Source organism: Camellia sinensis, chromosome 2 (assembly GCF_055761805.1).
Source record: "Camellia sinensis isolate YWXY chromosome 2, ASM5576180v1, whole genome shotgun sequence".
Lineage (NCBI taxonomy): Eukaryota > Viridiplantae > Streptophyta > Magnoliopsida > Ericales > Theaceae > Camellia > Camellia sinensis.
Window position 1 is genome coordinate 174841487 of NC_138962.1, and position 115869 is coordinate 174957355.

The following is a 115869-nucleotide window of genomic DNA, read 5'->3' on the forward strand; positions in this document are numbered from 1 at the left end:
ATGAAAGAGAGATGAAATCTTTGAAAAATCTTTCAAAACACCTTACTTAGGGGTTTGAAGTTGAAGAAAATAGGAGAAGAGGGGAGAAAACAAGTTGGAGAAGAAGTTCGGCAAGGATCCGGGTAGAAGAGAGAGTCAAGCGGCCCTCGCTGAATTAGGCTTATTCATCTACATACTTAGATTTTAGCTATGAGGCCACCACCATTGGAAAGCTTACTTCCGGGGCTTCATTTTGCACTCAAGAATCTCTCAAAGCCAAGTCTGGGTGGGGGAGGTATGATTGGTTGAAGTTGGGCATTATCCCGGTTGGATCGAATCTGCGCGGCTTCACCAAAAAGGGCATAACTTTTTGCACAGGATGAATTTTAATGCAAGGTTTGCGCCATTGGAAATCTAACTTCCAGGGCTTCAATTGGACATCCACCGGCCACTTTTTGACCTTGGAAGCATCTATCAGCAATCTATTTAGCCGACCGGAAATTTATTGTGCCGACCGACCATTTATTTTGGCCGACGACCTCCTTTTCTGGCCAGTTTGACCTTTTTGCACCTTCCAGGCATGGTGCATGCCAGTTGTGCCAGCTGGGATGCACAGACCCTGCTCCCCGTGCATATATGTGGCTATTTTGCACCTTTGACCACCTTTGACCCCTCTTTTTGCACCCTTTGCTCAAGGCTTCTTGAGGAAGCTCTGATCCCTTGTCTTGGCTTCCTCAAGAAGCTTGCACCCCCAGCTTGGCTTCCTTAATAAGCCTTGCCCCCTTTGCCCCCCTTGACCCTTTCTTTTTAGCTTGTCTTATAAGCTTCAAGCCCTTCCCTTTGCCTATATAAGAAAGCCTCCTTCTCCATTGTTTTGGTTCAGCAAAAACCAAACCTAGGGCATATATATCTAATATATATACACCCTCTCTCTATATATCTCCCTCTCTCTCATCCTTTGTGTGTGTTTAAGAGCCTTAAAGTGTGTTTTGACCATAGTATTGCACCAACACACACACCATTACACCACACTTCGACTTGAGAGGCCTTGAGGGTTTGTTCTTGGAGTTTTAAGCTAGTTTTGATCATAAGAAGAGGTCTGACCTTGCTGTTCATCAAGGTTCTTCAAGGGTAACTTCTTTGCTTTAGTTTCCCCAATCTTGCATTAGCTTTTGACCTATCTTGCATGCTGATTTAAGCTTTGTGTATAACAGAAAAAAGTCTTTTTTTTAGCTCCTTTTTAAGTTTGTTCAAGAACACTTTTGTGTTTGGGGTTGTCTACCCGCTCTTAGGCCTTGTTTGGCCTCATTTTTGTGCATTTTTAGTAAGCTCCGGGACCACCTTGTTTGGGCCTCCTCACCACTAAAATCTTGAGGGATTTCAGTGGTGAGGATGGTGGTTTAAGGTCCTAAGAAGGAGAGGGCCATCCCCTCTCCTTGTTGTCTTGTTTGATGCCCTTTTTGGCCTTACAAAGGGGCCTATATTTGCACACTTCTTGAGCTCAGTTCAGGAATTTTTCAGTGGGTTTTAGGACCCCCATAAGCCATTTCCAGAGTTATTTTGGTCATATTGAGTGTCCCTCTTGCATGTGTATAACAACCCCTTGCATGGCCTTCCAAAGGAGCACCTCATTCTAACATGTGTTGGCTCTATTTCAGTGGGTATTTGGTGTTTATTTAGCATGTTTTATCTTTGTCCCATGTTGGTTTGTTGACCCTTGGCATGCATCATACACTTGCTTTGTATTCCTCTATTTTGCCTAGAAATGCATCTTGCCTTTGGACCACCATGCTTGCATATTTTGGCTTAGCTTTGTGGAGTTTTCAGTCATGTTTTAACATGCTTAAGGTCTGTCTTGGGTCTTTGGAGTCATGCTTTCCATGCTTTGTATAGCTTCTTTGCATTCTAGCTTACTAGCCTTGGGTGTGTGGGTCACTAGCATGCTTTACTTGGCTTGTTCTCATGATTTGGCATCATTGGAGACCACATTTCAGTCCATGTTCCATACTTGCATACTCACATTTTCCATCCCTTTCATCGTTTGAAGAGTTGATGGCTTATGCTCCATGTTTAAGGCCTTGTGCATGCATGCTTGTGTTTGTTTTCATGCCTTTGTTGCATCATTTCGGCCACTGTTTTGGACCTAGTAGAGAGCTGTCCAAGTTAGTGTAAGACCATCCTTTGCATGTTGATGCATGCTCACCTTGTGTGTTGTGGCATACTTGTGTGTTGTTGCATGTTTAGGTTGCTTAATATGATGCATGCCTTGCACACTTGCATGCTTAGATCACATCTTGTATGCTTGTCACTCCCATTATTATTCCATATCTTGCACGCTTGCTCACTTAGGTTGTGTGCCTAACATGCATTGTGCATTGCTTGCTTGCATGCCCATGTTGCATACTTAGTTAACATGCCTAGGTCGCATTGCATGAGCATACATGCATTGCCTCTTGAATTGAGTATGATGGAGGTTGGGTTTCTCTTGTTTGTTTGATGTGCATCTCATTTGAAATCAAAGTGTTTACTTGGTTTCTTGGGCCATCATGCATTGAAATGCGCGATTGGTGGTCCAAGAATCGAGAACCATGTCCCTTTGAGTCACAAACATGATAAGGGATGTGGTGGTGCACACATTTGCTTGAAATGCATTGCCATGCCTTGTTTTGCCCTCTGCTACTGTCAAAACCAGTTTCTGCAGGAAGATTTGGCCGGCCGGCCATCTTCAGTGCCGACCGGCAAATAGTGTTGGCCGATGGATCAATTTTGTGGCCGGTGATCATTTCCCTTGGCCGGTGGCCATTCTCCTCAGCCGGTGGTGCTCCATAGTGTGCAGAGAGCATATCCTGGGACTTGTACAACTTTCAGAGGAGCAGAGCAGGGAAAACAAAGGCAACTTGTGCATGGTGGTGGATTTTCGAGCAGAACTGAGCACGCATTGCATTGGACCCTCTTCCCGAGGCTGATTTTATTGCTTAATTAGCTTAGTTAATTTGTTTAGCTAGTGAATTGTCTGTAATAATTAATTAGCTTGATAGTTAGTTAATTGTATTATTGGTCCCTCCGAGCGAGGGCTAATTTGTAATAAGTGTGGGTGCGTGTATGAATGTCTTCCCCCACTTCTTTCTCTCTTTTACTTACCCGCTTTGATGGTTAGTATTAGGACACGTTTAATTTAGCATACCTTATGCAATGCATGCGTGCATTCATACATTTGTCTTGCATGCACCGGGCTCGGCGCATCATTCTAACTGCATTTGTATTTCAATTCCAAATTGAATACGTGATTAGTTGTAGCATTTCACATGTCATTATAGATTAGCCGAGCCTATCTTAATCGCATTCTGTATGTGTTGCATTACCCACTTTAACATGAACTAGGATCACGCATGTTTGCTAACTAGTTTATTGTTTTGGCACGGAGTACATTGTAAGTATTTATGCTTTAGCAGACCGCATGCGTGTGAGTGTTGCCATAACAGCATGATTACCATGAGGCTAGCTGCTTATGTGATATAACTGCTTGGATGCCTGTGGGTGGAGGTTGAATTACCTAAATTGGAGTAATGCATTAAAACTGTGAGTTTTAAGCCCACTAGATAGTGGCAAAACCGTCTTTTCTAAAGCCCACTTGAGGGTGGCAAAACTTGCATTTTAGCCTACTTGCAAGTAGTAAACCATTTTCAAAACAAACATGCAATGTTTTGTTCCAATTTAGGCGATTTGGTCTATACTTGTTTGCTGTGCGCATAACATAGTAAATCTAGGCTAATAACCGGAATAAGAACACATAACGTTTTCAAAAACGGACATCACTGTTAGTAGAGGCCGATCTTCGGATCGGGCGAGAGGGGGTGCTCATAGTTGACCTTCCCTAATCGTACCCAAGCTCCCGAGCCAAGGCAACTTTGGTGATGACGGACACATGGCCTTTGGTACCGAGTCAGGGTTTCCTAAATTCTCCCATAAAAAATATTTAGGTGGCGACTCTGTATATGGCAAAGCAGTCCATGTTTGGCACTTCTTTTCTAAAAATTTGTTTTTTCAAAACGATTTGCCGGATTTGGACTCTTTGGTTCAGATTTAGAACCGTGACAATTTGAGTCCGAACTGTAGTGAGCCCAAATGAACGGAACGGGACCTCACCCTCCCGGGTCGTTCGGGGACGTCTACAATGCCTAAGAGTGCTTAGAAGTGAAAGAGAACTGAAAAACAAAACACAAAACGCACTTACAGAATTTCAGAAACAGGGGTCCCCGCTCGAGCGTGGACTTCCCCGCTCGAGCGAACCCATGAGGTCTGCAAAAGTACTGGTTACAGCATTTTTATGCTCGAGCGTGAACTCGGACGCTCGAGCTGAAGGTCATGCTACACAGCTCCCCGCTCGAGCGTGAACTTCCCGCTCGAGCGAACATCATGACTGCAAAATATACTGGGAGCTCGTATTTCACGCTCGAGAGGCGGTTCCCCCGCTCAAGCGGACGTCAATAATTCTGGGTTTTCCAGAATTTGTTCTTGAGCTCAAATATGCATTTAAGTTGGTATTTCTTGCACTTTACAGCCTATATTCTTCATATACATATGTTAACATGAGACAAACACCAAATTACATCATTATGAGGTTCAATTTCCACAAATCAATTACAGGCATGCCTCAAATTGTCCCAAACTCATCACCCACACACTAAATTCAAACATTCAAAACTCACACTTCCATGATTTGCACTTGCATGTGGGAGATACTCATTATTCTCAACTTAATTGGTGAAGAGATGATCAAATACATGGACTTCAATCAAAATTCAACATGGATTACACACTTTATGCTTAAACATGGAAATTCATAGCAATTGCTTACATGCATGCATCTATTAACTTCAAATTCAGCAATTACAACTCAATTCTTTGTCATGAGCTACCATACTACTTGAATTCACAACATTACAACTTAAACTCATGAATTCATAATCAATTACTCACCTAGAAGCTCAATCTCCCCAATTTATGGTCAAATCTTGAGTTGGTCTTCAAATTATTCAAGCTTCAAGATCAAACTTCAATTGTTTCCCTCTCTCTCTCTCTCTAGCTGACCCTCTCTCTTTTCTTGGAGTTAATCATCAGCCAAATTGAATAAAAGAGAAGGATTGAACATATAATGGCCCTTATATAGCCCCTCTTAATCCCATTAATTTAATATTAAATAATTGGGCACTTAATTAATCGTTCTCAATCTAATTATTTTGATCCGAATAAATTTCAATTAAATTTCACCGTAGGCTCTAAAAATTACGCCCATCACAATGGCGCAGTCAAGTTCGGGCTTAGTGGCCGATAAGGCCTTCAATTTAAATTTCAAAGCAAAAAGTCAAATAGATTTTCCTACGGCGAACAGATAGAAATTCAAAACCACATATATTTACATAAATGGCACACAAAATCATATCAGACACATAATCACATTCATAATAAAGATCAATTAGCATAATACAGAACAGGGTTATCACAGAAGGTCTCGGCCGAGCGCCTTGTCTTTGAGCCTCTAAACTTTCTGTGTTTTGGCCTTATTTTGGGCCAAACCTTGGTGCCCCTTGCCTGGAGGGAGGAGAGGCCTTGTCGACCACTTTTTCCTCTTGTCGGCCACCTAGGGTGGTCGGTCGGCTAGAGATGGTGGTCGGTCGACTAGGGAAGGTGACCGGTCAGCCACCTAAAGTGGCTGACGGCCTTTTTTCTCCTTTTTCAGATATTTTATGTGCCAGCTATGCCAGCTGTTGGTCACTGAAGCCATCCTCCATATGGAGGGATGGAAACAAGCTTTATGCTTGTATTTCTACATAAGGGGAGGGTCCCTTTCCCATTTTGAGGGTTCAGAATTTTTGTGAGCAAAAAATATGTCTCTCTCTCTCTAGAACTCTCTCTCTCCTCTTTTTAGGCTTGAAAGTGAGCTTTCTCTTCATATTTGCACACAACCCCTTGACCAAATTAGACTACCTTGTTGCTGAAGTGCTTGAAGGTCTTATTTGGGCTGTTGAAGGCTGGTTTTGGCTCAGAAGTTGCTTCTTTGCTGTTGTGCTTCAAGGGTAAGGCTCTACCCTCTTTAAAACTTTACTTAGTTGCTTGGTTTGGCCACCTTTGCACGCTGTTTTTGGCCAAGTTGTCAACTACAAAAACCTCTATTTTTAAGTGTTAAAAATGGTAGTTTGAAGCCCTTTTGGAGTTAGGGGTAGTCCACCCTCTTTTGTTGCTCATTTGCTAAGCTTTGTGCCATCTTTTAAAGACTTTAAAACAATTCTTTTTTAGCCTTTTCAGTGGTAGAAAGTTGTTTTTGAGGTCCCCAATAGGAGGAGGTGGCCTCCCCTCCTTGTGTTTTGTTTGCATGTGTTGATGGCCTAGCAAGTGAGCTTCTATTTTTACTTTTTTGAAGCTTATTTCAAGCATGTTTTAGGCTTTATTTTGACCTGCTTTAACTCTATTTTTGGCTGATTGGGTCAATTTTGCTTGCTTTGTACTTGTAGTGCAATCTTGCTCACTGGCCTTGCATGCTTAATGAGTTAGCCTATCATTCTAGCTTGCGTTAGCTCCATCTCAGCAGGTTTTTGCTCATATTTTGTCATGCTTTAACTCTATTTTGAGTGGTCTTGGTCATATATGCTTTGCCTTGCATGGCTATAGTGTAGTTGGCTTCACTAGCTTTGTGATTTAAGGCTTCTAACATGCTTTGCTTAGGATGTTTGCATGGTATAGCATTATTTAGCATGTAATTTCAGTGTATATACCACTATCACACTCTCACATATTCCACTCTTTTGTTGCTTTTGAGATATGTGCTTTATGTCTTGTTTGTGAGCCAACATGCGAGCATGTTTTCTTGCTTTTTGTGCCTAAGTTTCAACATGATTAGGCCACTGTTTTGGCATGATGTAGCTCTGTTGTGAGCTGGTTTGGTCATTCGAGCATTGTATTGCATGCCTCTAGTGTTGTGTCCTTCACTAGTTTCAATGCTTTTGGTTATTGGAACATGTTGTGCATATGTTGATTGCATGATTTTGTGTCTTTAGCATGCCATTTTAGCATTGAAAGTCTGGAACCTCCCTTTGTTCTTCACTTTTGAATTTGCTTTTGAAAGTGGTCTTGAGCCCCTTGTTGGCTTGAGCATGAAATTGAGGTATTCATGCCTAATGGTTTTAACTCTCCCTTGAGGGTTTCTACTAACCAACAACATGGGACCTTTTTCATGCTCAAAACACGTGTGGCTTAAACTATCTTTCCAATTAGAGGACTTTTCACATTGGACTTAACCGGTTAAAGGACTAATTGGCAAGCTAAAATGTGTAAACAAGAATTGAACCAAGTAAAACTTATGCAATATAAGCATTGGTGTTGCATTCCATGCGTTTGGATTGGACGTTAATCCAAACATAAGAAATGTGAGACGTTTCATACTCAAAGTGATGAAGCGTGTCACATTTCTTGGTCGCCGTCACCGTTGATCATGCATGATAGGGTGGAGGCACTTTGTGTATTGTTTGTGCATTCACTAAGCTTGTACAAGCTTGGCTTTTGGGCCATCACGCATTAAGATGCTTGGTTGGTGGCTTAAGAGCCGAGTGCCACTCTCCTTTGAGCTTGAGACATGATGAGGAAAGTGACAGTACATACATTTCTTGCAAAATGCATTGTCTTGGCTCTGTTGTTCTCTGTTGCAGCAAAAACAAGAGTTTGGGAAAGGAGGTAGCCGACCGGCTAGTGGCACTAGCCGACCAGCCACATCCATTAGCCGACCGGCCAGTTTAAGTGGCCGGCAGCCACTTTTGGTGGCCGACCGGCCACCAGTCCATTTTGGTGCAAAAATGTTTCTGTTTTGAGGCAAAAGCAGTCTGGAGTTGGTACAATGTTCAAAAAATAGAGGCGAGTGCAAACAGAGACAACCGATGGCAAGGCGATGGATTTCTGGGATGACGCTAACCAAGCATGAATGTCTCCCTCGCCCGCGAGGCCATTTAATTGCTTTAATTAGTTAAGAGTAGCTAATTATTCAATTCATTTTGTAATATTTTAATTAGCTTAGCATTAGCTAGTTATTCAAGTGTGTTGTAATAATTAATTAGCTAGAATAGTTAATTAGTTGTTTTTTGTAATAAGTAGCTTAGCTTATTTATTCGGACCCTCCTTCGCGAGGGCGTAATATTGTAATAAGCGTGCATGTGTGTGTGCATGTCTTCCAATCCCACGTCTTTCTCCCTTTTATTTATCCGCTTTCACTGGTTAGATTAGGGCACGTTTCGATTAGCATACTTTATGCTCGCATGCGTGCATCATTCATTTGTCTTGTATGCACCGAGGCTCGGCACATCATTCAAACCGCATTGTATTTCAATATATATTTGAATACGTGTTCCAAGAGCATGCTATCAAAGTGTTGCATTCATATACCATCTTAGATCACCGAGCCTGTTTAATTACATTATTGCATGTGTTGCATTAGGCATCTTGAACATAGTTAGGATCATGAGTATTTTTAACTACCTTTTGTTTTGGCTCGGAGTACACTGTAAGTTTTACGCTTTAGCATACTTGCATAAGTGTGAATGTTGCCATGACAGCATGCTTTCCATGAGGCTATATATTTAATTGCTAAACTGCATGAATGCCTGTGGGTGGAGGTTTTGTTTGCTTGAATTGGAACAATTCGATGATTGTGTGTTTTAAGCCCACTTTGCGAAGTGGCAAATCATGTTTTAAAGCCCATCGTGTTTGATGGCAAATCCGCACTTTAGCCCACTTAAGGGTGGCACTTTCGAACCATTTTCGAAAAACAAACGTGAGTTGTTTTGTTCCAATTCATGCGATTTTAGTCTATACTTGTATGTTGTGCGCATCACATAGTAAGTTAGATTAATAACCGGAATAAGAACACATGTGTTTATAAAACAATATATCATGCTTAGTAGAGGTCGATCCTTTGATCGAGCGAGCAGGGGTGCTTATTTCAGGACCTTCCCCTCTCGTACCCAAGTTCCCGAGCCGAGGCAACTTTGGTGATGACGGACACGTGCCTTTGGCACGAGTCAAGGTTTCCTAAATTTCCCAAAACAAAATATTTAGGTGGCGACTCTGTAATCTGGCAAAGTAGTCCATGCTTGGCGCTTTTTGATTCAAAATCGATTTTCCAAAACCAATTGCCAGATTTGGACTCTTTGGTGTTTATTAGTCTCACATTGCACTTTGTGAGATTAGATTCAGAACCGTGACAATAGTCCGAACTGTAGGAGACAAATTCACACCTTCTCCGAAAGGAAGGCGCGCGAAGAAAGGCGAGCGCTACACCAACTAGCAGACACATACCTAGAAATTCCCAGTGTTTTGTATCCACTACCTTGTTTTTTGCTATAAAAGGATTATTTTCATGAATTGATTTGTAATTTGGCATTGCATTGTTTTGATATGGAAAACAAGGAATCTTTGACTAATGGCATGCATGTGCATTCACCTTATAATTTTGTTAAGATTCATATATTGTGTTAGAGTATCTCTACTGGACTTTGGCTCACCCTATGTGGAAAACAACCTTCAAGTGCTGATGATATGCCTCCATAAAGGATGTAGCTTGGGAGGACTTGGAGCTAGGGGCTTTATTTTTGTTTATTGATGTAATTATTTTTGTTTAAGCCTCGGGCTTTACTTATATTGAGTTAAACTCATTTTGTTATACCCAAGCATCGACTTGAAAAGTTGTAGCCATTAGGGCATATAATTATTTGGTTTTACTTTTACTTTAATTCATGTATCCATGCCATATGCTATAAATTCAGAATCTAGGATTTTTGAATGTATATTGCATATGTCTTCTTTTGTATTGATCAAAGTTATGAATGGAATAGAAGATATGATATTGTTGATCATTTGTAAGTAATGTTATGAGTTGGGCTATTGTTATTTATTTTGGGGCGTTACATGACTTAATTAACCAAATTTTCCACAAGTAGTTAGATAGATTTGTGGTCATGTCTGTTGATGATATTCTTATTTACTCACCTTCCGAAGAGAAACATGAGGAATATTTGATGGTTGTACTTAACCACTTCGGGAACCCTATCTTTATGCAAAATATGAGAAGTACAAGTTGTGGTTACCAGAAGTGAAGTTTCTGGGCTATGTAATATCGGGGGACGAGATAACTGTTGATTTATCTAAGATACATGTGGCATAGAATTAGAAACAACCAAAGAAAGCATTTAGAATTAGGAGCTTCTTAGGCCTTGTCGGTTACTACTGATGTTTTGTGAAAGATTTTTCCATATTAGCTATGTCTATGAATTCACTAATGAGGAAGGGAATAAAATTGTTGTGGAGTGAAGCTTGCGGGAAATCTTTTCAAGAGCTTATAAAGATGTTACCCACCATGCCTATGTTGATTATTTGGAGAGGTCTTGGGTTACACCATTTACTGTGATGCGTCATAGGACGAGTTGGAGTTTGTATTGATGCAAGAAAGGAACGTTATAGCCTATGGCTCACGCCAATTGAAAACTCAAAAGAAGAACTACCTAACTCATAACTTAAAACTTGCCGCGGCGATCTTTGCATTGAAGATTTGGAGGCTTTACTTATACGGCAAAAAGTTTGAAATGTTTTCCAATCATAAAAACTAAAAGTACCAGTTCTTACAAAAAGATTTAAATCTATGCCAAAGGAGTGGATGGATTTATAGAGGACTATAACTTTGAATCACATTACCATCTGAGAAAAGGTAATGCTTTGGCCGATGCTTTAAGCAAAATATCTATGAGTAATGTGGTGAGTATTGCTATTAGGGTGTGGAAAATACTCGGGGATGCGAGTGAGTTTGACTTACGTCTTTGTGATTCAAATGACGGTGCTACCTTGTTCACTATGATTGCTCAACCCACCCTTATTAGTAAAGTTTTAGAATCTCAACAACAAGATGTGGAAATTGAGAATATTCGGGAGAGGATTTCAAATGAGAAAGAAGAAAGGGCCTTGACTATCCATTCCAACCTTAGTGTGAGATACCTAGTGTAGACACCCCATTTTTGACCGCCCTTAAGACTTGGGCGTTACTGATGGTTTACTTGGTGATGAAAGGTGTGCAGGCAAATGTTCGATTTCTTCGGCAAGAGGAGAGTCAAATCCCAACCTTACACCCCATTTTGGACCAAAGCCATTTTAAATGGTTTTTAGACCTTAAAACCCTCTCTTTCAAAATATTTTTGAAATAAAGTTTCTACGATGCTCTGAGGCTCGCATTTTGTTAAATGTTGCGCTTTTCGGTAAACTGAGCAAAGGACAAAGTGGAAACAAATGAAAGAGAGATGAAATCTCTGAAAAATCTTTCAAAACACCTTATTTAGGGGTTTGGAGTTGAAGAAAAGAGGAGAGGGGAGAAGAAAACAAGTTTGGGAGAAGTTTGGCATGAATCCGGGTAGGATCGAACTGGGTGGCTTAACCAAAACAAGCATAACTTTTTGCACTGTTGGAATTTTGATGGAAGGATACCACCATTGGAAAGCTTACTTCTGGGGCTTCAATTTTGACACAAGAATGACCTAAAAAGGAGCCTAGATGAATAAGATATGCACGTTTGAAGTTGGACCTACAGAGTAGATTTTCTCTGCCGGCCACTGGTGAAGGGTGCCGGCCATGGATGATGCAGTGCCGGCCACCAGTGATGGCCAACCAGCCGGCCAAAAATGTCAAAAATCAGATTTTTTTTACAGATCTTTTACCTCCAGCTGTTATGCACAAGCCCCCAGCTCAGATATTTCGACCAAAAGCTTTGAATTGCTATATATGAAGCAAAATATCTCATATTCAAAGGAGAGAACTTCTTGGACAAGTTTGGGAGCTTCTCACTCTAAAAATTCCCTCTCTCTCTAGAAATTTCAGAGCCAAATCTCTGCCTCTCTCTCCTTCTCTTGCCTTTGTGTGCATAACAAGAGCTATACTTGGAGATATACCTCTCATTTGCCTAGGCACCCTTGATCAAACTCAACTACCATTGGGCTGAGGTTCTTTGAGGATCATTTTGAGCTCCAAAAGCTGGTTTTAGTTCAGAGTTTGGACCTGTTTTGCAGCTGTGCTTCAAGGGTAAGCATCTCTCTCTTTTAAGCTCATTTTGTACACTATCTTAGCCAACTTTGCATGCTTGTTTTACCACCTTTGCAAACTATTTTTGGCTTGGTTTTGAACTGAGAAAATCTCTATTTTTCAGCCCTAAAAATGATGGTTTAGGCCTACTTTGTGTTAGGGGGTTGTCTCTCCCTTGTGTTCCTTAGCTTGTATAGCTTTTGAGCCATCTTCTAAGGCCTTTCAAAACAAATTTTCATGGCCTTTTAACCACTGAAATCCAAAGGATTTTCAATGGTAAAAACCCTATTTTGAGGTCCCAAATGGGTGGGGGTTGTCCCCCCTCCTCTTCTCTTGTTTGCATGTCTTATTGGCCTATCAAATGAGCATGTGTTTCTACCATTTTGAGGCTTAGTTCAGGCACTTTTTTGTGACTTTTAGGACCTTCCTTAACTCTGTCCACAGCTGGCTTGGTCACCTTATGCATGCTTTATACACTTGTAGTGAAATTCTTGCAAACTAGAATATGACTCATGAAGTAGCATCTTTTTGTGGCTTGTGTTAGCTCTTTTCAAGCATGTTTTTGTGACTTTTAGGACATGATATAACTATGTTTTGGGCTGGTTTGGTCACCTCTTGCATGCTTCATGTACTTGTAGTGCAAATCTTGCTTACTAGCCTTGTATGCATGATGTTTTGGCTCATTATTCTAGCATATTTTGGCTATGCTCCAGCATAATTTTAGTCATATTTTGGGCTGTTTTAGGACTTTTTTGGGCTGCCATAGTCATATGACTCATGTTTTGTATAGCTATAGTGCAAATGCCTTGACTAGTCTTGAGTTTTGAGGTCCCTACCATACTATACTTGTGATGTTTGCATGCCTTGGCATCATTTGAAATGATATTTCAGAGCATATAGTGTTGTTGCACTTCCATATTTTCCACTCTTTAAGTGCTCTTGAGAGTTATGCCTTTATGCCTTATTTGTGAGCCATTGCATGAGCCTCATTTTATTGCCTTTGAAGCCATCATCTCAGCCTACTTTTGCTACTGTTTTGGCCTGCATAGGGTCTGTTTGGGGTTGGTTTGGCCATTTGAGCATTGTCTTGCATGCCCCTAATATAGTGCACTTCACTAGCTTTGATGCTTGAGCTTTTCAACATGCATTACATGGGTTGTTTGCATGATTCCAAGTCATTTCGCATGCCATTTCAGTGCTGGAACACATGCCACTATACTCTATGTTTCACTTTTTCAATGCCTTTGGAGAATTGTGTTTTTTGCCTTAAGCTTGGGCTAATATGCATGCATGTTTGTCTAGTCCTTCGAGCCTCCATTTCAGCATGTTTGGCCACTGATTTGGGTATGGCTGAGATCTGCCCATCTTAGTTTAAGTCCATTTTGCATGTTGTTGCATGCATGTTGCATTGCATGTTGTTGCATGCTTGCTTTTGCATGTTGTTGCATGCTTGGTACATTGCATGTTGTTGCATGCTAGTTGCATTATATAACATTAGCATGTTGTTCGCATGTCATGTTGTTTGCATGTTTTACATTGTGTTCAATCGGATGTCGTATTGAACACGAGGAAGATTGGTTCATTTCATACTTGAAGTGATGAAATGAGCCAATCTCCCTTAGTCTCCATTCCCTTTGATTCCTCGTGATAAGGAGATGGTCTTGGTGTCCTATTTGTCATGCATTTATTGAAATTCACACATGTTGGATCTTTGGCCATCATGCATCGAGATGCGTGATTGATGGTCTTGGACCCGATTATGCCTCTCCCTTGATGTTTTGAGGTGATATGGAGTGGCATAGTGCATACATACCCTTAGGAGACCCTCCATTTCCTCTGTTTTGTGCTCTGCTGCAACTTGGTGTCACAGCACACCAGAGGCCGGCACCCTCTTGTTGTTGGCCGGTAGTTCTTCATTTGTGGCCGGCAGTGTGCATTCTTGGCCGGCAGGGTGGTCGGCAACAGCCTCTCATGGCTGGCAGGCCACTGGTGCACTCCTCAGCACTGTTTTGGTAAGATCCAGCAGCTAGTTCTCAAGGACACCCTACAGACAGAACCTCTAAAGAGCATTTGGAGAGCTTTCGGGATGGGAATCGGGCATGCATCCTTCTTTGTTCAAGGGAAAGCTAGAGCAGCTTAGTTTAATGCTTACTTGTTAGTTAGCTTCAATTTGTAATTTAATTAGTTAATTTGCTAATTAATTAAGTGTTGTAATAATTATTAAGTAGATTGCTTATTATTCAATTTGGTTTGTAATAGTCTAATTAGTTTAATTAGATTAGTTAAGTAGCTTAGCTTAGCATAGCTTAGCTTTCATTCGGACCCTCCGTCGAGAGGGCGAATTTTGTAATAAGTGTTCGTGAGTGTGTGAATGTCTTCCAACCCCACGTCTTTCTCCCTTTTACTTACCTGCTTTTGATGGTTAGTTCTAGGTCATGTTTTGATTAGCATTCCTATGCTCGCATATTTGCATTCATTCATCTGTCTTGCATGCACTGGGCTCAGCGCATCATACTAACTGCATTGTATTTCAATTCCAATGTATTTCAATTCCAATTTGAATACATGTTATCAAATGTTGCATCTCATATGCCATTTTAAATTAGTCGAGCCTATTTCTAGTTGCATTTTGCATGTGTTGCATTAGGCATTGTTAACATAGCTAGGATCATGCATTGCTTACTAACTAGCTTCTATTTTGGCTTGGAGTACTAGGTAAGTGTTTATGCTTTAGCATCCTTGCATGTGTGTGAGTGTTGCCATGATAGCATGCTTGCCATGAGGCTAACTGCTTATGTGATTAACTGTCTGAATGCTTGTGGGTGAAGGTTGGATTGCTTGAATTGGAACAATTCATTGAAATCCTCGATTCAGCCTACTTGCCAGTAGCAAACTTCAAACTATTTTCAAACAAACGAATATGCAATGTTTTGTTCCAATTTAGGTGATCTAGTCTATACTTGTATGCTGTGTGCATCACATAGTAATTCTAGATTAATAATCGGAATAAGAACACATGTGTTTTCAAAAACAACATATCATGTTAGTAAAGGTCGATCTTTGATCGGGCGAGCGGGGTGCTCATTGTATGACCTTCCCCTTTCGTACCCAAGTTCCCGAGCTGAGGAAACTTTGGTGATGACGGACACATGGCCTTAGGCACGAGTCAGGGTTTCCTAAATTCCCCCAAAAATAAAATATTTAGGTGGCGACTCTGTATCTAGCAAAACAGTCCATGTTTGGCACTTCTTTATAAAAATCAATTTTCCAAAACGATTTGCCGGATTTGGACTCTTTGGTGATTTATCGGTCTCACATTGCACTTTGTGAGACTAGATTCAGAACCGTGACATTGAGTCCAAACTGTAGCAGCCTGATGAGCGAAACGGATTTCGCGTCATTTCGTGCGCGGAGCCCAGGACGTTCGGGCACGTCTACAATTTCTATCGGTTATTTGTGTCAAAGTCTTGTAGAGAAGATGTACTTTAAGAGTTTCATCACTCTTACCACAAAAATATACCATGATTTGAACCAACAATTTTGGTGGAGAGGTATGAAGAGAGATGTGACATTATTTCTTTCTAGATACCTAACTTGTCAACAAGGACGAACACCAAAAACCCACGGGACTATTACAATTGTTGTCAATAGCCGCATGTGAACATATCACGATGGATTTTAATGTATGAATTCCTTGGACTCAACAGGGTAGGGATGTCGTTTGGGTAATTGTAGACCATTTGACTAAATCGACACATTTTATTACTAAGTGTACTAGTGATTCAGTAGATGACCTCATCGAGTTGTATATTATGGATATTGTTCAACTCCACAAAGTTCCTGTGACCATTGTTTCAAAAATCTCGCTTCACGACTCGACTATGGCTGAGCCTACAAACTTCTTTAGGAATACAATTGAATTTTAGCACCACCTATAACCCTTAAATCAACGGGCAATCTGAGGGTACTATCCAAATTTCGAAGGACGTGTTACGCACATGTGTAGAGCTTGTCTACATTAATAGCTTTCAAGGTAACATTAGGATCGCATCATTTGAAGCATTCTATGGTAGACCTTGTAGATCACCTATATGTTGGTTTGAGGTTGGGGATGCTCCAATGTTGAGACTAAAATTAGTGAGGGAAACCACATAAGAGATTGCTCTTATTCGACAATGAATGGTTACCTCACATAGTTGGAAGAAAAACTATACCCATAGAAGGAGATGAGAATTGTCTTTTATGGTAAGGGACCTTGTTTTCTTGAAAATTTCACCAGGGCGGGGTTTGATGTGATTTGGGCATAGTGGTATGCTTTCACCACAGTTTATTGGTCCTTTTGATATCATAAAACAAGTTGGGGAAGTAGCATACCGTCTTGCATTACCACAACAACTTTCTAGGGTTCATGACGTGTTTCACAATTCTATGTTGTGCAAATATGAACCAGACCCTTTGCATGTACTTGACTGAACTAACCTAGAGGTAAATGTGGAAGTCACATATGAGGAAAAACCTATGCAAATCTTAGACACTTGGGAACAAGTTTTGAGAGGGAAGACAATTTCACTTATTAAAGTGTTGTGGAGACACCATGGGTAGAAAAAGCGACAAGAAATATGAAGCGGAAGTCCAATTTGATCGCCAATCAATCATTTTGTTGGGAAGCAATTTGAATTTTTGGGCAATGTATAACGCTTCCTTTTGTAGTGCAATCGATCGTGTGGGTGAGAATCACTTAAGGCCACTTTTTTTTTTTTTTCCTTACTTTCTTTTCTCTTTCGCTCTCCGCTTTCTCTACTTTCTTTCTATAAAATAGTTTGTAACACCATAAAAACTTGGATTTGAGCTATTTAGGGTTTTGAGTTTACCAAAAACTTAAGAACATACATTGTAGAGCATGTCGAGGGCTTCAACTACATCTGAACCGATATTCGATTCACACTATTTCAAAATTTGGGGTTTCCTCCTCTTCTAGTTTGATGTAGGGATTTTTTTTTTTCTTCTTGTAAATATGGATTGGAGTGTATATGTGGTATTTTCTTTAGTTTTAAGTTTTGGAGAAAAAGTACAGATTTTATAAGTATATGTTATATGAAACTAGTGCTTGTATAAATATTAGTTTTCTATCAATATTTTCTTACTAAAGACAATTCTTGAATGATGTTTAAAGCGCTGCGTGAAAACATAAAAAGCCCTAACTTGCTTCTGTTGCATAGAACTAATTTTGTCAATATGAAAATCTTTGGATTTCATTGATGAGGGCCTTGTACCTTGGAATAAAATTGAGGAAATTAGTTTATTTAAAAATATGGCTTGAAATTCCTAGAAATTTATGTTGGTGGTAATTGGTGGAGAATTGCAATTCTTGTAGAGATGAATTGACAACTTAGGAAAAATTGAAACTATTTTGGCATTGTACATTGAGCATTCACATTTCATTACGGCAAACAAACATTTAAAATGAATTGTATGTTTTGGAAATCATGGGATAACTATTGGTGAATCCAATGAGCATATATTTTTAAAATGTGATTAAGTTAGTTGGTCCTTGGTGAAAAATCAAAAACCCACACAGAATAGGTACCAATTTTCTTCCAGCTAGCAACTGGTAAAATGAGGTTGGTAGTTCTTTTTTAGACTACTAATAAACACTTACCTAGGGATTCACAACGTTTTGGATTGGATATAATCGTTATGGAATTGATCATTTAAAACTTTACATTTGCAATGCCCCCAAATAAATAACATACAAGGATCCTGGTTTTATCCTTTTTCGTTAGATAATCATGAAACTTCTAACATCATAATACTAAATAATTCTCCATACTTGTATTTCTTGATATGCGAAAGATGTATAAAAGGTGTCCACATGCAATACATATTCATTCTTTTCTGAGGTATGAATCTATAGCATGTGAGACAAATAAACATAAAGAACAAAATACAAAATACAGCCCCTCGAGCCACAAGTTCCAAGGCTTAAGCCCGTTTACAAGTAAGTGGTTTACAAACCCATATACATAAGCCTTTGGCTTTCCAAAAATATAACAAATAAACTAAAGAGCCTTGTGCTCTCAAAACATCCATTCGCCTTTACTGAGGTGGAATCACCACATCGTTTATTGTAGAAATCCACGAGGAGTGAGCATAACGCCCAATAGGAAGATCTTAACAAAGTATATATGTTTTAAGAAATCTTAGATATGGATGCATTACCATGTCATGCTCAAAAAAACAAAAAAACGGGATTTTTATCCTATTGAAAATCACATGCAATACTCTTTTCAGAAACACTTTATCTTAATGAATTTGAAATACAAATGCGGGGTGATAAATACAACTCGAGTAATCCCTAATCTGATATCTGCAAGTAAACATATCAAGCACTACCAATCGCCACTTTACTAGCTCCTAATCGAAAGGTAAGTGGTACCTGCTTCGCGCATATTTTTGATCTTTCACCATGAACACTCATGCCAACTTAATCAATACCAAATTACACCCCCAATGTAGACTTACCAAATGTATTTACCCCAAAACATTGCAAGATCTCAATTTTTTTCTCAAAACTATCACTCAATTTCCAAAACAAAGCTATAATAATCAATATTCAAAAGTTATGCAAATGAATAAAATGTAAATGCAATTATATAACCTCATTGTATATTTTTCCACAATTCTCAACATTTTTCAATGTGAAATACCACATTCAATATTCCTCAATTCCTCAAATAATAACCAACCTCCATATACATGTGACATACGACGCAATTCCATATTCACAATTTATGTAATTATCAAAAACCCATGATCCAAGTATTCTAAACAAACTAACCATGGCAAATTTCTTAACAAAATCCATCCATTTCATAGATGGTTTAACAGTATATCAAACATATGCTTTTCCTCATATTTCTTAACAAACATCTCATGACCTTATGAGTTTTCCTCAAAAAACAACTTTTCCATTTCCAAAAAAATCTAGGGTTTTCCTTCCAAAATAAATTTTCCCATTTACAAAAGATATTAACATCAATAGACTTCCAAGAGTCACACATTTCATAAATCAAATCAATTTCATAAGAGGGATGAGAAAATATCCCTATTGAAGCACAAGCTAAACCCACAACTCAAACCCTAACTCATAACACAATGATTTCATCAAAGAAATAGGCTAAGACATGCCAAAATCATATATATAACTCAAAGAAACTCCCTACCTCAAGCTTGGAGAGAAAAGATGAGGAAAAATCCTAGAATCAATGGTGTCGAAATCCGATCTCCACCATACACGTCATAACCCTTGATGAACTCTCCAAAATTGATGAAGCAACTAGTGTCAAACCACCAATAGATTTGAAGATATCAAGAATTTAAGAGGGTTGGTGGGTGTGTTCTAGAGAGAGGTAAGAGAAAAAAGACTAGAGGGAAGTGTAGAGAGAGAGCATAATGAAAAGTGAAAATTGAGGGTTATTTACTTTAGATTTTAAGTGATTGGACACACTTTTTGAACCTGACTCCAGACAAACTGCTCAAGCGATGGATCCTGTGCTCGAGTGGTGAATTCAAACTCTTGGAATCTCTCTCTTCTACAAGCAGACCGCTCAAGCGGTAAAACCTTCGCTCGAGCGGTGAAATCACACTCCCTAGTATTTCAAACTTCAAAACAAAATCGTTCCCCGACTCGTTCCAACACCCAAAGACCCAAGTTGATGTCTCAGAATACATTTTTGGACGAGGAACAAATAATCATAAAGAGAAGAGTAGGTGACAACATGTGATTCATGAGGTTCAAAAGTAGTAACGATTCCAATATGGAATAGGAATTTTGAATCAATATTTTTTTTTTAACAAAAAAAAAAAATCCCTAGGACATCACAACATTGTACTTTTTATCTCGAAACAAAAGTTATTTTTTTTAAAAGTGTTTTAATAGCATGTATATTGCATTTATGATCATATCTATTGTTAGTGCATATTTCTATAGCTAAGAATTTCTCCACTGGACCTAATGTTCTCTTCTTTGTTGCACAAAATTTTCAGGTGTTAATAGCATGCTACCACCTCAGTGATGGCCAGGCAAATTAAAAAGCATGAAGGTTCTCCTTTTTTTGTGTTGTTACGATTACAGTCTTGAGCCTTGTTTTTGTAAGACCGACTGCCTTTATTTTGTAAGAGCTACGCCCTTTTTTGAATTGTAAGCCTGCAGGGCATTTATTTGTGAGGACAGGATATGTATTAATATATCATTTCACATGCTTTACATCATGGTATGTAGTAACTAAATTTACGATACATGTGATCCTTGTAACCCCATGAAATGAGTAAAATACATTTGCTGAAAGGTGTCTCTTTATATCCCATTGTCTTACTTCAAAAGATTCTTATGTATTATTATTTTTCAAGGACTCGTCAAAACTAATCATATTTTCATATTAGACCTCGTGGAAGAGAAATTAACAGAAGTGGAGTCTACATAGAGATCTTACTTTCTATCATTTGGATTTCGATTCTACGAAGGATTCTTTATAAAATCTCATTTTCTTGCTCTTTTCTTGACGTAGGGTACCTTTAACCTAGTTTCCCTTTATTTTGAGGATGATTATGTGGTATTGTTGTGACCATGATACTTTAATTTAATGATTAAGTTATAAATTAAGTTCTATGTTTAACACAAAAAAGGGATTTTACCCAACTTTTATCAAGATTTCAAATAAACTCTTATGGATTATGAGTATTGATGTTGGGAACTATCACATATATAAAGAGGCAGTAAAAGCCCTAATTTTATTGAAAACCCTAGTTTTGATTTTGATGAAAAATGACGTTTTGATGGAATTGACTTTCAAATCATTAAATTTAGTTGACATTACACATAAATAAGTGGGTAACTAGATATTTGAGTACATGATTAATGTATGTTGAATTAAGATTTGTGGATTTGGAAATTGTTAATCCATGTATTGTATATTTGACTATTCATCTCATGTATTTATGAATGCTTGGTTACTTGGAAGGTGGTGAAAAAGGGGGAGGTAAATAGTGTAGGAGTCCAGGTAGAAAGTCGATTTTTTTAGAATAATGTGTTATGCCGGTACCAGTGTAGGGAGTTTAGATGCCCAAATGCCCTCTCTTGAGCTTATCACCGGACGAATATGGGAAAATATTTTTAGGTGTCCACTGGTCCTACCGTATAATAGTCGGCAAAAGTGGAAAAATAAATATTTTGGGTGCCCACCTCCCGCCGTATTAATAGTCGGCAAATGTAGGGATAATTTTGGGTATAAATCTATGTATATGTAGTATGAGGCTCCTACGAGAGATTCATGGCATATTTACCACCTTGGTGTTGAGAAAGGTTTTCAATGGAATAATGATGTATTTGTTTTCTTGCCCTTTTATTTTTTAACATAAACTTTAAATTGTGTTTGGGTTATGATCATGCCATGTGGATGTTTAAATAATTAGATACTGTGTTAAATGTATCTCTACTGGGCATATAGCTCACCCATATCTAACATTTTAAGGAATTGGTGACATGCCACCACCTCAGTGAGGAGAAGTAGACCCTTTTGTTTTGATTAGAGCACCGAGGCTTATGGATGTTAATGTGGAAGCTCCGAGCTTATTTGTTTAGGACCATGTGTCCATTTTTCTTGTAACAAGGCAATGCCTTGAATTTTTGTAAGCCATTAAGGCATTTTATTTGTATCCTCTGACTTGTTGAACTTTGTCATATGGAAGTGTATTTAATATGTTGAACTCGGAACTGTAAATAGAAACTTTGTTCAATAAGGAAGAGGACCTTTTGGAATTATTATTATTATTATGGTGATGATAAGATTTTGGGTTCAATCATGTTTTAATTGATGTTTACATTAAATAAGTTAGGGGCATGACACTTCGCATGTGCTTGATTGTGCTTGATTGGACTGACCTAGAGGTAGATGAGGATATCACATACAAGGAATGACCTGTGCAAATCTCAAACACCGGGAAACAAGTTTTGACGGAAAAAAATAATTTCACTTCTTAAGGTGTTGTAAAGACCATCATGGGGTAGAGGGGGCGACATGGGAATGTGAAACGAAAGTCTGCTCTAAATACCTGGATTTGATTCAAGGTTAGCAAATCATATGTTTCCATATAATTCATTACTATTGTTGTTACAATTGTGTGCCTTCTCTCTCTTTTACTATATGAATTTCGAGGGCAAAATTCCCTAAAGGGGAGAAGATTGTGATGGTTTGGGTCTAAACCCAAACCATTTACTTTTATCACTCATAGTTCGACCCGTGAGACTATGATTAAGTGTTGTCCTTGTTGGCATTCTAATTTATCTTTCCCATTAGATTTTTGAGAATTGGAGTGGTTTAGATGAAATTTCTAAGAATTTGAAAAATTTTAGGTTTGTGATTGATCGCTTCACTTGAGTGCTTACCTAAGTTTTTAGTAATAGCTAGCGATCGATTGCAAAGTATTCGCTTCATTCTGCATTTGTTGAACATTTAAGTAGTGGCAAGTGATCAACAGGCGATCGATCACCAATCGATCTTTTTGTTGGCAACCAATTTGAAATTTTGGGCAATGTATAGTACTCACTTTTGTATTACAATTGATTGCATCAATAGTGCGATCGATCACGTGGACGAGAATCACTAAAGTCCACTTTTTATTTCTTTATTTTTCCTCACTTTCTTTTCCTTTTTTATCAGACTTTCTATCTCCCCTCTCTCTACTTTCTCTCTATAAAATAGGTTTATACCACAAAAGCTTGGATTTGAGTTACTTAGGGTTTTAGTTTGCCAAAAACTTAAGAACAAACATCGTAGAGCATCTCAAGGGCTTCGATTGCATCTGAGCCAATGTGCAATTCACAATCTTTCGGAATTTGGGGCATCCTCCTCTTCTAGTTTGATGTAGAGTTTTTCTTCTTGTTGTAAATATAGATTGAAGTGTATATATGGTATTTTCTTTAGTTTTAAGCTTTGGAGAAAAAGTAGAGACTTTATAAGTATGTTATAAAAACTAGGGCTTGTATAAATATTAGTTTTCTATCAATATTTTCTTACTAAAAACACATTTCTGGAATGATGTTTGAAGTGCTTTATGAAAAGCATAGAAAGCCCTAACTTTCTTTTGTTGACTTAGGAAAAATTGAAACTATTTTGGCATTGTGCATTATGTTGGAAAATAATAATTTTTCGACAACTTTAATGTGAATTAAAGTGGGACCCAACTATCGATTACGGTGGGTCTACGTGGTTTTATATTCTCTTAATTTGGAAGGTTACAACACAAGAATAATGAGCCAAAACCATTACGTTGTAAATGAGAATTATCTCACAAAGTAAGCATCAATAAAAGTTGGGCTTAGATTTAGTCTTAGTCTTAGTTTGGACTGAGCCTAGGCTTGTGCTTATACATGTCATGCCCTCACATTTTATTACTCGGATAACTTTACCAAAACCAGTATTATAATACAATTTCAGAGATAACGAGCGAAAGTCCCAATTACATTAGTAAAGATAAATAAACAAAGATTCTCTCATTCATATACGTAATGAATGCAACATATAACATAATTAAATAAATGGCCCGTAGGCTTACATCACTACATAAAAGAAAAAGGATCCAACCCTTTTACAACAACGGCATTCCGCCAGCAGATATAAGGCCCCGTGGCCAACAGATAAAGAAGATCCTCGATCTTGAAAACACTTCTCGACGTTTGCCTAAAAAAGGATTGGCAACGTGAAATGAATATAAAGTCCAGTAGGAATCCCAACATGGTCCTAGACAATATCAACTTACAGATAGATATAGTCATGAATGCTTCGACTCATACTATATAAATAATGTGACGGTTTGTACTAAAGTATATTTCCATAAGTACTTTCCTAAAAATCATCCAATTCGTTCAATAACACAGATAATTCACATTTCCTTCTTATTTTCCTTTTCAACAATATCGCATATCAACTATTTTGTTTTTGAAATACATTAACAACATCCTGATTCCGTACTTTTATTTACAAACTAGATACATAACCTACTTCCATTTCCAACATGCTCATTACATTTTTCGGACCTTACGTCCAATGTTAAAAAGATACTTTCAACAATTTATTTGATACGCTCACATGTATACATAAGATCCCATACAAAAAATGAAAACAACAAAACACTCAACAACTGCTTACTCAACATATACGACAACTCAGTCTTCCTGAACCATAATCATCATAACACATGATATACCCAGATACACTGAGACAATAACGATAAACAAAACTCTGCTATTCCTGCCTTAAGCACGGTAAGCCAAGGATACACCTTTCCATAACACAAGCCAATTTACCAGTCACCGGCTGGAAGGTAATGGGACCTCTACCAATTTACCAGACATCTGTTGTAAGGTATTGGTACCTCTGCCAATTTACCAGTCACTTGCTGGAAGGTAATGGTACCTCTGCCAAGTTCTCCAAACGCTAGCTGGAAAGTACTGGTACATCTTATTCTAAGCACAACCAATTTCTCCAGGTGCTAGCTAGAAGGTAGTGATACATCTCATTCTCAGGGCATACACAATCCCAACCATCACAATATACCACAAGCATAAATAACCCAAGCGTACTACATACACATTATCTTTTCAACATCACAATGTCATCATCCACCGATGACCAAGGACAAAATTTCTAAACATGTGTATTAAATACACGTCATATGATAATCCGATTCTCACGAGACCTTAAGTCCAATAACAAACATAATAATAATATTTAAATATTTCAAAATCCAACCTCAAGTTCATTCTTAATTTACGAAAAGTTACAATTTCATTTTCTTTCCAAAACCAATTTCTACATTTCTTTAAAATCCACATCCATGATATCAAAGCCACAACCCGATTTCCACTCAACATAATCAATCCCATTTTGTCCTATCATCATGGTTAACTCTTCAATTTAACAATTTACACACTTACATAAGCCATAACAAATAAAAGACAAACCTTGTTCAACTTTACCTCCTTTCAATTCGTTAAGCTAATAATATTAAATTAGAGCTTTTCCTCGTCTTCAACATAAACACGCAAAACTACTCTCCAATTAACCAAAACTATTACCAATTAATAATTAGAAACCCTACATTATCGAACCCTAGATCTCTATTACATGCTTTTCAAAAATTCATAATAAACATACTATTTGTGCAATAAAATCTATCACATATCTATCTATAGATGAAGTATTGAAAAGAAGCAAAAAAATTCCTACCACTTGAAGCAAGGAGAAGATGACCCAAAAATCACTGGCGACAAAATAACAATCTACTCAGAAGCCGAGCTCTACCTTTTTCTCCAAAGGACTAGGGTGAGAAAACTAAGGAATTGAGAGTATTTAGAGGTAGAAATTAAGAACTTAGAAACAGAGTGTGGATTTAGGGTTTTGAAATGTTTAAAGAGAGAATGAGATTATAAAAATAAAATTAAATTAAATTAAAAAAAAAAAAGTGACTCAAAAAGGCCCTCTCTTGGACTGATATACGCACAGACTGCTCGAGCGACCAAAACCACCGCTCAAGCGCACAATGACCCCTTCCCAAAAGTTCAGACCTGCAAAAGACCGCTCGAGTGCAAGAAGTATCTCTCAAGCGTAGCTATCACACTTCTAGTAGTTTTGCTGATTGTCAAAGATCACTCGAGCACAAAAAAGACCACTCTAGTGAACAGGCAAAAATCTGAGCAACAACTCATTGAAAAACTAATTTCCCAACCTGTTTTAAACACAACTAAAACTCTCAATAGCCAAACTCAACAAGCAATAAGATGGAAATGAGATGAATAACAGTTAAGTACATGGATTCTCGGATCCAAAATCACGGAAATGGGTCGGGTCTAAACCAAAATCGTTATAGTACATATGCTGGGTTTGGTCTTTGACCTAGTCTTGAGCTTGGGCTAAGTTGTGCTATGTTGGGCTTAGCTTGTGCATGTGTTTGAGATTGGGCTTGGATTGGGTTATGAACCAACATCTGTATTTGTTTTGCAACCCATCTGTTTGAATTATTCAAATATCATTATACACATATTTATTTGTATGTATTAAACACATGGGAGTTCTAAAATTTTGCAACTCTCATCTTTTGATAATGGAGTTGATAACCATATTAGTGGTCATGAGTTTTTAACTTTTGTAACTCTAACTCGAATGGTTAGAGTTGATGCCATTTGATGCAACTTAATGACCCTATTAATGTTGACCTTCATAGCTAATCCCCTTCCCTACAAGTATAAATAAAGGCATTTCCCCTCTATCTTAGAAAAAGGATGAAGAGAGGATTTTTTGAGATGAAAAATTTGTGGTTTCTTTTTGTGAAAAAGTTGGAGATGTATTTAAACTAAAGGAAAAATTCAAACTTTTTTTTTTTCCTGTCTTCTTTTTACTTGTCCTTTCTTTGGTTCTTTTTTAGAGAGGGAGTGCTACGCTTAGTCAGTTTGCCGAAACTATCCAAGAGGTGCTCTTGCAATAGCTAGTTTCAATCGTGGTATTCTACGAGACAAACATTAATGTTCCTCTAGCACCCATTGGCGAGGCGACAAATCTGTTTTAAGGAAACTGTTTATACCACAGGTTTCGGTTTGTTTCATTTCTTACCATTTGTTCTTTAATTTTTCAGAATTGATTTTACCTCGACAAGTTCTAATCTTTAGTTATTCATGTTAATAATTTGTTCTATTGGTGATTTTGTTTATGCGAGTTTCATAATGTAATCTAGTTCATTCCTGTATTTTTAATTTTGTAGTTTATTCTGTATTTCATTCTTTAATAAATAATAAATAAATAAAGCAAGATTATTTTGCTATTTATGTTTAATTTTATTTTATATATTTTTCTAATATTATTATGTAAAAATACCAACACATTGAGCATTCATATTTCATTATGGCTAACATGCATTTGAAATGAATTGTTTGTTTTGGAAATCAAGGATAACTATTGGTAAATCCGAGAAGTATATATTTTTAAAATATGGTTAAGTTGGCTGGTCCTTGATGAAAAACCCAAAACCCACACAGAATAAGTATCAATTTCTTTCCAACTAGCAACCGGTAACCTAGAGTTGGTTTTGGTAGTTCTTTGCTTATTTTTGTACCTATGCTTATTTTCGAATCTTTGTATTTGGATTGTGTGAGGGAAGGTTGTAGTGGTCTGGGGGGAAGAGTTAGTCTGGTAGAGGATGGATTGGGTGTTGTCAAGTGCATAGATAAAATAAAATGAGTGGTTCAGATTTGTTAAGAGATATGGATGGGTTTTGGATAAATTAAAATGAGTGGTTCAGATTTGTTAAGAGATAGATGGGTTTAATATCTAAAAGGAAAAAAGTTGGTTAGGACTCCCTTTTTGGGGAACCGCCACCACCCCTAATGCATTGTGATTGGCCAACTTTCTTTTCTTTCTTTTTTTTTTCCCTCCTATCATGAGTCTGTGGAGGTTGTGGGAGTCAAAGAAAAAAGGGGTCTATATCATTTCTGTATCTAAAATGTCCCTAGTTATTGGCCATGTGCAATGCACATGTATATTTTGTTGGAAATAGTTATAAAATTTTGGATAAAACCAGAATTTTTTCCTAAGTTTGGTCTATTTTTTAAGTGGGCCCCATGCGTCGATTTTCACAGGTCAAAGTGGTAACGCGTTATATGCCGCGTTGTGATTCACGTTGTATATTTGGTTGCTTAAAACCATTACCGAGTGAATGGAAAATTGAAGCCAAAGTATGCTCCATGGAAATGAAGTTTTGGTGAAAAATCCGTAAAGGTATTGAATAAGGCTTGTCCCACATTGATTTGGTGGGAAGTTTTGAATGGGTTTATAAGACATGGGTTTGGTACTTGGGGTGTGCCCCAAGGGGCACCCAAGTGTTTTAGAGGGAGAGGTTATGAGTAAAATGGGCTAGACCCAAAAATCACCACATGCACACGTCGCCGTCCGTTCGGTCAGGCTGGCCTGGGCCTGGGCGCTAGTGCGTGGTGTGTGGTTGGGCTTGTTTGGCCCAATACTAATCTGTTTGAATTCAAAACCTGCAGCCACCTTTACATCTATAAATAGGACAACCCTCATTTGATGTTTAATTTTCAGAAAATTCATTATTTTCGTCCTTGAGAGCTCTGCAAATTTATTCTTCATTTTGTTGCATTATTTTCTTGTGAGAAAGAGTGTAAACACTTAGTGTGTTCGTAAGGCAAACGATTTGTAGTGCTGCTATTGTTTGTAGTAGATCATTTCATCCTGGGAGATAGATGTCCAAAATTCTGAAAGCACTGTGGAGAGGACGAATCTGTCTTAAGGACACAGTGTTTCTGAAAGCACCGTGGAGAGGACGAATCTATCTTAAGGACACAGTGTCAAACACTGGACTTGATCAGATTATAATTCGAAAAAATTAAATCAAGTAAGTTATTTAATTTATTTTCAATGTTATTATTATTTACTTAAATCATATTTTAATTTTGTTTTTGTAACAAAATAAAATCTGTTTTTATTTATTTATTTTTATTTCGAGTTTGATTTTTGTAATCAAACAAATTCTCTCATTTCCTTTATTTCTTTATATTCTTATTGTTGTTTAGTACACAACAGAATTTAATTTATTTAAATATAGTGAAGATTGTCCTACATATTTTTCATCCAAAACCTTAACCTCAGTTTATTATTGTTCTTGATTGACACTAAATGAATAATTTGAGGATAAAAGTGTTCAAATTAAAATGGTAGAGACCAAAATGAAACTCAAATAAAATTACAGGACCATTGGTGAAATTTGTGCAATAGAATATATTTGTTGGAGGCGTTTCTTTATATCCCATTGTCTTAAAGATTCTTATGTATTAATATTTTTCAAGGACTCCTCAAGACCAATCATATTTTCATATTAGACCTCTTGAAATCAGGGTGTGACATTAATAACGTATGACAGAGGAACAACATTGTAATAAAAAATTGGAAGTGTAAGCGTCAAATTATTTAAAGTGAAATTATGAAAATTAAAGTGAAATTTCGTTCAAACTACAAGGACAAGAGGTGTAATTTACCCAAATTTTTTATATTAAGACAATTCTTTTTGTTAAGCCTCAATTATTTTAATTTTAACGTATCAAAACCCACTAAAGTCCAACTCTCAATACCAAACTCAAAAATAAAATTACTTTTAATCGTTGAGGACCCTAATTAACTAATAATGCTAAACCTAAAAATAGAATTATTTTTATTCTTATTAGTGGAGAGCCCAAAGTAATATATTCTTACTTTTTCAAATTTTTACTAACGCAATTCGCCATTTGAGATTGACTTTCTTAGATTTTGATATTTTGTATTTGCATTTTAGAATTTGTATCATTCCAAGATTTATTTCAAATGTTTGTTAAAATTGCTTGAAAATGGAAATCTTTAAAAATTGAACTGATTGTTGTGTTGTGTGTTGGACTGTGGATTGGATTGTTTATTTAATTATATTTCTCATAAAGTATTTATATGGATATGACAAGATGAAAAAAGAAGAAACAAAAGATGAATTAATTCAATTTCAGGTGGGAGATCTTGGTTCAATTTTGTAATTAAAAATGTGGAAATATTTAAATAAATAACATTGTGGTTGTTCAATTTTTATTTTTGTTTTTTCTAGATCTTTGTTCGGCATTTTTCCTTCTTGTAAACGGGTAAGTTATAATGCAACAAGCTTATATTTTATCTTGTTCAATTTTGTAATAATTTATCCTTCTTGTTTTTGAAGGGAGAAAAAACTAATTTTATCTTTTTAAATAACATGTAAAAATCCCATATTGTAGGAAATAAGTGAAGGAAATAAAAAAAATAAAAAGTGAAGGAAAGTGAAGGAAACAAAAAAATAAATAAATTTTTCTAAATTTGTTTAGCATGAAAATGAAGGAAGTTGCAAGGAAGTTAATTTTCCTATACAATTCATTATAGCAACTCAGCTTCTAATTTTTTGCAAAAAATACAGGGAAAAAATATATATATAAATCATCCCAAACTACTAAACTTCAAACTCCAAAACTCCAAGTATAAAATTATTTTCAAAATATACAATCAAACAAATATTTTTAATTTAAAAACTCATTTCAAAACCAAACCAAATGGGGTCTAAAGTTTTCTAAATATTTTTTTAACAAACTTAATTTTTAATTTTAATTAGATATTATGATATACATGTATATATATATATACACACACTATAATTGATTTATGATTTAATTTGTTAAATATATATGTACATGTTTAATTTAAAATGTTATTAAATAATAATTGGGTTAATTAAAAATTAAAAATTAAATTAAGATTTTATGGTAATAAATTAAATTATTTAGGTTAATTTATGATTTAATTTGTTTTATATATGTACATGTTTAATTTAAAATGTTATTAAATAAGAAATTTAGATTTTTTTTTTTTAAAAAAAACGTAAAAGAAGGCTACTTTCGTCTTCTTATACTAAAATTTAATTTTGACTAATTTTTTTTTTCCCCTCTCAAAAAGGTATGCGAGATACACCCTCGATTAGTTTGAATGAAAAATATAACTGTAACATTTTATTCCAAAATCATATGGGAGGTATGTGCCTATTTTTAAAAGACATGGGGTAAAGTGGTCATACCAGAAAGGGTAAAATATATTTTGTACTTTGTTATAAAAATAGTTACTTATAATTAGTATTCCTATTTTCTTACATAATTTCCATCCTAATCAAATTCATACTAAAAACTATATATTCTTTTCTTTTATTTCACTTTGTACTATTATCACTTTTCATCATTTATTTTTATCTCCAATTGGTCAAATTATTGATTGGTCTAAGGGCACCACGTGGGCATGCCCCAAGCCAATCACAAATCCTCATGTCTCTTCATATTCTCCAATCACCAAACACAAAATTGTAGACCTCATCCTCTCCACCAATCACAATTTATGCAGAGCGCCACGTGATGCTACCCCTAAACCAACCAATAACTTCTCTAGTTGTTGTTATCTACTGATTAATTTCTGTTTTTCTCCAGTTATTAGAAAGGGTTGTTCGGCATTGGTGGACCCTATTCTAGGCCCATGTTGATAATTCAAACAGTTCAATATGTATAACACGTATTCATCATTCTTACAAAAAATCACGTTGATTGAACATCGATAACCACTTAATCAAATCACATTTTCAAAATAAATTTTAAATAAATTTTCAAAGTAAATTGTGATAGAAATGTAATCTGTTCAAATGGCTATTGATATCAAATCAACGTGATTTTTTGCAAGAATAATATACTCAACAAATTCTACACATTGAACAGTTTCAATTATCAATATGAGCTTAGAATAGAACCCACCAATACCAAACCACTCTCTCCAATAACTAGAGAGGCGCCAAGTCCTTTGTTTCCTCACAAGGTGACTTGTTCAAGTCTTCCTTCATAAAACTGTAGAAGTTTTCAAGGAAGACGACTCACAAGGTGACTTGTTCAAGTCTTCATAAAACTGTGGAAGTTTCCGAGGAATACGAAATGAATTTGGCCCCTAGAAAGCATTTCTACGCGTTATGGGGGTCCCTCTAGAAACCACTGACTATGCAAAGTAGGTGTAGCGTTCAACACGTTCCGTGTAGGTGTTGTGCTCGACACAGTACGCATAATGCGTGTTAGTACTTACAAGTTACGAATATGTATTTCTATGTGTTAGACATGTCATATTGCATGTAAATTGTTTTAATTAGGTTAAGTTTGGGAAGATTAAAAAAGTGTACTTTTTGTCTTTTTAGATTAAAAAATTGAGGTTGAAAATATGGATGTTTGGGTTAACTTTTTGATTTTTTATTGAAAAATGTGTAATAAAAAATTATAAAAATTGATTTGTAGGGAAAAATTTGAATTGGGAGTTGTGCAGCCGTAATTGTTGACTTTTGGTGAATAGTGTTAATTTTTTAACTTTTTGAGTAACTTTTTGACTTTTTGACTTTTTTAGATCTACCCAAACTTGGCCTTAATATTATTTTTGCAAAATATATTTGAGCACTTTACGGATCTCCGTGTTGATTTATTTATTTACTTTTATAATTGATCTAGGTCCGCCTAAAATATATAAAAATATAGAGAAGGAAAAAGTGAAAAAATAAAAGTACACGCATATATACAGATGTCACTTATATCTCATATCTCTGCGTCCCAAATTTATGTTTGGGCAAATTATGCATATAGTTCTTATATTTTATCTTTTGTATCATTTTAATCTCTATACTTTTAATTAGATCAATTTTAAGATAATGTTTGATCTGACCTAATTTAATACTTAAAACTGAATATATTAAGGCCTAGTTTGGGAAGACTAAATAAGTGCACTTTTTGACTTTTTATGAAATATGGGTTGGGTTTGGATTGGGTTTGAAGTGATGTGTTAGAGAGGTGATGTGACTTAAATAAGATGATGTGACTTAAATAAGATGATGTGACTTAAATAGGATAGTGACTTTTTGACTTTTTGTCTTTTTTCAATCATGCCAAACTTGGCCAAGTGAAAACTTATTTAGATTGTTTGATAACCACAATTAGTATCAGTTAAAATTGACTCTTAAAATGTAGACTAGAAATTAAGAAAATTTTTAAGTGATAGAAAACTCGCTTAATTCTAATTGAATTTATAAGTACTTATTCATACATGTTGACATGCATGTTTATAAGCTCACCACTGTTGCCATCCCCACCACCACTCTTACCATCGTCACCATTATCACCACTAGCTATTGCCACCACCACTACTACTACGCCACCATCACCACTATGACCACAACCATCACGCCACAGCTACAACTATTGCCACCACCACAACTATCACTACCACAACCTCCATCACCATTATCATCGTTGCATAGGCACTACCATTATTTCACTATTACCACCACTCCACCATCACAGTTGTCATTGTCATTACAACCATCTCTCTACCTGTAATAGCCCGACCCTCGTACATGATCCCGGTATCTTTTCAGCCCTCTATTCTGTGTTTTTGAATGCATATTATGAAATTCTATGTGAAAGTACATTGAATTACATGAAACTTAGCCATATGGATTCCTATCTGCTGAATAAGGGAATTATCTGTCACTATAGACTATTTGAATCTGAAATTGGGCGCCTTAAAGGCTTAATTTTCAGAAATTGATTTGATATTTGGAATCTGCATAATTTTTAAACTCTAATGGGATTTTCTGTGAAATTTCAATTTAGGATGCTTAAACGATTAAATTTTGTCTTATTATAAACATAAATATCTATATCAAGCTTTAAGATGTCTTTGACTTGAAAACACCTCCTGTGTGCAACCTAGAAGAGGGAATTTCGTTAGAGTTGGAGAGAAGGCCTTCAAGTGAAGGATTTGGGGAATTTTGTGAAGATTGCTTAGATTAAACTCAAGGTATGAAAATTTATTTTATCTAGCTACTCTCTCTCTCTCTCTCTCTCTCTCTCTTGATTATGGTTGGGAATTCTCTTTGTGTTTGGCAAGTTACGGTAGATGTTGAGGGTTTATGTGGTAATCCCTATTAAAGAATCAAATTGAGTTATGGGGGGAAATCTACATCTTATTTCCTTGTTATTTCATGAGAATATTCAATTATCAGTTTGAATGAGAAATAATTTTGTAAACCCAAAATAATGAGAAGGTTGGGAAAGTTATAATTGATGTTTATGTTTGATTCATGTATGATGCATGTTTGATTTATGAGAGTTTCTCATCAATTGGTTACTTTGACACTTTATTTGGGTGTTGTGTGAAATTATACTTCAATCTTTGGTTTTATATCATCATCCTATGGAATTATGTTAGTATCATGTGTTATGTTTTCTTTGAACATGAAGAACTTGAATATAAGAATGGAATTTGAGAAAGGAATGGCTTGTTGAAGCTTCTAATCTAGTTTAATTTGTTATGTTCAAGGTGGAGTCTATGTTATGGTGATGTTAGGTTGAAATATTGCATTAATCTAACCTTGGATTGCATGTAAAATAAGGTGTCGTTGCTAAATTTCGAGTTGAAGTCGAGCTGTCCCAAATCTGGGCCACGACCGCTCGAGCGGAAGACATGCCCGCTCGAGCGGGAAAATCGACCTCCCAGCAGTTTTGTGACTGGAACAGTCCGCTCGAGCGGCCAAAGTGGCGCTCGAGCAGAGGACTTATTTTCAAAAACAAATGTGTTTGTTCAGTTTTGCGTGCTTGACTCTCTGGCATTTTTAGAATATTTTTCTGATGATTTTAAGATGGTTATAAATTCATGTGAAGTGTAATGACACAGGGAATAGTTCCTCAATGATTTAAGAAGAAAGAGAACTAATTTACAAGTTATGATTGTGTGTAGGGCACACTCCGGAAGGAACTAGCACGCCATCACAACGCTGTCAGTAATAGTACAATGAATGTGCATTTATTTATCGCTAATGTCTGTTAAGAACTTTCTGTTTTCCGTCAGCTACGACATTTTCTTTTGTATTGATTAGAACTTAATGGAAATATACGTACATATTTGTATGTTCTGGGTCGAAAGGCTGTTCTGGGCCGAAAGGCTGTTCTGATAATTCTGGGCCAACAGGCCGTTCTGATAATTCTGGGCCAACAGGCCGTTCTGGAAGTAAAACCATATCAGACTCACTTTTATATTGCATTGTGGTAAAATTGGTTATTAACTATTCGAGTATTATTATTCACTGAGCTTGTCTCACTCTCTAATTATATTTGATTCTGTAGGAAATCAACTTGGAGCTCAGTCCTTACATCATCATCATCATCCATCTTTTGTCAGCTTAAGGATAACCAGGCACTTGGAGAAGCCCTTTGCATGCTAGGGCAGTTTTGCTAGTCTTGGAGGACCAAACTTAATTAAGGGGGGGAGAGTGTAATAGCCCGACCCTCGTACATGACCCCGGTATCTTTTCAGCCCTCTATTCTGTGTTTTTGAATGCATATTATGAAATTCTATGTGAAAGTATATTGAATTACATGAAACTTAGCCATATGGATTCCTATCTGTTGAATAAGGGAATTATCTGTCACTATAGACTATTTGAATCTGAAATTGGGTGCCTTAGAGGCGTAATTTTCAGAAATTGATTTGATATTTGGAATCTGCATAATTTTTAAACTCTAATGGGATTTTCTGTGAAATTTCAATTTAGGATGCTTAAACGATTAAATTTTGTCTTATTATAAACATAAATATCTATATCAAGCTTTAAGATGTCTTTGACTTGAAAACACCTCTTGTGTGCAACCTAGAAGAGGGAATTTCGTGAGAGTTGGAGAGAAGGCCTTCAAGTGAAGGATTTGGGGAATTTTGTGAAGATTGCTTAGATTAAACTCAAGGTATGAAAATTTATTTTATCTAGCTACTCTCTCTCTCTCTCTCTCTCTCTTGATTATGGTTGGGAATTCTCTTTGTGTTTGGCAAGTTACGGTAGATGTTGAGGGTTTATGTGGTAATCCCTATTAAAGAATCAAATTGAGTTATGGGGGGAAATCTACATCTTATTTCCTTGTTATTTCATGAGAATATTCAATTATCAGTTTGAATGAGAAATAATTTTGTAAACCCAAAATAATGAGAAGGTTGGGAAAGTTATAATTGATGTTTATGTTTGATTCATGTATGATGCATGTTTGATTTATGAGAGTTTCTCATCAATTGGTTACTTTGACACTTTATTTGGGTGTTGTGTGAAATTATACTTCAATCTTTGGTTTTATATCATCATCCTATGGAATTATGTTAGTATCATGTGTTATGTTTTCTTTGAACATGAAGAACTTGAATATAAGAATGGAATTTGAGAAAGGAATGGCTTGTTGAAGCTTCTAATCTAGTTTAATTTGTTATGTTCAAGGTGGAGTCTATGTTATGGTGATGTTAGGTTGAAATATTGCATTAATCTAACCTTGGATTGCATGTAAAATAAGGTGTCGTTGCTAAATTTCGAGTTGAAGTCGAGCTGTCCCAAATCTGGGCCACGACCGCTCGAGCGGAAGACATGCCCGCTCGAGCGGGAAAATCGACCTCCCAGCAGTTTTGTGACTGGAACAGTCCGCTCGAGCGGCCAAAGTGGCGCTCGAGCAGAGGACTTATTTTCAAAAACAAATGTGTTTGTTCAGTTTTGCGTGCTTGACTCTCTGGCATTTTTAGAATATTTTTCTGATGATTTTAAGATGGTTATAAATTCATGTGAAGTGTAATGACACAGGGAATAGTTCCTCAATGATTTAAGAAGAAAGAGAACTAATTTACAAGTTATGATTGTGTGTAGGGCACACTCCGGAAGGAACTAGCACGCCATCACAACGCTGTCAGTAATAGTACAATGAATGTGCATTTATTTATCGCTAATGTCTGTTAAGAACTTTCTGTTTTCCGTCAGCTACGACATTTTCTTTTGTATTGATTAGAACTTAATGGAAATATACGTACATATTTGTATGTTCTGGGCCGAAAGGCTGTTCTGGGCCGAAAGGCTGTTCTGATAATTCTGGGCCAACAGGCCGTTCTGATAATTCTGGGCCAACAGGCCGTTCTGGAAGTAAAACCATATCAGACTCACTTTTATATTGCATTGTGGTAAAATTGGTTATTAACTATTCGAGTATTATTATTCACTGAGCTTGTCTCACTCTGTAATTATATTTGATTCTGTAGGAAATCAACTTGGAGCTCAGTCCTTACATCATCATCATCATCATCATCATCATCATCATCCATCTTTTGTCAGCTTAAGGCTAACCAGGCACTTGGAGAAGCCCTTTGCATGCTAGGGCAGTTTTGCTAGTCTTAGTCATTTTGTACCCATATTTTGTTGGCCACAGTTGTTTGTATCTAATATTTTGTATGCCCAAACTCTGGATTGGACTTGTAAATGTGTATGTAACGTAATTCCGGGCGCATATTCGCGTTATGTTTAATTTCGAGACGCGGTCCTGGCATTTTGGTAGTCGCTCAATGGATGTGTCTGCATGTCATTTTATTATAAACGCTTCCATTCAGACTCCGAATATCATTTATAGCAGGTTAAGTGTCTGTTTCTGATTAGGTCACGCCCAAAACCTTTAGGGGCGGGTTAGGGGTGTGACAAGTGGTATCAGAGCACGAGTTGCTATCTCACACACGGATCCATTGAGCTTTAGGATGTCTAGAAATTTATAGGCATCATGTAGTAAAGGAAGATTGATAGCAACGTTAAATGTTTTCTGCTAATGTTAATGATGATGACCAATGTCTATTGCATTCTTTTGTGTATGTTGTACTTGATTGTTGTGTAGATCATGGTGAGAACACGGACAGAGGAGCAGGAAGGTCCTACGGCTGCCCGGTTGGACAGGATGGAGAGAATGATTATGGAAATGGCAGAGACCTTACGTCGACAACAACAACAACCACAACAACAACAACAACAACAACCACAAGAACAACCGCCACCACCACCAATACCTCCCGCAGCAGTACAAGAGTTCCATGCTGAAGATAGAATCATTACACTTACAAAGGAATTTAAAAAGATGAAACCGCCAGTGTTTAAAGGCGGAATCGAACCGATGAAAGCTGAGGCATGGGTATTGGGAATAGAAAAGTTGTTCGAAGTTTTCCCTTGTACTGAAATCCAAAAGGTGCAGCTTGCTGCTTTTACTCTTGAAGATGAGGCGCGAAGGTGGTGGATGCTCACAAGAACAATGTATCAGGGGCTGACATGGGACAGATTTTTAGAGCTATTTTATGATAAATATTTTCCCCAAAGTATGCGGGACAAGAAGGTGACCGAATTCGAAACATTGAGACAAGGAAATAAAACTGTTGCCGAATATGAAGCTCAATTCGCAGAACTAGCCCGATTTGCACCTCACATGGTAGATACAGAATACAAGAAAGCGCGAAAATTTGAGGGAGGATTGCGGAGTATTATTCTGGACCGAGTTAATGTGTTGAAGTTACCCACCTACGTTGATGTGTTAGAAAGAGCTGTTATAGCAGAAGGGAATATTGCTGCTCAGACTCGGATTTCTGAATGGAAAGGAAAAAGGCAGAACAACCAAGGGTTCAAGGGGTCAACTACTCCACCAAATAAGAAGCAAAATTCAGGGACCTCCAACACTACTACTTCTCCTCAAAATTCAGCTCCTGTGTGTCCAGAATGTGGATGGAGGCATCGAGGAATTTGTCGCCGATTGTCTGGGGCATGTTTTCGATGTGGCAAAACGGGGCATTTGATAAAGGACTGTCCGCAAAAGAATCAACAAACTGGTAATAAGGCCGCCACAAGCTCAGCAGGGTTTACACCAGTTCCTAATGCCAAGTCAGCTGCTAAACCTGCTAACAATAAGGATACTACGAGGCAAGGTAGGGTATTTGCGTTGGTTCCGGGAGATGTACAGAATGCAACCACAGTGGTGTCAGGTACATTTATGGTTCATGGTCATTCTGCTCACGTTTTATTTGATTCTGGCTCTACCTGTTCCTTTGTGTCAAAATTATTTGCGAAAAACCTAGATAAACCTGAAGAAGAATTGACTTATGTGTTGTGTGTATCTTCACCTATGGGAAATTCCATGATCTGTACTTCTGTCTATTCTGCTTGTGAACTCCTCATTGGAGATATCCGTGTATATGCTAATTTATTACCACTTGATATGACTTCTTTTGATATTATTCTGGGGATGGATTGGTTGGGTGAATATAGTGCCACCATCGACTGTCTGACAAAGCAAATCAAATTCCACCCTCCAGGACAATCAGAATCTACTTTTCAGGGGCAAGGAGTGACTTCTCCACCGTATGTGATTTCTGCAGCTAGGTCTTGTAAATTAATTCAGAAAGGGTGTCAAGGGTACTTATGTAGTGTTTTGGAAGGGCCAACAACGAATGAGAATATTGGTGCGATTCCAGTTGTCTGTGAATTTTCGGACGTCTTTCCGGAAGAATTGCCAGGAGAATTAGTGGACCGTGAAATTGAATTCACAAGTGAAGTGCTACTGGGAGTCCAACCCATCTCTAAAACCCCGTATCGAATGGCGCCAGCTGAAATGAGGGAATTGAATATTCAATTGCAAGATTTATTGGATAAAGGGTTTATCCGCCCGAGTGTTTCTCCGTGGGGTGCACCAGTCCTGTTTGTGAAAAAGAAAGATGGAACACTCCGATTATGTATAGATTACCGAGAGCTTAATAAAGTAACAATCAAGAATAAGTATCCTTACCACGGATCGACGATTTATTTGACCAATTACAAGGATCACAGGTCTTTTCTAAGATTGACTTACGGTCCGGATACCACCAATTGAAAGTTAAAGCTGATGATGTTGAGAAGACAGCTTTTCGAACCCGATACGGTCATTATGAATTTTTGGTTATGCCCTTTGGAGTTACGAACGCACCAGCAGCATTTATGGATCTAATGAACCGTGTCTTCAAACCTTATCTGGATGAGTTTGTAGTGGTCTTTATTGACGACATCCTTATTTACTCAAGGAATGCAGAGGTCCATGAAAATCATCTTCGCTTAATCCTTCAAACCCTCCGAGAAAAGAAGTTGTACGCAAAGCTAAAAAAGTGTGAATTTTGGCTACATGAAGTGACATTTCTGGGGCATGTTATAACTAAGGAAAGAGTCTCTGTTGATCCAAACAAGATTGGGGCGATTGTAAACTGGCCGACCCCGACTAATGTGACTGAAGTGCATAGTTTCATGGGATTAGCCGGCTATTATCGAAGATTTGTTCAGGATTTTTCTAAGATTGCTGTACCACTCACACAGTTGACTAAAAAGGGAGTTGCATTTGAATGGATGGAACCGCGGAAATCTGCCTTCCAAGAATTAAAAATGAAGTTGACTACAGCCCCGGTCCTTGCTCTACCGTCTGGTACGGAGGGATTTGTGATTTACAGCGATGTATCACATAAAGGACTTGGTTGTGTGCTTATGCAAAGTGGAAGAGTTATTGCTTATGCTTCTCGCCAGCTTAAATCCCATGAGAAGGGCTACCCCACGCATGATCTTGAGCTAGCTGCAGTCGTTTTTGCTTTAAAAATTTGGCGGCATTATCTGTATGGAACTACTTGCGACATTTATACCGACCATAAAAGTCTCAAATACATTTTTACCCAAAAGGAGTTGAATATGCGTCAGCGGCGATGGTTGGAGCTTATTAAAGATTATGATTTACAGATCCACTATCATCCCGGTAAAGCCAACACGGTGGCAGACGCACTTAGCCGGAGAAATATGGGGGATTTGGCAAGTTTATTGACAGGGGAAAAGGAGTTGATGAATGAGTTGAATAAGATGGGGGTCGCCTTGGCGATGCATGGTCAAGGGGCAACAATGGCAACAATCATGGCTCAACCGACATTACTTGAGGAGATTAAAATACGCCAAATGGAGGATGGAGCTTTAAAGAAGATGCGTGATGAAATGGAGACAAAATCGAAACTAGGATTCACTTTGACAGATTCTGTGCTTAAATTTCAGAACCGAATATGTGTTCCTAATGTGTTACAACTTAAACGGAGATTGATGGAAGAAGCACATGCCTCAAAAGTTTCAATGCATCCAGGAAGTACTAAAATGTACCGGGATTTGAAGAGACATTTTTGGTGGCCAAGTATGAAGAAAGAAATCGCAGAGTTTGTTTCTAAGTGTTTGCAATGTCAGCAGGTAAAAGCAGAGCATCAGAGGCCCGCAGGATTATTACAACCCCTTCCAATTCCGGAGTGGAAATGAGAACATCTGACCATGGATTTTGTTGCAGGCTTACCACGAACAGCCCGAGGGATGAATTCTATATGGGTCATTGTCAACCGATTAACAAAGTCCGCCCACTTCCTGCCTGTGAAGACCCAGTATAATGCCGATAAACTTGCTGTGATCTATGTGAATGAAATTGTAAGGCTTCACGGTGTTCCGGTTTCAATTGTGTCAGATAGAGATCCCAAATTTGTTTCAAGGTTCTGGCAAGGTCTACAGAATGCAATGGGTACGGAATTAAAGTTTAGCACAGCTTTCCACCCTCAAATAGATGGACAATCCGAGAGGACAATTCAGACGCTAGAAGATATGCTTCGAATGTGTATTTTGGATTTTCAGGAAAGTTGGGAAACTCATCTGCCGTTGGTTGAGTTTGCATATAATAACAGTTATCACTCGAGTATTGAAATGGCACCCTATGAAGCCCTATATGGAAGACCGTGTCGTTCTCCCGTGTGTTGGGCTGAGGTTGGAGATAGGCCCTTGTTAGGGCCAGAGATTGTCCAATTGACAACTGAAAAGGTTAGAATTATTCAAGAAAAATTGAAAACTGCTCAGAGTAGACAGAAGAGTTATGCGGATAACCGGCGCAGAAATTTGGAGTTTGACGTGGACAGTCATGTTTTCATGAAAGTTACCCCAATGAAAGGACACCCAAGATTCGGAAAAAGGGGTAAGCTGACACCCCGATATGTTGGTCCTTTTCAGATCTTAGAAAAAGTAGGTCCAGTAGCCTACCGAGTTGCCCTTCCGCCACATATGAGCCAAATTCATAATGTGTTTCACGTTTCTATGCTCCGAGGATACCTCCCGGATCCATCACATATTATCGATTATCACCAAATTATGCTGACTGATAAGTTAACATACGAGGAAAAACCAATTCGAATTCTGGACCGTCAGGTGAAATAGTTATGGAACCGGGAAATTCCAATGGTGAAAGTGGAGTGGCAAGAGCACTACGGAACCGAGGCAACTTGGGAAAAGGAAGAGGAAATGCAACACCAATATCCGCATCTGTTTACGTCCTAAGGTAAAACAAGTTGGAAGACCAAACTTAATTAAGGGGGGGAGAGTGTAATAGCCCGACCCTCGTACATGACCCCGGTATCTTTTCAGCCCTCTATTTTGTGTTTTTGAATGCATATTATGAAATTCTATGTGAAAGTACATTGAATTACATGAAACTTAGCCATATGGATTCCTATCTGTTGAATAAGGGAATTATCTGTCACTATAGACTATTTGAATCTGAAATTGGGCGCCTTAGAGGCTTAATTTTCAGAAATTGATTTGATATTTGGAATCTGCATAATTTTTAAACTCTAATGGGATTTTCTATGAAATTTCAATTTAGGATGCTTAAACGATTAAATTTTGTCTTATTATAAACATAAATATCTATATCAAGCTTTAAGATGTCTTTGACTTGAAAACACCTCCTGTATGCAACCTAGAAGAGGGAATTTCGTGAGAGTTGGAGAGAAGGCCTTCAAGTGAAGGATTTGGGGAATTTTGTGAAGATTGCTTAGATTAAACTCAAGGTATGAAAATTTATTTTATCTAGCTACTCTCTCTCTCTCTCTCTCTCTCTCTCTCTCTCTCTTGATTATGGTTGGGAATTCTCTTTGTGTTTGGCAAGTTAAGGTAGATGTTGAGGGTTTATGTGGTAATCCCTATTAAAGAATCAAATTGAGTTATGGGGGGAAATCTACATCTTATTTCCTTGTTATTTCATGAGAATATTCAATTATCAGTTTGAATGAGAAATAATTATGTAAACCCAAAATAATGAGAAGGTTGGGAAAGTTATAATTGATGTTTATGTTTGATTCATGTATGATGCATGTTTGATTTATGAGAGTTTCTCATCAATTGGTTACTTTGACACTTTATTTGGGTGTTGTGTGAAATTATACTTCAATCTTTGGTTTTATATCATCATCCTATGGAATTATGTTAGTATCATGTGTTATGTTTTCTTTGAACATGAAGAACTTGAATATAAGAATGGAATTTGAGAAAGGAATGGCTTGTTGAAGCTTCTAATCTAGTTTAATTTGTTATGTTCAAGGTGGAGTCTATGTTATGGTGATGTTAGGTTGAAATATTGCATTAATCTAACCTTAGATTGCATGTAAAATAAGGTGTCGTTGCTAAATTTCGAGTTGAAATCGAGCTGTCCCAAATCTGGGCCACGACCGCTCGAGCGGAAGACATGCCCGCTCGAGCAGGAAAATCGACCTCCCAGCACTTTTGTGACTGGAACAGTCCGCTCGAGCGGCCAAAGTGGCGCTCGAGCGAAGGACTTATTTTCAAAAACAAATGTGTTTGTTCAGTTTTGCATGCTTGACTCTCTAGCATTTTTAGAATATTTTTCTGATGATTTTAAGATGGTTATAAATTCATGTGAAGTGTAATGACACAGGGAATAGTTCCTCAATGATTTAAGAAGAAAGAGAACTAATTTACAAGTTATGATTGTGTGTAGGGCACACTCCGGAAGGAACTAGCACGCCATCACAACGCTGTGAGTAATAGTACAATGAATGTGCATTTATTTATCGCTAATGTCTGTTAAGAACTTTCTGTTTTCCGTCAGCTACGACATTTTCTTTTGTATTGATTAGAACTTAATGGAAATATACGTACATATTTGTATGTTCTGGGCCGAAAGGCTATTCTGGGCCGAAAGGCTGTTCTGGGCCGAAAGGCTGTTCTGGGCCAACAGGCCGTTCTGATAATTCTGGGCCAACAGGCCGTTCTGGAAGTAAAACCATATCAGACTCGCTTTTATATTGCATTGTGGTAAAACTGGTTATTAACTATTCGAGTATTATTATTCACTGAGCTTGTCTCACTCTGTAATTATATTTGATTCTGTAGGAAATCAGCTTGGAGGTCAGTCCTTACATCATCATCATCATCATCATCATCATCCATCTTTTGTCAGCTTAAGGATAACCAGGCACTTGGAGAAGCCCTTTGCATGCTAGGGCAGTTTTGCTAGTCTTGGTCATTTTGTACCCATATTTTGTTGGCCACAGTTGTTTGTATCTAATATTTTGTATGCCCAAACTCTGGATTGGACTTGTAAATGTGTATGTAACGTAATTCCGGGCGCATATTCGCGTTATGTTTAATTTCGAGACGCGGTCCTGGCATTTTGGTAGTCGCTCAATGGATGTGTCTGCATGTCATTTTATTATAAACGCTTCCATTCAGGCTCCGAATATCATTTATAGCAGGTTAAGTGTCTGTTTCTGATTAGGTCACGCCCAAAACCTTTAGGGGCGGGTTAGGGGTGTGACACTACCACCATTATAACTACCCTACACCTCCGCAACCATTGCCAAGTCCACTACCATCATTCCACCATTACAATCACCACCATCATTACACAACTACCACCACCCTTTTTTACTTCCACCACATTACCCTTCCACCATCACTACAACTACTATTTCTTTGCCTCCACCACCATTGCCATTGACATCATTGCCGCCATTACAATATAAAAATTGAAAGTTACAAATTAAAAATAATAAATTTTAAATTTGATATTGTATATATCAAATATTATGTTTAAGTTTAGCACTTAATTTTTATTAAGCAGCTTCTAAGTTTAAAAAAATCAACATTCAATTTTCAATTTTCAATTTTATCAAACACTACTTAACTCTTAGTTTTAAATCTTATGTCAATTCGGTTCAATTGATGACGTTCTTAGTGTTTTTGACAGAAAATTATTCATGAATTTGTAGATGTTAACCCACTAAATTGAGCAAATTTATAATTTTGCCCCTGAAAGAATGACACATGTTACTTTGTGCATATTTTTTACTAAAAAATGCTAACAGTTGTAATCAATTGGACTAAATTGAGACATAATCATAAATTCATAATCAAAATCAAGCCAATTGGAATTGTAACGACCAAAATGCTGTAAGAATTAAAGTTCAGAGATTACGGACGTAATTTACCTTTTATATTTATTTACATAGAAAATAATATATATATATATATATATATATATATATATATAATCCGATGTATTCCGGTCGTATTCATATCCTAATTTTTTAAAAAATATCATATCCGTGCTTGTTAGGTGCCAAGAAAGTGCCCAACTTATATTCTTGTGTCTATAAGTATGTGTTGGTAAATGAAGAATGACACGGAGCAAGTATTTCATAATACATCACAGTTTGCCAAAGCTAGTCCCTTTACAATTGTCATCGATTCTTTCTTTTTTGTTCTCAGGTAATTGTACTACAAGTGTTTCATAATATATAAATATATATATCACAGTTTGCCAAAGCCAGTCTTTTTCCATTTATTATCTTTTCATTTTTCTCAGATAATTATACAAGCTATATACAATTATGTTATAATACATCACAGTTTGCCAGAGCTATGTCTTTTTCCACTTCTTGTCAACATATTATCATCTTGTAATCTGTTCTTTTTTTCTATTTTTTTTTGTCCTTCTCAGGTAAATATAGTTGTGCTAGTGACGAATCATTCTATGGCTGACCCAGTTTCACTAGTAGCAGGTCCGATTGTCAAGACGGTCCTTGGGCTTGCCAGTTCCTTGATCACACAAAAGTACCAGTTGCTGCAAGGTGTTGAGGGAGACATTAAGAAACTATCAAGCAAGCTAACCGCAATCCAATCTGTGCTTGAAGATGCGGAGGAAAAGCAGCTCGATAACCGGCCACTGAGAGATTGGCTTGGAAAGCTGAAAGAAGCAGCTTATGATGCGCACGACATCCTAGAGACTTTTGCAACTGAAGCCTGCCTGTGGCAGAAAAAACAGCAGGTACAAAACATTCCGCGTCCTTTTAGTGCAACTGAAACTTCATACAAATTAGATGCGGCAAGTGAGATTAAGGAAATTTTAGCAAGACTTGATGAGATTGCTAAAGAAAAAGAACAGTTTCATCTCAATGTGAATGACAATGATAACAGAAACACATATGAGAATAGGAACACTGGTTCTTTTGTGGTTGAAGCTGATGTGGTTGGTAGGGAGGATGACAAAAATAAGGTAGTTAATCTCTTGCTATCCCAGGAATTTGATAGGGAAGATGACATTTCTGTGATTCCCATCATTGGGATGGGAGGATTGGGCAAGACAACTCTTGCCCAAGTGGTCTTCAACGACAATAGAGTCAAAAACCATTTTGAATTTACGATGTGGGTGTGTGTCACAACCAATTTTGACTATAGAAAAATCCTAAAAGGGATGATAGAATATCATACCGAGATGAACTATAATATCAACTCATTATCGGATAACCAGCTACAATCCCGCCTTTTAGAATTTTTGGCTAGAAAACGCTTTTTACTTGTCCTAGATGATGTGTGGATTGAGAGTTATCATGTCTGGGAGCGACTTCTAGTACTCTTAAAACAAGGGGGAAAGGGATGTAGAGTATTGATCACTAGTCGAAACAAGAGGGTCTTAGATGTCACCGGCACACAGCCTCAACCCTATCTCTTGGACTATTTGCCCGAAGACCAGTGTTGGTCATTGTTTGAAAAAATTGTCTTTACACAACAAAACATTTTAGCCCACGATGTGCGTAGTCGTTTGGAGGACATTGGTAGGGAAATTGTACGCAAGTGCGATAGGTTGCCTTTGGCTATCAAGGCAATGGGAGGTTTGTTGCGTGGTAACAATGACGTAAACAAATGGAAGAACATCCTAAAGAATGAGATTTGGGAGGCAGAGAAAAAAAGTACCAACACTGGGGAGCCAATTGTTTTGCCAGCCCTAAAATTGAGTTATGACCTTCTTCCTTCACATTTAAAGCATTGTTTTGCTTACTGTTACATATTTCCTAAAGGTTATATGTTTGATAAGAATGAGTTGGTCAAATTGTGGAAGGCAGAATCCTTTATTCTTTCTACATCACGAGAAGACACAATCGATGAAATTGGAAGTGATTATTTTGATGAGTTGTTAATGAGGTCCTTCTTTCAACTTTTAGATACTGAAAACAGGCAGACATACAGGATGCATGATCTTATCCATGATTTGGCACAATCGATTTCATTCCCCAATTGCTACCAAGTCAAGGATAACAAATCATGCCATGTCTCTGAAATTTCACGTCATGTATCATTACTTTGCAAAGATGTGGAGGAACCTGTTTTACAAATCATTGAGAAATCTAAGAAGCTGCGCACACTTTTGCTGCCCAGTGAACACCATAAGGCCTTTGGGCAAGCCCTTGACAAACTGTTCCACAGTTTGAAATACATACGTGTGTTAGATTTGAGTTCAAGCACACTGATGGAGTTGCCAAACTCAATTGAAAAGTTGAAGTTATTGTACTACCTCGATCTTTCCAAAACCGAAATCAAAGAACTTCCCAACTCCATATGCAGCCTCCACAATTTGCAAACACTAAAACTCTTAGGGTGCCTTTGGCTTTTCAAACTGCCCAAAGACCTTGGAAACTTGACCAACTTGCAGCATCTCGAGCTAGATGATATTTTCTGGGTCAAGTCATCCACATTGCCTCGAAGTATGGGGAGATTAACTCGTCTCCAGAATCTGCATGCTTTTCAGATCATCGATAAGCCTGGTTATGGAATTGATGAATTGAAGGATATGAACTGTCTTAAGGGAGCATTACATATTTCAAAGCTGGAGAATGCAGTGAATGCAGCAGACGCGAAGTTGAAAGACAAAGAAAAGCTTCAAAAGGTGGTGTTTGAATGGAGCAGCAGCGATGGTAGTTCACAGGATGAAGAAGCTGATGAAAGGGTGCTTGAAGACCTTCAACCTCACTCAGACCTCCAAGTGCTCCAACTTTTCTGCTACAAGGGTACCAGATTTCCATCTTGGATGGGAGATGGGCTGCTTCAAAATGTTGTAACGCTTTCCTTAAAAGATTGTTCAAAATGCAAAGTCCTGCCTCTTGGTCAGCTAGAGAAACTAAGAGACATCCGCATTAAAGGAATGCTAGAATTGGAAGAATGGCCAGAGGCACTCTACACTTCTCTCCTCCATCTGAAGATTAGCAACTGCCCCAAGCTAGGAAAGTTGCCCAGCATCTTTCATTCCGTGACAGTCCTGAAGATCACAAAGTGTCACTCATTGAAGACCCTTCCATTGACCCCCTCTCTTCGATTTTCTATACTTGTTGACAATCCTGTTCTGGGAGATTGGAACGAAAGGCGTTTTCATTTCGTTAATGATCAAGGAGAAGTTGTGGCTCTGCTGGGATCTAGCTTTAGCAATCTCCTAGAATTAAAAGTCATTAAATGTCCCAAATTGACGACACTACCACAACTCTTTTTTCCTCAGAAATTAGAGATAAGTGAGTGTCAACTATTGAATGCCCTCCCAATCCCAGAGCACTCTCGACGCTTGCAGCATTTAGCACTTGATGCTTGTCATGGTGGAACACTAGTGAGGAAAATTCCAGAAACCAGTTCTCTATACTCCTTGGTCATTTCCAACATCTCAGGACTAACCTGTCTTCCAAAGTTGCCACAACTTTCTGGGCTTAAAGCATTATACATCCATTCTTGCAGCGATCTTGTATCTTTGTCCGAAGAAGGATCATCAGTCCAAGGCCTGCCTTCTCTCAAACTTCTATCCATCCGAAACTGTCCCCAGCTTGTGACACTGCCGGAACAAGGGCTACCTGCAACAATTGAGTGTCTTACTATTGGTTCATGCCCCGGTCTCAAGTTCCTAGGTCCCAGAGAATGGCTGAGGAACCTCACCTCTCTTAAGGATCTTTACCTCGATGACTGTCCCTCACTAGAGTCATTGCCAGAGGAGGGTCCTCCAACCTCTCTTCAACATTTGCACATTGAAGGTTGTCCGTTGTTGGTGAAACAATGTCAAAAAGACCTAGGCCCAGATTTGCCAAACATCAAGGACATTCCTGATCTAGAGATTGACCATCCCAAGGACATTCCTGATCCCAATGCCGAAACAGAAGTATCTTCACCACCTTGGTATCGCCAATTTATTTGCTGTAAAGGTTAGTGCTCACTTTGTCAGTAACATCCACTTTCTATTTTTCCTCTCCCATTGATTTGGTTTAGTATTATATATCAACATTTTTTGATAATTTCTAAATTTTGTTCTCCTCTTTTTACTGAAGTTCCTATTCTCTTGTATGACGCGTATATAGAAAATGCAGACTGAATTGAGAAAGAGAAATTACTTCTTTCATAGATCATTTATTTTTTTATCATGTATCATGCTTACAATCATTATCGTTTAATCTGCAGGAATTGACAGTAAGAATTAGAGCAACCACAACAGCTCAATTCATAGATCTTAATGCAAAAGGATGAAGGTAAAAAAATTGCCTTTGCTTTGGATAACTCCATGTTTATGCTTCTGGTTTTTGAAGTAAACAAATGTACATGGTCGATTTTGTTACACAAAATATTAAACTTTCAGCTGTTAATCCAAAATCAAATGGTTACACATGATTTGTAGGATACTGAAGCTTGATGATGATTTGAGAAAGAACTACCAATGGTGAAAAGATTTGACTTCGGAGGGAAAATGAAGGATTGCATGCTTGGTTAATGTTCTTGATTACATCAAAATACAAGTTTATGTATTTAAAAAGGTCCTAATTGAGTCATTAGGTGACAGTTTGTTATAAATAGGATGCTTGTGTTATATTTTGATGAATGTTTTTAACAATAATGCTATGATGTCATATGATGCCATGGCATAGCGTTTTATTTGAATAATTTGTGTTTGTGATTGTTTGTAAAAGTTGCAAAAATATTTGTTGCTTCCATTCTTGTAATTTTACTTAATTATGTTGCTTTTCAGTAGCAAATTAAGTTATCTTTGTTGCGTTGTATGTACTAGAATGTTTAAAAGTGTGAACTTCACAATTTCTACATCTAATCCAATTTTTAGACATGATTTTAAACTATCTTCCTATACGTTTTGAATATCCAATTTAATTGGTGTAACACTAATGATATTTTGATTCTCGATTATTAAAAAAAATTACATTTTGAATTTTGAGTCTATTTGGTACTTGGTAAACGGTTAATTGCATGAAAACCCACAATTCTAGGTCTACTTTTTTGTTTTTGTGCCACAATGATATCTATTTTTGTGAAAATTTATATTTGCCAAAAGCACTTTTAAAAATATATATCTAATTTCATAAATAAAATGATCTCTTAGTATAAAAGATATATATCTCACTCTTCTCCCATCTTTGCATTCTCTTTTTATTTTCTACCAAAAAACATTCATCATCTTATTAGAGATTGTTTCTATGGTATTTGGTTTTATATATATATATATATATATAATTTATATATCATATTGTACATATACGTGTGTTTATATATATGGTGAAAAAGTATTATTTATCTTCAGGCGGGCCCCTCCGGTGATGAAATCCTAATCCTGTCCCTGCATCAAGGTTGACATAGCATCTGGGTATGAAACCAGCCTTTGTTTTATTGCTCTTCCCTAAACTTTGAAGCTGAAAACAAATCTAAACTTTAGTATATACAATTTCCTAGTGAAATATAGCTAGTAGGTCCGTTTGTACACAAAAACGTTGAAATAAAAACAACAATTCAGATCACATTATACAGAATGAAGAAGAGCACAACTAGAAGTAAAGATCCCAAACCAAACACTTCGGCATCAAAACCCGAGCTCTCAAGTTGCTGATCTGAGGTAGACAAAAATGCTCCGTGATGGAAAGAAAACAGAGAGAAAGTGTATTAGCAGCAACAACGACAACGTGATGGGAAGAAGCATAATCGGGAAGGCAAAGCCTCCGATTTCTTGCCATAGTTGAAGGAGAGGTAATACAGTTTCAAGCACAGATAAAGTGATAGGGCCAAAGACGACCATACTAAGAACACCCACCGTTAAAAAGGGAACTACTGGTGATGGTCCTCGTCTTCCCATTTGTGTTGTACATAACCTCCTAGAGAGTTGAACTAAGGTTTGATATAGAAAAACAGATTGATAGTGTATTAGCAGCAACAATGCGATGAGAAGAAGCATAATCAGTAAGGCAAAGCCTCCAATTTTTTGCCATAGTTGAAGGAGAGGTAATACAGTTTCAAGTACGGATACAGCAGTTTTAACTACAGATAGAGCGATAGGGCCAAAGGCGGCCATACAAAGAACACCCACTGTTAAAAAGGGAACTAGTGGTGATGGTCCTCTTCTTCCCATTTGTGTTATACACAACCTCCTGGAGAGTTGAACTAAGGTTTGATATAGAAAAACGGATTGATTAAAACCAGATGCTTTCCCATCTAAAAAAAGATGGTTAATTTGGACACAAGTAATTAGTCGATCTCAAGGCCAACTAAGACTTTGTTTGTTAGAATAATGACATGTGAAAAAGGTCTCAAAGAAAAAATACATATATATGAAGAAAAACTAGAATAATGTCGACGATAGCACCCAATTTGTTTTTGGTGCCTCCAAGATGTTACATTAACAATAATAATAATCATATCTATCTAATTTTTATCACTACACTTGTCTTCTTTTGAGAAAATACTAATAACAGAAAATGTAAATAACATCACATGTCAATTTCAAGAAAGCGAGTTTGCTAGGAGCTTAAATTCATTAAAAATTAAAGGATGTATAGTATACTGTTATGGCACCTTCAAAGAGAAAGGGATTATTTATGTGTAGAAATCAGTATTCAAGAGCTCAAATAGAAAAATCGGAAATTTTGACATTAATGTCTTAAAATCCTTGTAACAATCTTAGAACAATTTCAATATACAAGACTCCTGCCACTGTTCACAGATAGTTAGAGGTACACAATCAAATTCCTGCACACACAGATATTGTTTCTATAATTTCATCCTATGACACTCAAGTTGTTAACAAAACAACCTTAACACTGCCTCAGCTTGCCTTCCCTTGCTGTTTATAAGATTTGTTGAAATTACAAAGTTAACAATAAAACAAATCCACTGCCCTAAAACAGTTTATTAACAAAGAGGATATTTCAAACAGGATCAATAGCATAATCCAAACTAGGTCCTACATGTTTTCAGATATACACACAAAGCAAACAGAAGAAAAAAAAGTTAAATATGAATATTAAGGGCGTGAAACAAATGTTTTATCATCATCTACATGTTACAGTCATGATCTCCATGTACAAAACCATATAAAAAGGTAGGTGGATAAACAAGATGTTCATACCCATTCAAAAGAGGAAGGAAAAGACATAAAACAAGGTAATTGCTGCTATACAAGTCAGCATCATGCTATCTAACACAGTTCACTACTGCATTGCCTAACCTACGACTGCATTGGCTTAACCTGTACTATAGCATCCAGGTACAAATTACAACACTGTATATCACAAAAGCGAAGATGACATGGTCCAGCATCCACATTCTCGTCCATAACTGTCTACTCATGGCGTAGCACTGTAGCGCAGATGTTGCTCATAGAAGTTGATCAACTGCCATCATAGAAAAATCAATAACGATAATAATATTAACAGTAGTGCCCATGGTCATAACAGAACAGCTACACAAACATTTTAGGCTGTGTTTGAATCCAGATAAATTTGTCATGATTAGGCAATACCTCGGACGAATAATCCCAAGATTATACATCCCAGATATAAGGCACTGACAACTAGTCTTTTGTTTGGTTGGCATGGGAAAAGATATGGAGTTTGCAAGTCTTATCCCACCACCCACTAAATTAAAGGATACACATCCCCCCTCTCCCCACAAAGTTTTCTTTGGGCGGGATTCCATATCCCTCATTTTGTACGATTACTGTGTAGTAAAGATAACATATCCAGGCCACACTTACGCTATGTTGGATCTTGGATTTGTGAAGGGGAAAAAAAGAACAGGAAAATGAAATTTCTGATTCATTTTTTATGGGCAATTAAACAATATATATATAGTATTTTGTTGACAAATGTCTTTCATTTTCTTCTTATTTTCCTAACCCGGCCAAAAATAATAATAATAATAATTCCTTTCATTTCATTTTCTTTCCTATCTTTCGCCTTTCATTTTCTTTTCCCTCTGCAAATCCAAGATCCAAACACAGCCTTAGGACAACTAAACACAACATTTGGATATACAATCCCACCTATTCAATCCAAGAAAAAAGGTCTTAGTTCACACCAATATTGATAAAGAAAAAAGAAATCACACAGCAGACAGGAGTATTACCAGAAGGGGATTGTGAGCCTTGAGAAATTTATTATCAACCATCACTTCTTTGCCATCAGACCTACCCAAAGGCAACCATCAAATGTTATTCTATTTAACCAAAATTAACTTTAAAGTATAATAACCCTTACAAAGGCTACATATACATTATTACTGTTCATCAAGTCATGAACTAAAGTGTTCCCCAAATATATTGAAAGCAACACTATATATGAATGTCACCAAAAAGTGGATCAATATTGAAGTGGAAAAGCCCTATTCAACAAGCTAACATGCAGTCAGCACACCATATTCGATAACTAAAGTTATTAATCCCTAGTGATTGATAAATATTCATTAATCGTGAACCAACTTAGTTCCAAAGCAAATATATTAATAACCTAAGAAGCACATACACTTTTAACAAGGCAATGTGTTGAATAACGTGTCAGACACCGCCACGACACGATACTTGTCGGTCTTTTCATAACACATGAAACACAGTACAAATATGAATAAAATAACTTGTAATCCAATGATAAAATAAAAGCAATATAATTTATACCTATTCTCCTCCTTTAGAATTTAAATATGATTATCTTTAACATAAATATGTATATATATGACACATAATAGTTATTTCTCCTTATATTACATATAATAAATATATAACATAATATAGATTGCAAGTGTCCCTCACGTGTCGTAACCTAATTTTTTGAAAATTTCCATGTCGGTGTTGTGTCACAGGTTCGTGTTCGTGCTTCTCAGTTAATAACTCTACCTAATGAGTAACTTAAAAAGAAAGAAACTACTATATTGTTGACCATTATAATAAAAGCAAATATGCACAGATGTGTTGTTTTAGGAGATAAAGATAGGGTTGAAACACACTGAGACAAATAAAACATTCAAAAGAGTAACAAAAATGATAATAATTCCATAGCAAGTTGATCAACTTCTCTCCTCACATAGTAGTGTATATTTGTAAAACATCAAAATCATTCTAAACACCACAACCTACTCAACAAGACTTCTAAAAACTATATGAATTGACAAGTAAATTATTTCTTAACATTTGACTTGCAAGTAACTAATTTAATTTTGGCCTTTCTATTTTTATTTCTCCCTTCCTTTATCCTTTTTGGAAAAAAATAATTTAATCAGACCATTTTTGGAATTCAATTTAGCACATAATCCGAAAAGGGTCAACAACATGGTTACAGTTTTTTGAACATGGTCACCTATTTTTCTATTGCATTTGTTAATTTTTCCCACTATGGCGTAATTTGTTTGCCTCAATTTGTCAAGCATCTAAACAAGTTTAGAGGCATGAGTAGTAATAAGTTTTTCTTTTTCTTCCTTTTTCCTTCTTATTTTATTTTCTATCCTTCCTTTGTACAAGGATAGTGCCCCCTTGGCTCTTTCTCTTATACAATTTAGTTAGGGGGCAGCGGGAATACAGTACAAAGGAAAGACGGAAGGAAGGAGGAGGGTGAAGAGGGTAGGGACTGCGGAAGAAGTGCCTTCCCTTCTTTGGTAGAATAGGCAGAAGAACGGGAAGGAGAGGAGGGAGATGTCTTCCACAGCCCAACAAAACCAATCCACCCAAAATTGGATAGCATGGAGGGAGGAAAGAGCTCCTCTCTTTCAAATATCAAATTACTCTTTTACCCCATGGCTTTTGCTAGTTTTTCTATAGAGTTATCATAAAAAAACCATTACATGCTCAAAAAAAAAAAAAGAAAACATAAAAAACCAATAAGCTCATTTTCTTTCATCCTCCTTTGCTTTCCACTTAACGAATCAACGTGGAGGGAACCCACAATCCCTTGCTAGGATGCTTCTTTACAGCATTAGGGTTCACAGCATGGTTCTACATTTTTCCAATGTTCACAACTTCTCAGCTTTAGAAATAAATAAATAAAAATAAGAGGAAGCCGTCTATGACTCAAGATACGTCAAGAAATCTTGTTGAAAGCCCTACACAACTGAAGAAACAAATCCATCCATAGCCCAAACAGTCACCTGGATAACTAACCAGTTTGCCTAGCAACTAGGAGAGTAAATCAACCTATTGACAACAAATTTGCTAGCAGCTAGCTATTCATCAGACAACTAAACACAGAATATCAATTTGTTTGGTTTTGAGTTTTCAAAAATGATTTTAAAACTACAATTTTAAATAATGTCAAATCATAAGAACTCCCAGTATAGACCTCCAGAAACAAAAACTACAATTTTAAACATTAATGCTCACAAAAGAGCATCATGGATTGGGTAACTCATGCAAAAATTCTATTTCCATCATATGACATGCAACTAAATAAATTTCTATAACATTTCTTGAAGACAATGGACTCCAATACGGTAGGAAAATGAATCTTAACAACAAAAGAAATTCATATCAACTTTAGTTATGCTCAGTTAGAGCTTAACTAAATGTTGTGCCCTGGTCAGACCTTGGAGTTTAAGGTCGTATCTGTGACATGTATTGCTTAGTTTATTTTTAATATAGGAGTACTTTAGTCTGGTGTTTATTAGCGTATGTCCTCTATTTCTTTTGTATAAATGATGTAATTGGTTTGATTTTGAGGTTAATGGAATAATACATAATTTCTCTCTTATTAATCAACACGGTTTCAAAGCTTGACGTGCACTATAAGGATGGGCAGGGTGTGTGACTTGTGCCCTGCAAACTTGGCATGATGGTGTGAAGCAAAGTCCCACATCGCTTGACTACAAAAGGAATGTCCAATGTGTACAATGTTCATGTGGTGGGTCGATTTGTTATTGCACCACATACTACTCATTGGGCTGCTTTATTACACATCATGTGTTATGATACTATATTTCAGAGTTTGTTGCTCCTTTTATACATCCTCTTGGACACTTCAACACTATGTTGATCACAAATTCACTACTAGCTTTTGTGTTTTTCTTGGTAATTCTCTTATCTCTTCAAAAAGCAAAAAGCAGCCAATTATTACTCGTTCTACTCTTGAGGTTGAGTATCATCGACGGCTCATGCCACTCTTGATATTGTTTGGTTTCATTAGCTTCTCTCTGATTTAGGTGTTTCCTTGTCATCTCCTACTCATCTCTATTGTGTCCAGATTTAACTCTTTCATGAGAGCCCTAAGCATATAGAGATTGATTGTCATTTTTTGCCGTCAAGATCTTCAATTGCCTACCATATCTTCTCTCCTCTTTACAGTTTGTGGACTTCTTCACCAAGACTCACACTTTCGCTGGTTTTTTTAGTTTTTATTTGATGAACTCTTGATGCTCACCAAGCTCACATCATGAGTTTGAGAGGTCCGTGATACGTATTGGTTAGTTCATATTTACTGTAAAGGAATTTTAGTCTCAAGTGATTTTTAGAGTGTTTTGTTCTCTATTTATTTTGTATAAACCGTGTTAATAGTTTGGTTTTGAGGCTAAAGGAATAATACATATCTTCTCTCATATTAGCTAACAGCATCATGAAACTGCAATGAGTAGATATGTTAAATCTCAAAGATTGTACCATGACACAAGTCAGGTTTGTATGATACTCCTTACACCTCACGTGTCTCGGTCAAGTCCCCACCAAGAGGGAAGGGATGGTGAGGCACATTGATGAACTCTCGACTCCAATCCCCAAACCACAAATCCTCTAGTAATCCCAAGCAAAGGTCATTGGGTCACTCAAGCCCCTAATGATCTTGGCACAAACACAACTTGAATAGGCAATGTAGCATTAGGGTGTCTTTTGCAAACAAGTGAAAAGATAGGAGACCGCTGAAAACAGGCCACTTAGTAGATTCTCAACAGTCCCTTAGCTTGGTTGAGGGTTCTTCACTCGAGCAATTGTACAAGAAGTTTGGTGTCATAGAGGGGGCATGCTCAGCAAAATATTGAGTGTGCCATAGTCTTGGAAGGACAAAGATAAGGCAATACGCTTGATTAGGAAGTCATTTAATCAAGACAGTGAGACATTAATCAAGTTAACCACGAGTGGATAGCACAATTGCTCGAGTGAAGAACCCTCAACCAAGCTAAGGGACTGTTGAGAATCAAGGCAAGAGCATCATTTGCTTGGCTCAGCCAGCTTGACCACAGAAGGGAGCATGTGAAGGTGTGCCAGTGGTCCACATGTCACCCCACAAGGCTCACATGTGGCACTACCATTGTAGGCAATGGTTAGTGAGGCAATCAGTTGTGAACCTCTAGAAAGATGGCAGGCACTTCAATAGCAAGAAATCGCTTGAGGTGAAGAAGAAATTAACCAAAACAACCTTAGAGGGAGAGGATGACAGCTTGTCACCTGAAAAGGGGAAGAAGATGATTCGAGTTGTGTCTGTTGTTTACATGCATGGATACCCCCTTATAGAAGGTCCAAGACCGTTGGAGGCCAGCTTAGCTATGGACAAATGGTCAACTTTCTTGCTCCAATAGAACATAAGTATCAAGTCTACCTCTATGTCCCATAATTCAAACCTCAAGGGTCATTTCATGGGAGTTGTAGAGTAATTTATGATACCTCAGATGGTATATCATAAGTGCTAGAAAATTACACTATGAACCATCAACTCTCCAAAACAAGTGACGTAATGGTGTCAGACACAAGCACATGACAAGGACACGGGTACATGTACGAGACACACAACATGATGTGTCTCTTTATTTAATTAATTTGTTTATAGGGAATATGTCAGGGACACAATGGGGACACCATCTAGTTTTTTTCCCCTCTTTTTTAGTGATTTTTATGAACGTTGGATGTTGAATGTTTATTACTTTAGCTTAAATTTAAATAATTAATAGATCATTCATAAAAATAATAAATTAAAAGACACAAACAATAAGAGCTAACATAAGAATTTTTTTTTACATTGAATTAGTGTTAGTTTTTGTTAATTTTGATTGTTTGTGGATGTAATATTAATCTACATGACAAATAAAAATATATACAAAAAAAATAAAATAAAATTTTGAGATTAAGCTTGCCTTTGAGATTAGGTTTGTCGCCTTTGTGTTCTTCCAATCCCTTATTCTCTCTTCTCTTCCTTTGTAGTGTTCAACAACATTTTGTTATCAGAGCGAACATCGATTCATTGTTACAAACTTGTAGTGTAATCGTCAAGCTCTATAGTCAACGTTGTCAAACGACCTTGTTGTTCGTCACCGTCACTCACCATATCGAAATCTTAGCACTCCCATCACCCCACCTCTCCCTTGTCATTGCCATCGCGAGCCAAGATCCACCACAAAGAGCTCAATCACTAATACTACTATCATCACATCGCATCCTTCCGTTACACTATTTCTCCATCATGAAGATGACTACAAGCTCTCGTCGTGATCCTTCTCTTCCAATCGACAAAGCTTGCTCTACGACCAATGAAGAAGTCATCCGTCGAAGACGACCAGCAATAAGTTTTCTTTTAACTCTTGTTTGACCCATTTTGTCTTGGTTCGACCCAAATATTTTCACCTACGACCCAAACCCATTACCAATAACGCACTAATCAAAATAAACCAACCACCCCAACAAAAAAAAACTACACCCACACCCAACCTATAAGCTTCTGACCAATGTTATTAGAAAATGCTAATACCCTAGCAAATTATGTAATGGCACACACGTTCCAAAAAATGGTACACTTCCATTCCAAAACAATAAATTTAGTGATCCGAAGAGATCTTAAAAGTTGTTTCTAATAAATTTCCTAAAATGTTACCTTACACACACACACACACACACACACACAGAAAAAAAATTGAATATAATGAACTAAAATTCAAAGTTAAGTCAAGTCTTGACAAGACAAAAAGATCGAAAATTAAAGAAATTTTTTTTTTTACTTGATGCCTAATAGTTAAAAAAAAATTACTCTAAAAGTACCTCAAATTTTAAGTGTAATACATCCAAGTCTACCCCTATCGTACCATATTTTAGAGTATGTAGCATACCATGTTCACGTTCCCGTTCCATGTACCGGAACGATCCACGTAACATAGCTTCTGACCCAATAAATAAAGCCCAAGCCCAACCAACAAATTAAAAAAAAAAAAAAAAAAAAGCCAAGCCTCCCAATCCACTCACTAAACCTAGCCAGCCAACCCCAGCCCGTATCACATAAAGCCAAATATTATGTTTTTCTTTGTAACATTTAGCTTGGATTAATGATATTGAGTGTTAGGTTGCAAACTTGACAATAGAGTTGTGGCTCTTGTCCTCTTCCTCTCCATTCTCTCTTCTCCTCCTCTACAATGTTCTACACCACAAGCCTTTGGTCCAAGCCTCGAAGCCACAATACTCTAGCGATCTTGAGCCATAGAAACCTAGATCATTCTTCACGCGTAGGATAAGCCACGGCAGTGCTAAGTGGACTTGGCCGAGAAGGAATAGCTCAGCTTGGCTAGGTTGAGCAGTCCCCTTGGCTTTGCCTTAAGGCTCTCCATACTAACTCGTTCACTAGACACTTTGACCGATAACAAGGGCGAGGAGAGCACTAATGGGCCACACAACCATACTTGGTAATTGATGTACCCCTGCATAGGCTAGGCACATTATCCTAATGAATTACACAGAAGATGTCGTGGCATCCTTGAGGGCCTACCATATGGAGGGCAAAGACCCTTACATGGGACATGACATGACATGACACCCATAGGGTTGGCCACATAGTGGGGGTGATCCATATAACCACAACAATCATGGGACATGCCCACATGGAGATGACATGGTCATATCATGTGACAAAGTTGGACACTCATACCTACACAAGTCAACATATTATGAAGTATATATTGGCAAAACATAAACACTACTATGGAGGAGATGTGTCATGTCAAACACCATCAAAACTATGGACACTCCTAAAAGCGTATCTGACAGTTCTTCAATGTGTCTTCATTAAAAAATTAAATTCATAATATCAAACATTTTACAAACACTTCAACAACACTTCTTAACCCTCTAAACATAAGTTACAAATATATTTTGAAACATTTATAAAATGAATAAAACCAAACCAAACCAAACCAAACCAAACCAAACCAAGACAAGCCTTAAGTCCCATCAAATGGGGTCAGCTAATTTATAAAATGAATACATTATACTTATTTTATTGTTTTACAATTGTTTTGCATTCTTTAGAATGCAATTGTAATGTAACAGTATATTGGTATTTAAGTTATAGAATATATAGCTTTTTTAATTTTAATTAGTATTCTATTTACTTTTTTCATTACCTTTGAAAACGTTATTCATATATTTGACATATAATAAATTTATAAAAACATAAATTTTTATTGTGTCCTAGATGTATAGTGTCCTGCCCTACATGAAAATCGATGTGTTAGCATTTCACTTGTCCTTATATGTACTATTTAGCCCATTAACCTATACTATGCCCAAGAATAAAGCTTTATGATTACACTTTGCCCCCTTTATGTTTGCCACTTTTCCACGTTGGCCATTAAAGTTTGATTATTTCCACTTTGGTCTTCATGTTTAAAGTTTTTCCCAGTTTACTCCTAAAGCTAACTTATGTTCAAAATTAGACAAAAAATGCCACGATAACTGTCACATAACACAAAAATATATATTATATTGAGATTTGAGTTTGTGTCAGAGGTGTGAATTGCATATAATAAAATATTTTTATGCCGTCATTTTGTCTAATTTTTAACAAAAGTTAGCTTTAAGAGAAAACTGGAAAAAATTTGAAACATAAAGAGCTAAAGTGGGGAAAAACAAATTTTAAGAGCCAAAGTGAGAAAATGGCCAAAACATAAATGGGGCAAAATGTAATTTACCCTAAAAGTTATGTAGAAAAATATAGAAGGGTAAAGATAATTATAAAAAACATAGTGAAAATTGGATTTCAATAACAAACCTCATGGCCATGAAGGTTATGGACACATCTTCAACGTTGTTTATCAAAGACGATGAGTAGCTTATTGGCTTTATGATCTCAGTGATGGTAGACACATTTTTTGAGTTAACAAACTTATTCTTGTTACCCAAATCATTTCCCACAAAATCAGAATTTTGACTCCCCCGCCATCCAACGCTTCCACAAGGGCCATCAGTGGTTCTTGCCGTTGTATTTTGTGCATCATGCGATAAACACAGGGCTGAATCTTGTTTAAACCTTTGGACAGAACCAGACTTCCTCCTTTTAGCTCCAGTGAAGCGCCCAGGTTGAACTTGTTTCACACAATCAACCTTTGACAATCCATTAGCAGAACCATCTCCTTCTAAATCATGGGCTTCTTGGTAACGTACTGAACACTTATTTACATCTTCCTCATAGGTGGCCATTGTTCCTCTAAGTTCACTAAGCTTTAAATTCAATTCATTTTGATCTTCCATTTCTTCAATTTGTGTGGGAACTGCTCCAAACCCACTCTCTTTTGTTTGCTTTGACGACTCAACATTACTGGCTGCCCACAAATATCTCTCACCCCCATTGGCCAGGCTTGAGACGTCAAGAGGAACCATGGGCAATGGTTCTTCAATAATTCTAACTTTGACAGCCGGTACATTATAGGTAGCTGCAGCAGGAGAAGTCCGTTGCTTCTTCTTGGGTTGAGTGTGAGTAACCCCATGCTTGCGCTTGCGTCTACGTGAAGACCTATGGTTCCCCGATTGCAAGCTTCAACAAAAATGAGAGAAACAAAAGAAGTTGGTATCAAACGAGGACATAGCAAGTAAACGAGTTCTGAACAACTTGATTCCCAAGCTAGAATTACTAACTCAAAATCTATGAAGCACGGATACTTCAAAAGGGGTGACGTATCCGTATCGGATACTTATCGGATACCGATACTCCTCGGATACTTGCGGATACGTATCAGATACTTCTTAATTAATTTTTTATTAATTTTGAAGTATCGGATACTTAATTTTGAAGTATCGGATACTCGAAGTTATATATTACTTATAATATTTTGTTTAGTTCTTTGATAAGAGGAATATAGTGAGAGTTAAAGTAATAGAATTTGTCAAATTGATGTATCCTTGTTATCTCTCTCACTTCTCTCTCACTTTTTCACTCTCTCACGTTTCTTCTCTCTGCTCTCATTCTTTTTTTGGTGTTGGCATGTAAGAATGATGTTTAATTTGCATTTGCATTTGCTTTTGCTTTTGCTTTTAGTTTTGGATATTTTATGAATGTTTGAGCACTTTTAGGTTAATAGGAATCCCTCTCCTTATTTATTAATTTACTTTAAGTTTTATTTTCATGCATATTACATTATTAAAATTATATAAAAAAAAAAATTATGAATGTATCCCCGCTGTACCCGTATCGTAGTTTTTCAAATTTTGACATATCGCCATATCCACATCCCCATATCACCATATTCGTATCCGTATTTCCTATGCTATCATTGATGACTTCAAAAAGTATATTTGTTGAAATTTTTATTTAAGAATGGTTTTTTGGCTTTAGCTAAGGTCTTGTGATATTCAATGATGAAGGGGAACAAGTTGAAGCTATTGACCTTGAAGACTCTTAGTTTTATAGGAATCTTTCTTCTTTATCAAGTTGTCTTTTGCTTTAGGTTTTATTTTTATGCATACTGCATTACTAAAAATTGTTAAAATAATATTTTTTACGAACGTATCCCCGCCGTACCCGTATCCTAATTTTTCAAATTTTGTCGTATCGCCGTATCCGTATCGTATCGTATCCGTATCCCGTATCCGTATCCGTATCCGTGCTTCCTAGCTCAAAATTAAATCATGATTAAAAGGGGGGTAATCGAGGGAACCTCTCTTCAAATGCATCAATAACATCAGAACAAAACAGAAGATTCTCTATGGGCTCCCAGGTATTAGCCGTCTCTGGCCATCCACGCCTTCAAAAGATACAAATATGTTTAATGAATAGAATCAGCAATACAACAAATATATCAAATGGGCTAATAGATTAGAGCATCTCTAATCCTTCACCAATTCGTTCATCAAATTCAAATTTGATGACTAAAAAGCTAAAAGTGTGATTCAATATTTCATCAAACTTGTATCAAATCAAGGAAGAGACAAAATTTTCACCAAATCAAGGTAATTACAAATTAGTGTAGAAGACCAAAAATAATTACAAACATTTTGGTAATTTATTTCCCCACTTTCCACTGTCTCAGAATTCCCCCTTGAACTAAATCCTTCACCAAATTCCAAACCATCATATTCTTACTTAAAATTGACGAAATTTTAAAAATAGTACGATTTGGTGATGATTTTCTTTGATTAAAAATGGTCAAAACAGGCTTTTACTATGAGTTGGAATTTTTCACAAAGATGTTATGGAAAAGATAAAAGTAAAAGGAAATTTTAACCAAATTTTCACTCAAATTTAATAGAACAAAACAAAAAAGATTAAGAATTGAAGATGCAATATCTGTATGTAAAAATGACAGTAATGTATGCATGTATACAAACATATATATATATATATATATATATAAGTTAGGGCACGCACCATTTGATGAGATATTGAGCTTCACCCTTTTTTTTCCAGCATTCCAAACAACCCCCACAAAATCAGCAAAAGAAAATGTAAAGCAAAACAAAAAAAAATCATCATTAACCAAGTGTTGCCAAGAAAAATCAAATCATTTAAATACATGAGAGAGAGAGAGAGAGAGACCTTGCGAACCCTTTTCTTACGCACAGCTTCAATCTCGTAAAAGTCCTCTTCGAGCTTGGGACGCTCGGTATCATCAGCCTCTCCATCGTCATCGATTTCGAGGTGATCGAATTTGTCGTAACCCTTCTCTCCCTTTTCTTCCCCCTCCCCCTCCTCCTCTTCCTCTTCCTCTCCATCTTCGCCGCCCTCTTCTCCGCCTTCCTCTAGCCGTTGCTCCTCCGCCACCGTGGCCTCATCATCGCCACCATAAGCCGCCTTGCCATCTGCTGCTTCTCCGCAGCCGAGGGGAGGTGATAATGGCAGCTGCAGGGCATCAGTAGCAGTGACTTCTCCACCGATTTTCCTCTTCATTTTTCTGCCTCTACGGATTAGATCTTCTGTTGTGACTATATATATGTATACATGCCTGTATATATATATTCGAAATGGTTTGAATTGAAGACGAAATTTTGAAATCTGGTGGGGTACCGAGTGTGCAAGTGTAGAGGGTTTTGGTGGCAAAGAGGCAATTAATTGGAAAACTCACCTTAAATTTCCTAAATCTTTGGGCCCCTGATCTCTCCCTCTGCAAAGGTTTTGCTCAATTTAAGGATTAAGGAGTAGGTGAGGTGAGCCCATGGTAATTTATTTTTAAAATATAAAATTAATTTTGTATATATATATAATATTTGAGAAATGATTTGGAGCCCTAAAAACTTCCCCCTAATCCCCCTAATTTCTAATTTTGGCAACTTTTTTCCTTTTTTTTCTTTTTTTTTTTTTTACTTGATATGGAAATTAGGGGGATTAGGGGGATGTTTTTAGGGGATGTAGCATGACCCATAATATTTTAATAATTAAAAATTAAATATAATAAATTTGGTAATGATTAATAAAAAAATTTATCACTTTGTGTGATCTTATATAAAAGATTCAAAAAATAATTTTTCTTAAAATTATAAAAGTTATAGAAAAAAAATGTGTATTCTCAGCCTGAAATTAATTTTTCATTTGTGTTAATCCAAAATCATGAATTTCACTTGTATCAGAATATTTTTTTTGAAATAATTAAAAATATCCGAAAATTTTATAATACTATATAAATTATGATTTGATTATATAACTCATGGCATATTATTATTATTATTAATCGAAAAAGTCTTTACTAATTTCTTAATTTTTTTTTTGTTATGTCTAAAGTGTATGTTGTTGTATTTTAATATAAATGTTTTCCATATGCTCAACAAATAAAAAAAAAATGGTGCATTGGGTCTTTAATTATGCTTCAAATGATGTTTAATTATAATCTATTATAATATTTTTATATAACAACATTTAAATATTTTGGGGCATTTTGACAACGTTGGTAAAGAATCAGTTTTTTTACTTTTTAGCTTTTTTAGTTAAAAAATTTAATTTTTTTACCCAAAAGAACCCAGCTTTTTGCCAAAAAAACCATCAAAAAAGTTAAAAAGTCAATTTTTTACCAACCTTTTAAAACACTACTTTATTACACAAAAAAGTACTTAAGATGGGTTCACTCAAAGGTATAGTTTATACTTATATCAATAAGATCGTAAAAAATATTCACATTTGTAAATAAAAAATTATAAATTCAAATCATAAATAGTGTCATCAAATGAATCATGTACATAATCTTATTAACCTTAATAATTTCAATTCTAAAGTGATTTAATTAATTATGTAGCACATCATAATAATTGTAAATTTTTTATTCCAGCTAAATTATTTTTGTATATATTTTCTGTCAAAGATCATGAAAGTGCATTATCAATAATACTATAAATTTAAAAAAAAATATTTAAAAATTATTCAAAAAACATCAATAGGTGTCTTAAATATACACAATCATTTTTTATGAATCATTATTTTTTAAAATCATATTTTATACTATTTATCATTTGACATTTGTCAATTTATCTTCTAAAAACTTAACAAAAAAAATATTAAGTTTTATTATTTTAATCAATCAATATCAAATTTGACGTGTATGTAAATCACTTTTAAGAATATGATGTTTAAAATAAAATCACAATGGAGTTAATTTTAATTAATATAATGATATTTTATATTATAATATGTGTTACAAAAGAATAATTTTAATTTTAATGTAAAATAAAATAAAATTTAAATTATTTATTTTAATAATCTTAGTCTTCTCTTTATTTGAATACTTACATATAACAAATTTAGTTAAATTATTTGTTTCTTTTGGTCATTTTAATTCTATTTTGCTCATTTTAATTCTATTTTGCTATAAATGTGTAATTATCGCATAACGATTTTATATGACATATATTAAATTATAATAATAAAATAAACACTAATTTTAATATTAAAAATAATAATTAAATTAGAAAAAGAATTAGTAATATAAAACTAAAAGTAATTCTAACTATTTAATGAAATTTTTGCTTTTATATTTATTTAAAAAATAAAAATATATAGAAATAGAACTACATAAAATTTATTTAAGAGATTAAACACAAATATGTTATGATTGGATTACGAAGAAAATACATAAATTAATTATGTCAAATATTGATTTTTTGTTTAATATTTTTTTGAGTTATTCGTACATATTCTATATAGGTATATAAAATTTAAATTAATTATAAATGTTTTGTAATAAATAATGTCATTTTAAGTAAAAAATTAAATATAAATTAATATTAAGACATTAATAAGATAGTCAAAAAATATATAATATAAAAGAAAATTAATTTGATCCGTGCAATGCACATAATTAAGTACATTATGTCTTATTTATTTATTTGTATATTGAAATAATTTGTTTTCAAATACCATAATAATTAAATTCAAATATCAACTATATAAAAGAAATCTAACAACGAAAAAATTAAATACACGATGAAAATACATAAAAATAAATAATATTTCTCAAATAGAATCCAATATAAAATTGATTATTGTGATTGAAATTGAGTTTGTATAGAATTGTATGTAAATTGAAAAGGCATGCTATAATGTGAATTTTTTAGAAAAAATAAACTTTTAAAATGTGCCACCCAAATAAAAAAAAAAAAATGCTACTTATATATATATATATATATATATATATATGTATATGTGATGCTATTGCGTAGTGATGGCAAAATACCCGATTCATCAAGTCTCCGACTCTCCCAATCTCAATTGGATGGGTTTAGAGTAGTTGAATAAGACTGGATTAGATTTGAAAATTTCAATTAGATTTGGATCCAAGGGTGGAAGAGAATTTTTTTTTTTTTTAAATCCTACCCAACTCGCAAATATAGTAACAAATAAATAATAATATTACATATTATAGATGAATCGCTATTCTCACTCTACTTTATTCTAAATACACTCATTTATTTGTCCTTATGTAGTTACATTAATACTATTTTGCACCAAATACACTCCCTAAAAAAATTAAAATTTTAAAGGTATTAATGTAACTATGTATAATAAAAATAAAGAAGATAGTGTATTTGGAACAAAATGTCGGGAAAATAACAACTCGCTTATAAATATTGTTAAATTTTTATACAGTATATATAATATCTATATAATATATTATTGAGTTTCTATTATGTTATATATAATATAATTTTAATATACGTACAATATATAATATATATTTTTAATTATAAATATCATTTTTTAGTTTTAATATGATTGTTAAATTTCTTATTGTGTTGTAGATCAAGTAGAGTCTGGGAGTGCGTGGGAGTGGGGGTGGGGGTTACATTTGCGGCTTTGGGTTTGAGTGGGATTGGGGGGAGAGTTTCATAAGGGTCGAGTTGGAGGTGCAAGCAAACGGTGGAAAATGATAGTGGGGATGGGGTAGGGGCCCTGATCCATACCGTACTTGTTGTCATTCTTAGGCGTACATCCCTAAAAGGGTGCATACCATATGCACATTATCACTAAATGTGAGTGTTTGGGAAATGGGTTTTTTTATAAGTTTTTTTAGTTGCAGGATATTATTAGAGAAATTTTTTTTGTATTTGGGATGATAATTGGATTTTTTTGTAGTTAGATGTGATGTTTGTGAGAGAAAAAGTGAAATGATTATGGGATTTGATATGATATTTTGTTTGAATTTGTTTTTTTTTTGTTTTACAACCAATTTGTCTTTTAGTGAAAAAAATAAAAAAAATAAAACCAAAAAACCAAGTTCCCAAACACCGCCATTGTATAATCAAACTAACAAATTTTGTAATATTAACCACAAAATACATAATTTTGTCACGAATTAGCATAACAAAATGTCTACACTTTTGTAGCCTAGTTACACATTTCGTGGCTTTGGTTATGATATTGTTACATCAATTTGCGACAAAATTATATATTTTGTGATAAATATTATAAAATTTAATGATTTGGTTACACATTTAGTAGTAGGTGCATATGGTATGCACCCCTAAAAGTGCACACCATAGCATTTCTCGTTCAAAGCATTTTTCTAGAGTTTTAGAGTAATTTTACAATTGTTTTTATTGTTGAGTGACTTTAAGTTAGTTGATAAAAAATTTAAAATATTTGTATATAATATATAAGAGTGCATATAATATGTAATATATTATTAATTTAAAATTTGTTAATTAATGCTCAAATTTATTTAAGTAAATTACATTAATTTCTTCTAAAAATTGGAGAAATTATAGTAATTACACAATTTTGACATAATTATGTTAACCTCACTTTAATGTAAATGATATGAAAATACAAAAATAAACAACGTAAAATATACATCATCATATAAAAAAGATAATAATATCATTTTTTTCATTTATATAACTAATAAATTATTACTAAAAATGACACTAAGGTGTCGTTTGGCAACAGACCGGTTTAGCCAAAAGCCAAAAAGTTACTAAAAAAGTCAAAAAGCCAACAACTTATATCAAAAAATTAAAGATTCTCTTTTCTCACTACTTTTTGCATATCTTTTCGTAAAAAGTCAAAAAATTATCCTAAACATACTAGTTTTTTTTAGCTCATATTTTAGCAAAATAGTCAAAAAATTACTAAATTAGTCTGTTCCCAAACGAGGCCTAAGTATTAGGTGAATTAAAACTTCAAGAGAATTTAATGTAATTATGTAAAAATTAGTAATTTGCCCTATTTATTTCTTATATAGTTTTTTTTTCTTCTTCTCATATTTATTAAATTTGTTGAAGAAGTCTGACCACTCATATTTATTATCAATAAAACAATGACCGTTCATGTAATAAATTAACAGTACAAATCATTTTATCTCGTGTTTAAGACCAGAACACTTCACCCTTGTAGTTAAAATATAACTAAAAAGTTCTTAAGTGATATTGAGCTAAAGTGTCACCATTAATTTTTATTCAAACTAACGGAATATGTATCATACATATAATTTTTTAGAGCAAGCATAGTTTTCTAGAGAAAAACAATTAATAAACACAACATAAAACAATTTCACCTTCATGTTATCTAAACTTCAAATTAGATTGAAATGTTAATTAAAAAAAAGAAAATTAAAATATAAAATAATTAATGATTAAGAGATTATCTAAAATGGAATTAAATTAAAATGTTAAAAATTACAATAAATAATTAAAAAAATTAGGATTCATTATGATCTAAAAATAATTAAACTAAAATTATATTAAAAAGTTAGAAATTACAATAAATAATTAAAGATTTTGATTTAATTGAATTAATATTAAAAATTAGAAATTATGTGTATGAGAGATAAAAGAGAAAAAAATAACAAAAACATGTATAAGACTAGAGAGTATTACAATCATTTTACATTTGTAGTTAAATGTTGCACTTTGATCCAAAATCATTTCAAAACAACATAGGACTTTCTAATTATATTTGAAATGTTCTAATCCCAACCCACAATGAGGTAAAGTGAATTTTGTGCATAAATTAAATATGCTATATAAATATAAATCGTCGTTGTATTATTATTAAAAAAACCTAACTCCGGGCCTTTTTTTTTTTTCTCATTTTGAAAGATTTTTATTATTATTATTATAAATTTGATTATGAAAAATGCTATAAAGTGCAATTCACGCTACTCTTCATTTTCACTAGTAACGCTACTCTTCATTTTCACTAGTAAAGTACCAAAAAATATATATTATTTTGTATTTTATCTGATCATTTTTTATTTATATGTTTCAACACTATTCTCTATTTTATTTATTTATCTACACAAAATTATTTAAAAAGCATTCCAAGGCTTTCCAAATGTAGCTAGTCACTGAATAATTTTGTTAAAATAACTAATATGGTAACTATCGCATTTGAAGGACTAAAATAGGATGGGATTAGCTACAATAACCAACAAACATCTTTTAAAAACTCTATAGAGAGCTCTAAAAGGCTAATTTGAGCAAATTTATCTGAAAAAAGTTCAAATGTTTGCTCAAAAGGACTATTAAAAATCTAATTCCTCGACAGCATTTCCTCTTCTTCTTTTTTTTTTTTCATTTTGAAAGTAAAAATGGTTTATAAATCAAATGGTAATAAAAATGGCCGTATAATTTTCAAAAGAAAAAAAAATTGACACCCCTAAAAAGTTGAGAAAATTACAAATCAGTAATAACTTCACAAAATATTTACAAATTCGTAAAAAATTTATAAAATTTACCACTGATTTGAAATTATTTTTGAAAACATACACTAATTTACAATTTTTCCTAAATTTTTTTTCTTACTTTACGTATAATTACATCAAACGTTACATGTTAACTTTTGATTTATTATAGACTTAATTATGTTAAAAAATCAATTATTGTGAATTTTAAGTTGTGGGTCTCTTTTATTTTCACAATGCTAATCAGAAGAGTGACATAATTTTCAAACCAATGACACATTACCTTGTTTGGATGTTATTATTATTTTTTTAAATGCCTTTCTTTTCAAATCAACCTTCAATTGCTTAATTTTCAAATAAAGCACATCAGCAATGAAGAGAAATCCAACTTCCCAAGTCAATGCATTTAGCTTGCATTAATAAGAAAGCAATTTCCCAAGTCAAGAGCTCAAATTCATCCTTTCCTAACAAGACAGCAAAATCTGAAATTTTGACATTAATATCTTAAAACAATTTCAATTGACAACAATCCCACCATTACATGGTTGGAGATGGTTAGATGTATACAATCGTAAGTTGTTTATGTAATTTGAACTAGTGACAGTAAAAGCGCTAACAAAACAGCCTTACCACTATGCCACGGCCTGCCTTCCCTTGCAAGAGCTCTACATATGCTTATGTAATCGGCTGGTTAAAATGCTGTAAATAAGATTTGTTGAATTGCAAAGTTAAGAACAATAAAACAAATCCACTTCCCTGAAAGAGTTTATCAACAAAGAGGATATTTCAACAAGATCAACAGCATAATCCAAACTGGGTCCTATACGCCTGTTCTCAAATACGCACATAGAGCAAACAAAAGAAGAAAATTTAAATATGAATATTAAGGACATGGACAAATGTTTAACATCATCTACATGTTTTACAGTCTTGATCTCCATGTACAAAACCATATAATATCAAAGAAAGGTCGATGGATAAACAAGATGTTTGTACTCATTCAAAAGAGGGGGGGCAAGACATAAAACAAGGGTATTGCAGCTCTATACAAGCCAGCATTGTGCTATCTAACACTTGACTACTGCATTGGCTAACCTACAACTGCATTAGCTTAACATGTAGTATGGCATCCAGGTGCATTGCAACACCATATGACAGAAAGCAAAGATGACATGATCCAGCATCCACACATTCTCATCCATAACTGTCTACTCATGGCGTAGCACTGTAGCGGAGATGTTGCTCATAGAAGTTAATCAACTGCCATCATAGAAAAATCAAGATTCAAACTAGACATTTGGATATACAATCCCGCCCACTTAAGCGAAGAAAAAAAGTTCTTAGTTGATACTAGTGTTAATGAAGAAGAAAGAAATCATAAAGGACAGAGATGAGTAATTACCAAAAGTGGATAGTGAGCCTTGAGAAATTTATTATCCACCATCACTTCTTTCCCATCAGACCTACCAAAAGGCAACCATCAAATATAATTCCATTTAACCAAAATGAACTTCGAAGTATAATAACCCTTACTAAATTATTATTGTTCATCCCTTCATGAACTAAAGTCATCCTCAACTATATTGACAGCAACACTAAACATGAATGTCACCAAAAGGTAGACCAATATTACAGTGGAAAAAACCCTATTCAAAACTAAAATTAATAATCCCTAGTGATTGATAAATGTTCATGAATCATGAACCAACTTAGTTCCAAAGCAAATTTAGAAGTAAATATATTAACAAGTCCACCACACAATGAGTAATTTAAAAAGAGAGAACTATTATATTGTTGACCATTATAATAAAATAACATGCATAGATGTGTTTGTTTAGGAGATAAAGATAGGTTGAAATATACTGGGACATAAAGATAATGTTCTAAAGAGTAACAAGAATGACAACAATTCAATAGCTAGTAGATCAAATTTACTCCTCACATAGTAGTGTATATTTTGCTTTATATTTGTAAAGCATCAAAACCATTCTAAACACCATAAGCTACTCAACGAGACTTTTAAAAACTATATGAATTGGCAAGTAAATTGTTTCTTAAGATTTGCTTTACAAGGAACTAATTCAATTTTGGCCTTTCTTTTTTTCTCTCTCCCTTCCTATATCCTTTTTGAGAATAATTAATTTAGCCACCACCAATTTTGGAATTCAACAATAGTGAAGAATTTAGCACTTATTCTGAACAAGGACTAACAACACACTTAAAGTTTTTGAATAAGGTCTTCCTATCTTTGTATTATATTTGTTTATTTTTTCCCACTATGACGTAATTTGTTTGCGTCAATTTATCAAACATCCACGTAAGTTTGGAAGCATGAGCAGTAGTAGTTTTTTTTTTCCCTTTTCTTCCTTTTTCCTTTTATTTTATTAAAATAAAAAATAAAAAATAAAAATTACTATTGCTCATGCCTCCAAACTTATGTAGATGATTGACAAATTTCGGCAAAGAAATTACATCATAATGGGAAAGTTTATCTAATACAGTTTCATTTACTTTAAAAAAAAAAAATTTAAAAATAAAAAAGAAGAGAGTGAGAGATGGAAGGAAGGAAGGAGGTGGATGAAGAGGATAGGGACTAGGGATGGGAAGGGGAGGCGGAGGGAGATCTCTTCCACAGCCCAACAAAACCCATCCACCCAAAATTGGGTGGTATGGAGGGGGGGAAGAGCTCCTCCTCTCTTTTAAATATCAAATTACTCTTTTATCCCTTGGTTTTGGCTACTTTTTCTATGGAGTTATAATAAAAAAAAAAAAACATGAAGCTCATTCTCTTTCATCCTCCTTTGCTTTCCACTCGACGAATCAAACTTGGAGGGAACTCACAATCCCATTACTAAGATGCTTCTTTACAGCATTAGGCTTCACAGCATAGTTCTACATTTTTCCAATGTTCAAAACTTCAGAGCTTTAGAAACGAAATAAATAAATAAAAATAAGAGCAAGCTGTCTACATCATAGCATTTCTAAGCCTCAAGATAAGTCAAGCAATCTTGTCGAAAGCCCTATACAACCCAAGAAACAAATCCATCCATAGCCCACACAGGCACTTGGATAACTAACCAGTTTGCCTAGCAACTAGGAGACTACATCAACCTATTGACAACAAATTTGCTAGCAGCTAGCTATTCGTCAGACATCTAAACACTGAATACCAATGTCTTCTCAAAATTTCTTATGAAAGCTATTATCCATACTGAGAACTTTACATAAACACCAAATAGGTACAACCAAGTTCATAAGACCCATTAATTAAAAAACCTCACCATACAGAGAAGTTCATTACACACCCAGAGGAAACACACCCTTCAAAGAGGGAAAAGCTTCTACACAAAACAAAATCTACCGAGTAGATTAACATATTACAAGGAGAATCCAAGAGCTAGGCCAAACAACAATCAATGGACACGCCTACGAGTTCATAGGAGTCTTACAACTTGATTTCTTAGACTTGATAAAGAGGCTAACCTCTCGAACAAGTTTAAGATTAGCTATTCTCTCAAGGAGCTTTTTCTTGTTTTCCTCTCTTGAAGATGAGTTTGTCCATGGAACAACGAATGTTCCGTCTGAAAGGGATTGACAAGCCCCTTTGGGACATGAAGATCGTCTAGAAGCTAACTCATTTATGTCACCCACATCCCCAGAAATAACTTTCTCTTCCTTTGAAACCTCTTCATTCGGAATATCTTTTGAGGGGTTATTCACTTCCAAGGAAGAGCAATTCGCATTGAGCACACTCTTAAGATCCGCCTTAAAGGAAACCTCCTCATTAGCTACACAAGTATTAATGGAGAATATCAAATGCTTTCGATGAATAGTTTACCAAAGGAGCATCGACAACTTCCTTGCCTTTTTTCTTTTTCACTTCAACCCATTCACTTGGCTTGCCTCCCTCCATCGTCTCGGCCACTACCTTGGCCTTCCACTCTTCTTTGACTTTACTAGGAGCTTGAGTTTTCGGTTTACTTGGACACAAACTTGTAGCATGGCCAAATATTTTGCATTCTCCACACACTTGGGGTTTCCAAGGAACTTCCACTTTGATTTCGAACAGTTCGCCATATCCTAAGTTTACAACAAAGGAAGATGGAATCTCCTTAGTAGCTTGTATATCAATACAAACTCTAGCAAATGTTACACGGCTATGGTTTCGAGTAAATTCATCAAGGTACAACGGATTACCGATTAAACTTGCTATGTAACTCAATCCCTCCTCAGTCCAAAGTTCAAGCGGCACATTGAAAATTTTTACCCATATCAACACACTAGAGAAGACATTTTTAGTAAGGGTCATACCGGGGTACCATTTCTTGATAACAATCAATTTGCTTCTAAAATAATAGGGCCCCTCATCAAGAATGGACTTTAAAGCTTCTTCATTTTTAATTATAGTACTTTATTTATTTACTTTTATAATTATAGTTACTTTTTTTAGTTAAGAAATTTATAAATATTTGGTTTCCTATTTTATTAGAGATTTTAGTGGCCTTTTTCTATTAGGGTTTAGTAAGCTATTACAATTAGGATTAATGGTCTATAAATATTAGGTTTTTGCATTGTATTTTTCAAAGTTAATTAAGAAGAATGAGTGTATTGGGTTGTAACCCATGTGTTCTTCTCTCCTCTTTCTTCCATCACACATACGATACACTCTTTCTTAAATGCACCTTCTAATAGTAAAAGTAAATAGTAAGAAATAGAAATTGAGTTGGATGTAAAAAACACAACCATAATAGTAAAAACAACAATAACATAATTCCCCAAATCCATTCTCTTTATCATGTATTCATCAACTACAATCTGCAACTAGTTTCTTATTACTTAATTACTTCTGTTTAACAAATTTCATGCAAGCATCAATATCTTACATCGCTTTCCCTTCCATCAATTTCAGTAAACACATGCTATCTATAAAGCATGGACACTTCAAAATTGATGCCATGGCAGTGTCCGACATGGGGACACGCCGAAGACACGTAGGGACACGCAGGGACACACGTGTCCATATCGGGACATGGCGGGCCTCGCTTCTTTTTTTTTCCTTCTTCTTTTGCCTCTCTTATTTAGTGCTTTTGTGAAGAATATTGTTGGATGTTGAATGTTTTTCCCTTCTCGTCTTAGTTCTTGTTATCATTTATTATGACTTTTTTGTGAATGGATGATCTATTAATTTTTTTAAATGTAGTGGTTATATTTATTGAATTAATGTTACTATGTTAGTGTTTGTTAATTTTGATTTAAGATGAATATAATATGAATCTACATAACACATAAAAATATATATTAAAAATAAAATAAAAATTCGCCGTGTCTCCCACTGTGTTCGTGTCCCCATTTTTTGGAAATTGTCGTGTGTCCCGTGTCCGTATCCGTGTCCGCGTCCGCGTCCGCTCTTCATAGCATGCTATCCTTGTATCATCTCAAGTGTATCCATCAATTCCATTGTCTCACTTGTCAAGATTCCAAATTCAGAGTCATCAGAAAACTTCCACCAAATCCATTTTTTACAAGTCAAGATTCTAAAAGTCAAAATCATTATAGAATTTCTACTCCCTCGGACTAACATCTATACATGGGATGGGAATCCTAGCCTATTTCATCTTAGGAGGGCACCCCATAATTTCAAGCATAGGCCTTGCTATTTTTAACATGTGAAAATTGACATGCGTAAAGAACCAGTGTCAGGCACACACAATAATATAATGCAAATCTCTTTACACATTGATAGCTCACATCGTACCACAAACACTGGCCAAAGAACCATAAAATGCATCTCCAACAAAGTCAACTCATAAGAACTCCCAAAATAGACCTCCACAAACAAAAACTACAACTTTAAACATTAATGCTAACACGAGAGCATCATGGATTGGATAATTCGTGCAAAAATTCTATTTCCATCATATGACATACAACTAGACAAATTTCTGTAACATTTCTTCAAGAGATGGACTCCAATATGGTAGGAAAATGAAACTTAATGACAAAAGAAATTCATATCAACTTCAGTTATGCTCAGTTAGAGCTTAACTAAATGTTGTGCCATGGTTAGACCTTAGAGTTGGAGGTCGTATTTGTGACACGTAATAGGTTAGTTTATTTTAATATAAGAGTATTTTAGTCTTTGGTGTTTGTTAGAGTGTATGTTCTCTATTTCTTTTGTATAAGTGAAGTAATTAGTTTGGTATTGAGGTTAATGGAATAATTCATAATTTCTCTCTTATTAATCAACATGGTATCAAAGCTTGATGTCCTGTATGTAGTGATGCAAACGAACAGAGTTGTTCGCGAGCTCGACTCGGCTTAGCTCGTTAAGTAAATGAATGAATTTAAGCTTAACTTTTAGGCTCATTAGTAAATGAGCCGAGCTTGAGCTTCAAATAACCTCAGCTCGTCAAATTTGTCTCGTTTATCTTTATTTAAATTATAGAATAAATATATTATTTATTTATTAAATAATATATAAATATGTATAAATAATAGCATAAATATAAATATATTATTTATATGTTAAATAATATAAATAATATTTTATTTAAATAATGTAAATAATAGTAAAAAAAATTCGTTATTGAGCTCAAGCTTGATTCATATTAATGAGCTAAGCAGAGCAGAGCTCGAACTCGATTAGTCATTTCGAGCTAGATAATCGAGCTCAATATACAAATGAGCCAAGCTCAAGCCCTACAAAACTCAGCTTGGCTCAGTTCATTTGCAACCCTAACTGTAAGGATGGTGTGTCTCATGCTTTGTTACGCATCATGTGTTGTACTTGGTACTATATTTCAAAGTTTGTTGCTCTTTTTTACATCCTCTTGGACACTTCAACAACTATGTTGATCACAAATTCACTTCTAGCTTTTGTGTTTTTCTAGATAATTCTCTCATCTCTTTGAAAAGCAAAAAGCAGCCAATTATTCCTCGTTCTACTGTTGAGGTTGAGTATTGTGCTACGGCTCGTACCACTCCCGATATCGTTTGGCTTCATTAGCTTCTCTCCAATTTAGGTGTTTCCTTGACATCTCCTACTTATCTCTATTGTGTCCATATATAATTCTTTTATAAGTGCACTAAACATGTAAAGATTGATGGTCACTTTTTTTCATCAAGATCTTCAATTGCCTACCATTGCACTATCTTCTCTCTCCTCTATACAGCTTGTGGACTTCTTCACCAAGACTCACACTTTTACTGATTTTTTAGTTTTTATTTTATAAACTCTGCTCGCATCATGAGTTTGAGGGGGGGTGTGATATTTATTGTTAGAGGTATTTTAGTCTATAGCTGTTTTTAGAGTGTTTTGTTCTCTATTTCTTTTGTATAAACCATGTAATTAATTTGGTTTTGAGGTTGATGGAATAATACATATTTTCCTACGAAGCACGGGTACTCCAAAAATAGTGCTGTACACGCACCGGGTACTTACCTGGTGCGGGTACGCGTACCGGTACGGCTGCACGCGTACCGGGTACAGAAAAAACCAGTTCGGTACGTCTGCCTCAGTTGGGTACGTCATGGGTACGGCTCGGGTACGGCATGGGTACGCCTTCAGTACGTTTTGGGTACGTCGGGGGCAGAAATCAAATTTTCTGAAAAATTGAGGGGTACCGGAGCAATATTAAGAAAAAAAATTTTTAAAAAAAAGAAAAAATGTGTATACCGTATACGAATGCCCTAATCTCATCACTGTTTTGCATCTCATCGAAGCAAAGAGAGAGGCGACTTCGACCATCTTCATTTTCCTCTTCTGCGACTTCGAACAGTGATCGACTTCGACCCTCACCCTCATCTTCAACCCTCACCCTCGTCTGCGACTTCGAAACAGATCAACTTCGACCCTCACTCACCCTCGTCTTCGACTTCGACCCAGAGATTCGACCCTCGTCTTCGACTTTGACCCTCGGCTTCGACTTCGACTTCGACGCAGAGATCAGATCACCCTCCTCATCACTGTTTTGCCCTAATCTCCTCTTCGACGCAAAGATCAGAGGTATACGTATATCTCTAAATATTTATTTTTTTTTTTTCTTGTTTCGTCTTTAGTTATTATTATTAATACTGAAAATGCTAATAAATATTAATAATAAATATTAGAGATGAAAATGCTAATAATCATAAATGGTAATCATAAATATTATTATTAGTTATTAATAACAAAAAATTACTTCATCTTTATTTATTTATTTTTTTTCTTGTTTCTTCTTTAGTTATTAATACTGAAAATGCTAATAAATATTAATAATAAATATTAGAGATGAAAATGCTAATAATCATAAATGGTAATAATCATAAATATTATTATTAGTTATTAATAATAAAAAATTTGAGATGAAAATGCTAAAAATCAAAAAAATTAGTTATTCCTGAAAAAACAGTTTATGCTTATAGGATGCAATAAGCAGTTTAGTTAAATTAGATGTATAAGCTTTTTACCACAGTTTATGCTTATAAAACAGTTTAGTTAATAATCAAAAATATTATTTTTTATGCTTATAGGAAAATGAGTTCATCAAGCAGTTTAGGTTCATCTGCTGCAAGTGCTTCTGCTCCTTCCATTGATCAATCTGGAGATGAAAATACTCCTCTTTGGGGCTATGTTACAAAATTAGTTAAAAGGGGAGAAGGAGGAAGTGGTAATACAAAATTTAAGTGTAATTTTTGTAACATTGAGTACCAAGGGTCATATTCTAGAGTTAGAACCCATTTGTTGCTACTTACTGGCCATGGAATTAGAGTGTGTGCAACTGTGAAGAATAAGAGTGATCTTCTTTCTGAAATTCGAAAGGTAGATCAAGAAGCTAAAAAATCGGGAAAAAATGGCAAAGCCAAAAAATGTTCCTTTACCACCTCTTATCTTCTCAAATTAGTGCTAGCCACGACAGTGTAGAAGATGTTGGAACATTTAGAATGGAAGGTTATGCACCAAGAAAGATAAAGGCAATTGGGAGTAGTCCTTTAGATAGGGCATTCAATCAAAGTAATAGAGAGCATTTACATTCTTTAATTGCCCGTATGTTCTATTCAGCCGGTTTGCCTTTCCATTTGGCTAGGAATCCATACTTTGTGGATGCTTTTCAATATGCTGCTGAGAATCAAATTGTTGGGTATATCCCTCCTGGATATAATTTGTTGAGGACTACCTTACTTCAAAAAGAAAGGGCAAATATTGAAAGGTTATTGGAACCAACTAAGAAGTCATGGGATGAGAAGGGGTTGAGTATAGTATCTGATGGATGGACTGTTGCACAAAGGAGGCCTCTCATTAATTTTATGGCAGCATGTAATGGTGGAGCTATGTTTATAAAAGCTGTTAATTGTGAGGGTGAGACCAAGGACAAGTATCATATTGCCAAACTAATTAGTGAAGTGATTGATGAAGTGGGTCCTAATAATATAATTCAGGTAATTACTGATAATGCTCCAGTTTGTAGTGCAACTGGATCAATTATTCAAGGTAATTATCCGAAGATCTTTTGGACACCTTGTGTGGTTCACACTCTTAATCTTGCTCTTAAGAACATTTGTGCTGCGAAGGAAGTTGGAGTTGCTGCATATGCTTATGATGAATGCCATTGGATCACTACTGTGATTGATGATGTAATGTTTGTGAAAAATTTCATCATGAATCATTCTATGAGATTAGCTACTTTTAATGAGTTTGTACCTTTGAAGTTACTTTCTATTGCAGATACACGCTTTGCATCTGCAATTGTTATGCTAAAAAGGTTTAAACTTATATATCATGGTCTCCAAACAATGGTCATAAGTGACCAATGGGCTTCTTACAAGGAAGATGATGTTGGGAAAGCAGCTGTTGTAAAGGAAAAGTTGTTGAATAATGTTTGGTGGGATAAGATTGAATATATACTCTCATTCACATTGCCTATTTATGAGATGCTTAGATTTTGTGAGACTGATAAGCCATGTCTACATTTGGTTTATGAGATGTGGGATTCAATGATTGAACGAGTGAAGGCATCCATCTATAGGCGTGAAGGGAAGTCAGAAAATGAAGAGTCATCCTTTTATTCTGTAGTGCATCAAATATTAGTGGAAAGGTAGACAAAAAGTAGCACACCTCTTCATTGCCTTGCTCATTCCTTGAATCCAAGGTATAATTCAAATTTGACTCATGAATCCAAGGTTTATACTTTAATTTTTTTCATTGCATAATTTACTTATTATTTTTTTCTAATTATGAAATCTAGGTATTATAGTGGGATGTGGCTTCATGAAAATCCCATTCGTGTTCCTCCTCACAAAGATGTTGAAATTTCTGAGATGAGAATCAAGTGTTTTAAGAGATACTTTCCTGATTCAGATGAGAGAAGGGTTGTTAATACAGAGTATGCGAAGTTTTCAGGTTGTTTGGAAAGTTTTTGTGACTCTGACTCAATATGTGATAGAGGAGTAATGGAACCAGTGGTTTGGTGGTTGGCACATGGCTCTTCTGCACCTATGCTCCAATCCTTGGCAGTGAAATTACTTAGCCAACCATGTTCCTCATCATGTTGTGAAGGGAATTGGAGCACCTACTCTTTCATTCACTCTATGAGGAGGAATAAAATGACACCACAACGGTGCGAGGATTTGGTTTTTGTGCACTCCAATATTCGTCTCTTATCAAGGAGGAGTCAACTATACACAGAAGGAGAGACCAAGTTATGGGACGTTGGGGGAGATGCATTTGATTCATTGGAGGGTTCTGGTTTCCTTGAAATTGCAAATCTTTCACTTGATGAGCCAGAGATGGAAGCTATTTTATTCAATGATGAAGTTGATGGAAGTGAACTTTGAAGTGTCAAGTTTAGATAATAGGGCTTTCTTTTGTTTTTTTTCCTTTGCTTGTGTTATGGACTGAATTGGCCTTGTTTTTCTTTTGGTTTTGGTTGTTTTTCCTTTGCTTGGATTATGGACTGAATTGGTGTTGGTTATGTTATGTTGAATTCAAATATATTAATATTTGTCTTTTAGCTTTATAGTTCTCTTTTTAGTTTTGATATTTAACTTCAATTTGTACGTTGGATCTTTTAACCATAATTATAAAAAATAAAAAAAATATCGGCGTACCGCAGTCGTACCCGTACCCTACTTTTTGGGGGTTTTGCCGTATCGGCGTACCCGTACCGTACCGTACTCGTACCCGCACCCGTGCTTCATAGATATTTTCTCTCATATTAGCTAACAGCATCATGAGATTGCAATGAGTAGATATGTTAAATCTCGAAGATTGTATCGCAACACAAGTTAGGTATGATACTCCTTATGTGTTATGATGTGTCTCGGTCAAGCACCCACCACGAGGGAAGGGATGGTGAAGCAAATTGATGAACTCTCGACTCCAGCCTCCACGCCACAAATCCTCTAGTAATCCCAAGCAAAGGTCATTAGTTTGCTCGGGCACCCAATGATCGTTGCACAAACCCGACTCAAGTAGACATTGGTAGCATTAGGGTGTCTTTTGTAGACAAGTGAAAAGACAGGAGACTACTCAGAATAGCCCGCTTAGTTGAGTCAAGGTACAAAAATTGGGTGTCATAGAGGGGACACGCTCAGCAGGACAATGAGTGTGCCGTAGTCTTGGAAGGACAAAGATAAGGCAATACACTCAATTAGGAGGTCATTTAATCGAGACAATGAGACATTAATCAATTGCAAACAATCTAAGGCATATCTTAGTGATTAGGATCAAGGCAAGGGCATCATTTGCTTGCCTCATCCAGCTTGACCACAAAGGGTATCATTTGCTTGCCTCAGTTGGCTTGACCACAAAGTGCTAGAAAATTAGACTATGAAGCACTGACACTCAAAACAAGTGACGGAGTGGTGTTAGACACAGGTACATGGCAAGGACACGGGGACCAATATGGGACACACTGCGTGGTGTGTCTCTTTATTTAATAAATTTGTTCATAGGGTACATGTCAGGTAGACATTGGGAAGCTAACTAGTTTTTTTCCACCAATTCTTTAGTGTTCTTTTATGAATATTGGATACTAGATGTTGAATGTTTATTATTTTTTGCTTAGATTTAAATAATTAATAGATAATTTATTAAAAAAAGAATCAAAAAATTAAAAACCACATAAACAATAAGAGTTAACTTAATGAGTGTTTTTTTTACATAATTATATTGAATTAGTGTTAATTTTTGTTAATTTTGATTGTTTGTAGATGTAATATTAATCTACGTAATAAATAAAAATATATTTTTTTAAAACAATTGAGATTAGGTTGTGGCCTTTGAGATTAGGGTTATCGCCCTAGTGATCTTCCAATCCTTTATTCTCTCTTCTCTTCCAATGTAATGTTCAACATCATTTTGCTATCAGAGAAACCATCGAGTCATTGTTACAAACTTGCACTGTTAACACCGAGCTCTACAGCCAACATGGTCATGCGACCTTATTCGTCACCGCCACTCACCGTCTCAAAACCTAGTGCTCCTGCCACCCTCCTCTCCCTTGTCATTGCCAACGCGAGCCAAGATCCACCGCAAAGAGATCAGTCACTATTGTCATTGCATCGCATCCTTCCATTGCAATACTTCTCCATCGTGAAGATGACTGCAAGCTACAAGCTCTTGTCATGATCCTTCTCTTCCAATCGATAAAGTCTGCTCTACTACCAATGAAGACATCATCTGCCAAAGACAACCAGCAACAAGTTTTCTTTGACCTTTGTCTAACCCACTTTGTCTTGGTTCAACACAAACCCATTACCACTAACCCACTAATTAAAATAAGCCCGCCACTCCAAAAAATAAAACCCACACCCATATCCAACCCATCAACTTCTGACCCAATAAACAAAGCCCAAGCCAACAAATAAAACACAAGTAGCCAAGTCTCCCAACCCACTCATTAAACCTAGCCAACCAATCCCAACCCATATCAAATAAAGCCTTAGCCCACCCCAAGTAATCCACAAACCCAAATTATACTAAGCCAATCTGGAAGACTGAAACAAAAAAAAATATAATAAAACAAGCCAGTGGCCCTTTAGTCAGCTTTCTTTTTTATAAACCCAAACAAACAAACCAACCCACAACAGTGCATCATCAGCCCCCATAACAACCCTTTTAAAACCAGGCCCAAACAACCAGCTCAAATTAATTTGCCTACACCAAACTAGTCAACCCATATTCATCCAACTCAGACCAACCAAAAAAAAAAAAAAACAGCCCAGTTCAAATTTATTACAAATAAATAAATAAACTCTCTATCCTATTTACTTCCTTTGTTTCATTCTTATTACCATCATGATGACCAACTCAGAGTTGTATTCAAAATTTGAAATCTATTTTCAATGCCGACGAGAGTTGAATTCAGAGTTTGAAGTCTTTACACAAGGCCAATAGAAGTAAGGCAAAGTTGTAGGCAAATGATAAATCGAAATGCGCAAACATTCAGAGCAAATTATTTAGATCAAAGCCACTTTGGATAAATTATTAGCCTATGTTTCAGGAAATACTTTAGTAATTCCTCAAAATGCTTGTGAGGATCATGTGAAAACTATTGATAACGGCTGAGGAAAGCAAAATTATTTTGGAAGAAAATTCAAAAGATATTGAAGTCTCGGATGTCGTAATTGCAATGCAAGAAAATCTCATGCAGGAAGTAGGTCTACCAAAATAAGAGCTTGCATATGTAGATGTACTCAAATCGTCAAATCTTATCGATGCGCCACCAATCGTTTATTTCATCACAATAGAGAAAATTAATTTTATTGGTGTAGAAGATTTTCTATTCATTTTCAATCTAAGCTTAATGAAATGAACCTCATCAACACTTTGAGAACTGATATCGATTGTCCTGGGAAGAAAATAAAGCAACTCACAAAATTTGAATTATTTGATTCATTGGAGTGCATGGAGATTTATTTCTTGTTTTTCTATATAATTTTATGCCAATAGTATTTTATTTATTTTCTTTTAAATTTTAATTCTAGTTTAATTAGAAATTTTATTGATATTTGGTTTCCTACTTTATTAGGATTTTGTTTCCTATTTTAAATTAGAAATTTTAGACTACTATGTTTTGCTTTGTAACATTTAGCTTGAATTAATGATATTAGAGTTGTGGCCCTTGTGTTCTCCCTCACCATTCCCTCTTCTCCTCCTCTGTAGTATTCTACACCACAAGCCTTTGGTCCTGGCCTCCAAGCCACAATCTTCCAGCGATCCTAAGCCATAGAAACCTAGACCCTTTTTCAAGCATAGGATGCCAACGTTATGATAATGAAGATGGTAAAGTAGAAGTCCTAACCAGAGAGTGTAAGACACCAGGAAGACAGCCAAACTAAGAACCAAACATGCAACTACCAAGTACGAGTAACTGAGCAGAGGTTCATCAGCCTAGCCCAGCACTACTTCTAACCACTCCTCAAATGCCTATGGAATAATGGGAATGAGGCAAGAGCAACAATGGCTTGGCAAGAGCTCACTCTAGCCAAGCTATTGAGTGTCAATCCATGGCCCTGCTAAGTGGACTTGGCCAAGAAGGGATGGCTCGGCTTGGTTAGGTTGAGCTGTCCCCTTGGCTTTGCCTTAAGGATCTCCATACTAACACATTCAAGAGACACTTCGACCAATAACAAGGGCGAGGACCGTCCTAATGGGCCAAGCTACCATACTTGGTAGTTGATGTACCCTTGCATAGGCTATGGACATTATCCTAATGAACTACACAGCAGATGTTGTGGCATCCTCAAGGACCTACCACATGGAGGGAGAAAACCCTTACATAGGAGATGACATAACACCCATGGGGTTGGCCACATAGTGGGAGTGATCCATATACCCACAACAATCATGGGAGATGCCAATGTCGAGATGACATGGTCATATCATGTGACGGAGTTGGACACTCATACCTACACAAGTCAACATATGATGAAGCATATATTGATAGTTATACATATTAACTAAGAATCACAAACACTGCTATGGAGAAGATGTGTCGTGTCAAACACCCATGCTGAACACCACCACCATTATGGAGACTCCTAAAAGCGTGTCTGACAGTTCTTCAACGTGCCTTCATTAAAAAAATTAAATTCATAATATCAAACATTTTACAGACACCTCACAAATACTTCAACCACACTTCTTAAACCCTCCAAAATTAACCTATGTGATGAATCTTTTCATAGTAATAATGTTTTACATTCTTCATAACGTAACTTGTGCACTATAAATATGTTTGGAAACATTCGTAAAACAAATACATCATATTTATTTCATTGTTTTACAATTGTTTTGCATTCTTTAAAATAAATTTGTTATGTGACGATACATTGGTGTTTAAGATATGAAATATATAGCTTTTAAATTTTAGTCAGTATTCTGTAACTTTTTCATTAGCTTTGAAAAAGTTATTCATAGATTCGATATACAGTAAATTCATAAAAATATAAATTTATATTCTGTCCCAGATGTATCGTGTCATGCCCTTTTTGAAAATCAATGTGCCTACATGAAAATCAATGTGTCAGCATTTCACATGTCCTTGTATGTAGCCCATTAACCTACACCATGCCCAAGACAAAGCTTTATGCATGTCTACACATTAAAGTTATGCAAAAAAAAAATATAGAGAGACAAATATAATTATAAAAAAATAGTGAAAATTAGATTTCAATCACTAACCTCATGGCCATGAAGCTTACGGACACATCTTGAACATTGTTTATCACAGATGACGAGTAGCTCATTGGCTTTATGATCTCAGTGATGGTAGACATATTTTTTGAGTTAACAAACTCATTCTTGTTACTGAAATCATTCCCCATAAAATCAGGATTTTGACTCCCCCGCCATCCAGCTCTTCCACAAGGGCCATCAGTGGTTCTTGTTGTTGCATTTTGTGCTTCATTTGGTAAACTTGAGGCTGAATTTTGCTTAAACCTTTGGACAGAACCAGACTTCCTCCTTTTAGCTCCAGTGAAGCGTCCAGGTTGAACTTGTTTCACACAATCAACCTTCGACAATCCATTGGCAGAACCATCTCCTTCTAAATCATGGGCTTCTTGGTAACGTACTGAACACTTGCTTACTGTTTCCTCATAGGTAGCCATTGTTCCTCTAAGTTCACTAAGCTTTAAATTCAATTCATTTTGATCTTCCATTTCTTCAATTTGTGTGGGCACTGCTCCAAACCCACTCTCTTTTGTTTGCTTTGACAACTCAACATTATTGGCAACCCACAAATATCTCTCGCCCGCATTGGCCAGGCTCAAGTCGTCAGGAGGAACCATGGGCAATGGTTCTTCAATAATTCTCACTTTGACAGCAGGTACATTATAGGTAGCTGCGGCGGGAGAAGTCCGTTGCTTCTTCTTGGGTTGAGTGTGAGTAACCCCATGCTTGCGCTTGCGTCTACGTGAAGACCTATGGTTCCCCGATTGCAAGCTTCAACAAAAATACGAGAAAGAAAAGAAGGTGGTGTCAAACGAGAACATAGCAAGTAAACGGGTTCTGAATATTTTGATTCCCAAGCTAGAATTACTAACTCAAAATTAAATCAAGATTAAAAATGAGGGAAATAGAGGGAACCTCTCTTCAAATGCATCAATAACATCAGAACAAAACAGAAGATTCTCTATGGGCTCCCAGGTGTTTGCTGTCTCTGGCCATCCACGCCTTCAAAAGATAGAAATATTTTTAATGATTAGAATCAGCTCCAATCACTTCATCATTCTTGTATCAAATCAAATAAAGGGAGAGGCGAAATTTTCACCAAATTTCCAACAGTCATAATTTTTCTCAAATTCGGTGAAATTTTAAAAAGAGTAAGGGTTGGAGATGATTTTCTTTCATAAAAAAATAGTCAAAACTGGTTTTTAGTATAAGTTTGGAAATTTTCAAAAAGGTTAGATGAAAAATTTTAAAAAATAAAAAAAAAGAGAGAGAGAGAGTAAGAATACCATGTTTGGTTTAGTTTTTAGAAATTTGTTTCAGAAAATTTTCCTAAAAAATTAAAAATTAATTTGGTAAAAGAAATAAAAAAATAAAAAACACTTATTATTTTTATATAATTTTATCTTTTGGAGGTCAGAAATAATTTCTAAAAATTTAAAATAATATTTTTTATATTTATTTATATCAAACTAGTTTCCATTTTTTTTTTTAGCCTTTCATTTGCTTCTCTTCAATAGAAATTTTATTTTTCCAGAGTGTATCCTAATTTTTGGCCTAGTTCTTCTTTTGATGATCAATTCAACGTCTAATCAAAAAGATATATATTGGTTATATTTCATCTCTTCAACAAGTTTAGTAATTATGAGGTATATTCATTACCAAATAAAAATGAGAATTTTCAAAAATACTATTGATATAATCTTTTATCTTATAGATCTATTAATTATGAAAATAAGAGAGACCCATATATACAAATCACCATTCCAAGTAAATAAGAATAAGGGCAAATTTTTTTATATACTAGGGGATATCCCTATCAAAAATTATTTAGGAAAAAGTGGTATTATGTATATGGAAAAAAATCCAGATCGAAAATATTTTGATTGGAAAATTCTCCATTTTTATATTTTTGATATTTATTTATTTGATCGACACTGGGAGTGTCCAAATCAAAACTCGACTAATCCCTAGGTGCCCAGGCCCTTGGCAAGGAGTTTCTCACAAGTATGCCACGGTTAATTCAAGGTTTTCCCTAGCCCGATGGATCAAGGAATTATCAGCACCTAAGAGCTTTCAATCCTGAACCTTGGAGAGAGCATAACCTCACGACTCAAGGCCTTGCCACTAGGCCACCCCCTTGGGGCTATTATTGATATTTATTTTTATCAAACTAGTTTCCAGTTTTTCAAAAAAAAAAAATTCTGGAACACAAACAAAACAAAGCCACAGTGTTTCCTATCGTATCAAGCTTTCAATTAAATTTTGAATCAAAATTGATCTCAAATTTTCAATGTAGGTATGTACACAAACATATATAGATATATACAAGTTAGGGCACGCACCATTTGATGAGATATTGAGCTTCGCCCTTTTGTTGCAGCATTCCAGACAAACCCCCCCACAAAATCAGCCAAATAAAAAAAAAAATCATCATTAACCAAAGATAAAAAGCACATCTTTTAAATACAAGAGAAAGAGAGAGAGAGAGACTGAGACTGACCTTGCGAACCCTTTTCTTACGCACAGCTTCAATCTCGTAAAAGTCCTCGGCGAGCTTGGGACGCTCGGTGTCATCAGCCTCTCCATCGTCATCGATTTCGAGGTGATCGAATTTGTCGTGACCCTTTTCTCCCTCTTCCTCCTCCCCCTCCTCTTCCTCTTCCTCTTCCTCTCCATCTTCGCCGCCCTCTTCTCCGCTTCCGTCTCCTTTTTCTACCCGTTGCTCCTCCACTACTGTCTCCGCCACCGCGGCCTCATCATCGCCGCCATGAGCCGCCTTTCCATCTGCTTCTTCTCCGCCGTCGGCGACGGGAAGCGGTAATGGCAGCTGCACGGCGTCAATAGCAGTGATTTCTCCACCGATTTTCTTCTTCACTCCCTTCATCTCTCTCTCTCTCTCTCTCTCTCTCTACAGGTAGCTATACGTTTACATTCCTGTATATATATATATAGTCGAAATGCTTTGAAGGCGAATTTTTGAAATGGGTTTGACTCACGTTGTCATCTCTCAACAATTTGAGAGATTGTTGTGGTTTGGTAGAGTTATTTTGGAGTTATTTGGAATGATTTTAATAAGCACATATATATTTTTTTGAAGGGATGTGTAAAAAATTAAAAAAATTATATCACTTAAATAAGTGTACTTATCTAAATAAGTGCACTTGTATCCATCATGCCAAACAACTCTTTAAATTATTTATTTTTTAAATTTATTAAATTAAATATTTATGTAAAAAATTAAGATGATTAGGTATTAAAAAATAAAGGGGTTTTTTTTTTAAGCTCCCTAATAATAATAATTTTCTGCATAAAGGACATTAAAAAATGTAATACTGCCTCAGGTCCCTAACTAAAATACCTGCGCATTTTATCAAATTCTTGGACCAAAATACCCTACGTCTGTTCATCTTCAGATGAGTTGATTTTTTTGATCTGTCTACTGGATATTCTCCTTTGTGATGCTGGTATTGGTGTTGGGTATTTTCCGGCGAGTACGAAAACAAATTCAGCAAAACAAAAGCACTAAGTTTGGCAAAATTTGATTTTCTGGGTAAACAAACAAAGTGGAGTGGAGTTGATAGATGTATATATATATATATGATACATACATATATATATATATATATATACAATCTGTTGCTTACTGTCTTGACTAGTATATATATGATAATTAATCAATTAAGACCATTTGCAACCATAATCAAACAGTCACTCTTAGTTATCTTATCTATGGTTGCAAACATATATATATATATATATACAATGTCGGCACATATATATATCCAGTGTTGAATATAACATCTTCAGGTTCAAAATTTCTCTGAGTATTGAATATAACGTCTTTTGATTTTTTAGGTTTAGTAGAATTGGAGTTGTTTCTGGAAAAAACAATATTTGGACCCCTACTTGAAGAATATTGGAAAAAGAAGCTTGAGGAAGAGGCAGCAGTAAAGGAAGGCTTAAAGTGATCCAGAGAAATTTGAATTTTCTCTGGATTCAACCCAGAGAAATTCATACCATTAAGTTTAAAGAAAATCTATCACAAACTCATAGAAGAACTATTAATTTGTTTATACAGGAAATTGTGATTGAATCAGCAGCAGCAAAACCAATGACAAATTGATCAAATCAGAGTTTTATCGTTCCAGAGAAATTCTGGACCAGAGAAATTTGAATTTTCTCTGGGTTGAATCCAGAGAAATTCTTTGGAAATCCAGAATTTCTTTGCTTCCAACTGATGATGGGTTGCTTTCCTTCCAACTGGCAAAATTGAACTGTTTTCTGTGCATTTGAGGCTTCTTATTGAAGCTTCTTATGTTCTTGTTTTTGTAAATTTCTCTGACTTGCTACATTTGTGTTTCTCTATTGTGTAATTTTATTTGGCATGTTTATGTTTCTTCATTATTTTCTCAAGCAAATTATTTGTGGCTTACTACTCTATTGGTGTGGCTAATTTTCTTTGGCATTTATAATTTTCTCTGGCCAAATTACTTTTCTTACTTGTGTGTCTAATTTTCTCTGGCAGCATTTATAATTTTCTCTGGCCACATTATATTTATGTCTTGTGTCTAATTTTCTCTGGCATATTTATTTTGTTCAATGCTCCATTTCCTCAAAATTTCTCTGTTGTGTAATTTTCTCTGTCATGTTTATGTTGCTACCTTGTAATTTTTTCTGTTGTGTAATCATTGCTACCTTGTAATTTTCTCTGGGATTTAATGTTTATGTTTTCATTCTATAGAAATAGCAAAGCGTAGAAGCAGCATAACCCCAAAAATCTCGAAAAAGAAACCAAAAGTCTTTGTGTCTGCGTCTTATGATCTTAGATCAAAACGCAGTAGCAGCACCAGAACACCACAAAAAAAACAAGTCCAAATTGAAGAAGCAATAAGCATCAAGATCAAGACACCAACTTCAAGGGTGATTTTCACTCAACTACAAGCTTAACATTTTCTCTGTCATTTTCATTGGATTATAATAACAAACCTACGATTTTCTCTATACTACAAAGAAAAGTCCAGAAACATAAATAGTGAAAAAAAAATAAATGAAAAGTGCAAAGAAAACATATCAGAAAACTTTGAAAAGTGCAAACATATAAAAACACATAAAAACACAACATATAAGTCCAGAGAAATTTGTAATACTTATCATTTGTAATACAATCATATGATTTTCTCTGGACTACAAATAAAAGTCCAGAGAAATTTGTGAACTTATATTCACTTTCAATATAACAAAAACAAAAACACATTAACATCAAGGGACAAAAATATATTAAACACAAGCACATAAAAAAATCACAGAGAAGATCTGTTATGTTCACAAAACATTCAATTCAAAAAATTTAAAAAAAAAACAAAACACTTACTACTCTATTGCTACGTCTGTAAATTTCTCTGCCTACTTACAATTTTCTCTGTGATTTTCACTGCACTACAAGTTTACAATTTTCTCTGTGATTTGAGTTCAATTATAGTAACAAACCTGCAATTTTCTCTGCACTACACAAAAAATGCAAAGTGAACAAAAAACAGAGCACAAAAACGCAGAAAAAAAGAGCACCAAAAAGCAACTCATAACCTTGTTGACAGAGAATGAAAAAGCAACTCCAAAAATCAAAATCAACTCCATCGAAAATTCATCAATAACAGATAATGAAAAATTAACTTCAAAAATAAAAAACAACAACACTGAGTTCGTCTCTCTCACATTGATCAAAACTAAAAACAAAAACCTAATTCAACACCTACACGATCAAATCAAATCAAAAATTGAAAACTTATCTAATTCAACTCCACATGAAATCAAATCAAACACAATGAACCAGATTTCAACTCCTACACGATCGATCAACACCTACAAACAACGAACATGATTTCAACTCGTACAGGATTTCAACACCTATAAACAACGAACAGGATTTCAACACCTACAAAAACCCTAGAAAATCTCCACAAAAATCTGAATCGTCAAGTTCATCCTCACGTAATCTCCCACAAAATATCAATATGATCTTTAGCTGCCAAATTCAAAACAACGTATATTATAAACAAGGGTAAGACAGGTATTTTACACTCTAAAATAACATTGAGGGACCTTAGGCTACAAAAGAACACATTGTGGACCTAATCCATTACTAAAAGTTGGATAGGGACCTTAAACCGATTTTCCCAAAAATAAATGATCATATTTTTTTAAGTTGAAAATTATTATAGTTTAGATATGACATTTTGTCTTATTGATTTTTGAATTTATTTTAAGAGTGTTTAAGATAATCTAAATAAATATATTTTTTTATTTTTTACGAAAATATGTACAAAAAAAATAAAAATGTGATATAATTAAAAAATATATTTTTAAAAAAATGTGCTATAATATAAGGAATGCCAAATAGTACTTTTTTTTCTTTTTAATAGGCTAAATTAGTTCCAACTATATTACCAAACGAGACTTTAAAGATTAAAAATGGAAAACTCACTGAAAAATTTAGACTAATGTTCTAATGTTAATTTGTCATTTTTTTTCCATGATTAGATTGGTTACATCTGAAGTTTCTTACTAATACAACTGTGAAAGAGTTGGTTACAACTCAAGTTTTGTATTAATACAATCATGACACATCATATAATAAATTAGGTCACTCTAACCAACCGTCCAAATACGAAATTTTTAGAACAATTGTCGTAAAAAAATTAAGTTACTTTAAATGTATTTACAACTTTGATTGGAGACTCCTATTTCCAAAAATAATAGTAATAATACCATTTTATTCCCAAATTAAATTACCAAAAAAGTCCAAATGTTAACCTTAACTTCGGCCATCCTTTCCTACTTCGGCCAACCCCTTTCCACTCCAACCAACCCTTCATTGCCACCTCATTCTCCTCCTTTTCAATCAACGTCACAAGTCCCATTTTTATTGCGAAACCTTAATCTACCTCGCATTTCCCCCACAAAACCCTAACCTAGTCCCCTCTTCCATTGTGACTCTTCTCTGCGTTGTCCCTCTCACTAGTGTGAAACCCTCTCCCTATTACCAAAACCTTAAACCAACCCCCTTATCCACTCACAAAACCCCACCTAGGTGTCTGCAATTTACGAACTCCCTCTTACCACCCTTTACAACTTGTGAAATCCCCATGTTCCTTACCGACTACAACTTGAAAACCTCTCATTTTCCACTAGCACTACAAATCCTAGATCTAGGGTTTACAAGGAGAAGTAATAAGAAGAAAATAGGAGTGGCAAATGACAGAAGGAATATAATGAAAAGAAGAAAAAAAATGGAAGATGGCAAATGACAAAGAGAAATAGAGGCGTATGAGAGGAGGTTGGTTTAAGGTGTGAGGTAATGTTGGAATTAATTGGGTAATTGTGGATGATAAATTTGTCTCTACAGGAGATTAGTTAAATGATGCACCTTGCCCCGAATCTTCCCTGCAAGAAAAACCCAAGGTCAGAAGGTCTCCCAGACCTATATTGGTCTAGAGAACCCTCCAATGATCAAGTTAGCACTTAGATCGGACATAGTTATATGTTGAATACTCAATTTTTGATGTTGTCTTTGTGTATTGTTGTGCGTACCTATGGTGATGTTGTGTCCTCCTTTTATAGCCAAATGGTGCTCAACTTGCAACTACTATAGGCCATTGGATATCCTATTTTCTCATCAGACGGACGATTCCTCGTTAGAGGTCACTTCATAAAGATTGACCGAATTGCGATTGTTGTGGCTAATAATCATGATCACCTTTGGGTTTTCTCCAACCATTTAGAGTGCCTAACAAAATATTTGGGATACATTTAGAGTTTTTTTTTTTGGTCTATAAAGACAACAACAATTTGAAAGGTCTTATTACCCCTACCTATTTGTCTAATTATTTATGTGTCCATCTATTTATCCACATGTCCACCGATCTGTGCATCGTTGCTGTTGCCAATCGTGAGCAACATTCCCATGAGTCGCTAATGGAGGTGGTGGGCGATGATTTATAATAGTGTGCAAGTAGATATAGAAAAAGTACAAGGATAAAAATGAAAAAAAAAAAATTGGAGATTTACCAATAAGTTCTATATCATTGACTTATGAACCATTTAGTTCTCAAGATTTTCTTATAGACAAAGTAGTCTCCTTTTTTGTGTGAATTGACACATTTGCCCAAACTTTACTAAGTAGTATTGTATTCTTTTTTTTTTTTTTTTTTTTTTTTCCGTTTGTTGACAAATCCCACATAAGGCTCCCTCATAATAGGAATTCGAAATTTAGATTCCCTATTATGGAGAATCTCACATCTCGATTCTGCAAAAGACGATTAAATTGACTCTTTCTTTTAGTGGGTAATACATAGAATTCAAACAAATACAGAGTCCCTCTCTTTGTCACAATTCATCGCCACATTATGCTTTGAGCTACCACTTCACAATCTACATAGTCGGGGAGGTGTTGTGAACGTGACATGTAAACAAATCACAAAATGAATTAGGGCAGTTGGCAATGTGAAACTGTGTAAGATGCCACCAAAAAATATGTAATCGAAATACACCCACAAAAATCACTCCCATTGCAATCATCTTTATCCACAAGTTGTGAAAGAACTGAATATTCCTATACATCCGCTGGGGGGTTCACATCAAGCAAACAAAGACACACATTTATTTTGAAATGCATGATATGAATATGACATGTCAACAATCCAAAAATCAAGATGAGAGCCCATCAATGTGAAAAATGTGCAAACAAAATGACCAAACAAAAAAACCCTTCCATTGCAACCCTGTTTGTGAGTTCTGAACGAACTCATAATGTGACCTTCAAAACCACCACATTCGAAAAAAGATTACCCTATACATACGGAAACTAAAACTCATTAATGAAAATAACAATGTTTGTGATAGGGGTGTTCGCAGTTCAGTTGCGGTCGGGGAATCTTCAATCCGCTATCCGTCTGTCGAATTGGCGGATTGAAAAAAATCAGTCCGCATCCATCCGCCGGATTGACGGATGCGGATTGAGTAGATTAGCGAATGGATGCGAATCAGTTTGACAGTTTAAACTTTTACAAATTTTAAATATAATACAACAACTTATCAATATTTTTGTTTGGATAACAATTCAACTCAACATAACTAAAAGATTATTAAGTAAATTGTCAAATACCAATAATAAATACATATAAGAAAACCATACATTATCAAAACTATTTCATTACTTTTTTTATTCAAAAACTATTTAATTTGATTTTTTTTAAAATGACAAAATCAAGCCTTATATTTTTCACAAAAAATACAAAATATCAACACTTGCCATTTGATAAAAGGATTTCCAAATTGAAAACAAATTAAAAACACAATAGAATATCTAAACTCTTTTTTAATTGAAAACACAAACAAAATATCTAAATAAATTGAAAATACAAAGTCTTACAAATTAGAAGGGGTGGTCGCAGTTTGACGGTTCGGTTGCGGCTAGAGGAATCTCAAATCCGTTATCCGTCCAAAATAAGGCAGATTGAGAAAACTCAATCCGTAACTGTCCGCTCGTCATTACGCATCCGTCCAAAATGCGATGAATCGAAATATCCGTTGCTCACTCCTAGTTCGTGATATACATTGTCCGAGTTGAGTCTGAGAAACCAAACTATGATCAACACATTATCTATACTATATATTATAGCAAAGAAACTTTTTGTGAGGAATTCTATAAGAACTTCAAAACTCCGAAAAATATTTGTGAATTTTTGAATTAAAAAATATTATTGGTTAACCCATTAAATCAATAATAATAAATATACTAATTAGTCCATGATTTATACTTTTTAAAAGGACTTCTTCATCTTTTGCCAAAATCTACCATCTCTCACAAAAATTTAAAAGAAAAGATTAAGAGAATTTCAAAACTAATCTAAAATTTTTAATTTTGTAATTTTAAAAAATTAAGAAATACACATGGGATAAAATTATTGATTTATCTACCTTATTTAATTTAAAATTTTGAATATTTATATAGAAAGTCTAAAATAAAGTTGTAATCATATATAAATCAAATGAAATTTGAAATTTCTTAATAGACAAGTTTAACATGAAATTTTATTCATATTTAATTTAAAATTTTCTATTATATCTATATTTATACTATTATATAAGCAAAAATGTTGTTAAACATTTAATCTCTAAAGTTCAAACTCTATTTTCATGGATATTTGAAATTAAAAATTACATAAATGCATACGAAACATTATCATTGATTGTTCAATTTTAAAGTTTTAATTAATTTCTTGATTAATATGGAAAAAAAATTATTAATTTGTGAATGATTTATGACATTTATTATCAATGCTATCTATATCTATAATTTTAAATTTAATTTTTTCTTTATATAGAGAGTAAAAATATATTAAAAAAAAAGTTCCGGCCATATTCATACCAAACAAAATTGGGTAAATTATGCAAATAGTCTCTATATTTACATGATGCGCTATGTTGTTTTAATTTGTTCAATCTTGCCCCTTATATTAGTCCAATAAATAACGACTGTTAGGTTTAGTGAATGAAAAATCAAATAATGTGTCAATTTGATCCTATAGTTTACACGATATGTCAATTTGGTCTCTGTCAAAATCCAGCAAATTAAAACAAATTGGCACATTGTATAAACTATAGGGACCAAATTGACATATCGTTTCAACACGTGATAACTTTCCGTCCACCAAACTTAAGAGTCGTTATTTATTGGACTAATATGACACCATCCGTTAAATTAAGGGACAAAATCGAGCAAATTAAAATAATATGGACCAAATTGACACATCGTGTAAATTATAAAAACCATTTACATAATTTAGCCAACAAAATTTAAGTAACAAACAAAAGAATGACATAGTCATTCATGTTTTTCCATACAATTATAAAATTCATACCGGTACATATTAACTTTGTTTATCTCATAAAAAGTAAAAAAAAATCACTTACAAAGCTAATTTCAAATAACTACTTTGTTAAAAACAAGTAAAACTTAATTAATTTTATCTATTTTTTTGGTTTTTTTATAATTATTTTTAATTAATTAAAAAATAAATTTATCATTTATCGTTTAACCCTGTGCATAGCACAGGTTATACACTTATATTATATACTATAAGCAAAAACGCTATAAGGTGTTTGAGATTCGAAGTGTCAATCTTTTTTCTCAAAATTTTTAATTGAAAAATTATAAAAATACACATGTGAATAAACTATTGGTCATTTGATCAATATGGTAATATATTTAAACATTTAAACTTTACTCTTATCAAACACTTTTTTATGGAAATCAAATCAAACTTTTTTATGTTTCAAAATATCAAAATCATATCATTTATTGATCAATAAGATCATTTCTAATGGTTCACCAAATATTTCATCAAATTTAAATTTGATGTAAAAACTTACTTTTTGTTGCTCCAATGATTCACCAAATCTTTCATCAAATACAGGATTTCTCAAATCCTTCATTAGGTTGAGAATCGATATGCTTTCATTAAATCACTGTTCATGACTGTTGAATTTTCACTATTGGATGTCCCCCTGATGACCACCTCAAGTAAAAATTTGTAAAAATTTACACTGGCCGGTTGACCGGCTAGACATCCATCCAGTCGTCTACCTAGTCGACTGGTGTTCTGATGAACTTCAAAAACCTTCGTTCAGGCACTTGATATCTATCACGAACCAAACCCGCCCCTATAGGTTTAGTGTCGTAACTAGCTAGTAATTCTAAGATTACCAAAGGCCTCTGAGACAGGTTAGCAAAATAAGGGGTTAGCAAAAGCAAATATTAAAATACAATGTTCATAGAGTTGTGCAGACTTATATGAGACAAAAAATTAAACCTTAGATTTACATATCATATAACGTCATTCCCGTGTCACCACAAGTACAGATAAACAAAAGGGACTTAGCCCTATTTACAGAGTAACATAAAGACTTGTTCAAGTAAATAAAAGAAATAAAAGCTTAAAACTTGTTCATTAGCTTGGTCACAAATATTGCCCACAGAAACTTGACCACAAAAGACTTCCAGAACCTTTTCAAGAGGCGTACTGGTTGGCTGATACAAACAGAACCCAGATTGGAAGTCTCAAGCTTGGTCACGTGTCTGGTCACCTACATACATAATATAAACAAAAAGCTGGGGTCCAATGAATAACATCAGAGTAAAGGTTTTGATGAATGATGTCCATAACAGATTCAGAAATCAATATTCAAATCGAAAACAGATTCTTATACATATTCAGATATGTGAACAGTTATACGTAGTACATCCATTAGCTAACAAATCAGATTGGTCGTAAAGACCCGCGTGCAAAGTAACAGATCAGATTGGTCATAAAGACCCACGTACAGAGTAAATGGTCATAAAGACCCATATTTATATGAGATGGTCATTAAGACCCATGTACAGATCAGATAGTTGATTATGCATAATCAGCTCCATGAATGGAACCCGCGTGAAACCCTAGTACCAGGTAACAGATAACACATGACAGATTTACATGATACTAAGGATACTGTAAATACATTTCAGAAAACTGGACATTCATTCATGATTCACAAAATAGTATTTTAGAAAACAGATCATATCATATCAATCATAAAAAACTTATAGTCAAATATAACTTTATAGAGTTGTTACTCACATATAGTTCCAGAAGCAAATTAGACGAATCAGACAGACAATGGCGCGTAGCCTACACAAGCACGTGACAAATACATACTGAAACACACACTCTGAAAACACTTGACTTATTATATTCTTTCTTAGCGTGTTTATAATTCATTTCCTCATTATTGTGGCCTCAACCATAGCTTAAGAATGCCTAAGATGGAATGAGGATGCAATTATTCACTTTGAAACACTTGCAAAAATTTCAGAAAATAGGACAGTTCGCTAGAGCGAAGCTTTGGTCACTCGAGCGGATCCCTTGGTCTACAAAACTTCTGAGAGCTCTCATTTTACGCTTGAGCCAACTTCTTGGTCACTTGAGCCAAGACTGAAAATAAAGGGTGGTCGCTCGAGCCAACCATCACCTCTACAAAAGTACTAAGAGCTAGCAAAGTGCCCTCGAGCGAAAAGTTCACCGCTCAAACTCTAGAATTTCCAGATTTGCCTTCAAGGTTCAAAACTCAATTCTAAGGTATCAAAACTCATTCTTTTGGACCAAAACATTGGAGAACACTTGGAAACTTATATAAAAACATGAATTGAGGATCAATTCTTAAAATCAAAACCCAAAATCAAATCAATTCTATAAACTCATGCTCAAATACTCTTCAATTCTTCAAAATCAAGCTTTAAAGTACATGCATGACCTCTTAGCTTTCAAAACATGAATAAATGGAGTGTTATAAGTAAATTCATGTCAAATTCTCAAAATCATGCAAATATAGGCCCATGTATGCTATAATGCCCCGAAATAATTATAATAAACCAACCGTAACGATAGTTAAATAACAACGTAAATTAGAGTACGATATCCTTCCATTTCATAAAACTCAGTTGTCAAAAGAGGTGGCACACGCGAATATACATTCGTAAACATTAATCCTGAATCTATAGCATGTGTCAACAACAAAAATAAAAAGTAGAAGTTAAACAGATAATGGAAATGCCCTGAAGGCTACAACTTTCCAAGATAATACTTGGTTACATTAAAAGTGAGTCTTAAGCTCAATACATATAAAGCCCTAGGCTTGTACAAACATTAACTACAAAATAACAAAACTAAGCCTTCAGCTCTACAGTCCTCCCAAGTTAAGTCATTGGTAGATGCATCTCACCAACACCTGAAAATGGTTTTCTCATATAAGGTGAGCCAAAACTCAGTAGAAATAATCCAACACAATATATGAATCTTAATAAAGATATAATGGTGAAATGCATATGCAGTGCCCATGTCAAAATGTTTTACATTTCTTTCCCAAAATCATGTCATGCTTAGTTTATATCACAATTCTCAAGTCTTGTCTTTTATAATAGAAAACAAGAGGGAAATCTCAACTGGTACAACCTTTTACGGATATTTCGTCCGCGAGAAACCGTCAAACGGCACCCATGTAAACGTAGTCTATACAAGCACTACTATTGTCATTTTACAGATATTTCGTCCGTGGGAATTGGCACCCATGTATACGCGTTTTTTTCAAGACTTTCACCATGGACACACATGCCAACTTAATTTGATGATATACATTTCTTTCCATCATTCACCCATTTTCTCAAATTCATATACATATGCAATGTATTAAATAAGCAACAACGTTCAATGCACAAAGATGAGAAATTAGTTTCAATTCACCTAATCCTCATGCAATTTCTATAACAATCATAGCTATCATTCACCGATAACCCAAAACAGATATTTCTAAACAGATATATAAAATCTCCAACACAGATAAACTTTTCAAATTTCCAGGTGAGTGATAATACATATCAAACTCCACCATCTATAACAATATCCATCCAAATTCACATTCTCAACATTAATTTCATTTATTTATACAAAATAAATATTTAAAACATTTAGGTCAACACCCATTTTTCTTCCAAAATCCAATCTAAGTATCAAAATCAACAATTTTATCACCACTCAACATAATTTCCACTTCCACAACCATTTTCCATACAACCATTTGAAAACCTCTCTGTTAATTTTAAACCAAAACCCTAGGTTTATTCAAAATCCTCCAAAATCACATGATTGTTCTATAAAAACAAATAGCTAAGTTAAAAATCATAAAGGACTACAGAGAATCCCTACCTTGAAGCTAGAAGACCAAGGAGAGAATGGAGAAACCTCAAGGAAGTCGAAATCCAACTTTGCTCGAATGAAAACGAAGTTCTAAGTGAGCTCTACCTTTTTCTCAAAGGAAGTAGGGTGAAGAAATCAATGGATCCAAGTGTTTTAGAAGAGAGAAAGTGAGTTTTAGAGAGAGAGGGTCTTAACTTAGGGTTTTTAGAAAGTTTAGAGAGAGAGAGATATGAGAAAGTGATGTAAAATGACCTTTTTACGAATTGATATACGCATGTAGACACCCCATTTTTGACCGACCTTAAGACTCAGACGTCACCGATTGAGCACTTGGTGATGTTGCATATCGTGCTCGTTCAGAGGTTTCAGAGTCTCGGCTGCGAGCCTTACCTCCGGACTTCCGGACTCTTTCATGCTTTGTCTCGGTTTGTGAACCAGGCTCCGTTTTCTTTGTTTTCTCTTCCCGAAGGGAGGGAGAGGTCTCGTAGATCATCTCTCAGTGGCCGTAGGCTACGGTTCGTGGTCGTAGGCCATTTTGCCCGTTTGGAGTCCGGTTTCCGGTTTTTCGGAGCCGTTGGCCGTGTGCCTCGGTTCGGGACCGCTTAACCACCTCCGTTTGCTCCGGTTTTTGGCATGCATCTTATTTTCTCCCTTTTGAGGGACACTGTGGCTCGAGAGACCAACTTCGTGGTCGAGCACCACTTCCGGTGCCTAACAGTCAGTTTTCGGGGCCTCGGGCTGCGCGTTTCGGCCCTTGAACCTTCATTTTGCATCAGTTTGAGTTCATTTTTGGCAGGGACCTCTGTTTCATTGTTAGGAAGGTCATAGAAGGGTGGGAGGCCAGTAATTGTTCTGACGACCATGTTGTATTCCTCCATCGCCCTCCGTCGCCCGTTTTTCCCACTTGAAAGCCAATGTTGACCACCCTAAGGCCACTTTTTCCAGCCCTAAACCACATATTTGTGTTGTACACACCTGAGAGGCCACCAATATCACATGGCCAGCCAGTAATTGTGTGTGACCCTTTTGAACCCCTCCTAAAAGTGGCCTTTTCTCTCTCCTAGTTCATTCTCTCCAGTTTTTGACCACATGGTTGTGTTGTGCACACATGAGAGGCCCTCTTTTTGGCATGGCCGGCCATTAATCTTCATTGACCCTTTTGACCCTTGGCCGACCGGCCACAGGGAAGGCCGACCGGCCACCTAAACCCTAGGAAACCGGCCGGCCATGATCCTCTCTCCAGGTACTTTACAGAAATGCCCTCTGTTTCCCCCCAGATTTTGTATCCGGGGGGACCAACTTTTGGGGGGAAACTTGAATTCCATTCCCCCCCTTTTTTCCCCCCTCTTTTGCCTATATATCCAGGCCCTCCAGCTCCCATTTGAAGGGTTAGAAATTTTGGTTTGGAGCTCCTACATTGTATCTCTCTCTCTCTACACTCCAACCCTCAAAACCTCCCAAACCCTACACCACCACCTAGCACCACACCACCACCATCCATTCCAGCCACTTGGAGCTGTTTTCCAGAGCTAAGGAGCCACCAAACTTGGTCCAAGAGTTGTCAAAGATTTGGTCTTCAAGGGTAAGTCTCCTCCTCCCTCTTTCTTGCCTTATTTTGCTCAATATATTATCCATAATTTCTTGCATATTTGGGATCCGACCCTCACTGAAAATAGCATTATTTTGAGGTCTTTTTCATGTTTGTTTAAGGGCCTCTCCCTGTTTGAGGCTTTCTTTTTGCACTTGCTTCTTTACCTCTCTTGTATGCCTCTTTCTTGCATAGTATTTTAGGCCTATTTTTAAACTGTTTTGAGCTTGGTTATAAACTGTAAAGTGGATTATTTTGAGCTCTTATTCAACATTGTTGAAGGGATCTTCACTGTTTGAGGCTTCATTTTGTCACTTGCCTCTTTATCCCTCTTTTGGCCTTATTTTTGCATGTTTTGTTAGCCCCTTGTGCTTGTATTTTTGGGCTCTGGTCCGAACTGTAAATGGCCTTATTTTGACCCCCTCTTCATGTTTTATCAAGGGAATTTTTCTTTTTGAAGCTCCTTTTTTGCTCTTTGTGTTTAAACCTCTTTTTAGGCCTTATTTTGCATAGTATTTTAAGCTTGCATGTGCACTGTTTTGGGTTTGGTCACTAACTGTAAAACACCATTTTTTGGGCCCCTCTTAAACTTTGTTGAAGGGCCCTCCTCTGTTTGAGACCAGAAACCATCACTTGCTTCTTTGTCTCCCTTTTGGCCCATTCCTTGCACAATAGTTTAGCCATACTTGTGTTTGTTTTCGTGGCTTGTTGTAAACTGTAAAGTGATTCATTTTGAGCCCCTCTTCAACTCTGTTGAAGGTCTCTTGGCCATTTAGGGCTAGAAGCTGCTACTTGCTTCATTATCTCTCTTTTGGGGCCATTTTTGCATGTTAACTTAGTCCTATTTGTGTTCACTTTTTGGCCTTTCTTAAAACTGTAAATACGCTTTTTTTGGGACTGTCTTGATTCTGTCTTCACACTTAGTGTTCAAATAATGCATGCTTTTCATAGCCATAAGTCATTCCATGTACCTAATTTCATGTTTCGGGTCTCATTCTATGTATCGGGTGCCATGTTTCCATGTTCTAGGGCTGTTTTGCATCATATTTTGCTACTGAAATTTGCATGCTAGTATACCATATTCCATGCCTTGCCATGTCTTGTTAGAGTGGCATTTGGTACCCTAAGGACGATCCTCGGTTCGCGTGCACATGGGCACGTATTTCGAGTTGTCTCATTTTCATCGTATGGCTACTGATGTGAGTGTGGCTGAGGTCCACTCATGTTGGTGTAAGTCCATTGCGCATTGTGTATGTCATTTCATTTTATAGCATTGTGTATGCTAGGTTGTATGTTAGCGCATTGTGTATGCCATGTTACCTCATGCATCGTGTATGCCATTTCATAGCATTGTGCATGCTAGGTTGTATATTAGTTGCATTCATGCATGTCATGCATATTGCATTGTGCTTGGGATAGGGGTTAGCCCAAGCACGGGAAACGAGGTACGTTCCGTACTCCGAGTGACGGAACGTGTCTTAATTCCTCGGTCGCCGACACTCCGGATTATCCATGATGGAGCCTCGGTCTTGTTATGTTTATATGTGCATTCATTTCATATCAAGTCGTGCAAATCGATTCCTCGGCCATCATGCATCGAGATACGTGATTGGTGGCACGAGGATCGAGGACTACACTCCCTGAAGAGTAGTCATGCATACATATGTGAAAATACTTTGCCATGCCCCTTTGTTGCTCTCTGTTGCAGCAAATCAGAAATCGGCAACCTTCCGGAGCTTGGCACGCATTCCAAGAACAATTGCAAACAGAGGCAAACCGGGGCATCGTAGTGGATTTCTGCACAAAGCAACCCGGACATGCATCATTCATCATCCGAAGCAGCGTCGAGGCAGTCCCTAGCTTGCATGCTAGTTTACAGCTTACCTAGTTTAATTTGTTAATTAATTAGGATTTTGTAATTATTTGGACTGTAATATTTATTCGGGACTGTATATTATTTATTCGGACCCTCCGAGCGAGGGCACAACTGTAATAAGTGTGCGTGTGTGTGATGTATGTCTTCCAACCCCACGTCTTTCTCCCTTTTATTTACCCGCTTATGATGGTTAGATTAGGGCATGTTTCAATTAGCATACAGTATGATAGCATGTTTGCATTCATTCATCTGTCTTGCATGCATCGGGCTCGGCGCATCATACTAACTGCATTGAATTTTCAATTCCAAGTTGAATACATGTTAGCTGTAGCATTTCATATGCCATGTCTAGAATAGTCGAGCCTGCTATAATTGCACTTTTGCATGTGTTGCATTAGGCATTTCTGTATAATTAGGATCATGCATGGATTTCTAATTAGTTTCTGTTTTGGCTTGGAGTACTCCGTAAGTTTTATGCTTTAGCATCCTTGCATGCGTGTGAGTGACTGCCATGATAGCATACTTACTATGAGGCTAATTGCTTATGTGATATAACTGCCTGAATGCCTGTGGGTGAAGGTTGGGTTATTTGGATTGGAACAATTCATTCACTGTGTGTTTTAAGCCCACTAGATAGTGGCAAAATCATATTTTCTAAGCCCACCTGAGGGTGGCAAATCCACGTCTTAGCCTACTTGCGAGTAGCACCATCAAACCATTTTCAAACAAACAAACATGAAATGTTTTGTTCCAATTCAGGCGATCCAGTCTATACTTGTATGCTGTGCGCATCACATAGTAAATCTAGGCTAATAACCGGAATAAGAACATACAATGTTTTTCAAAAATAGATATCATGGTTAGTAGAGGCCGATCTTTGATCGGGCGAACGGGGGTGCTCACGAAGTGACCTTCCCCAATCGTACCCAAGTTCCCGAGCCGAGGCAACTTTGGTGATGACGGACACGTGGCCTTAGGCAACGAGTAAGGGTTTCCTAAATTTTCCAAGATAAAATATTTAGGTGGCGACTCTGTATCTGGCAAAGCAGTCCATGTTTGATACTTCTTTCAAAAATCTGTTTTCTCAAAACGATTTGCCGGATTTGGACTCTTTGGTTCAGACTTAGAACCGTGACAATTTGAGAGTCCGAACTGTAGTGAGCCCAATATCGAACGGAACAGGGGACTCGTTCCTCTCGGGGCGTTCGGGGACGTCTACAACGCACAACTCGCTCGAGTGCAAGAGTCGTCGCTCAAGCGACCAGACACAATAAATTGTTCCGCTCGAGCGTAGGAAGCTTCACTATTCCCAAAAGTTTTATGGATAGAAGACCGTAGCTCAAGCGCAAAGTCTCGCTTGAGCGAAGAACATTGCCTCCCTAGTATCTCTCAGGCCTGCAAAAGTACTGGGAGCTCACAAAGCTCGCTTGAGCGCAAGAAGTTTCGCTCGAGCGAAGAGGCCAAATTCTGGACAATAACAGTTTGAACCAATTAGCAACCAACCTGTTCCAAACACAACCAAGACACTCCAATACTCAAACTCAATGAGAAATAAGGAGAAACACAGTATAAATATCTAAAATAAGACAAAAGAAACCCGGATTCAAAACATCAACAGGTCGGGTCTAAACTAGGAACGCTATACATGCAAGTATTTGTTGAAGTTCAAACTCAAATTCCATTAATTATGTATGCATGCATAAGTTGGTTCTAAATTCTTCACTCCTAGTTCAATTTATAGTCATAGACTTAAATTCCTCTTGAATTCACATGATAAATGGCTGAAACATAAGATTAAGGAGTTGATTACTCACCTAAAGTTTTGAATTAGCAAGAATCCTAAGTTGTTCTCCCCAATTCCAAGTCTCTAACTTAGATTCCAAGCCAATTCTTAACTTCTCTTCCCAATACTCACCTTCCTTCAAGGTTGAGCTCAATCTCTCCCTCTCTTTACGTTTTTGTTGTTCAAAATGATAAAGGATCATGTTTGGTTAAGCTCATGTCTTCTATTTATATGATAGGATTAGTTTAACTAATTAAGTGTGATTAAAGCTAAGTTAATTCAATTTAATAATTAATTTATTCTAATTATTTGAATCCGAATCAATTTCTAATTAAACTTTTCATAAAATTCTAAAAATCCCAAATAACACATAGATTTAGTCAATTTAATGTTCGGATGCCGATAAGGCCTTCGATTTTCATATCAAAACAAAATTTCAAATAGATATTCCTATAACAAACAGATAGAAATTCAAATAACACACAAATCACACAATTAACACATAATTTCATTTAGCCACTAAATTCACATTCTTAATTACGGATTAATGGCTAATTATGGATCAGGGTTGTCATAGTATCAAATGGACCTTTTACTCAAATTTGGAGCGCACTTCGTGAAAAACACGGTTGGGCCGAATAAGCCTCCGAATTCGGAGCGCCCTTCATGGAAATCACGATTGGCCAAGGCAAAAAGCCTCCGAATTCGAAACACCCTTCGTGGAAAGCACGGTTGGCGCGAACGAGCATCCGAATTCGGAGCTCCTTTCATGAGCATTGTGATTGATAAGCGCCAATGCAATTGACATACAATGGTAGATGATCATAGCTTAATTTATAAACATTGATTGAAATAACTTGCAAACATTTCAAATAATATGTTTCATTAAATTGATCGTGAATACATAATCCGCATCCAATTTGCGTTAAAAAGGTACAATGTGTTCAATTTTATTCGGTACCACCTTCGTCGTCATTTTTCTCCACTTCGAAAGTCGCGAAGGGAAAATTGTGACCCTGATATAATGGCGACGCCGAATCAACGCCTGCTGCACGGAGAGCCTCCACGGCCTGGAGAGCCTTGATTCACCTGTGCTAAAATCCATAATTCTCGCATTGACAGACCTCTTCGGCGAGTTTTTCCTTAGTCTTTTGTATCTCAATTTTTTGGCCCTCATGGAAGCCTTGTTCATAGGCCCTGGTCTTTGCGGCCTCTATCGCAAACATGCTTGCCGTTTCTCAATCGACAATCGCATGACTTATACGCCGTTGGATCACCCTTTCCTCCACAATCAGGTTAGCTTGGCCTCCAGACGATGTCTCAACAGTTTTGACTCTTTTTAATTCACGTTCGACTTTCTCCGCGTGAGCTTTTAAGTTTCGAATGCATTTATCTTTTTGCTCTATCTCCCGCCGCGCGGCTCATAGGCGCATGCCGATTTCATAGGCGGTGTATAGCCTTTTCACTGCTCCATGAACGCCCTCCTGAAACACTTCAAAATCAGGTCGACCGATCATCGACTACTGGACTTCTGGCGGAAAAATCTGTCGTGCAAATTCAACTGCCACATATGGATCTCGAATGATCGAATCTACCTCCATCATCGGTTTGTTCCCGATGAAAACTAAAAAACTTAATAGGCGTGGTGGCCCACTGGCCTCACTTCACGAATGAGGGGAGTTCCCCCGCTGCCACTTCTCCTTCCTAGGTGACCTGTTGCGACGACGTGGAGAGTGACACCTCTCATGCTCCCCAGGCGTTCTACTTCCCGTTCGTGAAGGTTCGCTACCTCGATTCATCGCTGAGTCCAGTTCAACCAGTGTCTTACCTTCCCCTTTGCTATTGAAGAATAGTCTACTAGACATTCACACTTTTCTAACCTCGTTCGACGCACTGGATTGAGTTGAGTTTGGACACACTAATGGAATCTACGCACACGAAGCAACCACCCATTTTATTACTCGCGAGTGCACTACTCCCAAAGCGATCTCTTCAAAGTTCTGCGCCATGAACTACCTGTCACGACCCCAAACCGCCCCTAGTAGGATGGTGCCGTGATGGCCAGTAATCCGAGATTACCGAAGGCCACTTACAAAATTCACACACAATCAGAGTATAAATATATGGGGCTAACATGTGCGGAATCAATAATTTACAATACAAGTGGTTCATAAAAGCAGTGCATAAGTCAAATGGAATGGCATACATCTTTACATAGCTTTAAAACTTGAATACAACTAAAATGAAGTACAAAAATACATATTACATTTTGATCAAAGGCTTCTCAAGCCGACATGTTAAAAATACATAAGCTTCAAGATTGCAGATATCCTCACTGCCGACATAACATGCATACAAAACACACATCTCGGCGTAGCCGACTTCTTGCTTGTTACCTACATATATACATAGGGAGGGTGAGCTTGGAAACTCAGTGCATGATACAAGTAATAAAGGGGTTAAATGAATGATACCCGAGATCTTTTCAAAACAATACATAGTATATCTTTGTCAAAACCATACATAACATAGCTTAGCTTGGCTTGAAATAAAACATCAATCAAACCTTAGTCTTTCAAAACTTACTTACTTACTTAACATACGTCAACTCAAAACATGGGGTGATGACATTCCGACAAAACAAAAGCATAACCTCGGCATCGAGCACACCCGATCATAGTCTGTCGGTGGCCGATATCTTAACAAGGGTGCTACTTAGGCTTAACGTCCCCTAGCACGAAAGGACGGTGCTACCTAGGCTTAAAGTCCCCTAGCACGAAAGGACGGTGCTACCTAGGCTTAAAGTCCCCTAGCACGGAAGGACTTCCAAAGATTGTGCTACAAATGCTTATAGTCCCCTAGCACGTACGGACTTCCAAAGATTGTGCTACAAATGCTTATAGTCCCCTAGCACGTACGGACTATGTTACCTAGGCTTAACGTCCCCTAACACGAAAGGGCGGTGTTACTTAGGCTTAACGTCCCCTAACATGAAAGGACGGTTCCAAGAATGTCATCCAAAACAAAGCTCATACTTCATACATAAAATAGGGATATCATTCATGCTTAACAAATACTTTTATCAAAACAAGGCAAAGCTTTATCAAAACCTTAAGAACATAACTTTATTAAAAATACCACTCACATAGTTCTTGGGACGTCGGGATCAAGGCAAAGGTCCAAGTCCTACAAACACATGGCAAAGTATACTGAACGTACTTCTCAAAACAAGTCTTACATACATGCAAATGATCTCGGGAAAACATGCTGGAAGTCAAAACACTGTTTTACATATCAAGAAGACATGCTGGGTACCAACCAGGTCTTTGCCGAGGTCCTACACCTCCTGGCCGAAGTGTGGCTACCTAGGCTTCGGCGTGTGGCTGCATGCCGAGGTGCGCACAAGACAAACTAAAGGTGTAAGTGATCATGCAAGGTAGGCCAAGGTGAGATACGATGCTTGGCCTAAGTGTGAGGTCTAGGTAAGAGTGATCTCGGCGACTACACCTCGGGAAGTGAGGTCTGGAGATCTGGGTTTCCACCCGTGAAGAACATGAAGAACATGAACATGAAGATCATGAAGAATATGAATGCTAAAATCACAACTTCTTTACTACAAAAATCTGGGATTTCATACTATGAGTTCGAAAACATGGACCTGGGTACCCATACTTGAAAATCATATGAAAACAAACACAAAAACATAGATCTTGGCATGAGGTTTCGGATCAAAACATGACTTTTCTTGAAGAACACATGAATGCTATTTTCTCTTTCTAAAACCGAACTTCAAAGCAATGCATGGCTTACAAATCATATTCAATCATGCAATGCAACAACATGAACATAAAGAACAACATGAGCAGATCAAGAATCTAACCTTAGAACACGGATCTAAAGGTTCAATCTCTAGGGATCAAGCTTGGAAATCTACTCTCCCTCCAGAACTCCTCTCCCTCTTCTAGAGCTTCTCTCTCTCTTCTCTTCAAACAAAGATATAGAAATGATAGGTTTTCTCCCTCTGCCGGCTGACTTAACACTCAGCTCGGACACGTGGCAACGGCTGGTTGGTTCTCCTAAAAAAGGTGATAGATTGACAAGACAAGACTATGACAAAGTGTATCTAACAAGCTACCCCGGTAAGGCACTCCGGCAAGTGATGACATCGGCTAACAACAAGACTTCGGCAACTAAGGTGACAATGACCTCGGCTAGGAAGGACAACACTTGACTAAGCTGTGTCACACCTTGGCCTAAATGTGCCACACCTCGATCTAGGTCATACCACTCCAGGACAAGGTCATTTAGGTGCAAGGGTAACATCTCGGCCTAGATAATACACATCTCGGCCTTGGTGATGAACACCTCGGCCTAGATAATGACATCTCGGTCAATATGTCAAGGCGAAGGTGGAGGTCAAACAAAGGGGATCCAAGATAATTTCTAGGCTGAAGGTGACCTCGACTTGGAATGATCTAGGCTTAACATAACTTAGGCTTGAGACACCAACGAAGGAACAAAGCATGCACACAACACTTAAGCAAAACAAGACAAGATTCATGAATGCAAACTTAACATGGCAAAACATATAAGTGCATGCAAACATGACTAGGACATGAATGTGGGCTGTTATACTACCGATATTCGATGGCCACGTTCACTAATCTGCTGGGGCAAAGGGCAGATTGATTGATTTATTCGGTCTAGTATCAATAATTTGTAATTTGTGCCGAAACGAGTCTGCCCCAGCTAATTCATGAACAACCGATATTTGGCGGCCACGTTCACTAATCCACTGGGGCAAATGGCAGATTGAGTGATCTATTCGGCCTAGTATCAGTAATTTGTAATTTGTGCCGAAACAATAGTCTGTCCCAGCCAATTCGTGAACTACCGATATTCGGCGGCCACGTTCACTAATCCGCTGGGGCAAAAGGCAGATTGATTGATCTATTCGGCCTGGTATCAATAATTTGTGCCGAAACGAGTTTGCCCAGCCAATTCATGAACTATCGATATTCGGCAGCCACGTTCACTAATTCGCTGGGGCAAAGGGCAGATTGATTGATCTATTTGGCCTAGTATCAGTAATTTGTAATTTGTGCCGAAACGATAGTCTGCCCTAACCAATTCATGAACTACCGATATTCGGCGGCCACGTTCACTAATCCGCTGGGGCAAGGGCAAATTGAGTGATCTATTCGGCCTAACCTCAGTCCTTTAATTAACTAATTTGGCCTACTTGTAAAACCACGCAGTCATTTGCTCGCCGATTTATCTTATTAAATTGTTTCAACAATCCCATTCTGTGATTACACATGTAACAAACAGAAAAACAAAGGAAATTTTCATTAATAAATTAAGTATAGATGTAGTCATTTTACACATGAAAATTACCTTACATTTAACTTCCAACCAAAGTAAATAAACAAAAATCTACAAAAATTATACACGGAAGATTCTTAACAAAAATCAAGTTATCACCCTAATCAATCTTCAGGGTCAGACTTGAGCGGCTCAATGTCCACCTGCTCGTATGGAATCGGCTGGGCCAATGTCACATTAGCGGTAGTGAGGGCTTTGAGCCAGCTGTGTTTGAAGCCCCGATTCTCAAACTTGGGCACTTCTTCCGCGTAGTCGTCCAAGGCGGCGTCCTTCCTAGCTTGGAACGCTTTGGAAATCTCGGAGTCGGCTACTTCCTTCGCCTTCTTCAACTCTTCCAAATCGGCTTTTAGTTTGGCAATCACCTCCTGGGTTAACTTGAGCTCGTCTTCACTCGCGTTTGCCCTTTTCTTCAGTGGCCATCCTGAGTTGGTCAGAACTTTTTGCCTTTGCTGACTCGGCATCGGCCCATGCACTTTCCTCCGTCACTTTCGCCGCCTCATACTTAGCCTTTTGAGAGGCCTTCGTGGCCTTGCTCTTCTCATTTTTAATTTCTGCTTTCAGAAGGCCAATCTGTTCAATAGCGTCGTGTTGACGACGACCTATCTCGGCTATCCTTCCCGCCGTCCGCAAAACAAGGAATTGGACTAAAAATAAAAATATAGGCGAAAAGCGACAGATAAAGATCAAGTCATGTACCAATATAGCCGACTGAGCAACTAATGCTATTGCTAGCAAATCTGGCTCCGCCCAAAAAGTTACCCTGTCAGCCGGCAGGGAAATTGAGAAAGCCATGCTCAATGCCACGGTCGGATCTTTTAGAGCCGACGCATTAGAGGAAATCGACACGTTTTTTTGTCCTTGGTTAAATAACAAATGGCACAACTGAGTGCGACTCCTCTATGCGTGGCCGTTTATCGGTAGGGCATTCCTTAGAGCCGACTTCGCTCTCGGTGGGACGTTTCTCTCCCCTCTGATCGGCCACCTGACTCAACTGTTCGACTATCTGCTCCATCTCGACAGTCTCAATTTGAGCAGTTTCTTCCACGATAACAGGCGGAGAAGACTCGGTCGCGGCAGCAGGTTCAGAACGGATGGTCTCGGCCCTTCTCCGGGCGGCCATCCATTCGGCGTTTTTCCTCCTTGCCAGTTGCGTAAGTGATTCCCCCGCCATGTTCTTAGGATGCGAGTCGGGGAGATCTCCTAAATCAGTAAAAATGTCTTCAAATGAGACTTTCCCTCGACCTGAAGTGGATGTAGGGTTGGATGGATTAAGGCCAGCTTCTTCAAAAGTCAAATTTAGAGCCTCGTCAACTTCTTCGGCTTTCAAAGAGGACTGACTTGGCTGATCGGCGACTTCCTCGGCTACTGGTTCTTCGGCCTGCTCCGAATCAGAAGCTTCTAAACCAATCTGCCTAAGGCTTTTGAAGCGGGGAAAGTTAAGGGCCGTAAGCTACTATTCGCCCCGTGGAATCAGAATGTCGTCCACGACCGAAAATGTTGTGTAAGTCGGCTCGTACCTCAGAAGAATATGGGCCGTCCTCCCTTGCTTCTAGAGGTTTGGACGGCCAAAGAACTGGAGTGCGGTTTTGATTTTCGCAAGCACAGCATCGTTGGCCGAAACCAGAACTTTTTTCAAATCATCGCCTGCACAAATAAAACGATAAGCACATGGAAATAAAGCCGAGTAAATAAAAAGTAGATAAACGTAAGGAACTATACGGCCACCTGGTTCGCCTCTCCGTCTAGGTACAGGATCTAGGCGATCTTCGCCTTCGCCGAATTCCCAGTTACCTCGGACAATGACCATGACATCATTAACTCGCTTGCCAGAGTTGGCAAACATAGTCACCAAGTGATGATCGGTGTCCTTGGCCCTGAGAAAATAGCGCCCCAGCCGGCCAGAAGATTTGGCCAAGGCATAACAATGCCGAATAGCAGGTATACTGTCATGACCCAAATCCGGCCCTATGGGTTTAGCACCGTAACCGGCCAGTAATCCGAGATTACCGAAGGCCTGCTTAACAGTAGTACAGTAAAACAGAGTACAGGGCCTGGCGGAAGCCAATACAGTAAATGAATAATGGCCATTGAGCTGTGACAGTCTGCATGCCAAAAAGATTTTTCATGCATTCACATATACAAACAATACAGTCTATACAAAATTTACAGTCACACAGTACAGGGACCTAATCCCTTGATAACAGTACGGTTAGCAGCTAACAGTCTATACAGTAATCCAAACAGTATGGAGACAGACGGGGGGGGGGGGGGGGGGAAAACAAGACACCCCAAAGCCATAGCATGGCAACTCGGAACCTCGCAGTGAGGCACAAAGGCTGGCTTGACAAAACTGGAGTCTAACCCATGCTCCTAGCTCCGATCTGGTGGCTGAGCACCTACATATAAATATAAACAGTGAGCTAAAGCCCAGTGAATAACATAATGCGTAAAGGGGTTATGAATGAAATGTCCTTACAGTAATGAAATCAGTTCATTAAACAATACTTCAGTCTTTCAGTCAGAACAGTTATTCAGTCATATGTAGTACATCCATTAGCATAGCAGTAAACAGTAGGTCTTAAAGACCGAACAGTAATGATGGCCATCAGTCAGTAAACAGTAGTGGTTCCACGAGGGAACCGACAGAGATCTCTGTAACAGTAATAGTAAACAGTAGGTGCTAAGGATGCCACAATACAATTCAGAAGATAGGACATACATTCATTCAGTAAACATTATCAGTTCAGGAAACAGTTCAGTTCAGTATTCAGAAGATAATCATTTGAACATATCTTTACACAATTGTTACTCACAGAGTTTGGGCTACAGTATACTAGAGCGTGCCTCCCCAGTCGCCAACCCTACATAGTTCACAGGTTGAACACACACTAAGCTACACAGTTGGGAAAGATAACAACTTAATCCCTAATGCCTCGGTGTGTTCTACATCTATATCCTCAACAAGATGTCTTAAACTAGGCCTAAGAATGCCTAGAATGGGATGAGGATGCAAAGATGCACATTTAAAAGCATTTTCAGAAAAACAGACTCCCGCTCAAGCGCAAGTTTCCCCGCTAGAGCGGTCATGCAACAAAGGTACACGCTCGAGCGTAAACTTTCCCGCTCGAGCGTACTGTAAAAGTACTGGATGGGTGAAATCTCCGCTCGACGCCCGCTCGAGCTTGAGACATGACTCCGCTCGAGCTCTCAGTTCTCCGCTCGAGCGGACTGTAAAACAGTGCAGAAAGATGCTGGATGCTCGGATTCCACGCTCGAGCGGCATTTCCCCCGCTCGAGGGGAAGTGCAGAATCTGGAAATTCCAGATTGCACCTCCAAGCTCAAAACCAAGTTGTTAACAAGTCAAAACCGATCCTCTTGGGCTCATTTTCTGGAAAACTCTTATAAACACATGGAATAATATGATTCAAAGCTCAATTTTGAGAAATCAAGGCCCAAGGGTGGTTAATTCAAACCCAATTTCATGAACAATATGAACATGCAAACATGCATGTATTCAAATCATTTTGAAGTTCCAATTTGATGCTCTAAGGAGCCAATTGATCCAAAAACAAGTTGAAAACATGGACCATTACAAAATTATGAACATGCATGCACCATTTCACTATGAATTCAACTCAAAACTCATTAATTCAAACATGCATGCATGAAATGAAGCTATAATTTCACATTCTTGAACCAAATCATGACTTAGTTCTACAATGAAGTATGAATCATGCAAGAACTAGCTCAATAACCACAAGAAGAAGATGAGTTTCCTACCTTAGTCTTGTATTCAAGGTTTAGGAGTCTAAAGTAGCAATCTACTCTTTAAGTTCTTCAATTAGCAAGCAAAACTCAAGATGGAAGACAAGTTCTCTCACTCTCTCCCTCTCTTGGTCGGCTAGAGCAAGAAAAGGCTGAGGAAAATGTGTTATGTGGTCAAGTGTAAGGCTCAAATATGTTATATTGAGTGGGCCACTAAGGGTGGCAATTCGGTAATTAAGCCTAACTCTTTAATTAGCTTATTTAATCTAATTCAAGCATACCTAATCAGTTTTCAGATAAAAATACCATAAAATCACATAATTATGAGGATCATAAAACATTAATCCATTCCCAGTTCGGCCGCCGATAAGGCCTTCAATTAGCAGTTTAAACACTAAAATACGAACAGATCAAATAATTAATCGAACAGATAGAATGCAATTCAAACAGATGTATTCATTCAATTCAGTTTCAATTTTGGTCAGGCAGTTCAGTACTTTTAATCAGTCCAATTATCAGTCATAATCAATTCAGTTTAACGGTAATCGATGTTTATCGTAATTAATCAGTCATTAATCGGCAAACAGTATGAGGGTTGTTACAGTCTCCCCTCCTTATAAAGAGTTTAGTCCTCTAAACTCGAGTTACCTTCGTCCTGGAAGAAAACAGGGTTCAGTGGAAACAGTTCAGGATATCTTTTAGCCATGTCATCT

General features: G+C 36.3%; 4 protein-coding genes across 15 annotated transcripts; 2 read left to right on the plus strand and 2 right to left on the minus strand.

Annotated features, from left to right (window-relative positions):
• The first annotated feature begins 32854 nt into the window (after positions 1–32854).
• On the plus strand, positions 32855–44060 carry LOC114284268 (uncharacterized). Of its 11 annotated transcripts, none has more exons than XR_014362052.1 (6): positions 32855–33560; positions 34500–34538; positions 34886–35500; positions 36436–42461; positions 43409–43447; positions 43804–44060. XR_014362052.1 is itself a non-coding variant. In XM_082916174.1 (6 exons), coding segments are annotated over exons 4-6 (1167 nt in total). In that variant the 5' UTR covers positions 32862–33560; positions 34500–34538; positions 34886–35500; positions 36436–37444; the 3' UTR covers positions 43806–44060. The 11 variants fall into 11 exon arrangements, 8 of the variants coding, with proteins under 8 accessions (XP_082772294.1, XP_082772297.1, XP_082772293.1 ...); XM_082916174.1 differs by having other exon boundaries at positions 32862–33560; positions 36436–38570; XR_014362050.1 differs by having other exon boundaries at positions 36436–43447.
• Positions 44061–45001: 941 nt separating this feature from the next.
• Positions 45002–49847, plus strand: LOC114284269 (putative disease resistance protein RGA4). Its single transcript, XM_028227180.2, has 4 exons — positions 45002–45180; positions 45413–48926; positions 49180–49247; positions 49394–49847. Exons 2-3 carry the CDS (start codon positions 45446–45448, stop codon positions 49197–49199), a joined length of 3501 nt encoding a protein of 1166 aa, XP_028082981.2. The 5' UTR covers positions 45002–45180; positions 45413–45445; the 3' UTR covers positions 49200–49247; positions 49394–49847.
• A 2142-nt stretch (positions 49848–51989) lies between these two features.
• On the minus strand, positions 51990–64378 carry LOC114284270 (chromo domain protein LHP1). Of its 2 annotated transcripts, XM_028227181.2 has the most exons (6): positions 63747–64378; positions 63579–63604; positions 62869–62955; positions 60987–61748; positions 53119–53179; positions 51990–52385 (listed from the first exon to the last, which is right to left on the minus strand). In XM_028227181.2, exons 1-6 carry the CDS (start codon positions 64095–64097, stop codon positions 52338–52340), a joined length of 1335 nt encoding a protein of 444 aa, XP_028082982.2. In that variant the 5' UTR covers positions 64098–64378; the 3' UTR covers positions 51990–52337. The 2 variants fall into 2 exon arrangements, with proteins under 2 accessions (XP_028082982.2, XP_082772303.1); XM_082916177.1 differs by lacking the exon at positions 53119–53179.
• Positions 64379–71175: 6797 nt separating this feature from the next.
• Positions 71176–88995, minus strand: LOC114296111 (chromo domain protein LHP1). Its single transcript, XM_028240404.2, has 6 exons — positions 88470–88995; positions 88312–88337; positions 86885–86971; positions 85979–86740; positions 71717–71777; positions 71176–71574 (listed from the first exon to the last, which is right to left on the minus strand). The coding sequence occupies exons 1-6, from the start codon at positions 88851–88853 to the stop codon at positions 71527–71529; spliced, it is 1368 nt and encodes a 455-aa protein (XP_028096205.2). The 5' UTR covers positions 88854–88995; the 3' UTR covers positions 71176–71526.
• Between the last annotated feature and the right edge of the window lie 26874 nt (positions 88996–115869).

Coding starts and splice junctions, on each gene's coding strand:
- LOC114284268 (XM_082916168.1), top strand. CDS start 37,445: ATGGTGAGAACACGGACAGAGGAGCAGGAAGGTCCTACGGCTGCCCGG.
- LOC114284269 (XM_028227180.2), top strand. CDS start 45,446: ATGGCTGACCCAGTTTCACTAGTAGCAGGTCCGATTGTCAAGACGGTC. Junction 48,927..49,179: donor CCAATTTATTTGCTGTAAAG/GTTAGTGCTCAC, acceptor TTTAATCTGCAG/GAATTGACAGTAAGAATTAG.
- LOC114284270 (XM_028227181.2), bottom strand. CDS start 64,097: ATGAAGAGGAAAATCGGTGGAGAAGTCACTGCTACTGATGCCCTGCAG. Junction 53,180..60,986: donor ATAACCTTCATGGCCATGAG/GTTTGTTATTGA, acceptor GCCTTTGGGTAG/GTCTGATGGCAAAGAAGTGA. Junction 52,386..53,118: donor AGGCTCACAATCCCCTTCTG/GTAATACTCCTG, acceptor CTATGATGGCAG/TTGATCAACTTCTATGAGCA.
- LOC114296111 (XM_028240404.2), bottom strand. CDS start 88,853: ATGAAGGGAGTGAAGAAGAAAATCGGTGGAGAAATCACTGCTATTGAC. Junction 88,338..88,469: donor GTAAGAAAAGGGTTCGCAAG/GTCAGTCTCAGT, acceptor CTGCAACAAAAG/GGCGAAGCTCAATATCTCAT. Junction 86,741..86,884: donor ATTGATGCATTTGAAGAGAG/GTTCCCTCTATT, acceptor TTTTTGTTGAAG/CTTGCAATCGGGGAACCATA.